This window comes from Drosophila innubila (genome assembly GCF_004354385.1).
Source record: "Drosophila innubila isolate TH190305 chromosome 2L unlocalized genomic scaffold, UK_Dinn_1.0 4_B_2L, whole genome shotgun sequence".
NCBI classification, from domain to species: domain Eukaryota; kingdom Metazoa; phylum Arthropoda; class Insecta; order Diptera; family Drosophilidae; genus Drosophila; species Drosophila innubila.
In genome coordinates, this window is record NW_022995372.1 from 28,348,805 (window position 1) to 28,492,983 (window position 144,179).

General features: G+C 34.2%; 5 protein-coding genes and 3 long non-coding RNA genes across 12 annotated transcripts; 5 read left to right on the top strand and 3 right to left on the bottom strand.

Moving 5' to 3' along the window:
• Positions 1-579: 579 nt before the first annotated feature.
• On the bottom strand, positions 580-42,340 carry LOC117782078. Its single transcript, XM_034619021.1, has 6 exons — positions 40,921-42,340; positions 7,316-7,423; positions 5,741-5,939; positions 5,496-5,674; positions 2,002-2,173; positions 580-1,938 (listed from the first exon to the last, which is right to left on the bottom strand). Exons 1-6 carry the CDS (start codon positions 42,241-42,243, stop codon positions 746-748), a joined length of 3,174 nt encoding a protein of 1,057 aa, XP_034474912.1. The 5' UTR covers positions 42,244-42,340; the 3' UTR covers positions 580-745.
• Positions 42,341-65,057: 22,717 nt separating this feature from the next.
• On the top strand, positions 65,058-66,271 carry LOC117780696. Of its 2 annotated transcripts, none has more exons than XR_004617104.1 (3): positions 65,058-65,322; positions 65,393-65,692; positions 65,754-66,271. It is a non-coding gene; the product is annotated as an uncharacterized LOC117780696 (long non-coding RNA). The 2 variants fall into 2 exon arrangements; XR_004617103.1 differs by having other exon boundaries at positions 65,396-65,692.
• An 11,954-nt stretch (positions 66,272-78,225) lies between these two features.
• LOC117780694 (very-long-chain (3R)-3-hydroxyacyl-CoA dehydratase 3) lies at positions 78,226-79,830 on the top strand. Its single transcript, XM_034617323.1, has 4 exons — positions 78,226-78,405; positions 78,528-78,879; positions 78,944-79,289; positions 79,359-79,830. The coding sequence occupies exons 1-4, from the start codon at positions 78,301-78,303 to the stop codon at positions 79,681-79,683; spliced, it is 1,128 nt and encodes a 375-aa protein (XP_034473214.1). The 5' UTR covers positions 78,226-78,300; the 3' UTR covers positions 79,684-79,830.
• A 1,955-nt stretch (positions 79,831-81,785) lies between these two features.
• On the bottom strand, positions 81,786-83,087 carry LOC117780695 (fibrinogen-like protein 1). Its single transcript, XM_034617324.1, has 2 exons — positions 82,041-83,087; positions 81,786-81,981 (listed from the first exon to the last, which is right to left on the bottom strand). The coding sequence occupies exons 1-2, from the start codon at positions 82,970-82,972 to the stop codon at positions 81,858-81,860; spliced, it is 1,056 nt and encodes a 351-aa protein (XP_034473215.1). The 5' UTR covers positions 82,973-83,087; the 3' UTR covers positions 81,786-81,857.
• An 11,118-nt stretch (positions 83,088-94,205) lies between these two features.
• Positions 94,206-97,823, bottom strand: LOC117781970 (protein toll). Its single transcript, XM_034618867.1, has 2 exons — positions 96,705-97,823; positions 94,206-95,631 (listed from the first exon to the last, which is right to left on the bottom strand). Exons 1-2 carry the CDS (start codon positions 97,742-97,744, stop codon positions 94,287-94,289), a joined length of 2,385 nt encoding a protein of 794 aa, XP_034474758.1. The 5' UTR covers positions 97,745-97,823; the 3' UTR covers positions 94,206-94,286.
• A 27,074-nt stretch (positions 97,824-124,897) lies between these two features.
• Positions 124,898-125,340, top strand: LOC117780018. Its single transcript, XR_004617049.1, has 2 exons — positions 124,898-124,982; positions 125,046-125,340. It is a non-coding gene; the product is annotated as an uncharacterized LOC117780018 (long non-coding RNA).
• A 165-nt stretch (positions 125,341-125,505) lies between these two features.
• LOC117780017 lies at positions 125,506-126,637 on the top strand. 4 transcript variants are annotated; one of them, XR_004617048.1, is made up of 3 exons: positions 125,506-125,854; positions 125,932-126,308; positions 126,383-126,637. It is a non-coding gene; the product is annotated as an uncharacterized LOC117780017 (long non-coding RNA). The 4 variants fall into 4 exon arrangements; XR_004617046.1 differs by having other exon boundaries at positions 125,506-126,312; XR_004617045.1 differs by having other exon boundaries at positions 125,506-126,308.
• A 617-nt stretch (positions 126,638-127,254) lies between these two features.
• Positions 127,255-131,210, top strand: LOC117780014 (putative inorganic phosphate cotransporter). The gene is made up of 6 exons (XM_034616382.1): positions 127,255-127,339; positions 127,408-127,595; positions 127,658-128,104; positions 128,188-128,566; positions 129,921-130,159; positions 131,002-131,210. The coding sequence occupies exons 1-6, from the start codon at positions 127,297-127,299 to the stop codon at positions 131,137-131,139; spliced, it is 1,434 nt and encodes a 477-aa protein (XP_034472273.1). The 5' UTR covers positions 127,255-127,296; the 3' UTR covers positions 131,140-131,210.
• The last annotated feature ends 12,969 nt before the right edge of the window (positions 131,211-144,179 follow it).

The following is a 144,179-nucleotide window of genomic DNA, read 5'->3' on the forward strand; positions in this document are numbered from 1 at the left end:
GAAAGCTTTATAATTGTTAAATAACATTGTTTAGTTGCAGACATGTTCTAAAATCGCCAAACTTCTTTTGTAAAATTGCAGTTTATCTTGCTAATGCGATAATATACTGTATTTCAATATACATAACTCTAAAAAGTCAAAAGTTGGGAAATACCAGTAGTGCAACCCTCTAAAACTTTGAAGAATGTTTGGTTCGATGTCTTGAACCATTTGGTAAAAATAAGTTCGGCTCGATTTCCGATTCTAATAGTCTCTGAACCGAGGCGTATATTCGAGCCTTCAATATGAAAAAAATGTTAAATTTAATATGTTTTAGTTAATCAAACTTAAGATAATGATTTATTTTTATTTAATTTTTTAATTGTATCTCAAATGATGCAGCTACTTACTATAGAAAAACTAAATAAATTATTGTGCATATTTTATTTACCGAACTGAAGTTTTTTTAAATTAAGGGGCCCAAAAATCGAATCAAACCAGTTTGTGAGGAGAAAATTACACACACAATTACAATACGCGTTATTTTGGCGATTTGGGAATTAAGAACATGACTGTTGGGCTCTTCTTCTTGTTTAGTTGTTTAGTTTGCTTGTTCTTGTGGCACATTCAAAAGAGAGTGTTATAGTTCACATGCATACGAAGATACACACACACACACACACATATACTCGCACATTCACCCAATGGAACCTAGATTGTTGCTGCATGAAAGCCTAACTAAAACCGTAACTAAATGTCGCATTATTTATTGGCCAAGCTTTGCTGGGCTAAGCACCAGCTCTGGCTCAAATTTGCTGGCCGATTGATGAACGGGCGGCGGAGCCAGCAGGGAGCTGCCACGCCCTATTGTTGCGTTAGCGGATGACGGCTGTGATTTGTGATCCATGCCAAATAAGGACGCCGACGTGGCTGTGATTGAGGAGGTCGTTGATGGCCGTTGCATTCCCGTCGCTGTTGCTGTCGCCGTCACTGTCGCCGCCATCGTCGCCGCCGTCAGTGGCTTCAGTATGCTCAGACTTGTGGCGGCGATGCTCGATGTTTCCAACACCTGGCCGGGTATGCTCGCCGTGACTGTGGACGTGGACGTGGTGGATAGCGTTGGCGGCGCCGGTAGTGGCAACAAACTGATCGTTGTTGTTGTACTGGCCGTGGGCGTTGCCGTTATTCCGCTGATTCGACTGGCTGGCAGGGCATACACGGAACTCGACCCGGTCAGCGTCATGCCCAGTGGACCACGTACCGTCGCCGTGGCGGAATAGGTGTGCGGCAGCGCCGGCGGCAGATCGTAGCTAGTCGGATGCGACTGTGAGCTGGTCAGACGTGTGCCGCCGCTGCTGCTGCTGCCGCTGGTAGTGGTGGTGTTGATGTTGGTGGTGTTCGTTGTCTTGGGCGTGGCTCCCGTTAAGTTGCCCGGTCGTTGAGCGGGCGTGTTGAATGCTGCAGTGTTGCTTTTGAGTCTTGGTATGGCGCCGGTGCTGCAGCTGCTTGGCAGTGGCGCCGATGTTGTTGTTGTCGTTGGCTGTGCATTCTGCGTGTCCATCAGGGAGGTTTCTTCGAAGACCACAACGCCATCCAATGAATCTCTGACGGTTGATGAGGAGGATAGCGACTGCGATTGCTCCGATTGTTCCTGCAATTGTTGGTGCTGATCTTGATATTGTTGTTGTCGCTGCTGCTGTTGTTGTAGTCGCTGTTGTTGCAGTGCGACACGTTGTCGCACCAGTTTACTATTCGGCTTTTCATCTACAGTGCTCAGGTTTGTTGTGGATTTTCTTTCTGTTGTTGTTATGTCTTTGGTGGTACTACTCGTAACGGCAGTTGTTGTTGTAGTTGTACGTTTGGCATGCTGCTGCTCCATCTGTCCGTTATGCTCATCATCGCTCATCTCACACATATTCAACGCCGTCTGCAACTTTTGCATCTCCAGCGGGGCATCAACTGCAGATGAAATTGATTTGATGATTTGCAATGTTGATAGATTATTAATTTAATTCAACTTACCACCCATATGATCCATGCACTCCGGCTCATTGATAATGGGCACCACCCGATTAATGGCCGTCTTCTGCTCGTTCTGCATGAACAACGATGTGGTGGCTATTTGACGAAGTGCCTCCATTCCCTCATTAAGCATCTTGCTCTGACTGCGCTTGTGCGTTATTGGATACTTTGGCTGAATAACAAAGCATTTAATACGAGTATATTATTTTAGGTATAAATAATAAATATTTTTTTCCACAACCCTTTATATCACTGTGGAAGGCATTCCACGCTAGTGATGAAAGCACCACGAAGGGTGTGAAAGTATGAAAATACTTTCGGGGCTTTTGCCTAAACCCACTCATCACATCAGATAGCAAAAAATTTCAAACTCTGCATCTTTAATTGCTTGAAAGGTGTTCACTATATATTCTATCTGTAGTACTATTCATAAAAGTTACAGAAAATCGCTTGCCATAAATTCATTTCAGATTTGAACAAAAGTGTTAATCACTGAAATATATTTAGTAACAAATTTGTTAAATGTGTTATAGGCCTTTTTATTCCATTTAAAAATATATTTATTTTATTCCATAATTTTGACATGTAAAGTAACCATTGTTGATTTTTAGATTATTTGCTTTTATATGCTTTTTTTTTGCAGAACATTTTTAGAGTTGCCTGAATGCTCTTTTAAGATTATATATGGTGTATGATGACTACCAAAAAAACCTCTACACTAAGTCTAGTGACGAAAGCAATTTCTAGCCCCAAAATTTCTTATATCCTATTTTGTGACGAACAAAATTCAGTTTATTAATATAAATTAATAAAAAAAAAAAAGAAGCAAATTGGCATTGTGCACTGTGCGCAAAAAGGGCGAGCTTCTTTGTACATAAAAATTACTTTTTGCGAAGTGCCGAGTGCCAATTTTATATTTAACATTTTTATATTAAACTGAATTTTGGATATCAGAAATTTTGGGGCTAGAAATTGCTTTCGTCACTAGACTTTTACCTCGTGTAGAGGTTTTTTTTGTAGGATATCAGAAATTTTTGCAATTGCTTTTGCTTTTGACATTGTAACTTTATCATTAATGCAGGCAGATAATAAAATATATAAGATTAGTTGTTAAATTTCTTTCATATTTAAAAATTTTTTTTTCTTTAATTATAAAGAAAACTAGAGGGCTCCACCCCACTCGCGTTGCTATAGTCGAGCTATGAAAAAAAAGTTTTTCATACTAAGACTTGGATTTCACCCGATTGGTCCTATGACAGCTATACGATATAGTGGTCTGATTTGAACCAACTTCGGTCAGGATGTATAAAACTAACTTAAATGCATATTTTATCAATTTGGCTAAAATATCTCATAAGCCAAAAAAGTTTTTCATACTTAAACCTATTTGAACCTATTTAAACCAACTTTGGTCAGGATATATAAAACCAAGTTGAGTGCATATTGTATCAGTTTGGTTGAGATATCTCATACAACCAAAAAGCTTTTCGTACTTAAAGGTGATTTTCGACCAATTGAAAATTCAGTAAACAGGTAATATCTTCCATAAGCATCAGCCAAAATTTATGTTTCATATACCAACAAATTTTACGCTCTGCAACATACCCAAATTTAATAAAAATTGTTAGAGCCGTTTTGTCAGAAATCGCAATATGTAAGCAAAAAAACCATATTTCAGCTGTTAAATGTTACCTGAGTACTTTAGAAAAAAAGTTGAGAGGTACGCCTAAAACACACCTTTCCAATAATATATAGAACATATCTGTAGCTTCTATGGCTTGGCTGCTATGGCTGCGAAGGTTTCAATTTTAGCGGGATTTTGCGTCTTCCCGCTAAACTAGCGGTTTTTTCATAAAATCGTAGAGCAAACCTTTCTAGTTTTTCGAACAGGAATAAATCCCCATTATTACATCTTAGCTTCTTTAGCGCTTTGATGCAAACAGACAAACAAACAAACGACAACAATTTTTTCATCTCATTTTGAGAAGTCCACTCAAAATTTCACATTTAGTTATCTTTTGAACAAGTTGTCGGATTCGGGTGATCGAGGTATCAACTTTTGCTAACTCATCTGTTTTATGAGATATGGGGGTGTAAGTTGGAGGGACAAAATTTAAATGATTGCAGCTGATGGGGCTGTTGGCGCCTTTTGGTAAATTTTTTTAATATTCTTATCAGAAATACGCGTCGATTCATACGCGACAAATTAGTAAATTTTTAATTTTGAGTGGCCTTTCCCAAATGAGATAAAAAGTCCGTCTGTTTGCCTCAAAGCGCAAACAATACCTTAGATTTTATTTATTCCTCTCCAAAAATCTACTCAGGCAAAATTTTACAGGTGAAATTAGGTTTTTTAGCTGAAGTTTTGGCGATTTTTGTTAAAATGACGCAACCATTTTTGTTAAAGTTCAATATGTTGTAATACGTAAAAAAAACGAAAATTGGCATTCGGCACTGCGCAAAAAGTAATTTTTATGTAGAAAAAAGTTAACTCTTTTTCGCACAGTGCAGAATGCCAATTTTTGTGTTTTTTTTTAATAATTAAAATTTTTTGTTTTATTAACTTTTTATATTATTATTATTATTTTCGTTCGTCACAAAATTGGATATCAGATATTTTGGGTCAAAAATATGCTTTCGCCACTTGACTTTCACCTCGTGTAAAGGTTTTTTTTGTGGGATATAAAAAATACATTAAAGTAATAGTTTTGACTTCGGAAATACATGTCCGATATGAAATCTCTGACATTAATTGATCTCTGAAATTTTCAAACGCCTGATCTGAAAAGCATTTATTTTTAATCTCTACAGATTTATGACCAAAAAATTTTTTTAGTTTATTCGATTTAATAGGTCTCATTTTGTCTATTTTCATACTACAGTTTCTTTATTTTTCATAACTAAATCTTAAATTGGTACGGTTAGGGCTATCTTAAAAAATTATAAATTTTATACGTTGCTCTCTGGTTAAATATGCCGACCGCCCACATCTAGAACTAAAAGTTAAAAAAAATTGAGTTCGATTCCACCCTGTCATATTAAAAGGTTTTATCATACATACAATGTACCCAAAAATGTGTTTTTAGATCCTCACGTAAAAAAAAACAAAATAAAAAAGTTAAGGTAAGGGTTGTTTTATTAAAAGGTTATTTTTGTTCAATAAAACTCACTCGGACTTTTTGAATCGAATATACTATAATATAAAGTAGTTAGTCTTAGTTATACTAAGACAGATGTACGAAACTAAATTGTTTTTCATGAATTTTGTGTTCCCTAATTGCTCATATGCAACCTATGCTTAATAATGTTCTAATTGGAATTCTTCAGCAAGAAACACAATTAATAAGGACATAATTCAAGTTATATACATACATCAGGCTGAGAGTAATTTGTTGTCTGAGTCATTTTTAAAGCCATCTTTTAAACGTTTTAATCACATTTTTATGATAATAATACCTTCTATTTTAAGTTTCCCAAACTTTCGGCCTGCGTACCTGCATTGTAGGTCCTCGGGCAATAGAAACGCGTTTGCTCTCATTGCGGAGAAGGGACGTCGTGTGATCCGCATCGATTTTGTTCCCATTTTTCTTGCGCGTCTTTTTGCTGGATGAGATGCAGTGTGATGGGCAGATGCAGAAGAGGATGCGTAAAATGCAACAGATCAGGCCCAGTCCTGTGGTGAAGGGGAAGCAAATTAGTAGGTTGATAATAATTGAATAATGTGCAACAATTTTATTGCCTATGAGAGAGGGCCCTATAAGTCTTAGCTCCACTGTTTTAAAACCCTTTTCGCCGGTCCCGACGAATGCAATGACCAGACCCAGCGCCACTGTGCCAAGTCCTACATAGAGAAAGGCATTTGCGAATGTGCTGGGTCCACGTAGTACGCCCAGGAAATCTTCGTCATCCGAGGAGCCACCCAAGGAGGCGTCTTGTATCTGTCGAGCGAAAGACAAATGTATTATTATGAAAGATCAAATGATGAGATCAAATCGTTATTTCCGTTCCCATGCAAGTAACTTGAGATAGTTAAGTATGAGACATGACAGAATGGTACAAATGTTTGATAATAATAGTTAACAGCAAGATTATAACTTTTACCAAACTCACTGTTTTTGATGAATATGGAAAAAACTACTTTAACATTTTTTCTATGGCAAGACCTTCTTCACTTTTTAATTTTGTAAACTTTTGTATATTGTAATATAATTGTAATTATGTAATATAATTATATAATCATATAGGTGCGATTGTATTTTTAATCATTACTGGATTATGAAAACCTTTACATTTTCAGAAAACTAATGAATATATCTATTTATCATTACATACGCAGCGGAGCTTTAACGATTTTTAACCCGTTACATAAAAAATAAATAAAATGTTAAATTGTTTTCGTTGAATTGCATGTAACAAAATCTTTCATAATATTATCTATTATTAATATCTATTATTCAAGCTCCTAAAAATGTGTAATGGGTATTTCTACAGTCGGGGTCTGGACTATAGCCTATCCAGCTAGTTTTAAATTCTGTGAAAATTCGAAAAAAAAAAATAATTGTAATTTCCTAATCTTTCCTGAATTAACGTGATAACATTATTTTTCCATCACCTAAATTCTCAATTCAAAAATATATATATCAAAAACACTGTTGTTCGAAAGTATGCTGTGGAAAGCTTTTTCCAATTGCATGTAAAATTAAATTTAATAAAGCCTTAACATTAATACAAAATTCTTGTAGTTTTGTCTCATCTGGGACCCCCGTGTACTCGTATCAGAAATAGTGGGCTTGGTAAAGGTTACAAATAAATTAATTTTGTTGTCTAGTGTAATACAAGTAAGAATATTTCGATATTATCTCAGTTTGCGCTGCTTAACTGGGGAAAAAACTCATGAGTTGCAGAGAATCGTATTTAGTATATGGTTAAAAAGGGCATGAAAATCGCAGTTAAAATGAAATGAAATGTTTGGCATTTGGGCTTTAGAGTAATAATAATGATAAGTACGAATATATGGCAGCTATTAGTATTCCTGCGCCACCTAGAATCGAATGCGCTGAACGTATTGCTTAGAGCGAGGTGTGATCGAAAAGAAAGAGTACATACGACTAAATGATGCAGTTGAAGTAAAAAAAGGTGCCCGAAATAATAAATGTGCATTTCTTTAGTGATTTCTTGATTGTGATTTTTGTGACTTTTTATTGGTTCTAAAAGTTGAGGTATTTTTTTGTTGTTGTAGTTGTTGTTGTTGCGGATGCAGATGTTACGTTATTTACACAGCGTTACGTGAAGGCTCTATACGTGAAGAACTTACTCGGTTACGTTTCACCCAGCGTCGATGGCAGGTGGCCTGTTGTTGTTGCTGCTCCTGGACGCTGCAGCGTCGGCCGCGCTCCAACCAAGCGGCGCGTCCCTGAGCGCACTGGGAATGGATAACGGATCACGAATCCGGAAACGATTCGATTTGAATTTATCGATATGGACATCGAGTGGGCACAAACATCAAAGGCGATTTCAATATTGATATTGGTATCGATATCGATTACATCGACGCGACGATTACAGCACGCGCACGCACACACACACACAAGCACACGTAAACGCACACACACACACACGCACACACATTTGGCGTGGTGGTGTGGCCGGATAGTGTTGGTGGCGGTGGGTGGGTGGAGTTGGTTGTCGGTGGTCGGTGATCGGTGGTTGGTGGTTGGTTGTGTTGGTGGGGCAAATGCATAGAAAATATATACAGTTACTGTGATTAGTATGGCTTTGTGAGAGCATCGCTCGGTGGATATTTTTTTTAGCATTTCATTTCATTTTTTGGTCTATAATAAATATTTTTTAAAAGCATACAATAAAAAAAGAAACCAAACAGAAGTACAACTCATGTCACAAGAGTAACGACTAATGCAAAAGCAATCAACTTTTAATTTCAATTTGCAATTTTCAATTCAATATTCAATTTCATAAAGTTGTTTGTGGTTTTGGGTTACACTTTCAATTATTTCCATCAATTACAACAACAATATTAAAAATACTTAACAGCCAATTTCTTGTTCAAAGATTTAAGTAATTTTTTGATTTTTTTTATTATATAAAAGGCATAAACACACATTGAGTTAAGTAGGAGAGTAAACAGTTAACAGTTAAGATATGAAAACATAATACGAAAAACACATTTAGTAAATGGAAAAAGATGATAAAAGAGGTTGAAAGAGAGAGAGAGAGTGAAAGTGTAAACAAATACAAAAAATAATACTTGCAATAGAAAAATATCAACAGACGACAATACACATCTTAAACTGCATACAAAAATTTTAGTAAATACAGAATAAATGAGATTCTCATGCCGCAGCTGAACTATTGGAACTTGCAAAGCTCGCAAATAGCTCTCAGATAAAGATATAGAACAATTATCTATATATCATTCACCGGATCAGCCATGCAATAATTTAAACATTATAGAGAAAACACCTAGAAAGTGAGACAGTGATAAAGCTCCGGACGTACAGCAATACTCCTTGTCGTTTTAAGAAAATAGCAACGTTAGCAACAATAAATTAACAAAAGATCACTTATATAGTATTCCTTACAAATCTACCAATGATTTTGATAAATAAATATAAATATATTTAATCGATAATAAGAATTAAATTAAATACGAATTTTTGAATAACACAAAAAAAAAACAAAACAAAATAACGAAACTCATGAAATACTGTAAATTAAATGTTAAAAAGTTAAAACTAAGCTTTAACTCTTTACTTTCTTTCGTTCATAATACCCGTTACTTAAAAAATATGTGAAAGGGTAGATTGTGTTCGTTGGAATTTATGTAACAGGGAAAAGAAGGCATTTTCGACCCTATAAAGTATATATATTCTTGAGCCGAGTCGATATACCCATGTGTGTCCGTCCGTGTGAGCGCCTAGATCTCAGAGACTATAAGAGATAGAGCAACTAAATTTGGCACGCAGATACCAATGGCGTTGGCCCTTTAAGATATTTTAATTCAATGAATTAAATAAATATTAAATAAATTCAAATCTCTCAACATTTTTTCAGTAACACCAACAATTGCTTTTGGGTGGCTTTAGCGCTGTTATAAATTTGAAGAGCACACCAGTATAAAGTACTTTAATATATACTGAAATAAGTAACGGGTATTCTATGGTCGGGATCTCGACTACTTCCGACTAGTTTTTAAACAAAACACAATATGATTTATAAAATTAACTAGTGGGCGGTTACAATCGAGCACGCTCGACAGTAGGATACCCTGTGCCCAGGTACTCTGTAGGTTGATGTTCGACCAATTGTTCCTATGGCAGCTATATGATATATGGAACCAAATAAAACCAAATTTGGTCAGAATGTAATAAAAATTTGTTCATACTAAAAGTTGATTTTTGGCCGAACGGTCCTTTGACAGCTATATGATATAGTCGACCGATTTGAACGAACTTCGGCCAGAATGGACAAAAGCAAGTTAAATGCATATTATATAAGTTTGATTAAGATATCTCAAAAAACAAAAATATTTTTTCATACTAAGACTTAATATTCGATTAAGCGTCTCTATTGCAGCTATATGATATAGTGGACCGATTTTAACCAAATTTGGTCAGGATGTATAATACCAGTTTATTAGTTTGGTTTTGATATCTCAACAAACAAAAAACTTTTTCTTACTCAAACCTCATTTTCGGTGTACCGTTCCTGTGGCAGCTATATGATATAGTGTTCCAATCCAAAAATAAAAAAAAACTTGATCTGCCTATGGTATCCAGGAACCTACATACCAATTTTGAAGTCTCTAGCTTCTATGGTTTCTGAGATCGACGCGTCGGACATGGCTCAATCGACTCAGCTGTTGTTCCTGATCAAGTATATATATACTTTGGGGTGTCTGCCACTCCCGCTTCTGCCTGTTATATACATTCTGCCAAACACATTATACCCTTTTTTGCCCATTTTCATTGGGCTCAGGGTATAAAAATTATTTAAAAAGTATAAACTGTCATTCATTAGATGATAATAATAAACGTTAAAAATCATATGAAAATCTAACGTAATAATTTGACAGACTCAACCACTGTATAGAAAAGGCATGAAATACGCGATGTATGATGTATTTCTTTATTTGCTTTTTAAAGTAAACTCGCCGCAAATGAGACAAACAAAAGTCAATGCCATTTTAACTTGCACACAACATTTCAACAAACACACTCCACACATATGCACACACATACACCTTACACGTAGTAGGACATACACTTAGACATTCTTAATGGGTCGACGCGACTCGCGATTCGGGGACGCTCAAACCTCAGAGCTATATTCTATAAAAGCATAGGGACTGCCGGTAAGCCAGCTACTAAATATGCTGCGTGTTAGTAATAAGGCAAACAAAATGACACACACAACCACAAATACAGATGCACAAAGTGTCCTATATGGGAAGCCAACAGATATATAGATATCTAGGTGTTGCTTGTATGCATATAATATATATTTATATATGTATGTATTCCATAGAGCATTGGGTATACGAGTGAACCAAAGTATCAGGTCGCACGCTCGACGGAGTTTCAGTTTCTGTTTCTGGTTCTGTTTCTGGTTTCGTTTGCTTTTCGTGTGCGAAATCGCAGCCACATGGAGGAGGCTATCGATCGGTACAGAGTGCTCCACATAACTGTAACTGTGTTGTATGTTGTCCTTGACTTGTGTTGTTCCTGTAGTAGGTGTAATCAACAATTTGCGACGCTGATTGACGAATGACGGAGGCGCCACAGCGGACCACAGTTGTGAAGCAACTAACACGCATTCACGCAGTCTGTGAGCTTCTGGGCTTGTGAGGGGGTTGAAGAAAATTAGGGGGCTGTAAGCAAACTGTTGTTGTTAAGTTCACAGTTGACGACGCGTCGTGGCAGGTGTGTTTGTTCATCGTTTGTATGTTCGGTTGCCCACAATGCGAAATGCGAAAATTAAAGACAACTGAATTAAAATTTGCCAATTTTAAGACCACAAATACAATTAGTATTATTATTGTATTATTGTCAGCCCAACTGTGACACGTGGCAAATGCCAATTGATTTGAAATTTGCACTCTACATATTTCTTTTTTGCATATATTTTTTTTTAGTTTGATCACGGCAGGTGTTAATTAAACTTTCACCTTTTCACAATTGCTTTCAGAACTAATCGCTAAGCCTATATCACAATAGATTAGTTATTTTTAAACATACTAATAGTCAACCACTAGCTAACCACTACTCTAACGCCTCCAAGTCCCCACCCTTACCCCACCAACTCCTTGGGTTCCTCTTACACAGCGCTTTTGAGCACACGCAACAACACGTTGCGACACACAAAAAGTTGTCGAAATTACAACTCGAATTTTGTCGATACCTTTTCCATTTTGGTTTAAGCTAGACTCTGTTGTTGCTGTTGTTGTAGGGTGACAAATCGCTAATGAACAGCGCACACGGAAGTCTTTGTCAGCTGCCCCAAAATGTGCGCTACAAAATTTTATGTTGTGTACTTAATGCTCTTATGGCAAATCGAAAATTGCGTAACCCCAATGTATTGAAACTAGCTGTATATTAAACAACTTAACAGAATAAGGGAGTTATTTAAGTATTAAAATATGCAATATTGATGACTTCGCTTAAATCTGTTTATGCTTACTGCTAGTCTAGATTCTCGAGTTGAATATCTTCGTACGAAAGTTGCCGGCTCAAGTCTGGGTCACGAGGGTTCAAATTGCGACTTGCAATGTATACAGCAAGAATTAAAATTTTGCTACGACTGTTTGATCAGGTCGAGTTATATACCGATCGAAAGGTATAGTCATCAGAGTTATACTTTTGCTAACTCACCTGGTTCATGAAATAAGGGTGTAAGTGGGAGGGACGAAACTTAAATAATTGGAGCCAATAAGGCCGTTGGGGCCGGTTGGTAAATTCTTAATTTAAATTCTTATCAAAAATATGCGCCGATTACTACTTCGATCACCCCAATCCAAAAACGGATTCAAAAGATACATTTTTTTTGGAATATCACCACAAACCCTGCCACAAACCGCTAGAGATTTCCACAAGAAATAATTTTGAAACAACCGTGCATTGCTTGCATAGTTTCAGAAACACCACCTTTTGGGTTGTTTTTAGAAACTTTTAGAACACATTTTCCTATGAGCAATATAACTTTGTAGTTAAATTAGTTTTTGTAGTCACTTCAAACTTAATATAAGTTAAAATTATTTCGGAAGCTAGCCTTTCTTGCTTACTCTGCATACAGGATCCTTAAAAAACGATTATACAGTAGAGTGGATCATTTTTTTTTTTTGCGACAAAACGATTGTCAAAATCGTAATCTACGACAAATTGTAAGAAGGTTTGCGCAATAAGCCATTGGTTTAAAATCAAAATAGAGCTTTTGATATAAAATTAATTTTTTTTACTCCATACAACTTCATCCACTTTATTTTACAACCCAAAAGCACAATAAAGACGTTGTCGAGTCCCTAAAAATGAGCAATGGTTGCTGTTAAATGTAAAAATTATAAAATTAAATACATTTTTTTTTAAATTCAACAAAATGGCATTAAATATATTTTTAATTACTTTTTTGTACCAAATATACCAATAATATAGATAAATCATCTTTGTGCACTCGCATATGGGAGTGCAAAATTAGAGCTCGACACTTCTGTATCTTTTATATAATTTCATGAATAGTACAGTAGCACTGTTGGAATTCATACTTGACAACTTTCAATCCATGAAAGATCCAAGGTTTCAATTTTATTTTGTTATTTTATGTGATGTGATTGTAATCTGAATGGCTGGAAGCTAAAATTTTGTTAGCCAGAGAGTAGGGGGGGCATATGTGCCTGACTTTTCTTAGTCAAGGGTCTGGGTTTTTCAAAACAAGTTGTTGTGACATCTGGCACATGTGCTAACATGCTGCCATTGTCAAGTGACTACCCTATATGTTTCAATTGAATTTTAACGTGGTAGAGAACTTAATACAGTTGCATGAATATTGGCATAACCTTTAACTGAGTTAAGTTCTATTTGTTTTATTTGCAGCAAAGCTTTCAATAAATATAATTACTTGGTGGTTTGGGATTATCTGCCTACACAGATTGTCGCCATTGACTTCTTTCATAATAATAAATTATTGTGGCCCCAAAAATTAACATGTAGTTGCAACCCACATGACACAGGCGGCACAGGAAGTGTACAATACATTAACGACAGCAATTTATTGCGGCCTTATTGATTATTGCAATGGCTAAGATTGTTCAAGATTGTTGTGATTATTGTTTGCCTTTTTGCCTTTGTTTGCTGTTAACTTGTAGTAAATACTTCACGAACATATAATACTAATTATGCCTAATTATAGATCCACGAGTGTCATAAATAATTAATTTATTTATCGAGTTATGAATGGAGCTGACAACCGTAGTCGGAAGTTCAATACAGTGGTTTAGTGACCTGAGTTATGGTTGACATGATGATTGTTTTAAGATAAAAGCTTAGAAAATTAAATACGTGTATATCTGGATATTTCCGATCTTCAATTATGATTGTTATAAACATGAAATTTATTTTTCTCTTACACTCAAAGAAATATGCCATCCTAAAATTAGGTGCGACCGTACTTGAATTTATACCGTTTCGTTATGAAATAAAAATTATATGCTGATTTTTATAAAAAAGTTGAAAAATAACTATTAATTTCAATTTTTATTATAGCTAGAGGACTCCGCCCCCTGCTCGCTTCGCGTGCGGTGCTACAGTTGAGCATACTCGACTGTCGAAGACCCCGTACTTACTATGGCAAAAGCTAAGACTGGAAAAAACTAAAAAATATTTAGTTTACTCGACTGTATAAGAATAAATTAAATGCATATACTATCAGTTTTTTAACATATTATGAAGTAATTTAATACTATATAATGCAATAAATTTTTAATTTTAACAAGTCTCTTCACAATTTTTTTGAAATTCTACAGCATACGTTGCTTAATTTCAGGAATACCAATTTTTGGATTTGTAGGAAACACGTGAATATTTTAAGAGTTAAAGCTTTTTTGGAGACCAGCCTTTTGTGCACACTCACCACACATAATCTTAAAAGAGCATTCAGGCATTCTACAAATTTTCTACAAATAGAAAAAGCAATAGTTTATGCTCCAAAAATCAACAATGGTTACTTTAAATGTAAAAATTATGGAATAAAATTCAATATATTTTTAACAAGAATAAGAATGCCAATATCATATTTAAACATTTTTTTTATGGCAAGCGATTTTCTGTAACTTTTATGAATAGTACCACGCTAGAATTCATACTCAACACTTTTCAAGCAATAAAAGATTCATAGTTTGAATCTTTTTTGTTGTCTGATGTGATGTTATACAACTCTGAATGGGTTTAGGAAGAAGTTTGATAGCCATGAGTTTAGGGGGGCCAAGACAGATACAACCAATCTGGATTATTCTTTAGCACTGAATAACAGAGTCCACGGCCTTGTCGACAGCTGGAAACTAAAAATTGGCATATGTACGTATGTGCAAAGCTTGAAATGCAACGACTTGAGCTTAGTTCAGTTGAATTGGGGGGAGCTGAGCCGAATCAAGTGCAAAATGTACTTGAAAATGAAAAATCCACTGCTGTGGCATAGTCTGAGGCAGGTGGGTAGCACACAGGTGGGCAGCCAGCCAGGCCCCAAAGTCTCGACCACGGGCTAAGGAAAAAGTGCGCAGGCTAATGAAAAATGCAGCTGCAGCAGCCGCAGCCGCAGCCACAGCTGCAGCCACTGACACACGGAAAAGCGCATAAAATAAGAAAACTTATTCCAGCAGTGGCGCTTAGACAATGAAATTTAATGTATGGAAGAAGAGAGACGAGACAGAGCGTGAGATGGGGAGATAAAAAAAAATGCTATGCCATTCAGGGACAGGCATAGAGACATTACAGGCAATTTCACTAAATGCCACTGAACGTGTTGCTCCTCATAGTCTCTCCCCATCTCGGGCCCTCAGTGTTAGATTCTAACCCATCTTCAGCCGGTTGGTGAGTGTTGATGCTTCTTTTGTTTTGCTGTCGCAGCCCTGAGGCAAAAAAGCCTCAAGGTGTTCAAAGCTCATGCTCATGCTTCTACTTATAGAGTCCATAACTGGCACACGGCCAGGAACAAGGGTAGGAGCATTCTAAAGAGGATTTGCACTAAATTTGCCACACAAATCAGAATTAAATAGGCACATGACTCAGACCTTAGACCTTAGGTCTCAGGGTCTGGTCTGCAACCTGGCCTGTAGCAGTTCATGAGGGAAAATAAGACCATTGGTCACTTCAAAGGCAGCCGCAAGGTGGTCCAGTCTGTTTCCAGTGTGTTAAAAAAAACCTTCAAGTTCATAGATGAAAAGTAATTATTTTCCCAGAGCTCCATCTTCAAATCTAAACTGATTTTCATTATTAGAGGCGTTTTCTACTCAACGAAATATGTAAATATTATCTGTATTAATGTTCGTTTGTCTATACAGGTGTGTATAAAGGTGTGGCAGACACCATGAAATGTATATACATATTTATGATCTGGTCGACGAACTGTCTTGATAAAGCAAACCGTATGCTTCCATGCAAACTAGTCTCTCAGATTTAATACTACACTCAGAAAAAAATGCCATCCTAAAATTAGGTACGACCGTACTTGAATTTATACCGTTTTGTTCTTAAAATTTTAAGATTGCTGTGTACCAAAAATCTTGAATTAAGTGTAAATCGATCTAAAATTTAAAATTCTGACTTCACATTCCTATGCAGCTATCCGAAATAGTAGTCCGATTTTATACAAACTAAGTCAGAATATATAAGACCATGGAAAATATATTATCCGTGAGTCTCGTAGAGATACCTCCAGAAACAACTGAGTTATTTGTACTAAACTAGTTTAAGATTTTTTTGTACTTAAAATAGTTTTTTTCAAGATTGAAAGGAAATTAAAAATAATATCGTTTCGTACTAAAAACAAGTACGTTCTGGTATATTTTTTTTTTTCATTGTCGCACCTTAGAATTCTCAACTGGTTATAGTGACGCAAATATGACGTTAAGCTTAGATCGCTGGTATAATCAGCACCTATTCCGAAAGGTCGCTAGCCAAGAAAACACACTATTATTTAATGGTATTTAATTTTGGTATTTTAAATAATTTTAGTACACATACTAGTGTATGTTTTAAGTTTAAAGTTCATTAATTATGACACTGTTTTGTACTAGAAACAAGTACATTTTGGGATTAGTTCAAGACTTTTGTGTACTTAAAGTAGTATGTTTTCAATTTTTTCAGACTTGAATTCAACCCAAAACGTACTTAAAGTATCCCCGAAAAATCTCATTTTAAGATTTCCGTACTTGCGACCACCGAACTAGAAATAAGATTTTTGTTCTCAACTTTAGAAATTCCAAACTTAGGCAGCTTTTGAGATCGTTTGTAATTGAAAATGGCCTGTTTAAGTACGGAAATCTTGATTTTTTTCTGAGTATTTTTCTGATTTAACTTGGTTTTTCATCATATATCAAGCTGTCATAATAACGATCAGTCGATAGTCAGTCATTGGTGGGAAAAACTTTATCTTGCGATACATACCTCAACCAATCTCACAGATTGTTTCTTTCGTATTGTCTAGTAGATCCTGAATGTTTCGTCGATGGCAGAAACCCGAGACGTCCCAATCGCAAGAAAAGTAAAACTTAAATTACATACTTGTAATAATTCGATAACTTACGATATTGTACGATATTGAAACAATGGAATTGAACTCCAAGTTTAGGTCGCTTAATTTAACGGCTTAAGCACTAACTAAATTAGTTATAATTTGATTACCATACACGTATCATTTAGCTATCGTTGGATAGATAGGGAAAATTAACTTTTGTATTAAAATCTGACTTCCAAAAAAGCCTATGCTTCAAAAAAATGTCTGGCAGCACTGATTATTTCTGCAGCGCAAAAGCTGTCTGCTACATAGGTTTGCTGCAATGTCATGCTATTGCTGCTGTCATATTTCAACACAACGGAATATGTATATCTACACTTATTTGTTAATATCAGGGGAAAGCAAATTTTTACTGATATAGGTAAAGTAAAAGTCTAGTGACAAAAGCATATTATAGCCCCCAAAGCTCTGATATACAATTTTCTGACGAACAAAGTTTAATATCAAAATTTTAAATAACTAGTGGGCCGGTGCTACAGTCGAGCATACTCGACTGTCAGAGACCCCGTACTTACTATGGCAAAAACTAATAATGGAAAAAACTAAAGAATACTTAGTTAGCTTAACTGCATTTTCTAACAGATTGGTTACGATGCCTCATAAAACATAAAAGATTTTTATACTAAGACTTGATTTTCGCCCGATCAGTCCTATTACAGCTATATGATATAGTGGTCCGATTTAAACCAACTTTGGACAGGCTATATAAAACCAAGTCTTATGCATATTGTATCAGTTTGGTTACGATATCTCATTAAAAAAAAGTTTTTCATACTAAGACTTAATTTTCGCCCGATCGGTCATATGACAGCTATATGATATAGTGCTCCGATTTTACCCAACTTTGGACAGGGGATATAAAATCAGGTTTAATATATGTTCTACCAGTTGCCTGTAATATAGAGGAATCTACATACCAAGTTTGGTATGTCTAGCTCTACCAAATTTGGTGTCACTAGCTTTTAAATTGTTCTTATAGTTTGGATATGAAATTTTCTATGTAGATTTTTTGGCGGTAAAAGGGGCGTGGCCAAATTCTGAAACAAACTTGATCTGCTTGCAATATAGAGGAACCTACATACCAAGTTTGGTATGTCTAGCTCTTATAGTCTCTGAGATCTAGGTGTTCATACAGACGGACAGTCAGACAGACAGACAGACAGACAGACAGACAGACAGACAGACAGACAGACAGACAGACAGAAAGACAGACAGACAGACGGACATTGCTACATCGACTTGGCTATTGATGCTGATCAAGAATATATATGCTTTATTGGGTCTGCCACGCCTCCTTCTGCCTGTTACGCACATATTCGTTAAAACAAACCCAATAGACCCCTGTACTTTTTTTAAGTACGGGTTTAAGAAAACACGAAAATTGGCATTCTGCACTGTGCGCAAAAAGCGTGAGTTTCTTTATATATAACAAATTTCTTTTTTAAAAAAGGTCCTGACGGCCCCATTAGCTGCAATCATTTAAATTTTGGCCCTCTCACTCCCACCCCCTTATCTTATGAATGGTGAGTTAGCAAAAGTTTAGTATGCCATCTTGTTAGTTAGGACTAAACCTTTCGATCGGTATTTAACTTGATCTGATCGGACAGTCGTAGCAAATTTCCCATATTAGCAGCCTTCGTGCTGCTTTCGTCACTAGCGCGAACTGCCGTCCGCAGTGATACTATGTTTCATTTGATTAAATTTAAAAAAACCTGCAGTTGTTGTGAAAAAGGTTTTTTATATTTCGTTATATTGATAATATTTTTCAAAGGTTTTTATATCGTCGACACAATAGTAGCAGTGGGCACAAAAAATTCAATGGGGATCACTATAACACAAACTACAACAAAGCCTTGGGTCGATTATAAAAAATAAAAGAAAGTCGCTGTGCGTTTATAAGGTTATTGTAAATTTGGCTTGTGCTTCTAAAATCTTTTTGGGATACTTTACAGCTGTCAATGAAATATTTGTCATAAAGTAAACATATAGTATTTAGAACTTTAGCGAGCTAAGCCAAAAAATTCATAGTTTTAGATCGACAAAATAACTTCTAAATATCTATAATTTAAGGACTCCAGGTATAAGATATTTTGGGAATTTCTTTAAATTATCGCAATTTATTGTTCACATTTTAATCGCGTTGTACATGTCGACTTACGGGTATACTGAACTTTAATATTGTAGTTTCTGGAGTCTTTATAGAAGTTTAATAGATTTATGCATTATTAGCTAGTTCGATATTATATCAAATCAAATTGAGTTGGCGCTACATACATTCAACACATGAGACACACAAACACAACCATACATATATATATATATATATATATATATATACTCACACACACAAGTTTTAAAGCTTTGCTTAGAGTAACAAATTCAACGGGACAAACGGAAAACCCAGAATAGAGAGAAAAGTTAAAAACAATTTAAAGGCAAACAAGTACAACATTTGTTGTCGAGAGAGGCCAGCTTAGAAATACCCTAATATAATTATGCACAAATTCCTCGAGTAAGGTGCTTTCTTCGTTTCTGAGCTGTTCATTATATAAATAAACTCGATAAAGAGATACTTAAACTTTAAAATTTTGTATTTCAAATGCACCGTAACAACAATTTAAATACACTTATACTTATCATGATCAGATTTATTAAGTTTCTCAAATCAGATCCCTTTCAGTCGTTGATACTGATCATTGGGTCTGTGATGTCTGCTTTTGACAGTTCCTTGCATTTACACAAAGTTATGATACTTATATTGAATAAGTAGAGGGTATACAAAGAGACAGAGAACGAGAGAAAGAAATAAAAAAAGAATGACAAAAGAAAAACTGTGCAAGGAAAATTCTGTTACGAAATCAGGAAGCAAAGGAAAAAAGTGCAGATTTTGCAATGAAATCGGAATTGGACCAGCGACTCAAAGTCTCGAGTTATGGAGCGGGCTATTTGGGTACCGCAAATTAAATTCGTTTTCTGGCTAAATGTGGCAGAGTAAGTACATAAGTATGCATGTGTTCTGCGTGAATGTATGTATTTGTGTTTGTGTTTGGGTTTGTGTTGGTGTTTGAGTTTTCTGTTTTAGGGTGGACGGAGCGGAAGTAAGCGTTTCTTTTAGTTTTTCTTTTGCGGCACTTCCGGCCATGAAATGTAAACGTCGATTAAGTTTTTCTTTTGTTTTTCCTTTGCGAATGAAATTGTCAAATGACTGTCGACTGCCGATTCAGACGCCAAAGGATGTCGAAATGTGCTGCTAATTGAACGAATGTCGCGGGTTGATTAAAGAGAATCCCAGCCAGGACTCTTTACGTGACTCTTGTCCCATCAATGTTTACTGCACTCAATTTCACATAAAAACCAAGGTGGTTGAGGTGAGGGGAGGAGGAGTCAAGTGCAGAAGAGAGTATAGAAAAATGCGACATAATTTGTTCGCAATAAAATTTTTAAAAGTGCTGCGCCAAGCACTAAAACTCAACTCGACTCAACTCGACAGATGCCATGAGGATGAAAAGAATAATGCTGAGCAGAGTCGGGTACGGTGGGGCAGAGTGGGATATAGTGGGTCGTAGGAATGGGGACCGAGAGGTTGCAGTTGAGTGCAGTTGTTTCGTTTGCCTGGCAAAGGAAGTGTTCTGAAACTTGGAAGAGCTTTTCGTTGAGATGATAAGAGGCCTATTTAAAGTTGAATGTCATTGCAGATTAGTTGAAGATTTTTGGATTTCAGTTGTAATAAGTCATAAATTGTTTACCACCTTTTTACTTACTTAAAATATACATGAGTTAACGTAGATTTCACTTAAAGCTTACCACAATGTTTAAACACGAATATTTACAGGCGCGAGTGAGAAGAATTACATCGAAAACTTGGAGATTTGATTGAAATTAATCGTTAGATGTGATCGATGGAAGACTGGAGTAAAATCTCATTTGCTAAGCCTGGTCTTGTAGATGAAATCAAGTATCACTAAGTTTATGTAAAGATTAGTCTATCTACAGATGTCTGATATATTTAATTTAGTATACCTTGTAATAACTTTTTATGCGCTATCATATTTCAAGAAGACGTTGCCAAAACCACACAAGAACTAAAAAAAGCATGTTGTTATAAGTAAAATTTAATTTAAAGAGTGCTCATATGTATGTTAAAAATCTTTAGCTGCTTCTTATTTTTAATCAGGTTGGCAGCCTCACGTTTAATGCCATGCAATTACTAGCTGACCCACTTGTCAACAATAAAATAAACAACGAATTGAAAATTTATATACTATATGTATATTTGTATAATTAAGCGCATGCGAACAACGCACAAACAGTTAGCAATTCAAAATATAGCATATATATTAAGTAGAGAAAACGATAGAGATATGTTAAATATAAAGTGGAAGAGAGTGAGAGGCAGGAACAACAATTGTTGGTTTAATGTTTAAAAAGAGCGCAAGGCAATGCAAACATGCAAAAAAAAAATATTTGTTTTATTTTTTTGTTGGAAAATTATACGATTATACGATAGTTGCTGGCCTTACGATACTTTCGATATGCCACACACATACACACAGACACCGTAAATACATTCACACACACATACAGACGGACAGCCATACTCATGAAAGCTGTAAGCTATGTACTAAACCTAGCACGCTACTAATTTCTTAGTCACATAGAGCACGGGCCACAGCACAGAGAGAGAGAGAGAGAGAGAAACAGTGAATGAGATATACAATATAATATATATTTTATAGAGACAGAAAGAGAGAGGGAGAGAGCATTGCGATTAGACGATTAGACACCAATAATTCAATTAAATGTTGAGAAACATTTTATTTTAGACTGTACCTAATATTTCTGATTTGTTTTTGGCATGTGCGTTGCATACTTTAAGGCGTTATTTTGTTGGGTGACGAAGAGAGAGAGAAAAGAGGGCGATTAAGAGCGCATGATAAATTGTAATTTGATGTCGCGTACCTGCGTTGAGAAAAATTAACAGTAAGTTGTTAGGTGTGTGTGTGTGTATTTGTGGGTTTTTTTTCTGATACATTGTTGGTGCGTGCTTCGAATATTCAAGAGAGCAAGAGAAAGAGGGAGCAGAGAGATAGAGAAATAGAAATAGAAGAAATGATAACCAACTTGTTTTATGTACGTGTTGGTGTAGGTGTATGTGTGTAAAATAAAAGCTTAAAGATGAAATGAAAGTAGGCTTTTTCTTCCATAAGTGCAAGTTTGAATTGTAAAATAATTTCTAAAAATAATAACCAATATGTGGATGTGATGCATAATCAGTCAAGTTGGGGTTTTTTTATTAATTCGAAATGTATGCAGCAAAATGTTAGCAAATGCTTTAAACTATCCCAAAATGTATACTTAACATTTTTATAATGCTAAGGGCCAGTTTGCGGGCAAATGTTTTTTATAAATCTCTTAAATTTTTTTGTATGGTACTCGTGTATAAAAAAAATAATATCAAAATGGTTTAACAATTGGGTTTTCTTTTTGTTTAAATAAATTACATTTCATTGGATTAATATTTTTTAAATTTGCAGCAAGGATCAGTAAAAATATTTATACATACGGATGGGCCGGCAAAGCTAAATTCATAGGCTTGCTAAACTACTTAAACACATTTTTTTTTATGACGCATTATAATAGTAATAAGGTTGTTGATAATACGCCAGCTCCGACTTACCCAGATTGCTGTAATTGGGCAGATTTTTAAGAACTTACAAAACCCAAGCGAATTCAATAAAAAAATCCCGACAAACCCCAGTTTTTTTTACCTTATTCTATGCGTACACGCTGCGGTATTTTCATTTGGTAATTTTTTTCTTTTTGGTATTGTATTTTTTAGTTTTTAGCGCTTGCTTCAACATGTGAATGTTCCACAAAAGAAATAAATAATATTTATGAATTGAGCCGAAATTAAAATTTACATTTCAATTTGAGGCAAATGCTTTTTCGCTTTGGCGATCGCAGCTGGATTGTCAAGGCGAAAATTCTATTTATATACTTTTTGTAAAACATTCAAATTATGTTTACCATTAACCGTACGTATTGGTTTTTTCTTTGTTTGTTTTCTGCAATTGACTTTGTGGAACAAATTTCGCAATTGAATCAAGTTGAGCTCCTAGATCGAAAACGGGAATGAGAGGCAAGTAAGCTTTACAGAATCATTTTGGGAAAACTTGATACCATTTTCATAATTATAGATTTAAATGCATTTTTATGTTGCTTGTTTTGTGTTTGGTGTAATTTTTGTTTTATTGTTGGTGGTTTGTTCTGGTTGTTAGTAAATGTTGCATACTTTCTTTTTGTTTATTTGTTGATATTTGTTGATTTGTATTGTATGTTGTTTGGTTTTCGTTGAATGACTACAAATCAAATTAAAGCTTTTAGACGAACATAAATTATATGTATATCTAAATTATTAACTAAAATTAAATTAAATGCTATTTAAATGCACACACAAAATATTCTGATTTAAGAGTTAATACTGGACAAATCACCACTAAAAATGGGTCATTATGAGACTTAAAGTAGTTGAGTTTACAAAATTGGTTTAATGTTTTTGTTTGTTTGAATTATCTAATGGTTCTGTTATGCCTTTAAATCGAGTTTTTAACTATTCATTTTTATTTATCCTATTATTATGCTATTTATGCTATTTTATAAATTGAAATTAAGCAGCTAACTGGTCAGCTGAATATCGGTGCAACATTGGCAACACTGCTTATAGCAATACCCAAGTTTAAATTCCCATCATTTTAGCTTACAGTTAGAATCAATATAATGGAATTTATCATCTCTCTAGATATTTTTTTGTCGGTGCTCCTGAAATCTCAGAGTCACAAGAATTGTTAGCTGAAATTTATTTCGAATTATTTATTACAAAATTTAACTTTTTGCCTATTACACAAACCAAACCAATTTTTTTTTTATAGATTCGGACCTTGATGGAAAAACAACTTTGAAAAATGTTTTATGGTAAAGTTTTTTTTATTACAAAAAAAAATTTTTTTATATCTACATTTGTCATTATTAATTGAGGCCATCTTCTTTTCGTAGAATTTAAGACTCAGAAAATCGTAAAAATACCAAAGAATAATAACCATTTTTTAAATTTAGAGATTAATGGCTGTAAAACTGTTGCTTTAAGTTTGTAAATAAATAAAGGATGTATGCATTAGGTTTCAGATAAAGCTTTTTAAAATCGGTTTTGACATTCTTGGGAAGTAATGAAAAACGCTAGCTCACGTCTGAAAAATAGAAAAATTATAATTTAAAACAATTGAAAATCTTTATCATGTGTATAAAAAAAGTCGGTTTGGTTATTGTAATTGTTTCGCTGTTTCCTAGCGTTTTTGGTATATTTTATTGAATAAATTACATTTATTTATAATATTACAAAATATAAAGGTTTCTATTCCACTTGAGTGACGCTTATATATTTAATGGAACAATACATTTTAAATTTCATTAAATCTGATTAGATCTCTCAATTCATTGTTTTTTGATTGTCTAACAGACCAACAATTTGTGACAATAAAGTCTAATTTAAATAAAATCGAGTATCAAAAAATTTTATAAAATATTTTGTGTGCGCGCATTTTCTTACTATTGTATTTAAATTAATATACATATGTGTGTATGTGAATTTAAGTATGTAAATGGCATGAGTCTGACTAAAGTTGGGATGGCAACTCTAGCAGTACAGTCGCTTGCTCTCTACTTAGATGGCATCGGGAGGAGAAAACGTATATAGGTCGTTCAAATCAAAGCAATGAAAATGCTTGTAAATATTCAATGCAATTTGTTTTTTTTTTCTGTTTTCTTTCAAATGGCGAAAATCCCGTCAGCTACGTCCCTGCTTTGCAGTTTATAAAATATTTAAAATCTTTTATTGGCTTTGGCATAATCAGAATGGTGAAAAGAAAAAGGAACACACCAAATGCCCACCAACAAAGTATTTTAAATATTTCATATGCAAATGCGTAGCAGAAAATTAAAAAGTACACTAAACAAAAAATAAAGGATTTACAGTCACAAATATATACACAGATAGAGAAATGAGAGTAAAATATGTAAAAGAGATAGAAAGCTGTAATTATTATACGAAAAGCAATGAATTTATTTACAGGCATTTTCATTGTACTTTTAAATTACAACCAACTGCAAGACGGCAACGTAAACGGCACAACGTTTTTGCATATTGCGGCAATTACGTACGTGTGCATTACGTTACACATACACACAGAAAAGATACACGTGATGAACGCTCAAAAACGGTAAAAGGAATATTCATGTTGCATATATTTTGTTTTTTTTTTTTGAGTTGTGAATGGGAAATAGTTTTTCTTTGAATTTTTTCTTTTATTGTCACTTACTTCCGGCGGTGGTGGCGGCGGCTCCGGCTGTGGCGCCGGTGGCGTTGTTACGTATGTGTTTTTCTAGTTACAAAAAAGAGTTACGTAAACGTAATGTAATGATTGGTTTACGTATTATCGCGACGACATCGAGACGCAAGTGTGTGAGATTGAAAACGTAAAAATACGTGAAAAGAATTTCGCGATATGTTTGTTTTATGTGTTCACATGTTAAAAAGTAGCGTAACGAACGTTACGTACACATCACGTTACGTAAGTGTGAGCAAGCGAAAGTGACAGCGCGAAATATAAAGACAGAGAGAGAGAGAGACAGAGTGAAAGAGAGGGAGAGTGTTTGTGAATGACAGCGCGAGAGAGAAAGATAGAGAGCTTGTGAATGAGAAAGATAGGAGAATTGTTAGTAGCAAACATAGCTTGCACTATAGATCCAAAACGTGTCTTTAGATCTATACAACAAGTGTAAAAATTATAATGCGTTGAGTGAGTACAAAAAAATAGTGAGAGTGTATGTTTTGGTTGTGTGTATGTGTGAGAGTGTATTTCGCAAATTGATTTATGTGCTTTATATTTGTTATGGAGGTAATTTGTTTTTGATATTTCATAGCTCGTTTTAGTTATTGATTTAGGTTTTGTTTTGAGTTTTATGTGAAATATACTTAGTTAGGAAGCGTTTCGCTTGATATTTCTTGATTACTACTTGGACTAGTTAAGGGTGCAACGTGTGTGTTAGAAAGAGAAAGAGCGCACTAGTTGGTTTTTGTTGCTGGTTTTGTGGAGTGCAGAGCTACACACGTTGTACTTTTCTTTTTTAAAGAGAAAGTTGGAGTTTTGGATAGATTTTGAAGCAAGTGCAAAGTAGGCGAAAGTGTTTGATCTTTGATTGCAGGGGTGAAGTGGGATGGAAGGGCGGTGCGGGCGGTTTTTGGGTAGTTCAACTACATTCAAATCTAAGTGTGTGGTGGGTGGGGTGAGACAGACAGAGACAGATATAGATATTTAGAGAGTTATAGGTTAGAACATTTATGAATTTATAGTTGTTAGTTAAAAAGAGAGAGAGAGATAGAGAGACAGAAATAGAATAAGCCGTTTATGGACAAAGTAAAGGGTGGGTAGGTGTGTCTTAGAAGTAGAGCAAAAGCGCTAGAGATATATTGTATATTTATTATATTTATATTAAGTACTTGTAGAATTGGAAAATAGGTGTTTTTAAGCTAATTGTACAGCGCATTAAGTAGTTGGCTGGCAGAGCGCTCAAGACTTGAAATATAAGAATATCTAATGTTCCATATATCGAATATTATTTATTATTATCACTACATAGTTAAGAGAATAATAAATTAGGTAAGTTCCAAAGCGGTTTTAAAGGTCTATTGGGGAATCGTCTCAATGCCAAACAGTTTTGGACGCACGCTAAAGTTAATTGCAAGGTTCAAGTTTAAGATCAGGATCAGAGTATATAGGTTAGTATAATATTTGAATAAAAACTTGGATGCTAGCAAGTTAAACCTATCGTACAACTTGTGCTTAACCTCTAGGCACACTACTAATATAAAACAAATGCTCTGTGGAGTTAATTCTTCGTTTTGAACAAATTATAAGAAGTGTGGGGTCAGAAATAGAGACAGAGATAGAGGCAAAGACAGAGACAGAGAGATTATGAGAAAGACACAGTAGAGACAGAGACAGAGAGAGGGAGAGAGAGAGAGAGGGGGAGAGAATGAGATAGATAGCTTTTAAAGAATAGAATAGAGGTTTTGGGGTTTAATTCGTATTCTGTTTAAGATACAGTTTAATTGGATTCGGGAATTGGACATTATAATTTCATTTTAGCTGATGATTTTCATTTGACGGCTTTTAAAAAAAGATTGCGCTCGTTGTTGTTTATTTAGCTTTCTATTCTTTTGATTTGATTTTAGTTATCAAATAGTTAAGAGATATAAAGCAATTTAAGGGTTTTCGTACTTTGCCTTTCTATTATTTAGAGAGAGTGTGGTATAAATTAATTATAATTTGTATTTTGTATTTTTGTTGGTATTTTATATTATTACCCATGACTCAGGTGGATAACGAGGAAATGGAGCTATTTCTTTAGTTGCTACATTACTAGGCAACTCAAGTCTTCCACCTAATTTTCGTAGCTTTCTTCTTCTCGCCACCCGAGATTTCGATCTTAGCATCAATGCGGCCTGCATCTTGTTTGTTGTGGTTTGCTTTTGGTTAAACGGTTACGGTAAAACAGTCAAACGGTTACGTCACGTACAAAATATAAACAGCGTTTGTTACGTTTTCTTTTGTTTCTGTTTCTGTTTCTGTAACTGTTTTGGTTTTGTTGTTGTCTTTGTTATCTTTGTTTTTAAGTTAAGTGTAAAGTACGAAATCAATGGTATGATACAGGTTACGTTTTTAGGAGCTTAAATACGTCAAAACTAAATGTCACGTTAAGAATTCGAGCTAGGTCAATCGATTGGCTGCATCCAATTGCATAACAAATTTTCACGTAATGCTCACAGCAACGTTAACGCAACGTTCGATTAAAGAAAACGGATAATGAGCGCACGTTCGATTAGGCACAAGAAGGAGGATTATAGAAATATATGTAAATATAGAAGCAGAGTATTTTAAGAATATCCTTTTTTGTTTTTGTTGTGGTTAACTTTATCTAAGTGTTGTGCTGTTATTGTTTAGATTGTAGTTGTTGCTGTTGCTATTGAGGAACTGCGTCAGTGGTTAAGCCCTGGCGCAGCTGAGTGGCGGGCTGAGGATGTGCTGCGTTGATCGCCAGTGGTCGGCTCTGCTAGCTCCGTTACGTCGTTGTTGTTGTTGATGTTGTTGTTGTTGTTGTTGTTCCTGCTGCAGCCTTTGCGTGTCCAGCGATGAGATAAGCTACTTGATTGCTTGCTTGTTACGTTATCGTTATCTGGAATGGCGACTGTACAGCAGTTGACGATTGAAAATTGAATATTGACGGTTGATGGTTGACTGTTGACGTAATCGTTCAAATTGCACACACTTCACGTAACGTCAGAATCAGTTAGTTAGCAATGTCGTGAGAATTGATTGTAATGCGATATTTATTTTATATATTTATTATTTTGCCGTTACGTAGCGTAACGTAACGCTCCAGCTTCGTTTGCTACGTTGCGTTTACGTCACGCAGCATCGTATTCGTTGGTGATTTCATTTTCGTTTGAATTTTGGCATTGAAAGCAATAAACATTTATTGATTTCTGTGTACTGACCGCTGCCTGCTTTGGCGTAACGTTAACGTAAGCGCACTATCACGTAACCAGAATTGATTACCTGACTTTGTCTATGCATTGTCTAACTAATCTATAGCTAACGCGTATGTAAAAAAATTGTCACTATTTTAATTGTATTTGGTTTCTAAAATCAAATTAATTTTAGATTTAATTTAGTTGTTAGTTTCGTTAAGTTTATTTTTTAACTTCGAATTCGATTTAGGTTTTGTATGTAAATAAAAGAAGGCAATTTTGTTCTATTTAATTAATTGTTCACTTAAATTGCTCTGTGTTTTTTGTTTAATATTTTTTATCATATCATTTTCGATCACATTTGGTGCGTTTGTGTTTTATCTATGTTTTTTGTTATTATTGTTAGCAGTTTCTATTTGTGTAGACAATGTATTTAAAGCTTTTATTACAGCTCCATAAGTCAACAACTTTTTTTTTTAGCTGTTTCTTTTTATTGCTTTCCTTTTGCTGCCACGCTGATTAAGAATAAGATCAAATAATTTTTTTTAGTTCATATCACATATGTTGCAGTTATTTTTTTTAATTTTGTATTCTATTTACTTCCCATTTTCCAAGGATTTTGTATTATTTTATTTATATGCTTTCATAAATATTAACATGTAGCTTTTTGAAACTTGCTATTTGGTGGAAATATTTACTAATTGTTATATGAAATATGTATAAAATTCCTGATTGATGTGTCCATTTTATTGCAAAAAATAATATAAATAAACATTTGTAATGGTAACCGTAGTATAATATATATATTTTATAAGATTTTTTGTTATTTTTATATGGTTAAAATATTATTTTTATATAAATAAAAAAATAAATCTGATATGTTTATTATTTATAACAATGCTTATTTTTTTTATATATATTTTGTTTTATTCAAATCAGACTATTTTTTCATAAGCAATTTTTTCAATCAGTTATGGTTATTGCTTTAATAATTTTTTGCACAAAAACATAATTAATTGTTTTATATTGTCAATTATTTTATAATTTTTTTATACAGACGCAAAAAAATTAAGTTTTACAACTCGTCGTTTTTAAAAAAAATGTAATTAATGTTTATAAATTTGTTATTTTAAATTTGGCTAATCCTACATTAATCAGAAAAAGTATTTTCTATATTTAAAACTAGACCTGCCCCTAATTATAGAATAATGTTCTAATATTAAGAAATACTTTTCATAAAAATAAAACGTAAGATTATGATAAAAAATATTTTTGAGTGTAAGGTTAATTTTAGTAAGTTTTTAGTGATTTTTTAATGATTATGTTTGGATTGTAAAAAAATATAATCACAACCCTCCGCACACAATTTACAGTCTACTTGTTTATTAAATCTATAGCGTCGCACACTAAAGATATTTAAAAAAAAAAAAGGAATTGATAGAAAACTGCTTAAGCTTTGAAATGACTGTTTACTCAGTGTGATAGGCCCAGTGCACTGCAGTGTACGTCATTAAAGCGTAACAGAACTATAGACATGACAGCGATCGTTGCGCATCCAGTCTAAATAGTCCTTTTAATAAGATGGCTAAAAAAAAGACAGCAGCTCAAAATCTTTTGACTGCTAAATCTAAAATAATATGGGCATCAAGTTCAAAAAATAAAAGTTGTTTTAAATTCACAAGAAAAGCTCAATAAAACAAGACATGCTTTCATTTTTAATAAATCTATAGCCTCTCTCCGGAATACAATTTATTCCGGAAGTGAATCATTTGTAGGGACTGCAAATTTAAAAGAAAACATAATTTAATTCTTTTCGCCAGTATAAAATCTCATATTCACAAAAGATACCATGACATGGGAATGTAAGCAAATAAAATGAAATTTCTGGGATTGTTTTATGATAAAGACGTGATGGATACTATCTTCACGATCTTCAAAAAAAGGAGCTTAAAGGTTTGTCATCAGCAAATAAAAATCCCTGTCAGAAATTTGCTAATTATTTCTTGTGTTTGTGGAACATAACTACAGCAGTGTGACCGAGCACCTAATATTAAAAAAATATTTACCTAAAACTTGCATAGATTTGACCATGATCACTCTGACAAATCAGCATTGCCTGTAAACAGCGCCAAATTTTAAAGCTCAACTAACATTAAAAAAGAAAGCAAATGAGCTTTGCCGATAAAGTGATTGTGTTAGTGGCGCCAATTATTATTAATTTATTTCTCCAGCAACACTTTTCCATGCACTTTTCACAGATATGTTATCAAAATGATTCTTATTTGTGATTCGCCAAGGACATGGTCGTGTCTCCACTGTTTTTATAAAAGTTATATTTTCCTCGTGCTGATAATACAAGTCGCGTTTTTTTTGTTTTCCGCATAGCAACCATGTTCGACATATTAGTCCATCAGGAATAAATGCCAAGTATATTTTCCTCATACACTCATCAGCTGTTCTCTCACTCCACACATGCTATCGAGATGCCAATTATCGAAATGAATCTGTGGATTTCGTTCAAGTTGCTGGATACATACGAAACGAAAACGAAAACGAAAACTAAAAATTCCTGGCAAAGTTTTTTTTATATGAAGTTTGAAAGAAAATCTTATTTGCGGGTCTGGTGGATACTATGCTTAAGCCGTTATTACGGCCGTGATAATATTAACGATCTAGCTGGATTGGATATAAGAAACATACGTGCTTTTCTTTACCACGCATTAATAAATTCAATAGTTAACTGTATTAAATAAAATCACAATGCAAAAGAATCGTTTTTTTCCGTAAAAGCACAACCTAACCTCACAAACTAACCGTACAGGCGTACTCTGAGTGACGAATAGGCCGTGCCAGCCACTGATCTAAATACATGTGTACAAAACTAATTATTTCTTTAACAATATTCTAAGGCCCGGTTTTTCAATGCCTCCTTTAACTTTATCAACGACATATTTTTAAATTGGACATTGATTTCTATACGTTTTACGTCAAAATATCTCTGATATACTCGTAGTTTTAAACCCCTGAAGCAGACATTGAAAAAACGGCACTAAGACGTTGATATTAATTTAATATTTAAGTTGAATCAATTTGCAGTTAATTTGGATTTGTATTCCCATTCCATTCCTCTTTCCCACTTAATTTTACTGTCGCATTTGGGTTTTCATTGCATTTTGCAAGTGCTCAAAATCAAGAGAAGTGCAAAGTTTTCCAGGCCGTTTGCAAATCTCTGGCAAAAGTCTTGTGAGTAATGCAAGCATAGCAAATATTTATGGCATAGACTTCTCGTATAAGCCATGTTACAGCATTGCTAAGCCATAATTTAAATGCCAGTCAAGATTTGCTGTTATATGTACAGCACTTGCATACAATATATACATACATATGTGTGTGTGAGTTGTGTTTTGTGTGTGGGTATAGTATGAATGTGTCAGAGAGCATTTCGCGGCTCCAAAATCACAAAAGTTACAGAAAACTGCTGCAGCTGTTGGTACTCATATGCAAATGCTGCAAGAGCAGCCGAGGATGCTTTTTTGTTATTGTAATTCTATTCTTTTTGTTTTTATTTTGGCAGTTTTAGAGCTGGCGGCAAGTTGCAAGCCCAGTGAGCAGACTGAGCTAAACTGGTAGCTGCGAGCCCGAATATTTCAATAATTCAACAGCGCAAAGCGGAAAAAGTCACTCGTTGAACGATGCAGATGAAATTTTAATGAAATACAGATTCATGAAAAGCCACACATACATACTCACACACACACACATGCTTACTGCAGTCAGGGCCGTTAATAGACAATAACATGGCGCTGAGAGAGACACACATACACACACAGGCACAGCAGCGGCTGACATAACAAAAGCGACACCTAAAAGATTGCTACATTTTTGCAATTAAACAGATAGAAACACACACACATAGATACAGAGACTCTTCCTGCAGTACGGCTGCACTATGGTTCGTTTGACCAGATTTTTAAAATAAAGTATATACTTACAGCTTTTTAAAATAACAAACTTTTGGAGGCAATATATTAGAAATGCATCCAGCTGAAATGTTACATAACCAAAATTGTAACATTGGCCCATACTTATAAGTTAACAGCTGTGAATCAGAGATGATTTGAGCGGGGAACACATGCTACTGCTATACTAATTTTGTAGGTTACATTTAAGTATTAACTAAAATTATTAATGGACCATTTGCAGTGTGGTTTGTACTTTGTGTTAATAAATTTGTATTGTTGAAAATCAACGTTATATGTACTATGTGTTGTTTCTTGTAACTAAACAACTTGCCTCAAAAAAAATTGTTCGGCGACATTTTATCAAAGCGAAAACTTGTGTCCGCCTAATAAATAAATATTAATTCTTTAAAAACAACAATGGGGGCTATGCAAAAGACTAGACCAAAACATCTTGTTTAGTTCTCGAGGCTTTATTTTATTCAAAATAAAGGTTCAAGCCGCTGTAGGCTGTTGTCAAGGCCTACCAAATTCTAGACGTGTGATGTACGCCACAATGGGTAATTTTCCCATATTATTGAAATTAATTAATAATTCAAGAATAAATCCAGTTTTCTTTGTATAGCTTTTGGCATTGGTTATAACTCTAATATCAATACGAAAGGGGACTAGAAAAGTGGGCGGCAAAACTCACCAGTTATGCGTTATATGTTTTTCTCTATTTAATTCTTATATGTAAGACCTAAAGAAAACCTTCTACTTTTATCTCATAAAATTTGCTTAATGTCACTAATTTATCTACAATACGTTACACATATTTAAGATTTTTATTACGTAAGATTACAGTTTGGACTGTTCCAGATGGGTTGCCGTTAAAAAAAACCGAATTTACTTCAAAAACAAATTTATTCAAAAAGAAAAGCAAGAAATAGCAAAATTGTACATAGAGCATCGCTAGTAGTTAGATAAGCCCTTAGCGTCAAGTAACGCAGGATGCGCTGTGAAAATCAAACGAGAAACGAGTTTCTCAGTTTTTCGGTAAAACGTGAGTAACTGAATAAATCAGCCCTAGTGCCTATCACTAATTCCATAGGCAATTCACCGGTCATCCGTACTGCAGGAACCCGGTTTGTTAAATGTGTATCATGCACATGCTGCTGTTGCTGCAGACAGCAGCTACAATGTCCCGCTGACAACATAAGCGCCTGAAAGAATACTATGAAAATTAATTTGCGTCCAGATTTCAACAATGTGTGCGTGCCAGAAAACTGCAGATATACGAGTACTCCTAAATAACAATATATTATTTGATAAATTTCATTAACACAAAATTGTCACTAGCAATTCGGTGTGCTGGCATTTTTGCCAAACCGACAAACCAAACATTTAATGAGACCAATTCCGTTGAGAGCATTAAAAGTGGGAGAGCTTTGTGAATTTATTCAAATTACCGTAGACAATCGAATTTAAGTGGATAACTAAAAATAATTAGCCAACAGCAATAAACAATTTTTATGAGTGATAAGCAGATAAATGATTCATGCAGATATAAAGCAGTACTTATGTACATATATACGAGTATATTGCATTAAAGTTAAAGTCGCTTAAAATAAGAATTTAAAAGTCCTATTTTTTTTTATTAATGTATAGTTATGCTAAAGCATACAGTTCGTGGAATTTTAAAAATTCTAATGGATTCCCATCAAAGATGGCTTTCTTTAAATTCGTTTTTAATTCAATTGAAAAGTTTAATTGGTCACGATTTTAAATTGATTTTTATTAGCTCTTAAAGATTGTGTTTGTACATGGAAAAGTTGTCTGTAAGAAACAAGTACCAACTGCCTTACAATTGCACGACGTTGCACAGACCCATTGCCATATTCACCTATATTACGACTGATGCACGTTGGGTCAGTGATTAAAACAAAGTCGACAGAGTTGCAGACCTTTTGCTTATTAATGCAACAAGGACTCGTACTCGTATTCACTACTCTGTACTCAGTATTCAACACTCAGCACTCGGCACTCAGAATTCAGTATTCACTGAATACTATTCAGTACTTAGCATTCAGTGTTCGCATACATTTTGGTATTGCCAATTTTGGCACAACGCCCGCTGGCTTGTTCATATGTCAATTGGGGTTACCAGGAGAAAGTTACGCGGAGAGAGGTGCTTTTGACTGCCTTGTCTACAGGTAATTAAAACCAATGAATCGCCCCGCAAAATTTGCATATGCCACATGTCGTGAGAAATGGCAACTGTCCTCGTTGAAAGCCATGTTATTTGATTGTCGAAAGCAATCGCATATCTTACTGCATGTCTGCTTATATGTATATGTGCATGTTGGTATGGCTGTTTGTGTGTAAGTGTGTTGACTGTTGTTTATTCAAGCGCATAAGCCATACTTGCTTACCGTAGTGAGTTGTGCACATGTTATTGAGGCATTTGAGGTGGCTTAAAAAGTCGTTTGACTTGCAACCAGTTAACTGAAATTGCTTTAAAGAAAGGTTCTGTAAATAGCAAAATTGAATATTTCAGAAAAATTAAGCTCAGCTTCTGCAAATAAAGAAATAAACCAGTGACCGTAAATAATGATAATTTTTTAATTTCATCATCATCATCAAGATCAGCCTAGAATAATGCATTTTTGCCATGATTAAAAAATTTTATATTTTATACGTTTTGTTTTCAATGGTAATCATTAGATTTGAGAAATTTAATTAAATTTAGACTATAATCACTTCTTTTTATAAAAATCTAATAGAACTCAAAAAAGATATTCATTAAATATTTTTATTTGATTCACTTAAAATAAAAAAATTCAAATCATTAATGATCATCTCTTTTCAGTTTTTCTTATCGTTAACGAAAAACTTATAGAATTTAAATATAATCATTACAATGACATTTTTGAACATAACTTAGAATGATTAAGGTCGCTAAAATAAACAGTAAACAGCACCTTGGAGAAATCCGTTGTTGGAGCAGATTCTCAAAAGTTTAACTCATAAAACTGTCAAATGCAATTGAGTTTTTGGGGAAGCATGTTTTAATTTGTGTCTTTTTAAATGTTTTTTTACAGTCGATGGCAGCGACAACAATCAGGACACACTCGCACATACACACACATATATATATATATAATGGGCAAACACTGGATATAAATGGTTGCTAAAAGAGGCGGAGACGACGACGCGTCGTCGAAAAAGCGAACAGAACGAGCCAAAAATCGAAAATGAATTTAAATGTGGCTTTATAATAAACGCATCTCGTTTATCTTGTCTCAGTTGCCACAAATATTGTAACTGTATGGATGCGAGTCAATGAATTATGCAACTGAAATTCAATTTCTCAGCCGCAAAGTATGCTATAAAAAAACAAAGTCAACTGTCGCTTAGCTCGTGGAACTGCCCAACTGATTGTCACTTAATTGGGACTTGTCATTGAATATAGTATGAATTTAAGGCTATAAGAGAGAAAGAGAGAGAGTGAGATACCGAGAGGGAAAGAGATGACAAAAGGGGTAACTGGGACTTCAATATGTCACTTACAATTACGACAACAAGAATAAAGAGCGAAAGACAAGCCTGACAAACAATTACGACAACAACAAAAAAACACAAGCACAAAAAAAAAGAGCCAACCGAACCAAACGAGTCTCCTGTGGACCTTGGTCAGCAACATGCCCAGCCAGTGGAAGGGACAACAGGACGTCAGAGGAGACAGGGGATGCAGGGGGAAAGGGGAAGCATGCCACAGGCGACAGTTTGAGTAATTATTGAGACTGCAATTTTGGAACGGCCATCGACAATAGTCGCATTTTTTGGCAGCCATCGCGTAATTGAAAATTAAATTGCTGCTCGATGACAATTTTTGAGCTGGGCCCAAGGGAGGAGCCCTCCAAGGGGTAAAGGGGGCAACATTTATGTCTAAATCGGACTGTGCACTTAAGCGTTAACGCTTTGATTTACTCGTAAATATTCTTCTCTGCTGAAAGATATTATCCCATGGCCAGCAAATTGCACATTTACATTTCCCTTTATTCCAGGCTGAGACATTTTTTCTTGCTTATTTCATTTTAAGATTAAATAATAATTACAGTCGAGTGCTGAAATGAAGTGATCCATTTGTTTTTCCTTTATTCGACCCTCTCAATATTACATTTGAATTTATATCTTTATAATATTATATGTTCTGCTCATTCAAAAAAGTAATAACGAAGATTGATCAACATTAAATGAGTACAATTTGTAGTTAACAAATGCCTATTCAATTTATGTAAATATAATAAAATATTTTTTAATTCGTATAGAGGCAATTAAAGCTAATGCAGTTGACTATCTCAATATCGTCATCTTGCTAAGGTAATTATTCATGGCGGAGAAGCCATCCCAGTCCATCCGAGCTTGGCAACACACATACATTCTTACTAACTGCATAACCATATTTTTACACCTCTTGCCTTTTTACCTTTTGCCATTTTCAAACCGTTGTTTTTGTTGTTCTTTTCGTTGTTATTCATTGAGTTTTTCACATTTTTGGCGTCCGCCATTTCGCCGCACACTTTTTCCACTATTTTCCAGCTAATTTACTAGCAGTTGTTTTTGTAGAAACTATAGTGTACATATATGCACGAGGGCTGGTTTAAAAGTTTTAGAGACTGACAGTCAAATTTAGCATTATATTTATTTATTCAATTAAAAATTTTAAATTTAATAATGTATGAAAATTCGGTATTATAAGCTTTTGTATTGTACTTCTTATTCAATCAATAACGTATTTAGTACACATAAAATAAATCCTGAAAGGTACTCCCGGAACTTCTTGAATCAAGTATAAAATATTTGATTTAAGCATCACTTTTCTCAGCCATATTTTAAATTTCGAGGTTCTGTAAGTTTTTTTTAATTTGATCAAATATTATATGCTTTTTTGACATTATTATGTTGAGCCGTTGCTTATATTAACAATAATACCCTTAATACTGACAGAAAAAATACATGCTTACATCAAGAATTTTAAATCTGCATTTTAGAATGATTTATTTTCTGGAAACAATATACCAATCATAAAACATCTACTATTCATATGGCTTGGCTACTTATAATGCTACCCTCGTATGACATGTATAGTACATATATATCTATATCTCTTTTACAGACTTGAGTGGCTTCTCAGCAAGTGCAAAAGAGAAAGACAAGAAGAGAGAAAGAGAAGAAAGAAAGAAAGAATGAAAGAGAGGAAATGCGGGTGTGTGCAGAATATAATAAATTTTAGCCGCTATTTGCTTTTGCTGTTTGCTTTTTTGCAACTAATTTTCGTCGACTTGCCATAGAGATTTTCCTTTGTTTAATTTGTACAATTTTCAATTTTTTCTTGTCAAAGTTGTTGTTGTTGTTGTTGCTGCTTATGAAAGTCAAATAATTGCTTCGCGTTTAGTTTTTATAATTTGTTGCTGTTGCTCGTTGAGTGAAAATGAATGAAACTTTTAAATCGCAAAGCGGTTATGCCACACGCCGCATTCCCCATGCCCCATGCCGCACCACTCGACTTCCGCTTCCACCTTCGGAGCCATTGGATGTTGCACTTTTATGACACACTTTCTGGGTTCTGCCTTTTGCCTTTTACACAACATTTGGCAAGTGGCGCCACGGTTTAAAGTGGGCGTCTTTGAGCTTGCCAAGCTGTTTTTCGGGGCATCACATTATCAGACCGATACAAAGGCACATTATGCGCTTCCGATTTGATGATGCTATTGTTGTTGTTGTTATCGCCAGTTATGGCATCGCAACAAAATGAGGTTAGTTAAGTAAGCTAAGCGAAAAGATATGACACATTTTGTGGCACACATTGCGAGCGCGTTTGTGTTAAAGCGGTTCAAGATAAAAATTAGTTGTAAATTGACGTTAAAATCTTATTAAAATACAGTCGAGCTTCATTAACTTGAATCACCATTATCCAAAGAAAAAGTTCGACCTTTCAAAAGCGCTTAAAGTTTGTTTAAGGCCATGTAGTGATCATCACTTGTAAAGTTACTGGTTTGCAAATAAACAGTCAACGTCTTTAAGGCGTTTTTAACATCGCTCATGGAGTGATGGCAAATATTATACTCCACCGAGACTTCGTCATTGTTTTCCGCTTCGCTTTAAATAGGTTCCACTAAATCATAGCTAATAAAACTAAATTTTTTGATGATTTCTCCAAAAAATTCGACTGACTGAAGCATTGTCAAATATTTTTTTTCGAGTTATGGAGAAATTCCACTTATGTACTATGGGAAAAAAGCCCGATATTTTTCCATAATTTCTAAATATAAAGCTAGAGAGAATATATAGCTAGACTAATGTTCAATTTTTTTTTTTTTTAAATTGGACCACGCCTTAACTCCATATATATATATATATATATATATATATATATATATATATATATATATATATATATATATATATTTAAAATCTAATTGTAAAGCTAGAAGCTTGATACTTAGCATAAACGTTAGTTAGACTAAAGTGGACATTATGATTTTTTTTTTTATTTTAGTTGGATCTTATCTTTACCCCCCTCCAATTCGACCAAATAAAAAAAATTTTTAATTTTTTTGGTTAAACTAAAGTTGAATTTATACTATTTTTTGTTCTTTTATTTGATCGTGTCTTCCCCCCTCCCATACTGAAAGTTCATATTTTTTATCATAAATGCACATCTGCAGCATGTGTGTTTTCGCGAAAAGGGGCAAAAACGGTCAAAACTTATAAGGACATCTGATTCTAGATAGTTTAGTGATGCACTGTGATGTACAAAAGTAATACTCCACGGAACATGGACGAATTTGTTAGTTTTGAACTAAAATACACGTGAACAACACAGTGCAGAAATGCACTATTAAACACAAATGCTAAAAAAATTTGTCTAACAACTTATTAAAGTTATTACTTTTTTTCCTATGGTAACAAAACAAACAGAATTCGCGCTGCAAGTAGCAAGGAAATTCGACGAACTATTTCAGTTTACATGGCAACTCTGAGTCAGCTGACTCTAATCGAGCCTCAAACATTGAGGGTAGTCCAGAAAAATCTAAAAAAATTAGTTTGTTCTATCCTGAGTATCCAGATGTAGAAAATCACAAAATTTTTAAGACACTTCACATCAAAAATTTTTAATTAAAGTCAAAAGTATCGGACTTTTTTCCCATAGTGTTATGGAAGTTCGAGTTACGGAAGTAGAATTGCTTGTAATTTGCTTAGTAAACGCTATTGAATCTCAATTTTGATCGAGTTAGGGAAGTTCGACTGTATTATGCAAATTTTGGCACTTACTGGTTTATTTTTTTTTATTTATAAATTAAGGACACCAATTTTGTCAGAAGAAAAACGAAAGTTAAGTTGCACAAAAGTTAAGTTAAGTTACACAAAATCATTGTATGGTAAATTGCAGTAAATTGCAAGAAGGCAGAGTTTTTATTTTACTTAATTCATTGCCAAATAAAAACATCGAATTAAGGTATCTAGAAATCAGCTACCAAATCATTGTTTCATTGATGTATTTTTACATCGAAACTAATTAATAGTTTCATCAAGCTCAAAATAACCAACGAAACGTTCGACATAAGTGGATGTCATATCAGAGAGATAAAATCGGTTATGTTAAAATAAATAATTTATGTTAAATAGATTGCAGAATTTTTTATTTCTATTCTCAAAAAATATTGCAGTGGAAATTTAAAAAAAAATTAAAAATTGTAGAATAATTTACCCAAGCGCTTCAAAAAATATTTATGTTCTTTAAAAAAAACGTTTCGAAGGTTTTGGGAAAAAAGAAGAGACAATAGATTTTTTGGAGATATTTCTTTACTTATACGAACGACTCATCGCCTTTAAAAACAAATTATAAGAGAATGTAAGACTATCTGGTTGATCTAGGAATCTTTTTCATTTAGTTTCAAAAATGAATTGATCTTCTTTAAATCGTTATATTTCTTAAAAGTTTTCAACAATGATAAGATTTATTTCAATAATGTCAAAAATGATTCGACACTTTGAAACATTCAATTCAACGAATTGAGACACCAACAATTACTATATATACCATGGGTGCAAAATGCTTTGTTACATATAACGATATCAAACCCGAGCAATGGCCGATAATACCATGTTGATAAAAAAAAAAAGGTAAAGGCGAAAGATTCGAGCTAAATATGTTAATAGATTTCAATATACTTTTCCCATAAGATTTGGTTTTATTTAATTAATTAGGTGCGACACCTTTTAGGGCCCACACTGTATACTTATTGCGTACACCTGGGTGCATTTCACAAAGGTCCAGTTAAGAAGTTTGATATCTATTAAAGATATATTATCACGGGAAATACATTAAAGTAATTGTCAAATTAGTAAATAACTCTTGGATAAAATTAAACTAAGACTGACATGCATAATTAGGAATACACACTCACACTCAGATACATACAGATACACATAGAAATACAGATACAAATTCAAATAAAATAAGCGGGTAAGAAGTACAATCCGACAATACGAGTTGCTAGTTTCGGATTAGGAACTGTTCGGATTTACCTCGATGTGCTCACAGACGCAGATTCCCTCCTCGCAGTAGGCGCAAAGTTGCCACTTGCGTCCATTGGCCAGACCCTTGAATAGGAGCTGCGGCTCATCGCTGACCAGGGGCTCGTATTGGGGCTGCTGGAACTGCAGCTCACGAAGCTGGCGCTTCAGGCCGCTGGTGACGCCGCCGACCGCGCCGTCGCCTTGCTCGAAGGCGTCGCTGCGACGCATGCGGTAGACGCTGCACTTGCGCTCGAGGGGACCTGCGGGGGGCTGCATGGCTTCGTCAGCATCCTCGTCGTAGGCATCCTGGGCGGTAAGGGGCTGACGCTCGGCAGCATCCTGCAGCTCATCCTCGACGACGTCCTCGCCGCGACGCAGCTTGATGGCGGCTACGTGACCCGGCGAGGCCATGGGCGTGGCCGGCGTTACAATGATCGCATCATGGTGGGCTACAAACATGGCTGCGGCGCCGCTTAGCTCCAGGTCAGCTTCGGCAGTATCCGCAGCCGCCGCCGCTGCTGCTGCTGCTGCGGATGTGCTGGCCATGGACATGCCCAGTGTTGGCTGCATGGCCGTGGCGGCGGCTGTTTCCAACGAAGTCGCTGTCGTTTTAACGCCGACCGCATCCGATGGCAACGCGGGTGTCGTTGGCGGCGTCGGCTCCATCTGTGAGACGAGCGGCAGCGTTGCCGTCGCCGACTTATGCAGCTGTCCGCCAGCGGATCCCGCTGCTGCTGCTGCTGCTGCTCCTGTATAGAAGCCAGCGCTGCTGCTGCCGCTGCCGCTGTGGCGATGCACAAGCCTCGGTGAGGCGCGTCCGTGGGCGGAGGCAAACTGTTGATAGGGCGTCTGTATGGGGGTCTGAATGGGTGGCGGGATCGGTGCCCCGCCTCCATGCAGGTGACTGTGATGCATGTGACTGTGCCCATGTCCGCCCAGATGGGAATGGGCGTGGGCGTGGCCGTGGCCATGATGGTCATGTGAGTGCGAGTGCGAGTGCGAGTGCATGCGCAGCTGCAGCACCGACTGCGTATCGCCGGCCTCCTCGATCGGCAGCAGGGATCGGGATTGCGTGTAGGTGGCGCTCAGCTTGCGTCCCTGCGGCTGCGGTGGTGCACGCAGATAGTTGGTCGGCAGCTGGTGGAACTGCCGCGACTGGCTTCGTGTTGGCGTAGAGGCGCCGCCATGATCGGTGGCACCGATTTCCACACCGACACCAGGCGCTTTCGGTGGATGTAGTTTCGCTTGGATTAGTTGGTTCTTCTTCTGCTGTCGCTGGCGTTGACGCGCTTGGCGCGATGCCAACGAGGCGCCGCCAGCAGCTGCATACATTTTGCTTGGTTTGCTAAGGTTTAGCTCTAGTTACAGACTAACAATTTACACTTAATTAACATTCGGTTTGGGTTGGGCTTAAGCCATACTTTGCACTTCACTTAGCAACCACTAATTTCACTGTCTAGCCACTTTTTCTACGATTTCTAACATACATATTTAACTTATGTGACTAAACTTATTTTGGAGTTTTCAGTTTAAAACTCACTTCACGCAATTCTAACCTCACTTCTAACAGTTTTAGCCCCACTTTTCTCAATTCTTAGCACTTCTTTCTACTTTTCTAACGAAAATTTTTATTTTACTAATCTTATTTGTCAGTTTAGAAATTATATTCTCAGTTTGACCAATTCAAACTCCTCAATTCTATTAATACTTACGTCAATTTTCAGTTTTCTAACCTCACTTGACAAGTTAAGTCCCACTTCTTGAGATTTTCGGCTTTTATCTCTCAATTTTGTTTCTTCTAACCTCACTTTTTTTTCTAACCACAATTTGCAGCACTTTCCAGTTGCTTCAATAAAGCCTGTGTAAAATAAATTTAAAAATTCTTAGCAAAAGTTTGTTTTTTGTTTTTGTGGTTGTCTTGAAGCTGTCTGTTGTCCCTGTAAATGTGCCTAACCCTTAAAATGTTTTGCAATCCTTGATATCCATCCAATAGTGTTCCATATCGGTCTTCTTGTGTATTCTGTTTAATTATGTATTATTTTGTTTCGTTTTACAATTTGTGTCAGTTTGACAAAAATGATTGTACTTTAGATTACTTGCTTAAGCATCAACCGAGTGACACACAAAATCGTTTGAAATGAACCTCTTGAAACCATCGAAAGTAAAAAATGTTGAACAATCTTTTAAATATAAACTAACATAATAGAAGCCTGACTTAAATTGGGCTACAGTATACAAAAAAATACATTTTGTGCATATTTATTTTCGTGTTATTATTCTCCTGTTGTTGATTTTGTTGTTGTTTTTTGCTTATCAAAATATAGATTTATTTATATATATGTGTCAAAAAATTCGTTATCGCTTTGTTGTCTATTACAAAATTTGTTTTATTTCTTGGGGCTTTGTTGGTTTTTACAAATACTTTGACTCTCTGCTTATAAACATTTCAAAAATATGCTCTTTCTCACAATCGAATTGCATATTTTCTATCTTCGGGCGTATTGTCAGTTATATTCTGCGGTTTCTTTTTTCGAGCAGTACTTCACTCAGGGTGTTTTAATAAAATAAGTAAATTAATTAATTATATGTTTTGTTGTTGTTTGTGTTTGATAAAAGCTGACTGGATTACATATAACATTTATTTTTCGTTTTTATTAATAAATATATTTGTTTTGTAATTGTCTAACTATAGTACAAAAAGCACCTAATTCGTAAGCACACAAATACATACAGTACTATAAACGTACATGTAAACAATTAAATTAAATATTTTTTCTTTTAATATTTTATTTGATGATTTTTTTGTTTTGTTTGTTTTCTGCTCTTAAGATAAGTTTAACATGGAAGCGTCTTAAAGCCCGAACTCATTTAATATTCTGTTCATCTTTTTATTTTTGCTAGACACACAAATGCACAGCTTTGGCCAGTTGATTCACACACTCACATACTCTTTAATGCTGGCCTACATTTTACAACATATCTTTGTTCTCTAAATGATAATAAAATGGTTGCAATTTTTTCTCACTTTTTTGCATTTTGATACGACAACATTTTCTTTTTTTAATCTAAACTTATTCATAAAGACGGATTTGCTGCAAGGAACACGACGATCATGTAGTAACAGTACTTAAAATTATAATGAATTATATGGTAGACATATATATTGAATGTTACAATCTATTGAGTAGGCTGTAAAATGGGTTTCAAACAGTGTAGAATAATAAAGATTAATTAACAGGGATATTAAAATGGGAACAACGTGGTTGCAAAGTTCTCATTGGCAAGCCCCAAATATGAAAAAATTATAAGCTCCAAAATATGATACATTCACTCAAAATAATAAAGTTTTAAATATATTGCACAACTCAGTAAGTATCTCGAAAAATGGATCCATGTATTGATATTAAGTTTTTTATATATTGGATCATACTTTATATCTTTACAGAATTGTTTGACAATATTAATACTTCTTTAGCTTTTCTATTCGTCATTAATTAAATCATCAAATATTTCAGTAAACAATAATATTCAAAGGTTTATATAATCATGTTCAAAAACTAATTAAAATATTTTTAATATTTTATCATAAGTATATTACCATTATGATAATATAAATATAAAATATGTTAATATAGTTATAAATTAAACGACTTGAAAAATGGTTTAAGATATTTAAAAAAGATATAGAAAGTTTCTCAGAAGTTTTTCATTTCCTCTCTTCAATTACGTTCAATTCCCAAGTCATCCATCATTTATCAATTTCATAGCTTGTATGGATGGTTTGTTTAATAAAAAATAAATGAAAACATATAAAAAGCCATTGAAAACCATCACGCGTTGCCACGCCCACTTTTCTCAAATGCCTTTTCAAATGCGCCATCAAACAATCAAAATGCGCAAACTTTTCGTTTTTACTTTCACTTTGAATCCTTCGAGATGTCTAACAAAAGTTTCAAGCTCTCAAGCTGGCAAAAAAAAGAAGAAAAACAGACCATGAATTTTCATCTTTTCGGTCACACATTTTCATCGCGTAGAGCTTAAAGTTCGGTGTAAAATCAAACATAATAACCAAGTTAACGATGCGCCAAAGAATAGGATATATTACCAATAACAATTCGTTGTGTTATTTATTTTCTCTTGCACTGATTGCATATGTTTCCCTTCTGTTTCTTTGCAACTTTTCAACATTTCGATTCATTCTTGCTTGTTTTAATGTTGGCACATGCAATTTGGTCGTGAACACGCAAATGAAAAATGTTTCACTTTTTGGGTTGTTGTAACCTTAACATTTGCCCTGGTGGCTCGACGAGGATGCGGCTTACTCCGCTTGGGCTCGGCTCGATTCGGTTAGTGGGGAAAAAGCCGAACTACATTCAACAAACATTCAGGGTCATAATAAGCGCTAACATTTCTTTTAAGCCAATGCCGCTCCTCCTTACCTAATTTTATTTCCTCAGCCACTTTTCGCTTTTGCAGTTTTGTCCTAACTCAATTTTGTTTTCAGTTCCTATTTTTGTTTCCTTTTTTAAACCCTGTACTTAAAAAAAGTACAGGGGTCTATTAAGTTTGCTTTAAGGAATATGTTCGTGGCAGACCCTATATAGTGTATATATTCTTGATCAGCATTAATAGCCGAGTCAATATAGCAATGTCCGTCTGTCCGTCTGTCTGTCTGTCTGTCTGTCTGTCTGTATAACATCTAGATCTCAGGGACTATAAAAGCTAAAGTCACCAAACTTGGTATGTAGGTTCCTCTATATTGCAAGCAGATCAAGTTTGATTTTAATATTTAGTCGCGCCCCTTCACCGCCTAAAAATCGACATAGAAAATTTCATATCCCAATTATAACAACAATTTAAAAAGCTAGTGACACCAAACATGGTACGTAGATTCTTCTATACTGCAGGCAAATCAGTATAGAAGATCGGACCACTATATCATATGGCGCCCATAGGAACAATCGGTCAAAAATTAAGTTTTAGTATGAAAAACTTTTTTGTTTTATGAGATATCATAGCCAAACTTATAGAATATGCATTTAAGTTCGTTTTATACATCCTTACCAGCTCAAATCAGTTTACTATATCATATAGCTGCCATTAAAACAAGTAGTCGATAATGTTATACAGCGCTCTGCACGGGCGTCAAGTGAGCAGAATATTTTTGAATTTTTTGCAGTCTTAGCGTTTTTCATAGTAAGTACGGGGTCTCCGACAGTCGAGAATCCTCGACTGTAGCTGTGTCCATCTGGCGACAATGTTTAGGCCCTTTAAACACTTTGTTGTTGGGCGTGTGTTTTTATAACAATTTGTTGATGCCTTTGACCCAAGACACGCACTCAAAGCTAATTAAAACTCAGACCCGGGCAACGCCCGTATTAAATTGTGGGGCACCCGCAGCCGCATACAACCTGATGACGACGCGTCGCACAGTGGGGCCATTTCTCATAATTTATTTTTTTTAAGTCATATCTTTTGAACGAATAAACATATTTCAAAAATTCTTAAAGCTTTGAAATGATTGAGGGGCATTCAGCAGGCAATTTTGATCAACAATCATGATACCTGATTGAGATTTTTCACAAACATAGTAGGCTGATTTAACAAAATGGTATCATGTCATTCAGAAGGTAGTGATTACTGATCCATCACAAGTAAAGGAAAGATTACTGATTGAAAAACCTGCTGAATGACCCCATTGCTTACACAGTGCGACTTGCCCACAGGGTAATTTAGGTTTGTAGGTCACAATTGAAAATTATATTTTGTGCCTATTATATGTGTAAAATTTTCAAATGTACAATTTACTTTAGACCGAAATATTCCTTTTATTCTGATTTCAGTGTTTTAATAACGTTATTTAAATATATAAAATAGTTGAATTAAACGTTTGTGGCCGTACATGAACTTGCACTGCGTTTTTCCTCTATTATCCCCATTTCAGGTGTTTTTATTGCGAGGTTGCATCAGTTTTTATTTTATAACTTCCGTAGAAAAATGTTATGAAATGAAAACAAGTGAACAAACTAATTTGTCCGGTATTTCTTTATAAATGAGCATACTTTTCAGATGAAACCAAAAACATATAGATCGGTCGGATAACATGTCTACAATTGTATTTGAAATTTCGTATTTTTTTTTAATTCGCATATTCGGCCGCGCACTGTCCGGTCTACTTTGAGAGTTTGTCCCGCCAACAATATTTACCTGATTGAAAAAAGTAATATCATAAACTGCTTACCTTTTTATATTTTCTATATAAAATTTATTTTATGTTGAACTGATTTTGAAACACCTATTTTAATTTTTTGCTTTTAAGTTTGCAGTCTGAAAAAAAAGTGCTCTCACCTCGGAAGTTGAAATAATTTTATTTTTCAACGCTCAATGAGGACTAACTCCTCCCTCAAGAATTTTAAAGATCTGTGTGATATAATGGTGACATGGAACTAATTTTAACCCTCTGACAGGTAAGACCGTCTGTAGACGGACATCCATTTTTAAAATGTAAGTGGAAAACCAATATATTTTTCTTTTTGAATATATTTATTATATATTAAGAATTGATTTTCTGACATTTAAAAAATATATGATTATTTTCCGATGAACCGTTATTTTACAAAGTTTTGTTAAACATTGAAATTGTGGAAAATACCAAATTTAATTATGATCAAATAAATTGCAATTTCAATCGGCAAAAACAATATATTAAATGAGTCTATCGATTTGTGAATAAAACTGATAGTAGGTAATATTATTCTCTTATGAATTGTATTTTTGTGTTTATTTTTCTACAAGAAGTATTCTGAAAAAGCTAAAAACTGAAGACCATCTGTAGACGGTCTTGTCGGTTTGAGCGGAAAAAATATGGACGTTCGCTTGCATCACAAGAGAATATCGTACGTCAATTTTAACGATAAGTTTTGTCAATTCTTGCTTCTAAAGTTCTTTTTCATTTGGTAATCACTAATATAACTATAAATATGCAAATTACTTAAATTGAAATGGCTACCAGAAAAAAAGGATGTGCAAAATATTTATATATGCAAGTATTTGTGTGCTAAATTCAGAAGGTTAAAGAATAAATTGTACATTGGACGGCGCGGCGTGACAGTGGGATAAATACATTTTGCGTGCTGGCCACAAATTAAACAGGCTAACGAAATACCTGAGCCAGGTAATAAGAAATTAGATGACAGCAATTAATTCTCTGAAATGGCGCATTCAGAATTCTCTGGTTCAGTTACAGAAAAAAGCCATGGAAAAAATCAATAAAGTGAGAGTTGTCAACTAATAGCAAATTGTGGCATGAAAGGCATTTGCTAACATTTTGGAGTCAGTGTAAAATGCTGGCGACCAACTGAGTGACCAAATACAATACAAATACACGGCCTGAAATTATGAATGTTAGCTAATTACAGTCTGATGCTGTTGGTTGTATGTTGTTGGTCAGGCATGTGTCATTATAGTTAAAAAGACCCACAATTGTTTTGTGGCAAACCCAGCACACGCACACAACCACACACACACACGTACACATACAATCACGCATACTCTGAAAGGGATGAGTCAACTTGTGCATAGTTACGCAAATCGGGCGAGCCGACTGGCCACATGAGACATTACATCAAGCCAGTCTGCCAGTCAGCCAGTCAGAGACAGAGTCAGACAACGTGTCGTATACGTCATGTGGGCTGGCAAAAGAGCAACAACGACAGCTAAAGGTAGAAAAGCAGCACAAGCGATTCGCTTTATTCATTCATGGCGCATGAATATCTAACTACCACACACAAAAACCCATACAAACTCGTATGTAAACATGTGAGGACATTCTGAGAATCTTTCAGATTAAAATACTATTTTGTTTAAAGGAAAAAGAAAAAGTAAGAATGATTTAGTCGAGTTCCCAGCTGTAAGATACCTGTTAGTCAATTAAAATAAATATTAATTACATTTATAAACTTTAAACTCGGAAACAACGGAATAAAATGTACTGCATACTTTTAGGAGCAGACGATGCATAAAATGTTAAACAGTCCGTAGTTAGGACTTCTAACTAATCTTATAATTATACGACCTTCATGCGATTAAAAGAATGGTTGAAAATATTTTTATGTTGAGCGCTTTGATTCTGTTATCTAATTTGACCAGCTTGGACATATGAAATGTCTACAGAAAAATTACGGACCTGTAGCAAGAATTGATTATGTATTATTTTATCAGCGAATTATAATACCCTCTTCAAGAATATAAATAAATACAATAAATGAATATGTACATTTCTACGGTCGTAGTAAAATGCAAAAATCTGCGAGAAGAAACGGAATATTTTAAAATTAAGTTAAGTTATAAAGTTTTTTAGAGAGCTTGCACAGTAAATTATTTATAAGTTTTTATAAGCAGTCGAATTTTAATAAAATTGATTCAAATGTAGAAAAACATTATTTATGCCGTCAGTATGCTTAGTAAACAGCTTGAAAATGCTTTTGAAATAAAATTTCTAAAGATGCCAGTTGTTGTTCTTTTTCTGCTAATTGTCCATACTAAAAATTAAAGTCTTGTTAAGAATTTGCAACCAAAATTCATGTCGATTTCAGTGAGATGTCGAAGTAAGGAACACACACGATTAAGTCATTTTTGCGTCAGTTTACCCGTGTGTGCAATATGCATACACACAGACTCACACACACACCCACATACACACAGACGCCGAGGAGGGGAGACATGCGAGCAGGCGGCGCTCTCGCAGGGACCTGCCATTGGCAGCCGTCAGATCGCACACATACACACCCACACATACATACTCATACAGTAGTGGCAGCTGTGGCACGTAAAGTTGTCTACGCAGCAGCGGCAGCGGCATTCAGCGGTGGCTTTCAATGCCGCCGTTGGCATTGCCGCATTTGGCTTTTGTGTGTGCTTGTTCAGATTAAAATTAAAATTTAAATTTATTTTCAGTTGACTTTTGTGGCGGTTTGGCCAACGTTTTATTTGGTTCCAGCTTTTGATTTTAGTTGCCACAAAATGATGCACATGCGAGTATCTGCGTATAAGTGGCCCCAATGTTAAAGTTTCTACGCTAATTTAGCGTTTAGGGCAACTACATAGTTTGTTATTCCAGCTAAAAGTAAATAATACTCTTTCTTTAGGGTAATAGAAATGCACCGCACTTGCTCGTTAATAATAAATGCATTATTTTATATCATTGTTATTTGATTAATTTTTTAATTTTGTTGTAGTCTAATTGCATTGTAGACTTAATTTTCTGTAGTCCCAATTTTGTTTATATATCCTTTATTTTGTAGTTAACAAAATAGTTCTGATAAAAATTCCAAATCTTTAAAATCCTACGACTAATTATTTATTATTATTTATTGTTAGAGAATTCGAGAGGTATCTAATTTTAAAGGATCGGTTAATGATCCGGTTTGAGGATATCAATAACCCTACTGGTTCTGTAAGGTCTTGTTCAGGGCCGATTGGCAACCTTGGAAACAACACTTAAACTGATTTATATAAATATATATACAATTTAGTATTAAAATCATTTGAACCATTTGATAGTCAGCCAATATTGTATTTTAAATGACTAATTGAATAATATCCTCAAAATTGAATATGAAATCTACAGGTTATTGACATCGTCTCTATTTTCCATTATCATATTTTCGTTGTCAATTTATCAATATTTTTTTTTCTCCTTGCTGATAAAATATACACACACACGAATATAAGTACATACCCATATGTACTTATTGACAGCACTCGAGGGCGCCAAATTTTGTTCATTTTAGTACAAACAATTTCGGAGGCACCATGCAAATTCGTCAATAAAATTGACACACAAACACTTTTACACTCACACACTGACAGACAGACATACGCGCAAGAAGAAGACTACGAATTGAATGGTGGAGAAGTATGTAGGGAATGCTTATAACCAGTCAGCACCGGAAATATTATTGATTATCGCAACGTTTAACATTTTGTTTCCTCTCTTATTCTATTATATTTTATCATTTCCATTTATTACTGTATTTTTTGTGGCACGCGCTACATGTGCAAGAAAACATATCACTTTGATAGCAACTATTTTCACCTTCCCTTTTCCTCCAGCTATCATTTTTGCCAATTTGGTATTTTTGGCAACAAGCCGTTTGATTTCTTATGTAAGTGGGGCAATACGCAACTTGATGTTTCTGTTGTTGTTGCTGCTGCTATCGTTTTTGGTGCCTTAATAAGCAGCTATATGCACCGCATGCTCCTTTGCTCCCCGCCCCTCTGCCATCACGACTGCCTGCCGCTGTCTGTTCCTATTTCAGCTCTTTGCCTGTCTACTTCCGTTTCCGTTCGCGTTTCTTTTCGTTGACACTTGAAGCACACACAACTAGTTGGCATGTGCGCACTTTGCCGAGTATCAAGGGTAAAGGAGGTAAAGGGGGTAATGGGCGGGTAAATGGGGCTGTGGCTGTCATTCATAAGTTTTGAGCTTCATATCAAATTTAGGCACATTTTTAATAGAAGTGTTAGACAAACAGCTGACTGACTAGCTAACTAACTGACTAACTGACTAACTGACTGACTGACTGACTGACTGAGTGGCATGCAAGGGTAGCTTTTTTGGCTCTTCAAAGCAAACGCATTGAGTTTTGGCACTGACATTATTTCCAATGAGTTAAAAAATTTATTTAAGTTAAATAACACTTTTATTTTAAAAATATAGTAGCAAATGCTTTGGTTAAATATATTATCTTAGTTGGAATAAATTAAAATTTTAAGTTATTAAAATTGATAGGTAAGAAAATTTCTAATTTTTTTTTAATTTATGCGTTAATTTATTATGATTTAATATTTTATTGTATTTTATATTTAAGGTCAGAAATAATATTTTTTTAATCGAATTTTTTCATATTGTTTAAAATTTATTCTTTTATTTAACTTGTTATTAAGCAGTAATTTTGTACTTCAATAATAATGCTGCCAACAAATGTATACTTGTTGTTTGATAAAAGCCATTTCAACTGTTGTAAAAATTTGTGGATACAAAGTTAATTTCGCTAGTGTTTACAATAACACCGCTGAATAAGTGCATATTTTATATATTACTTTTATATTATTAGATTCATTTTAGCTTGTATGTAAATAATATAATATTCATATTTAAATTAACACGTTCACATCTGTAAGATAAATTGACGTTAACTCTCATATAAAACTGTTAAGCGTATATACCGATAATTCCTATTTATTTTAGTGTGGAAGAAGAAAGATGCTTCAGCTCGTAAGGTCTTTGATACGGTTTTTGGCGGACATCGAAGGAGAGGAAGACCCCGGATACATTGTCGGGCCAAGTGACCAAAGCCCTGTCAACTCTTGGTGTTACCAAATGACGGAGACGCGTACCACCAGGCGTACGCGTTATATCATTTATTATCATTTCTTCTTAATTGAAGCCGTTAAGACCCCCTGCAGAGAAAAGGAAAGGAAATGAAAGACCGAGAGAGACAGAGAAATAAGAGAGTGCAATGTTGCATAGAATGAGCCTCAGATTAAGACGAGGCACCTCTGCCAGGCAACAGGCAGTCAGGCAACGTTATATGAAGCCAACAACAATAATGACAACAAATACAAAAGCAACAGCAACAACAACGATGAACATAAATTACAACACCACCGCCGTTGGACAAGCCTGGCTTCTGGCTATTGCCTCAAGGGGTGTGTGTGACTGGTCGGTTGGTGGGTTGGTGAGCTAGTCCGCTATTCGGCGGGTCTGTTGCCCATTTTAACCATTTGGCCAGCTTAAAGCGCAGCAATGTGTGCTCGCTCCCTGCCAAATGGCAAATGGTATAAACTACACCGTGAAGCGACTGTGTTTATTGCCTTTTATGTGCAGTCTTAATGGCTACATTTGGCTCGAAAGGGCCCAATCTAGTGGGCCAGTTGCCTTCGCCATTTGCAAGTGAAGTTCAGTACTTTTACAATTACAGTTGCATTTGAGTAAAATGAGCCACAGTTTCGAGATATGAAATTTGCAATATGAAAATTGCGGATGCTGATCAAACTCCAAACTTTACTTAATTTAAATTTAGTAAATGTTTCAATTTAGTTCTAGAAATGATGTAATAGTAATAAGAAATATTCTTAGGCTGCATACAGCGATCAATAATTTAAAGCTACTTCCATTTATAACAATAAGTACAAATTTGTCCATTTGCCACTTAATCGATTATCATAATAATGGAAATGCAAATTGTAAAGAATTATTATGGAATGGTTCTTACAAATTGTTGTCCATGGCCCATAAAGAACGAGTTTGTCTTCCGTCCTTCTCTTCAGTTTTTCCAACTGCAAAATAAGTGCACTCGACTTTCCACTTGAAACTTGCAGTTGACTCTGGAAAGCGACCTTAGTTGAGTCTCACAATTTAGCTGACCATTTTCCCTATTCTTGTTTGTGAGTGGGGGCGTCAAAAAGGGCGTCTCAGAGAATTTATTTTGCATCCTTTTTGCATTGAGAACACATTTTGCAATTTATTTTGCTTTGTGTATTGAGGTCAGCTTTGTCGGAGCCTCCTTTGTTGACCAATAAAAAATGAGGTTAGTTGTGTTTAGACAGTATGGCCCGAAGGCAAGCGGCAACGTAAAATCAGAAAATCAGAATAAAAAAAATATTATATTATGCCTAACCTTTTTGGCCACAACAAAGCAAAAGGGACGCAAACAATTCCTGGGTCAGGTCAGCATGAAACGCTTGACATATTGACACACTTGGCGTATGATTGATTTTGCAGATTCTACCCTCGTCGTTAGGAAAGAACCTAGATCCTAGACCCTTCTCCCCCAATGCTAATTAACATTTGAAATATGCTTAGTAATAAATACTTGGATCAGTCGCAGCACTTGTTGAATCATCAGAATCAAAATCAGAGAAGCCGAGTCAGCAGCTATTTGTTGTCACAATCACAATAAGCCCACTAGTGGCATGCTACATGATAATGCCACAACATGACTAACAGAGCAGCCGATAAATAATAAAGCAGGTAAACAAATAGATACGTGGCTATATAAATACAACATCGAACTGCACAAACAAATACCACACAAACAACAACCTGAACCTGAAAACCTCGTCATTGTCATTGTTATCTATCCTACAACACGGCGTGTCCTTCCTCAGCTCTCCCTCTCCCTCTGCCCCGCCCCTTCCCGCACCGACAATTCATTGACAATGTTTCTGCCACTCAAAGTCAGAAAGGCAACCAGGTGAAAATCGGAAAAGCAACGCGTTATGCAAATGTTGAATTGAAATTGCTATCTTGTTGACGTTTTGTTGTAAATTCAACATGTTGACTGACCTCACTCCCCCTACCTCCTCCCTCGATCGATCAGATGCAGTTTTACATGTTTAATCAGAAATGTTAATAAAAGTCACGAAACCAACAAGTATTAATCAAAAATTGGATTTGCTGGTCGATTAATAATATTTAGTAATATAATTTGCTGCCATTTTAGTACTGACACATTAAGATAGTTTCTTGTCCTTAACTTGTTTAACTTATTCTCTTTAAAATATTATTTTCTTTGTCGGACTTAACTATTCAGTGCACAAAACTAGGCAGGGGTGCAACCAGCCATTTCGAGGTCCGGGTCAAAAAAAAAAATGGGTGCCCGTTTTTCAATCTCTTAAGTTACTTACAATATCTTAAAATAATGTACTTCTGAATTCTATAAGGATCTCGTGATCTAATTTAAATTATTCCTATATTTAATTTTTTATTAAAGCTAATTTGCTAATCGTCCTTTCTCCAGAAGCCACAGATGGAGGCAGAACGAGCAAAATTCTTAATGAGAAAAAAATTATTAAAACCGGCAGGCCTGACCAAAATTATGAAAAAAATAAATACATTTTTAAGTGATTTTTTCAAATTTCTTTTTTTTCAAGTTCTAAGAAATTTTTAATCTTCTTCTTTTTTTGTAAAAAATTTAGATATTTTTTCTCGTAATAGGTATTTCACATTAAGCTTGCTAAACATATCATAGATAAAAGAAATGCGTAAATGATATTAACAATGAATTATGACAGAAATATTTTTCAATCCATGAAAAAATGAAACGTGAAATCGTGATTTTTGCAGAGGCCCGGGACCTCACGATTTTCAGGCCCGAAGCCCGTGGTGTTTCTGTCCGTAGATCTAGTCACCTTATTCGGTGGCAAGAAAATCGGCATAAACAGCTTTGATAGCAGAAATACCCTTGAAGGTGGCATAACATTACGCTCAGGGACTTAAGGCCCAAAAAAGTTTTTGGCGTTATGTCCATTTTAATTTCGAATATAACGCTCAAATTAAGATTTTGGTCCGAAATGAAAAGGGGCATAAATAATGGGCATGGGTCCAACTCTAATTCGATCGAATTTCAATATTAGAAATTGAGTAATTTATTATTTAGTTATTTTTAAGTTAAAGAAAATAGAAAACAAACAAAAACATTATCTTTACTTTTCCCGCTTATAAGAAAGTCCATCGTGTTGCCTTGTTTGAATTTTGAATTTATTAAACATATTCAAGGTATTTTACGATTTTTAAATTAAAAATTTAAGAAAAGTCACGAAAATTTTCTAAATGTTTCGATTTAGTGAATTCTGAAATAGAAGCGCAACATAGGAAAAGCATAAACTTTAGGTAATTACAATGATATATAAGCTATTTAAATGTTTTCCCATAATCTGAAATATTTCAACATCATTTCACAGATGATGGTCAAACTTAAAAGTTATTAAACAGGGCCGCAGCTTTCGGGAGGTGCTAAAAACGTGGGCCATATTTATTTATTGTATTGATTCACTTCATTTTAATACAGGGCCCCTTGACCTCTTGCATTTATAAATCTTTATTCCTGAGAAAGTTGTCATCTAAAATGGTGTATGAGCAACAGAGCTATGACCAGAAAGATTAGGACAAGAACAAAATGTAACATAGACTTTGCATTTGTCTTATGTTAACAGAAGAAACATCTACAAGGAATTAAATATGAAGAGATCATTTGAACGGGTCAAATACTATAACATGTCATCTGTCAACTTTGCACTCAGAGCTTGAATAATGCAGACAGCTGATTAGACGCTCAAATGGTTTGACAGAATACCTGAATATTTGGGTCGACCTATAATAATATATCTGCAGCTCACTGATTTGTATCTACAAGTGTTGTTGTTGTGGTTAGTGTATGTGTTCAATTCGAGATATGCTCAGGTATTTGCATGTGTGTGTGAGTGCAAATGAAGTGCACTTTAAGTGCAATCAACGTCATTGGCAAGGGGTAGCCGGATAAGTATGAGTACTCACAGCAAGTCCTGCAACATTCTAGATGCCACATGCCAAGTGCCGCCTGCTCGCATGTGTCTGGGGAGAATATAACCCAATTATTTGAGACTGGGCACGACATATGCCAATTCATGTTTGGCATTACCCTACAACGATCTTTTTAGCTTGCCACAAATGATGCTGGCTGACAGTTGCCTCATTTCAATTTATAATTTACATTTTCGTCACGGACAACTTATTTAAATTATTTTTATAACCATTTTTATTTATTTTAAGTGCAGACAATGAATAAAACACAAAGCACAATGCGAAATGCAAAAATGCTGAAATGAGAATGGCAAAAGTCTTGAAAATGCAAATGAACAATTCAAATGACCCTGGCAGCGCTGGAGGGCACGACACACACTTGGGCTTGAGGCGTTGCAGCAACGTTGCAGCATCCGGAACATAAAAAAAAAATAAAAAAAAATTAGATACAAACAGCGACAAACGTGTTTCCTGTACTACTCTGTAAGCTAACCAAACTTGCAAGCTAAAAATTTTGTTTAGCAACATTTCTTTTTTAAATTCGCCAATAAAACCATTTGGCCTAAAGATAAAGATATATTTAAACAATTTAAATAAAATTTACGTAATAAAATGAGAATATAGAAAACCTGTTAAAAATTATAGCAGCTCGCTATAAAAATATTTAAAAAAATTAATTTATTAAAGCCTTAGAATTCAAATAAACTTAGCTAATTTTAAGAAAAATTTAACAAGGGTTAGTTAAAAATAATAATAATTTAGGGCGCTTTACCCTTTCATAAAATTCGCCCCGTGACTTCAGAAGGGTTCTTTTCAATCTTAAAAAAAAAAACTATGAATTTCCAAGGGGCTTTCAAAATTTTTGGCAAAACTCAACACTTAGAATACGATTTGCTTAAAGGACACCTGAATTTCATAAGTTTATCTTCAATTATAGATTAAGCTTCGGATATAAGCTTTTTTTTTCTTTATTAGATTAAGCGTTGAATCCATACAATACAATAATAGTAACATAACAACACAAGTAAAGTAATTAATAATAGTACCAAACTTCAAGCTAGGCTCATGAGGACTTGCAAGGATATACACTGGATGAACATTATTAGCGATTTTCTTTTTACCACAGCCTTGCTTTAATCATGTTTTATACAGGGTATATGAAAAGCCCTCTAAGTAGGCATAGAGTGGTTGCTTCCTGGCGCACAATTTTTACACACATACACAGCAGTGTCAACAGCTTTGAGAGTGTGTTTGTGTGTATACTGCGCTCATAAGTAGGCTACAGTCAGCGCCTAGGCTGTGGGATAGGATGGTGAAGGGGGGCAGGTGGAGAGGGAGGTGGAGGGGGACCTTGGAAGGCAATGAAAACAAAGCAACACTTAAAAGTTAAAGCAAACTGAAAGCGACTTGCTAAAGACCGAGGAAGGAAGTGGTGAGCAGGGAAGGAAAGAGAAAGGAAGGAAAGGTAGGAAAACTGAGGCTGTCAGAGGGAGGGTTTGGCTTTTTTGTGTTTGATATTGCTCAACAGAAGCTGAGGGCCTACGCTCTGTAAATTAGGTGCTTAGTCATTATGGCTTGTTGGCATTTTGAACAGAAACTAAGAGACGAATTTTCCGAGGGCTTCCAAGAGTACCAAGAGTACAGATGAGACTCTAAAAGAGTCTGAGATATGGAAACACCATTTAAATTGTTGCAGTTGAATGAGAATATATTATAATAAATTAATTATGTCTAAAACTTCTTAGCTTGCGTTCTTTCTCTGTCTTTATTAAAAAAAAGTGAGTCAATGCGAGGTTTTACTGTTTTAATTACACCACAAGAAATTAACTCTGCTTTATAGGGTGTACAGTATACTGTACACTGAACTAGCCAGTGTCAGTCACTTTTAAAGGCTGTTGTCTTAGGCAACATTTGCTCAAACCCTTTGCACAGCTTTTGTGGGCTTAAATTTAAATTCAAGTTAATAAATGACAGGCCTATCTTCATATCTCCAAACAAGCTGAGGCCATAAACAACCTCTGAGGAGAATAATGACTGAAAGAGTGGGGATATCCGGTCTGGTCTCTTCTTGTCTGAGCTCCCCCATTCTTTAATTCGATAAGCGTAAATTTGCCAAATGCAAATAATCTTTTTGCTTGGTTTAATAATCCGAGCCGAGACTTAAATCTCAACAAGCAACTCGGCTAAAACCTGATAAATAGGCCAGATGAAAAATCTAACGAGCTCCTTGAAATTTATACATTTCAATTCCGAAACAATATGCAAAAATAACTAACCGATTGTTACAGCGAGGGTCACCAGTGTCAGTGCAATCTGTTATGGCACATAGATTTTTATGACCCCGTTACAAGGATCTTAGCACTCGACTGCGCTCACTCTGGGGCTGGGCTCCATTGCATCTCAAGTTGGGGAAACTTTTTAAGTGCAACACATTGCCTGATTGGCTGCCTCTATTTGCGATTTAAACTAATTGCTTTCGTACACCAAAAGCGAAAGAGAGAGAGAGAGAAAGAAATAGTGATAGAAATATAGAAAATAGGAAGAGAGAAGGAGAAAGCTCAGCACTTTTCATTTAGAGCATTTGGTGCATATATAATGTTATTATTATACTCACTTTCAAGTTATTTGTGTAATTGAAAATAAGATTGCACTTAGATAATCTCATTTATCATAATTTAAATAGTTTTCATAAATAAACTTGTTTTCCTGTACTCTAGATTATGTTTTTTGAAAACTTTAACATAATTTTAAAAGTATTCCAATTAGTATTTTTATTAGAAAATAATTTTAAGCAAGTTTTATAATCATCTTATCACATCTTTCAATCTGCGAACAAAACTCAGATTTTATTAATTTGGTTATTACTCAAACAATTGTGCATGTAGGACAATGAAACATAGAGATCGATTGTGGATCTTAAATATTCTATTTGTTTATAAATTGGATAAAATACATTTTTTGAAAGTTTTTAGGATTATAATTCCTCCTCTCATTGAGTAACTCTCGTATATTAAACAATAATGTTTCACTGATCTTGATTGAAAGTTTTTTTATCTGAAGTCTGTCATAACTTTTTTCGAATATTATGTGAGATAAATTGAGTTCAAACAACTTTTCACAAATAACACGAAAGTACAACCCCCTTTTTAGTCGAAGTTTAAAGGGTATAAGGTGTAATTATCATTGCATGAAAAGCAAAAATACAACTGTCAAACCAATAGAATAAATAACTATAAAAAAGAAGTGCGAAGGCCAAAAAGGAGATGGCTAAATCTAATAAGTAAGGGAGCAAAGAAAAACGCAAAGGCAACCAAACTGCGCCGCATTTATCTCAACCGCAAAAATGTCTGCCATATTTCATTTTAAATGCAGCACCTGCAGCTCTGGCATTCTTCTCCTGGCTAGAAAAAGGCTGAGACTCGGTAAAAAAAAATCAAAAGACCTCGAGAGCGAACGTTGAAAACAAAATGTCAACGATGGAAAGTTGGGTGCACAGACAGAACAGCAGAAAATTGAAGGAAAAAGGTATGCGACTTGCAGGTACCCCATATTAAGACACAACACTTATTTAAATGTCATACGTTTATATGTATTTGGGTATCTATTTGTTTAATTTAATCTAGCCAAAAGTAAAATATACCCTAGACTAATTTATAGCAATTTATTTAAATACATATTAAAGTATAATGAAGTAGAAGAAAGAACTATTCTCTATTCTCGATACATATATCATTTTCTGTAGTCAAATATTCGACAGTAAAATAAGGTAAACTTAACAGTTGAAATAAAATTAAGACGTATTTTTATTATATTTCAAATATCACTGATATACGACATAATATAATACTTTAGTATATAATAATTTAGTATGACAGTGCTTACAAAATATATTTGCTATCTAAAACTCACATAGCTACCTAGAATTTAGATATTCATATTTACTATACAAATTCGTTGATTCCCTATTTCTTCTCGATATTTATATAACAGGGTGTTAAAACAAGCAAAACGTGAGATAAAAAAGATGTCGACTTTATTCTGTAATCAACAACATCAACATAAAGTGAAGCAGACAAGGATAACACACACACACACGACCGGCGACAGGATGCGAATCTGGAACTCGGACAAATCCGTGTAAGTTTTGCGACGACTCATGCCTACAACAATACTAAATAGCGTGTGATGGGCGTGGCAAAGACATATCTAATAACATTAAGTAGTTAGTTGGCGCATCGTTTGAATTATGACCACGTTCGCCGACGCAGCCTGCGCTATGAGTGGTTGCAGCCCACGCCAACGCCTATGCCTCAGGCATGGCCAAAACACACATACATACACACACACACACACACACACACACACACACACATAATGGGTTTAATTCCTGTGCATGGTACGTGTATTTGTTGTTGTTGTGGTGTTGTTATTGTTGACTACTTTGCACTATTTTGGTTGCTCGACCATGTGGCTAACATTGAATTTTGAAATATGGTTAGTATGCACGAAATGAAAATGAAAAGAAAAGTGTGGGTCGACTGACCAAAAGGAACGCCTGAAAAACTCCCAAAAGGCATTTATTTCAAGGTCACATGTGTCCTTAATGAATTTTTTTATAGAGCATAAATATTGCATATCACATTGTTGGCAAGGAACGCATTTTGTTAACTGTTCTGAGAATATGACATAATGACGAATTAAAGTCAGCTTAAAATTAAATTTAGAAAAGGAACATAGCAATTTTCAAGTTTGTGAACATAACACAAAAAAGAATTAAATAGAGCTTTTGTATAACTTTAATTGTTTTTAGCATAATACAGGTAAGAAAGTTTTAGTTAGTTATATAGACCCTAGCACGCCTCTTTTTGCCTATTACAAAAGACTCTTCAGACTCGATTTGCATTTCAGGGATGCCTTAAAACTCAGCACTTAGTAAAATTATTATAATGTACATCTAGTTATATTATGAAATTGTTGCAGTGCAGTTGCACGTGCTTTAAAGTTGCCACGCTGCCAAAAAGGCCAAAGGTAAGTCAGCGGCTCACCCACTGACTCGTTCACCTCTTCACCCACTCATCCACTCAAGACTATGCTCCACACTTCAGAAACAGACACCACACCAACAAATGGAAGTGGAAACATGTGCTGACAAATAACACCTGAGAAAAGTTGCCCTAGCTAACAGAATCTGAGATATGACCAATATAATATTTTCAGTTTTTATTTGCATTTGTATTTTCTCGCACTCTCGAATACTCACAGTATTTTTTTTACAATTGAGGTTGAGTTGAGGCAGAATCCCCTAATTAAGTGGCATATATTAGCGTAATTGGTTGCAAATGGCGCAATTTGCTCCCCAGGCTGCCTGCTTGTGGTAACAAATAAATGCCACATTACGTATACGCAATGTGGTATGGTTACTAGTATTCGGTTACAGGTTGATATCATTAATGTACACTGAATAAGGCAGATTTTCATTTATATAGTCCTACACCAGTGGGAGAAGGACTGTGTAAATATCGTTAAATCGATGCACGATTTTGTCGCCCTTTGTGTGGGTAATTAACTTATTTTTCAGTCACTTCCCATCCCCGACTTCGCTTCTTCTATTGTATATAATTATGTATGTGTGTGTATAAGTAAATATAATCACTTTTCACATTGGCTGTGGCTGCGACAGTTGCGGCTGTCATTATCATTTTTCAGACTGTCTTGTTGCATTTGTTGTTACTGTTGTTCCTATTCGCTGTTTGATGTGTGTTGCGGTTATTGTTGTTGTTAACATGTGGCAGCCATTTCCACAGGCACATAAACCCTTTATAGTAAACAGATTTATTTGTTATTCCGCTTGCTCGGCAACTTTTTAATTTAGTAATCTCAGATTCTATTATTATTTTAATTTTTTATGCTAAATAAAGAAAATTTTAATATTTAGTTCACGATTTGTATTTTTAGCAACTTTTATCAGTGTGATTATACATATAGCTACATATATATAGTATATGATATATATATATATATGTATTCATAATTAATTTTGTTTTCTTTTTTATATGACAAGTAATTTACGCCTGTTCTCATGTTATATTATTGTTAAATTAAATTGTTTTATTAATGGGGTTATACTTTATTTATGTTAAATTGAAATATTTTTTCTATACGTATTACAAGTTTATTTGATTATTAAGAACACGATACATGCAACCTAATGCGTTTTCGTGTCAGGATTTTTTAAAACTGAAGTTTTAAATGTGGCAGCGACTTTTACCAGAGAGCCACGGAACCACATGTTTAAATTATAAAATATGCTTAGAATTTTCATAAACTTATGCATTATAAATTGAATATAATGTATAGCAAACGGTTTTCAGTAAATTAAATTTAAGCTGTAATTTGGTAAAAGATTCATGTTTGGATTGGCTGCTACACCCCGATTATCCTTTTTATATAGAATTTTTTTTATAATTTAAATTGGATTCATGAAATCAAATATTTTATATTATTTTCTAAGATCATTTATTTTTTTTATACATTTTTATTTGTTTTTGCTGTAAGTCTCATTATTAAAATACTATATTATTATTTCAAATATTTATACTTTTTTAAATTATAATTTATATATTTTATTGATTTAGTATATTATAATATTTTACATGATTATTAAATTATCTATTTTATAATATTATTGTCATTTATTAATTAGTAATATAGGTTGGTATCTACTACTTGACTTGAGCCTATCACTGTAATAATTGAAACTAGAAATGGAAACAAATTTATTTTACTTTTAATTTTGAAATAAAATGGACACATGGCAATCGTTCTATTAACTATTATTATATTTATTGATTGAAGTTCATTTCTCTTGTTGTTTGGCAAAACGGTGCATATTGACAGTTGTCAGTCATGCGTCGCCGTTTGCCAGGACAACAGGATAAGAGACCAGAAAAACTAACTACAAATTATAGCATTGTTATTTGCAGACATTGTAATTATTATTGTTGTTAGTAAATTCTAATTTGATATTACGCGTACATTTGCACTGTAATTGAAGCATTATTATCTATTATGCAGAGGACTCGTATCGGCAGCCATTTGTATGGTTTAATTATTAACACGGTTTGTTGTAAGGCGATTTGATTTACACAAGACTATTTGTAAGGCATAAAACTCAATTGCGAATCTGCATTGTGAATTGCACTTTGAATTGCACTGAATTGAACAACTTTTCTGTTCACGGGTAGAAAATGTGTAGAAATTTGTTGTATTTGTTTTAGATTTTCTTGTATTTTTTTTGTGTTAGTTGTTGCTATTCTTGTTTGTAGTGTAACGGCTACGCGACACGATGTGCAAACTGCAAGCAAACCAACGGACCAACGTTCCTTGTGCTTAGCACAGCTGCTGCTGCTGCTGCTGCTGCTGCTGCCGCGGCGACGACGACGACGACGACGACGACAGCGAGACACGCGCGATGTAGCACAACAAAAACACGACTGAGCCGTCCAACGGCCAGCAACGAATTACGAACACGAAATTGAAAGCGAAGCCGACGTGCTCCATTTCAGGTTGAACGAAATTGAAAGGCGTCGCGACACACGAAGTGGGTTGCTCGGTCTCTCGGTCTCTCGGTCGCTCAGCCGCTCTGCATTGCAGCCGCAGAGTGCGCGCTTTGTTTACATGTCACAGTCACACGAAGTTAAGTCAGGTAACTGAACGTGCTGAACGCTCGTTAAAAGCTTCGTTTTGCTCTCCCAGTCAGCTGTGTGTGGGCGTTGCTTTTGTATTCGTATGCACTCTAACTCTCTCTCTCTCTCTCTCTCTCTGTCTGTCTGTCTGTCTGTCTGTCTATCGAACAGCTGTTTGTATGCTTTCATTGCTTTGCCCCAATTTGCTGACATTGCTAAGGACGCCTCTCTAAAGCTCCCATGTGTGCAATGTGAGTGTGTATCTGTGTGTGTGTGTGTGTGTGTGTGTGTGTGTGTGTGTGTGTGTGTGTGTGTGTGTGTATGTGTAGGTGTAAAGCCGCATTTGATATGACAGTGCTACATCCATTTGCATATTTGAGCGCATCTTGTGTAGTGTGCGAGAGAGCAAGAGTGGGAGAGCAAGAAAGCTGGAGAGCAGGAGAATGCGGAAACCACAATCGAAATGCTTTCGGTCTCATGTGTAACACAAAGATAAGTTCAACTTAATTAAAGTTTCAGAAAGGGACAAATCGCTGGCAGACTCAAGTTGCATAAATTATGACAATTGGCCATGCGGCTGAAAGATGCTTACAGGACTTAACAATTTATACGAGAATACTTTTACAATTATCTTTAACTAATCTACATAAAATATTATATATTTTCATTTGCAACTGACCTCAAGGGACAAATGCTAAGTTTCCATTTACTATATGGTAAATCTCTTGAATGCATACAATTATGAAATATTAAATACTGTGGCTATGATAATGACTGTTCCATTAATATTAAAACCACTTCTCTTTTCGGGATCTCCCCAATACAGCTCCCTCACTTTGACCTTGCAGAGCGAAAGACAAGTAATTTGCCTTTAAAACATACTCTCATAGCACATGTGATAGAAAAAAGTATTTTATAGCCTACTTTGGACAGCACTGATCTAGATAGAATTTGAAAATGTTGAATACATTAATCATTTTTATATAGCTGAGTAGGCTACATGTCAAATGTAAACGCACTTAAGAAACTACAGCGCTCTTTGTAGTCAGTCTTCAACTGTCGTATCTTGAATAATCATATACATTTTAACAGAAAACAAGTACAAATATAATATATTTTTAAGCTACTTTTAAATCTCAATAGCAAAACTAACTATTCGTCTGTAATGCAGTTAATTCGGTCAACAGTGAGTTGAGAACCTTCATGTGAGAGGATTTTTCGCAAAAAGTGAGGCCAAAACTTTTTAACACAAACTTGGTCCTACAAGCACTATAATTTGCTGACAAACAACCTGATCTGTGTAATGGTCAATGATATGGCTGGGATGAATTCATTCAATGATAATTTGTGGATGTTGCCGCAATTACATTGGTATAAAAGGTATTATGATGAAGAGCATTGCCTCAACATACATCCAAATGCTAAAATTTCCTAACGCTAATTTATTCAGTAGGTTCAGTGCTTTAAATGCCTCCAGGTCGCTAGAATTCGGAAGCAGTTTTTTCAAATGGCCTCTGTTTTAAAAAACATCAAAGGAACGTGCGAAAATTTGACAAGGTTTCTTCCTAATAAAAGGAGATCTCTGAGGACAGCAGTCACTAGTGGACGAAAGCTGCACGAAGGCAGCGAATGGAAGGGTCATGCCACATGGGAATTATGAAAATATTCAGCTCGCAGTGATTGGCAACCTGCAACAGCAGCTCGAAGCAAAAGGCACCCCATTCCAGGAGAGCACCGATCTTACAGCCAGGTGAGGCATTGCAACAACTCCTCAGTTATGTCTGTCAACTAACACTACTTTCTCCTTTTAGACACTTTACCCCTAGCAGCAAAACCTTGAATGAGACCTGCGTGCATTTCTTCAAACGACTCTTTATACAATTCAACATTCTCCAAATCTCAAGCTCAAATGCAGGTCCGAAATCTCCACTCAGATGGAGGATAAATTGTTCAACCCATCCAAATGCTTGCAAATGTTTTGATAAAAATTTACTTCAACCAGGACAAGCACATCCTCTCGCAGCTCCATGTTGCAGAGCAATTCCCCTGATTTGTTTCAAGTAACAGCCAGCTCCTGGTACTCTCTCAAAAACGTGATCGTATCATTATTTCGATCGCTCAAATCTGCAGTGATCTGATAACAGGCATTCAATACTCTTAAATATAACCAAGGCTGAAATCCGGCTCTTAGCCGAACCTCACAACCAGTTTGGGTTTTTTGCAAACCAAACTGGATAATGAACCGAACCACTCTCTCAAAGAAAATAATTAAATACATTTTTTGAATTTCTGATTAAAAGTCATATAAATACATTTTTTGAATTTCTTATTAAAAGTCATATAATTATAAGACATCTTTAAACTAAATTTAAATTTTTTAGTTAGATTTTGTTTAATAAAAAATTGCTTTGCTTAAAAAAAAAATCAAGAAAAGTTGTATATAAATAAATGTTTTGTTGTAATAAATTTAACCAAGGTTTGAACACAAACCGTGGGCTCAGGGGTTTATAAACCGTTTCACGAACCGAACTATCGTTGAAAACCGGATCTGAAACAAACCTCGCAGAACCAGGTCGGTTCGGGTTTTTAAGCAGCCCGAACCGGATCATGAACCGAACACTTAAAATTATATACCCCGAGGACCCACTTTCCTAGATATAAGGTTCGCTTCGAAAATAAAATAATTACATGAATTTTTTGTTTTTCTAGTTTTATTCAAGTATTTGAGACTTTGGATAAAAATAAGTCATATTTAAGTCTCCAATTAAATTTAGAAATTTAAAAAGTTGTATTTTTTTAATAAAAAAAATGTAGATGGTACAAAACTTAAGAAAAAAATTTAATCAATTTTTTCGAACCTTGAGTTCGAACCGTCGAACCGATCCTTTGCCAAAATTTTGGTGGTTTACAGTCTTGATTTAAACGTAATTTCAATTAATAATAATTAATTGTAAAATTTATTTAATATTTTTAATATGGATTTATGAAGTTTCTCGATGCTATTTTTTCAGTTTGTATATCGGTCTTTACGGCAAAATAGAAGATTGCTACATTTGGCACGTTAGTCGCAATTGATTGATTACTCTGCTCTAATTGGAGATATTTGGTGATCCATCAAGGACAGAAACAATTGCTTGAAGGGAAGAACACATGTAGGATTAGTCGTAGGTTTTTTATTTCACCCAATTTTGACAATTATCACGCTGTTATTAGTTCCTTGTCTATTTTCTACCTTCATATCGTTAGAATTGGTACTATGACTATCATCAGTTTCTAGCTAGAAGGAAAACTCATCCAGCCAGTCCAGGTCCTCTTCTGGTAGCAATTGCTTCAAGTACCTCACCTCCTCTTCGTATTCGGCTTGCAATGTGGAAATATTACTTGAATAGGGTGGAAAGGTCCTCGCAATGATGGCTTCCCGTCGCGCCAATTCTGCTATTCCCCGCTCATACATGAACCTCTCATGCTCCTCGTGGGCTAATCGAATGATACGATTGATCTCGAGACCAAGTTGATCTGTGACTGTCAGCAATCCTTGAGTCAACGGAGTGGTTCCATCTACCTCCTCGTAGGCGGCCGGAATATCCAGAGCACTCGTATCCGCAGTTAATTCTACCTCACAGAAATGCATCGTAATTAAAGTGAAAGTTGATATATTGACAAGTTGGCAAGCAAAACTCTTTGAATTCAAAGCATGCTCTGTTATTCTTATTATAACAAGGATTTTTGGCTTAGGAGTGATTACTCTTATTTACAATAGATCCAAGTTAAAACTAAGCACATTATTGGATGTTTAATTGACATGTGCGGATTTTATCGACAGATTAGGTTTATCCTTAGCCTCGAGAAACCATTGTTGCTTCTTCATCTCATGCTCCTTAGCTGCCTGCCTAATGATCTCGCTAACCACCTGGTCGACCCTCTTATGATCCTGCTCCATGGTTAAAAGGTGCACAGAATTGTAAATGCTGTGCACCTCCACGTAAGCCGCGGGTTCCAGGCAGTACCATATGTTGGCCAGCTTGTATTGGTTAGCCCAGTCGTCACGTCCAACTGAATTCAATTCACGACCAACGATTCCGTTATACCCCCAAATACAGTTGTCGCACTTCAAGGGAACACAAACATATAATTTGATACATACAGTATGTCAAGTCATTTTCTTCATAAGGGAATAAAATTACATATTTGTTTTTATTTATATTTTCTAAGTATTTTAACGCTATGGTCTTAAATTATTCTTCTTCTTATCTTGTACTAAAGATACGCAAGAAAAAATCTTTCTAGAAAATAAAAAAAAATCCTGCAACTGGAAATACTTTGGATTTATAAGAAATGCGTACGGAAAAACTTTTGATGAGCTTAAACTCGTGATCAAGTGTATTGCTTTAAGTCCAATGTGCAAAGAATTTATAATAAGATTGGTTTTTATTTATTATTTTAAACTAGTACACAAACTAAATCGTTCTTGGAATAAGATCTATTTTTTTATTTCAGTAATTTTAATCTTAGCGAGAAATTAAGTTTGAAATTCTTGACTTTTCGCTCTGTGTAATCGACTAAAAAAAAAAAAGAAAACTAATAATATTTAAACAAAAGCCTTGAATTCTTTATTTCGTCAGAACATTTACTTGACTAGCTGTACGCATTTATGGTATTTCCCCCTTTTCGATAAACATTTGCAGTAAACAAAAGCTAGGGTTATTATGTCACATCAACAAGTCGCCCCGTTAGCTGATTCCCAGACCAGACTCAGTCCCTCAATACGCCGTTCATTTTAATTTGTGTCAATTTTCAATAAACGATATATTACGAGTGCGGAGTACGAGAACACTTTTGTCTCTGAGCCACTGAGTGCCTAGGTCAAAGGCGCCACATAAATCTCACCCAGTTCATTAAAGGCTTAAGGGCTAATTGGACACGGGGACTATTGAGTGCGAGAGTGAGAGTGAGAGCTTTTCAGCCCAAAAAAAGCTCTGCCTAAAAGATATGGATAATAAGCTCCTTGCGTTTGCAGAGCTTTCAGCAAAGTTCTTCGGTTGCTGTCTCTGCTTACTGCCCGTAATTGTTATTGTGTGAGAGTTGCACCCATTTTATGTTTTGGCAGGTTGTAAGACAGTAGGTCAACTTCTACTTACACCGAGTATTAGAAGAATCTTTAATTTCAAGTTGAGTAAAACAAAAGAAATCTGATATGAAACATATTTAATCTGAATATAATGTAATTGAATTAACATTTAAGTAAGTATTTAGTTTCCACTATAATTTTACTACAGTCAAACCAGCTTATTTTGAATTTTAAGAACTCTTTTTTTTTTTTAAGTGTCGCATATGTACACAAAATGCTTATCTAATTAAATAGTTAATAATACGGAAAGTTAATTATCTACTCAATTGTGTATTGTTTCACTAAATGCCATTTGTCTTGAATGCAATAGTAAATAGTAATACGAATGTACTTTATAAGGAATCCCACTCTACATATAGTACTATTTCCTTTTAAAGGCCGCGACTTCAATCCTATTGATTGGCGTTACTGGAATCAGTTAGTCAAACACTTTGTGGCAATTTAGCTATCTGTCAAATAAATTACACTAGGCAACAGTCCAAATCTGAATTGAACCAAACCGACTTTTTTGGATAGATATGGGGCCCCAAACGAAGAAAACAATTTTTTTCTATATGGCGGAGTATTTTTTAGAATTTTTTAAAATTTGGTTTTTATTTTTTCCGTTTTTTAGAGGTGCCCCCGTTTTTGTCATCATTACTTGAATATGCCTTGAATTTTAAAGTAAAATAAGCTAAAAAAAATGGCGTTAAAAAAACAACATTTTCTTAATTCAAAAATTAATAGCTCTAAAACTACTGGTTTTAATCTTAGACTGCGTATTGATGAATTACAGATATATTGATTAAATTTCGTTTTAGGCTTCACCTCGAAAAATCGGCAAGAAAATAAAACAAAATTTAAAAAAATTCTAAAAAAAACTTTGCCATATAAAAAAAATGTTTTTCGTCGTTTGGGGCCCCATATCTATCCAAAAAAGTCGGTTTGGTTTAATTTAGAAGAAAAAAGTCAAAATTTGCTGCCTAGTGTTATTTGTTTGTTTTCATTATTTATCAATCCAGGGGAGGAGGGCGTCTGGCGCTACTGAAACCAAAACAAGAGACAACACCTATTCGGTTACACAGCCAAACAACAAATTGAAAATTACATTTCTTTGGTGAAAGGGTGAGGGAATGGGGCTGCTTGGTGTAGGTGTAATAAAAATTTTATGAGCTTGTATACAACAAATCGACGCACGATATTCAGTCGAACGACATATCAAATGCACGTTAGCAAAATCGAAAACAAACCACGAATAACTGAGAATCAATTATTCACTTAGTCAATCAAACACTTTGACTCAAAGAAAGTTAAGAATCTTACTATTTAATTCAACTTGATTGCACGAAATGACTATGAGACTCTTGTTTAGTTACACATGTTTATATAGCATACTTTTTGGAGGCGCATTAAATTCCAACTTTATTTTTAGATCCCAAGCATGTCCTGTGAAATTGAATTACAATTGCAAACTTTATGCTTAGAAACACATATATTCATATGTGAAAGTACTTAAATTCTATCCTAATAAACTAATAATTTGGTATTGTTGACGAAGCATACAATCCAACTCTAATAAACGGTATTAAAAGTGGTGACAAAATTTGTATATTTATGAAATATTTATCATATTTGCATTGAAATGTGCAAGAAAATTTAAATTTTACTCATAAAATAACCAACCATTTATAACCTACAAGTGTCATTATTAAGAAATTTAGTCCAAATTTGTATAATGACATATAAAATAAAAAGGAGAGACAATTTGTAATTAAAGTGTATTTGATCAAACAGGCAAAACAAGAAAGCTTAAACTCAAAAGTAAAACAAACATTAATAGATTTTAGAAATTTCAGACTGATAAAAAAAATTATTGAAAATATTCATGAAATCAAAAATAATAATGCAGATATTAATTGCTGTATTTACTCACATAGTCACTTCCAAATATATACTTTTTGAAGTTGGAATTACGCGAAGAATTTTGATATCAATATTATTTCTTAGTCATTGTTTTTAAGATCTTAATTATAATTCTAAGATGTTAGATAAAAATTTTTAAAATATTGAATAAATCTTAAAATTTATCAAAAAAAAATACTTTAAATTAGACAAGAATTTTTTGAATTAATTAGTTATCAAGCCCCATTAACTAGACATTAAGAATATTAAACAAATTTCATTATTTTTAAAAATCATTTTATCAATGCGGAAAGCAGTCCGCGCTAGTGACGAAAGAAGCACGAAGAGTGCAAAAGGCGACTAGCAATATATACAGCTAAAATGGAAAGTTTGCTACGACTGTCCGAACAGATCGAGTTATATACCGATCGAAAGGTTTAGTCCAAACTAACATATTGGCATACAAAAACATTAGCCAACTCACCTGGCTCATGAGAAAAGAGGGTGTAAGTGGGAGGCTACAAAATTTAAATGATTGCAGCTAATGAGGCCGTTGGGGACTTTTGGTAAAAATTTTTACTTTTTAAAAATACTTATGAAAAATACGCGTCGAATGACACCTCCCTCATCCAAATTTGACAGCTAGTTCAAAAGATAATTAAATTTGAAATTTGTAGGGGCCTTTCCAAAATGAAATGAAAAGTCAGTTTGTGTGCTTGATTGTTTGTTTGGCTGTTTGCATCAAAGCGCTAAAAAAAATTAGATTTAATAATGGGGATTCCAAGGCAGCAAACATCCAAAATGTTGTTAAAGGTCCGGTTCGGTGGCTCGAACCATAGAGCAAGACATCAGCTCGGTTCGCGAATTGGCTTATATACGCCCTTAACCCAAGGTTTGGGTTCAAACCATGGTTCAATTCCATACAAAAAAAAAATATTTTTTTTCTTATACATTTTTCTCTACATTTTGAACTTATTAAATTTTTTGAGGAATCATCAAATCAATCAAATTTTAATGATTATTTAAATTTATTGAAGATTTAAAGTAAAGAAGTATAATAATTACGTAATATTAGAAATCTATAAGATTTATGTAATTAATTTTTTCACAAAGTAAATAATTTCAAGGGTTCAGTTCATGATCCGGCTCAGGCTGCTTAAAACCCCGAAGCGAACCAAAAATCTAGAAATGCTCGTTCTACAAAATTTTGAAAAAACCGCTTGTTCAGCAGGAAAACGCAAAGTCCCGCTAAAATTGAAACCTCAATAGTTTCCAAGCCATAGGGTCTTTTAGGCGTACCTTTAAACCATTTTTCTAAAGTACTCAGGTAAAATTTTACAGATGAAATAAGTTGTTTAAGTTTACATTTTGGCGATTTATGACAAAACGGCTCTAACGATTTTTATTTATTTTCAATATGTTGTAATACGTAAAATTTCGCGTGTTTTGGTATATTATATATAACTTTTGGAAGAGAGGTTTGGAAGATATTACTTGTTAACTGAATATATACATTTTTCGGTCTGTCGAAAACTTTTAACGTTTTAACTTTTTTGTTTTTTAAGATATCCCAACCAGTCTGATGATAATGCATTTAAGTCAGTCTTATATATTCTGCCCAAATTTGGTTCAAATCGGTTCCCTATATATGATATCATATATCTGTCATTGGAATAATCAGTGTAACATTTAATGCCTCCAGCTTCGTCGTGCCGAAAGGCTTGAGAACATGGTATCCTGCTTTGAGTTAATTGTAAATTTTAAATTTGAAGTAAGCATATTGTTCAAGGATGAATATAAGACAGCAATAAAATATGTAACGACTGCACAGATAGGGTGACAGAAAATATGCGTTTGACCAAAATAAATAAATGGGTAACTCGATACCTAAGAAAAAGGCATGAGAACGGCTGAAATGCAAGATAGGGCATAACCGTAACACATGTGTGCTGCACATGTTTAGCTGATAATGCGGCGTCCTTTCATTCCAGGAGTTAGAATATAAGATTTTCATGTTACCTTCGTAAGACTAAGATTTTAAGAAACAAATTCAGTTCGTATTTATAACTCAAAAAGGAACGTTGTGTCCTGTTCACATATTAAAAACGTTCTTTCAAGTATCAATGTCAGAAGCATATGAAATTCTAAAATTTCTGATATCTTCTCAAAAAAAACCTCTTAACGAGGTAAAAGTCTAGTGACGAAAGTCTATCCATGTCCGATCTTGATGCGATTCAATGGGATAATAGATAATAATAATAGATAACGTTAATTACCACGAGAAACGTATTATCTTAAGAACTGTGGGTGTAGTGGCTTTTCGCAATTTGCGGGGGCGAAGGGGGCCTGGCTTTAATTTGATCTGCGTAAGGTATATTGAAATCTGTGTGTCAAATTTGGTTACGCTATCTTTTATAGCATCTGAGATCCCTTTGTTCATACAGACAAACGAACAGTTTTTCGCGATTTACGGGGGTGGAGGGGGGCGTTGCTTAAATTTAAAACAAACTTGATCTGCGTGGGGTATACAGAAACCTGTGCGCCAAATTTGGTTGCTCTACCTCTTATAGTCTCCGAGATCCTTTTGTTCATACAGACAGACAGACGGACATACAGACAGACGGACATGGCTATATCGACTCGGCTATAGGCTATCAAGAATATATATACTTTGTTGGGTCGGAGATGCCTCCTTCTCCCTGTTACATACATTCCAACGAGCACAATATACCCTTTTACTTATTTTATTAGTAACGGTTGTATAGTAATTACATTCGGCACTGCGTTAAAAATCTAATTTTTATGTAATAAGAAGCTCCACCTTTTTGCGCATTGTGCAGAATGTAAATTATTTTTTTAATTTATATATTTTGTTTTAAACTTATATATAAAGTTGAATATTTTTCGTCACAAAATTGGATATCAGTTTCGTCACTAGACTTTTACCTCGTAGTGAGGTTTTTTTTTTATTATTTAATACTTAATACAAACAATTCAAAATATCTTTCATATCTTTCACTAGTAGTCTCAAGTTGGTTGAAAGATGAAGAAAACTACCCGCTTATAAAACCAACTTAAATGAGAAGAAGATGGAAGGAATAGAGCAATAACAAAACATCCTAAGCATGTCTGAGCACAATGAGCCGCATAAACTTGGCGCCATCAAAGCAGAAAGTAGGAACAAAAGAAATAAGAGAAGTAAAACCGAAAAGAAGACTAGACAAATAACACTAAGAGGATGAGGTGGAAAAGGGGCTTTCCCCAACTCCAACAATTTCAGCCACTGGATAAAGTGTTAGGCAAATTGGCCAAAATCCGAATCTCGTAGGCATGCAATGCGTGTGATTTGTGATTTGAGCTGCAACTTGTTGCACTTACTTTGGCATCGCCGGCTTGCAACTCCAGCTGCGAGGTAGCCGGCGTGGGCTGCAACTGCAACTGCGACTGCTGTTGATCCCCCTCCCGGCTATAATAATCCGCCAAGGTGGGCACAATGAGCACGCCCACTTTGTTGCGAGCCACCTGCTGTTGGATGCGCCGGTGACGCGGTGGCAGCATCATACGATGTGCCACAAGAGCCATGCTTGCAACTCACTCAACGCCGCACCGCTCCGAGCCGAACCGAACCGAATCACAAAAGCGTTGGCCAAAACCAAAGACGTGTTAACGGAAAAATCAAAGCAGCCGCCGCGACTTCGCTTTGATCGAACAAAACGCTTGCTGCTAACTGAAAAGCGTCGCGTCGGAACGCAGCGAAAAAACAAGCAAACGAAAACGAAACGAAAAGAAAACGAAAATGAAAATGTAAGCGACAACAAATCGCGCCGGAAAAGCTAAAAAGGAAATGTCTAAATTGTGCATCTCGTTCTGACACACGCACTAACTGTATGCCTGCCCTCTCATTCTATTCCTCTCCATCTGTCTCTTTTATTCTTGCTCTCTCGCTCTGTATAACTTTCTCTCTCTCTTTTTCTGCTTGCCTATTAAATGCTGCATGTTTGATGAGCGTTTTGTTGTTGTTATTTCAACGTTAATATTAATGTCCGACGCGACTGTCTGTCAGCTGTGTCCCTCTGTGTGTATGTATGTTGTATGTGTGTGTGTGTGTCCTGGCGACAGTCGTGTCTCTTTTGTGTGTTTGCTTAAGTTTACCAACACGTGCGCAGCACATTTAATAAAAAGAACACAAACATATACACAATAATGACACACGCACGCTTACTTAGTTATGAATACACACACACACTAAAATATATTATTTCTTGTTAAAATAAAATTACGAAATAACAAAAACAAAAGTTAAAGTATTATAAAAAATGTTATACCAGCTTAAAGCCGACTAACAGATACCCTACAGAAAGATACTATTTCATTAACTTAGACTTATTTATAGATGCATCAATACAAAAAAAAATAATTTTAAAATTGCATAGATACAAGACTACAAGAATTATAAAATCTTGAATTATTTTTTATTCTGTTTTAGTAATTTTGTAAACCAGAGCGCCACGGTGCCACCATTTGTTTGATACGAAATAGTACTTGTTTATACTTTCCTAACAATTTAAGATTTTTATTCTTATATTAAGATTTTAAGATTTTTTAGATAAATAATCTTAGTTTTAGTAATTTGGTCTTAAAATAATCCTAATATTTAATTTATTGCTTACTAATTAAAGAAGTTTTGAAATAAAAATAAAATTTATGTACGTTTTTACAATTTTGATTTGTGCAATTTACATAACAAATTGTTTTTTTATTTTATCGCTCTTAGATTAATCTTGTAACAACAGAGCTGTAAATCCAAAGTTGTCACTGTAAAGAGTCTTTAATGCACATGAAAGCTTTCAGGACTCAACAAGCTGAATACATGTTGACACCTGTACTGTTCACTCTTTTACTCACTGGCTCTTACGACTTATTGCAGTGTATTCGCTATACAACATTTCGCTCCTGCCGGCATTTATAATTTGACTCATGTGGACACGCTCAGTCACACAAAGACACAAGCACAGACATCCCCTGTTACTCCCCTTCCAGCTCTGTCACTTAACCAACTTGTTTACTTGACCTTAACCACTGCCAGTTGACAACAACAAACGATGAAAACGGAAAACGGAAAACAGAGAACGAGGCGTAAATAAAAGAACTTTTATTTTGGTCTTCATCGATGTAAATAACTGAATATTATATTCATAAGTTTGGTAACAGCTACATATGTACGTCATTGACTATTATTGGTCACAATTAGGCTAACAGAATACTATATATGGCCAAAGAGCCTGAAACGTCTGGAACCACATTGCGTATACGTGTTATACTTAACACTTCACTTTGCGGGTCAACATTTATTATGTTCTGAGACAGACTGCAACATCTGGAAAACCAAGACGGTCACAAAATAACTGGGTCGCTTGCCTATCGGTGCTTTGTTCATTTTCTGCTAACAAAAATACACTTTGAACAATGCAAAAGGAAATTGTTAGTCGGTTTCCTTTTTGGATTGCTCGCTCATAGATTTATTTACTATATATCGAGTTCTTTTTGCGATCGTTAACAGTTTTACCATCTTTAAATTTAATTGCACTATTCGATATTTGGTAGATTTAAAGAGGCAGATAACGCTATCCGTAGAATTCACATAATTATAATTTAAAGTTCAATATGCAAATGCTTACAGCTTTCTTCTACCAGCAACTAAATTTAAGTCAACCATAAAAACTAAACTAAGTATAAGAGATAGCCTAATGCCTTAACTTATTTCCAACAGCTTCATATACTTTTTTAATACATTTTTTAACGATTATCTATAAGCTATTTAAAATTATTAAAATCAAATAAAAATTAGTTCACTAGGAACCTAATTAGTAGAATTCGCATACGATTCATTTCGATTCATTTATTTATTTGTCAGTTTTAGGGGCGCCTTCGAGAACTTTGCAATTTCAACGTCTAGGAAGTAGTTATAACTTAAATTAATGACACTTACCTTTTTTTTGACATGTTAAACGTTCTGCGAGCTACACCAAAAGCATGACGTCATTACAGTAAGCACAGTCACATACACATACATATATACAATGTATATATATACACATATAGTTGAGATATTGATAGATAAGTTGAGTGATTCGCGGTACGTAGGCAACTAAATCTTGGTCGTGTCTAACGGTTCTTTAGAAAACGCTACATTTTGATGTGGTGCAAAGTTAGTGTATAAAAACGTGTGTGTGTTTGTTGCCTGGAAAAGTACAAAAATATTAGCATACAGAGATTAGCAAAAAAAAACAAATAACTCTTAAACTTTAAGTTCGATAACGCGTATGCTCCATTGTTTTCGCATAAAACCATTTTAAAAAACATTTCTGATAAGTTGTCGCTCTTTGTTTTGGAAAAGCTCTAGGAAGGAAACAAACGACGGAAGGATATCAAAAGCAAAAGCAAAACACAACCCAAACCAGTCATAAAATCCATCACCCCTTTCATTTTGACTACCAGCTTTCTGCTTTGTGCTGGCGGCTCATAAATCAAAATGACCCCAGGCCACACACACACATACACACACACACACACACACATACACTCACGCACACACACATCGAACTCATACGAAAAAGAAAACACACAACATTAAGTATTTGATGACAATATAAAGCTATCAAATATTGTCATGTGTGTAGTTATTTGTAAATATTTCAACTTGCTTATATTTTTTATATTTATCTATACATTATTATTGCATTTTTATACAATTGCCCCATGTTTTAATCTGTAGCAACATATTTTTTTAATTTTGAATTATGCCGCGTCTAAAAATAAAGATGATTGCTACAGAGCTGTGTGTTATATCAACAATCTATTGAATGATTGTCTAAGCGATTAGTTCTGTTTAATCGATATGGAAAAGTAATCGATAGCGCTGCCACAGTTGTTGTGGCAGTTTTTTAAACTATCGATATTTTTCTAGGGTTCAAGGATGCCACTCTGTTGTAAAGAAATGGTCAACATATGTAAACTGCGCGGTATTTAAATATTTTTACCTTTGTACCTCAAGAAGTTGTGTAACTAAATTTAATTTAAATAAATCCAAAAAATTGAAAAAAATTTAAAGCAAAATACTGCACAAATTTTTAAAATTCTAGCTCTAAAATTAAGGAAATTGCATATTTAGTTACTTTTGTTTACAATATGATAATCGGCTTAAATCCGCGAAGCAAGATTGCCAGTCCGTGAATATGAAACAAGCTGGCAGCACTGCCACTTTATTTGTAAATCAGCTGTGGCGTCTCTGTTTCGGCCGGTGTTTATGTATTCCGCGATTTTGGTCTAGAAACTAAGCTAGGTAGGCAATGTCCAATGCGAGTTCAATGGACGCAACTGAATTAAGTCCTTTTGTGTACTGGTCCCAAACGAAGCATACGCTGCTTCTGAAGGTGGACCTCAAAGATGCAAAGGTAAGCTTTTCTGATTTCATGCAGTGAAAAATCAATACACACATACATATGTATGTGTGTGGTACACACTGTGTACACTGTACACTGTAACTGTTCGAGTTAACCGGCATCTTTTGTTATAGGGCGTCATTGCAGACTTCACGCCCACCATGCTATCGTTTAGTGCCAATGGTCATGGAGCACGAGGCCGGAATGCGTACAAGTTCCAGCTGCGATTCTACGAGTTCATTGACGATGACACAGCCACATTTACAGTGACGGACCACAAAATTGAGCTGCTGATACGAAAAGTGGAGCCGGCATGGTGGGTGCGACTTGTGGCAACGCCACAGAAACCGCACTGGCTGCGTATCGACTTTGATCGATGGCGCACTGAGGACGATGGCGAATTAAATGAGACGGCGCGAGATGTGCGCGAGGATTATGTGGAGGAGTATAATAGTCTACAAAAGCAGGAGATTGGATATGTGCGGGGTAAGGAGCTCGATACTTGAATTCTTGCAGCACAACTTGAATTTGTTGCATTTGTACCTCACAGAAAACGCGAAGAAGGTGTATTTAGTCATCTACAATCTGGCGATGCTTGTAGGCTACCTCCACATTCTGGTCATAATGGGAGTGCTCTATTTGCGCGATGGTCCCGCCAGCATTAAGCATACTTATGAGTATGTGGGAACCTCATTTAAATTCGTTCAATTGATGCAATATATGGAGGTAATGCATCCACTTTTTGGCTACACCAAGGGCAGTCCATTGGTGCCTTTCTTTCAAATCTCTGGACGGAACTTTGTGCTCTTCCTAATGATTGAAATGGAACCGCGCATGCATGATAAGCCGGTTGTGTTCTACGTATTCATCATTTGGTCACTGGTGGAGCTGGTGCGGTAAGTGGCACATTTAAACCATTAATAGAGCCCTTACAATAATAAATTGGTTGTGTTTTCGCTTTACAGCTATCCCTACTATGTAAGCCAGCTGCTGAAGCGGGAGAACGCCTTGCTCACCTGGCTGCGATACACCATTTGGATACCACTTTATCCCATGGGCATTGTCTGCGAGGGTGTCATACTGCTGCGCAGCATTCCATACATCGAGGAAACAAAACGCTTTTGCGTGGAGATGCCCAACCATTGGAATTCCAGCTTTGACATGGTGCTGTTCCTGAAAGTCTATCTCCTACTACTCGCTCTGCCTGGCAGCTACTTGGTCATGTCGCATATGTCCAAGTTGCGCGCCAAGAAACTGGGACGCGGTCGTGCCAAGCCAAAAGTTAATTAAGAGTTTTAACTTTGTTAGTTCTACGATTAGATTCCTTAAAAACAATTCTCCTTATTTTAAGTTTATACACAAAAATGTTATATTATGTTTATTGAAAATTCGCTCAATCGATTCGACTTCTATAGTCAGAGATTCTCATATGGTAAATATAATTTGTTATACATAAGATTATCAACTTCACAGCAACAATTCATGTTTACAGAATTTCACAATTCTTGTTTTATAAATAAAACAAAACACTTGACTATCAATAAAAATTAAATGAATTAATAAAAAAAAAATCATTTTTGATACAGTTTCTTTTATCAAAAGAAAATGTCATTATGGGACAATTTAATCCGATGTAGTGATAATATAAGAATATAATGCAATAATAATAATAATAAAAACGGGGACTAGGAACTGATTTTGGAACTATATAGATTACGAATTTGGGTTATCATTTTTAAATTTTTTGTTAGTTCATACAAATCGATGCACCCTAAAATGCATATATGAAATAATATTTTATAATGATAACTGTTTGCCGATTAAGCTGTGCGCTAAATTTGACTTGAATTTCACAAGTTATGGGTAAGTTATGATTGAGGGACATACCAGAAGATCGCCTGCGTTAAGCTTTAACATCCTGTCAAGCATTTTTGTTGATGTTGTTCTTGGTTTTCTCTCTTTGTTTGAGGCTAATCCAATTTGCACTCGAGCGTTAAACAAGGTGCTTCCTGCTGCTGCTGTCGTTGAATGCTCGCACTGAGGACACACTCAACTTGAAAGATGGTTAGCTCCTTTTATGCCCTGGTGCAGGCTCAATTAGTGGCTAGTTTCGGTTTATGGGAGGAGTTTCATAATGTGTGGGTACCACTCAATAATAGATGTATTTTTTGGGTCTTTAATAAATTGCTTTCTCCTGGCGTCAATCAATTGGTGTCGTGTTGAGCCAAGTGACGCAAGTGCAGCAATTTTCGTCTGCTACTGAAGATAAATGCCCCACACACCTCTCACACACACACACACCACTCACAGACACACACATACACGTTATTAATTGCCTGAGTGGTGCTGCCACCACATGCCGACGACAGTTGCCCACATAAATTCCCAGTATAAATTTATCTGCAAGTGCGCCAAAAAAGGCGTTTTCACTGAACTGTCCAAAAATGGAATTGAATAATGAATAATTCAATGCAATTTGCTAGTGCAGCATCCAGCGAAACCGAAGCGAGCCAAACCAAACCGAACCACACCGAAACGAATCGAACCGAACCGAACCGCAACAGGGTTAACGCACAACTAATCACCTAAGCCTACAGCTGCGGCCACTTGAGCCTCTACTACCATAGTTTGTCCTTGACCCAGGCAAAATGAGTTGTTGATTAATGCCCAGCATGGAATGGAATTCCGCGATTGATTTCTCGGACAGTAGATAAGTTGTACCACCGTTTACGAGTACGAGTAAGACAAATGCATGGTATTATGCCACCCGACAGCTGGTGGGGATTTACGATCTAACAACTGCATCTGTCAACAGACATTTAAAATTTCGATTTACTCCACGTTGTGGTCAAGTTTTTGTTTCGTTGCGTTCTCTCCCCGTCGGGACGGTTCATTCATCAGCAGCGCCACTGGAAAACTCTTAGTGAAAGGGGGAAACAGGTTGGATTCGCGAAGTTATCCTAAAATATGAACAGCTCCCAAGTTGTGAATTGCACATAATCAAAGCAAAGTGCAGTGCGTCTTGCCATTTAAATGAAGAGACTGGGATAGGAGAGTTGGCTTAATTTGGAATTAGGATATTTTCTTAAATTTTTATTTTCAATTATACTTAAATGCGTGAGGGTGGGCGAAAAAAATACATAGTTTTTAATGTCGGAGTTTAAAATTTGATAAGATTTGATTTTGGCTAGCCCGAAGACTTTAAAAAGCTTGGTAAAAAAGCATATTACTTCAAAAATTAGAAGAAATCGAACTATTTCTTTATGCTTCTTTATGGATACGATTTTCATATAAATTAAAATAAATAAATTCTAATAAGGAATCGTATTTCTATAATAATACCTTGACTGCAAAATAAATCATTAAATAATAATAAGGAGACGGATTGTACTTTACGTCTTTAGCTGTTTATTATTTCTCTTAAGATTCAAGAATCTTTAATTATAAAAAATAAATTTTTCATTTTATTTTATACGATTAGGTCTGATCATCATTTGAACAAACTTTAAAGGTTTAAAATGCCAAGTTCTCCATTCAACTGCTTTTGAATTTTCAACATTCTGAATGATGTATTGTCCATTTAGATTACTGAAAATTAAACATTTTGATGAACCAGTTAAATGTAATGAAAAAAAATAAGTTTTTACCATAAATAGCAATTTTGATTAAACCACCAGCCAGACTTAAAATTCTCTGCACAATCGAGCTCTTTATTAAAGTTTCGATCAGGTGTAGAGAATTTCATATCCTTGTGACCCAACAGTGCATTCTCAGCATTTCCAGAATATTCTCCTAAAGACTTGATTGCATAGGATTCCTTTTCATTGCCTATGACGAAATTATTATACCGTGCATGTCGACTTTCGCTTTCAAAATCCTCAAGATGTATATATAATTCATGTGGTTGTGAATTTGTAATAAGATGCAGCTTCTCAAGTCCGATAAAGAACTCATTACGCAAGTCCCCGAAACCCATACGATAGTCTGTCCAATTGCGATTAAAATTCTCAGTACCATCTTGACGACGCTGAATTACTGTCCAGCCGGAGCCAGCTAAAGTTGAATCACAGGGTATCGGAAAGTGCTCAATGCCGGGTACTTTGAACATGTAGACATCTGATGATTTACCTATACAATTTTTACTCAACTTTTGATCGAAATAAAGCTCAGTTCCCTTGGGTTTTCTTATTTCTGAGGGCTTATCAGTTTCCAGTATAGTAATCTGGGAAATAAGCACATTATTTTCATTTGCGTTTAATTGTGCCTTATCAGAGGACTCAATTAATGGATTTTCTTTAATTGCAGAATGCAAATTCACATTTATCGAATTTTCCGATTGCATCTTTGCACTTTTACCCAAAACTTTATTTTCAATTATATTCCTTAAGGGCTTTAAATCCGTTTCTGATTTTGGACTCTGCAATATCTGACTTTGTAACTCTAGTATTTGTTTATTTTTTTCCTTAATCAACTCTTCGCTATTTACATTTTTCTCTTTATAGACTTTTTCTAACTCGAGTTGTTTCTCCAGTTTTATTTCTTGAACTATAATGGTACTTTCCATTCGTTTATTTGTCATTTCAAGGCTATGAACTTTAACTAGAAGTTCCTCGTACCGCTGTTCCTTGGTCTTTGTCGTGGAGATATATTGCAGTAAAGGTTTCACTATATTATAACAATAGTAACTACATTGGTTTTCATTTTCCTTGAGAATTGAGCAAGGTTTTCTGTCCATAGATTGCTCACTTAATTGCACTAATACACTTATTAATAATATTTTTAATAATTTATTTAAAACAATATTCATCTCGATTCTTTTTATGTCGATCACCAATTATTATGAAAATGAAACCACACAATTTCGGGTCTTGTTATCAAGCGTTATTCTAGATTTTGTGTTGTGAGAGATGAGTCTCTTATCAGTCACACATTCACTCTCATTCACTCTCTTAGCACAGCTAGAAGAATCGTTTAATTTAACAATATATTGAGTAATTGAAATATAATTAGTCATCATGTTTGAAAATTAAGTCACGTTAGAGGTTGAATTGCTCTTAAAGATTGAGAATAAGCAGACCAAATCAGCTAAGACAACAAAGTCAAAGAGCAAGTAAAAGAGTCTTATTTTATTTTATTCTTCTTATTATTATTTTTTCTTTAATTTGACAGGTAAGCTTAACTGATTGGACAGACATAGACAAAGTTCCATTCTTCCTGTATGTATATACCCACAAAAAAAACCTCTACACGAGGTAAAAGTCTAGTGACGAAAGCAATTTCTAACCCCAAAATTTCTGATATAAAAGTTTGTGACAAACAAAATTCAGTTCGGCACTGCGCAAAAGGAAGCTCACCCTTTTTACTTACAGTGCACAATGCCAATTTTCGCTTTTTATTTATTAATTTATATTTTTATTTAAAATGTTTAGATTAAATTGAATTTTGTTCGTCACAAAATTGGATATCAGAAATTTTGGGGCTAGAAATTGCTTTCGTCACTAGACTTTTACCTCGTGTAGAGGTTTTTTTGTGGGATATCAGAAATTTTTGCAATTGCTTTTGCTTTTGAAATTGTAACTTATCATTTATGCAGACAAAAAATATTTTAAAAAATGTTTTTCTTTAATTATAAAGCAAAGTAGGTGGCTTCGCCCCCTGCTCGCTTTGCTCGCGTTGCTACAGCCGAGCATACTCTAGTGCCGGAGACCCCGTACTTACTATGAAAAAAAAAGTTTTTCACAGTAGAACTTGATTTTCGCCCGATTGGTCCTATGACAGCTATCTGATATAGTGGTCCGATAAGAACTAACTTCGGTCAGGATTTTTAAAACTAACCTAAATGCATATGCTATCAATTTGGTTAAAATATCTCACTAAACAAAAAATTTGTTCATGCTAATACCTAATTTTAACCCGATCGGTCCTATGACAGCTATATGATATAGTGGTCCGATTTGATCCAACTTTAGTCAGGATATATAAAACCAAGTTAAATGCATATTGTATCAGTTTGGTTGAAATAGCTCATAAAACCAAAAAGTTTTTCGTACTAAAACGTGATTTGCGACCGATAGAAAAATTTATTTATTCACTTAACAGGTAATATCTTCCAAACCCCTCAACCAAAATTGATGTTTCATATACCAAAAAATTTAACGTATTACAACATATTAAAATTTAACAGATATCTTTAAAGCCGTTTTGTCAAAAATCGCCAAAATATAAGCTAAAAAACTTTATTTCACCTGTGTTTGAGTACTTTAGAGTTTAAAACACCTTTCCAATGATATAGAAAACATATATGTGGCTTCTATGGTTTGGAAACTGTTGAGGTTTCAATTTTGCCGGGATTTAGCGTTTTCCCGCTAAACTAGCGGTTTTTTAAAAAAGTCGTAGAACAAACATTTCTAGATTTTCGAAAAGGAATAAATCCCCATCACTACATTTAATCTTCTTTAGCGCTTTGATGCAAACAGACAAACAGACAAACAAACTGACTTTTCATTTAATTTTGAGAAGTCCACTAACATTTTCAAATTTATTTATCTTTTGAACCAGTTATCGGATTTGGGTGATTGAGGTATCAATCGACGCGTATTTTTAAGTAGAATATTTAAAAAATACAAAAGACCTCAACATCTCCATTAGCTGCAATCATTTAAATTTTTCCCCTCCCACTTACACCCCCGTATCTCATTACCCAGGTTGGTTAGAAAAAGTTTTATGCCATTTTGTAAGTTAGGACTAAACCTTTCGATCGGTATATAACTCGATGTGATCAGACAGTCGTAGCAAATTTTCCAACTTAGCTGTATATATAGTTAGTCGCCTTTCGCACCCTTCGTGATGCTTTCGTCACTAACGGGAACTGCCGTCCGCAGTGATATAAATTATTCAAAAAAAAAAGCGAAAATTGGCACTCGGCACTTCGCAAAAAGTAATTTTTATGTACAAAGAAGCTCGTTCTTTTTGCGCACAGTGCACAATGCCAATTTTCGTTTTCTTTTTTATTAATTTATATTAATAAACTCAATTTGGTTCGTCACAAAATTGGATATCAGAAATTTTGGGGCTAGAAATTGCTTTCGTCACTAGACTTTTACCTCGTATAGAGGTTTTGTTTGTGGGATTTATATTATTTCATTTATGACTTTAGCTTGACAGGGTGTAAATTGAACTCAGTTCTGTGAACTGTAAAAGTTCTATTTGTAGCAGGTCGGCGACTCTAACCATAAAATCACGGGATCACCAAAATTTATTTAAAACAATTTAATTTTAAAAATCCGTTTGTACGAAGACCTCTACTAAATAAGCAATATTTGGCACACTTAATTCTATGCACTCCACAGACAAAAGAAGTCCCGCAACGCGAATATCGCTGCGCTAGTGACGAAAGCAGCACGAAGGGTGCGAAAGGCGACTAGCATTATGTATAGCTAATATGGAAAATTTGCTACGACTGTCCGATCAGATCAAGTTATATACCGATAGTTCGTTTAGTCCTAACTAACAAATTGGCATACTAAAACTTTTTCTAACTCACCTGGTTCATGAGATAAGGGGGTGTATGTGGGAGGTGCAAAATTTAAATGATTGCAGCTAATGGGGCCGTTGGAGCTTTTTGGTAAAATTTTTTATTTTAAGTAAAAGGGTATATTGTGTTCGCTCAAATGTATGTACAGGGAGAAGGAGGCATGTCCTACCGACTAAAGTATATATATTCTTAATCAGTATCAACATTCGAGTCGATATAGTCATGTGTGTCTGTCCGTGTGAGCGCCTAGATCTCAGAGACTATAAGAGATAGAGATACCAAATTTGGCACACAGATTTCTACAGACCACACGCAGGTCAAGTGTGTTTCAAATTTAAGCCACGTCCCCTTCCGCACCCGAAAGTCGCGAAAAACCACCACGCCCTCAGTTTTTAAGACAATTCGGTTTTATGGTAATTTACGTTATCTATTAATATTATATCTTATCCCACTCAACCGAAGCAAGATCGAACAAGTAGAACTGCTGTAATAGCTAACCAAAGTTTTAAATAATAAAGGCAATACAAGCACCCAAGAGTATGCAGTTGTTTTTATAATATAATAATTTTCTTTATACTTTGCTTAAAAAAGTACAAGTGCACTTTCATAACTGTTGATACAACTGTTGAACTTCAGAGCTGAGCTTATGAAATGAAATTCAGAACTGGCACCGAAACCAAATGTAATAACATGCAACTTCGAGTGCAACATGCACACAATTGCAGTGTAATATCGAATAAACTCATATGAACATATTCGTTTATTGTGATTTCTGTCCTGCTAGTTTTATGGCTCAAATGACTTGCTGTCGATTCCATTTTATGTAATGCTCGGCAGTAACAAATGCTTGAGCTTCAGAAAAAAATACATTTCATTCCTGACAGAGCTCCCACGCCCACGCCCAATCACAAATACACAGCCACATTCACATTCCCATTCACACACTCACACACACATATACACTCAGCGTTATAATGAAGGCCTTTAACCCCTTGTGTGTCATCCATTCAAGTTTTCGGCTGCATAGTTAGTTGAGGTCCGTTAGTTTATTGGTAACAGTTTGGGCATCGGCAACAGTCTTGCAAAAAGTATACGCCTGGGTAGCTCACGTACAGCGCCAGAAACATAAGTTTATGGTTTGAGCTTGAGGCTTTAGATCAGTTACAAGCAGATTTTTATACGAGTAGTTGCTTTCGAAAGTTATGATAAATGAAGAGCAGCTGCAAACAGATGTTGGTGATAACTACGAGATGCTGAGATGTCTGAGGCGCTATCGAAGCGAAGGAAAGAGATGGGAGAAAAGGGTGCAAAATTTGAGCTTATGAAAAATGAGCTGAAATTATTGTGTGTGGCAGCTGCAAAGTGTGTGTCCTGCAATCAATTTCCATTAGTTGCCACGTTTCATTACGCCATGCTTAAATGAACTGCGGCTATAATATTTATATATACATACTTATGCAGATTCTATAGCATTGTGTAATTTTAATAAAGACCAATATGTGAAGAATTGAGTCACTTAAAAATCTTTTGACATCATATTTACAGTTTATAATATATATTTATTATTTGATTAATTTAGCATGTCATATAAGTTATTTGACTATGGGTTTTAATCAGATTACCCAGATTATGTAGGCAATAACCAATTAACTTAAATTTCATACTTAATTTAACTTATAAATCTATTTTATAAAATTTTATTTGGTTTCAAATCATTTTTAATTCTCTGACGGATTATTTTTAATATAAATTAAGAAAAAATATAAAATTCTAGCTCAGATTAAAAATAATTTTAAATCTAATTAGATGAAAAATGCTCAAAATTGCAAACAACAGGATAATTTGGGTCTTTCCCATCTGATTAAATTCCAAAGGAGTTTCAATCTGAGTCAGAAATAGTTCAACACTTTTAGCTTGGACTTTAGAAAATGCTTTTCCCAGGATGGAAAACTGGATTGTCAGTGATTCATTGCTGAAAGTTAGTTTACTGTCCGATTTTATTCTAGAACAAGTAAATATTCCCCAGTTAAGTTTGTTTGGATGTGATATTCCCTTTACCCAGTCCTTTAGATACTCTAACACGTATTTGCACTCAAGTACATACATTGAAAGGCATATTAAAATACATACAAAAAAACAAACACGCCGCAAGAAAGCACGTTGTAGAGTCAATCTTCTCTTTGTCTTCCTTTGTCTTGAGACCCGAAAACTTAATTATCCGATTTGATTTTTAATATTTGGTCCAAGACTGTAACATTAAAATATGTTTTTATAATTCGATATCCAATTCACATAAAATTTACCTAAATCTTATTGACTCTAGCTCTTTTAGTCTCTGAGGTAACAGACTGGCCTAGTTCGAAGATGAATCTTTCAGTCTGTCAAACTCTTCTATAATGAATTGTATAAAAATTTCATTATAGCGTGTCTTTTAAGTATTAATAAAACCAAAAGCATTTCCTAATTGGAAGATCTTTTTGCATTAGCACCGTAGAAAACTCTAAGTTCAAGAAAGAATATTGTATTAAAATTAAATATCATAATCGAAATTTAAAATTTTAAGTCTGAAATTGCGGGGTTATTTTCACTTCAATGCCGTTTGCCTTATGACACTTTCATACGCCCACCAAGCTATGGCCGATGGGCCAATGAATCTTCAAGACCCATTTAAACACACAATCACACTCACACACAAACACGAACACATACTCCAAAAGACCATGCAATTGTGGCCAAAAGGGCTGACAGGGTAAAAGCAAAACTTGGCCAAATGTTTTCCTCTCATTTTTTATTTTATATTTGTTTTCCACCCAAAATTGGCTGCTATTTACCATGGGCTTTGCCCAGTGTCCTCCTCGGTTGGGGCTCCGTCGACTAGAGGCCCGACCGTTGAAGGTCGCCACAATTACTGAAGTGGATAATTAGAGTCCGACGTTGGCGCTAGACCCGTTTTGGAGCAATGTCGACTAAATAAATATTTAAGTTAGTTTATTGAACGGAAGCTATTGTAATGTTGGCGACAAAATGACATACTGAATGACATGGAAATTGGATGAAGTTATATTCGGCTCATTTTACATTTATTTCATAAAGCACACATAGAACTTGTTGCCCTTTTATTAAATGTTGTCAACATATTCTTCAACAAAGTATAAATGTCTTGAGTTGATGTCTGTTCCCAAGAATCCTCAAATTAAATATAAAATATTTGAGTTAATATTACTTTATTTTCCAACAAAATGCTTCTCCACAAAAGGGAATTTATTACTGCTTTAGATTTTAATTAAAACTTCTCGAAAACAATACCATAATATTCAAGGGAAAAACCTTATGTAAGGTAAAATGAGCAAAAACAGATCTGGGCTAAGCTAAAAAGGCGACACTGCTTGTTGCCCTGCTATTGTCCTTTGTGGGGATATCTTGAATTACCTCAACCTTAACAAAATTATATTACCCATAACAGTTTAATTATATAAGCTGATCATTTAAAAAACAATTAAGACCATGAACCCGTCTCGAATCGGTTCGAACGAAGAATTTTAAATTGTTTCTACTTTCAAACGAAACGTGAAAAAAATAATTTGTTAAAGAAAAATTTATAAGCATCGCTGTTATCCTTTAAGGAGCAAAATTAAATAGATAAGAATCTATATATATTTATATTCTTAGCAATCTCTATAAACATTTTTAAGCAGGGACCGTAATCATTATAAGTTATATTATAAAATTTACTTGGTAATGATTATATATAAGTTTTTTATGTTTTTCATCAAGAATAATCATTATGCAATAAAATTGGTGAAAAGTCGAACACAGAATGCGTAAATCACTGTTGTGTTTTTTTTTGAGCGAAAAAAATAAAAATCATTTTTGATCATATTTGATTTTTATTTTTTTATGAATAATAATGATTATTTTTGAGTTTTATGTTTTTTGATCAATGATAATGATTATTTTTGGTTTTTATTTTTTTGATCAAAAATAGTAATTGTTTTTAATTTTTATTTTTTTGTTTATTAAAAATAATGGTTATGGTGTAAGTTTTACTAAATTACTCAAAACTAATGATTTTTATTGAAAAAAAGTAATAAATTAGAAATTTAAAAATTATGGCGGAAATGCAATGATTGTAAAATTACAAATATTTTGGTGTTAATCATTATTTTCTAGAACAATTATAAGTTGGTGTTTTTTTTATTCAAAATAAAAAAAATCATAATTTGCGGTCCCTGTCTTTAAGGCCTTTATAGACGCCCTTTACTATGTATTTAATTATCTTTGTAAAATCATTATAAAGTTATACATGGGACATCACGAAGTTTATTTGGTATACATATCTTTATACTATAGTTATGAAATATTTTTTTCTCCAAATTCAACTGGATCCATGGGCTTCCCGGCAGAATCCTTCTGATGTTTTTTTCTCACTGGGTAAACAACTGTAATTATCAGAAATACTTTTTGGAGTTCGGCAGGTTCCGCCTATCAATTCATGGCCCGGTTGACACACCGAAATCTCTGTCTCCTTAACGTCTTTAGGCATCCGACATTTGCCGTTTAGTAGATATTCATTTTGAATACACTTTAATCCCAATGCTGAGCTCACCGAGATAACAAACAGAAGAATAATAAACCGCATGTTAAAAACTCAAAAGTCCAATTTCAACTGAATTATCCAATTGGAGAAGTGCGAATATATATATTCTAAATTCTTCACCTCTAAGCGAGGAATTACAATCAGCAACGGAATTAATTAAATTATATTATTTTTGCAAATACTTGGATTTGTGATTTTTTTCTATTTTTTCTAGAGTCTTCAATACTTTACAGGCCTGTCCGGTATTTACATTCGGTAAGAATGTTTGGAGCCTGTTTTAATTTCATTTTAGAAAACTTTTTGGAAACGATAAAGTGACAAACAATAACATTTACATACTTATCATAAATGCAACTCTTAAAAGCTAAAATGCAATAAATGATTTATAATGTGAGAACCGGAACAGGCCTGATAATTTCAATGTCTTATAAGAAAGACTAGTCGAGATCCCGACTAAAGGATACCCTTTACATACTTTAGGAGCTTGAATGGCTTTAAAAATTTAAACTGTTTCTGCCATTCTGTTAAACCGATCTTGCTGCGATTAAGTAGGATGATAAATAATAACAATAGATAACGTAGATTACCACTTAAAACTATTATCACTGCGGACCTCAGTCCGCGCTACTGACGATAGCGACTCGCAATATATACAGCTAATATGGAAAATTTGCTACGACTGTTCGATCAGATCAAGTTATATACCGATTGAAAACTTTTGCTAACTCACCTGGCTCATGATATAAGGGGATGTGAGTGGAAGGGGCAAAATTTTAATGATTAATTTATTTAAAAAAAATTCTTATCAAAAATACGAGTCGGTTGATAGATAATTAAATTTGAAATATTTAGTGGACTTCTCAAAATAAAATAAAAAGTCTGTTTGTTTGTTTGTCTGTTTGTATCAAAGCGCTAAAAAAGCTTCGATCTAATGATGGGGATTTATTCCCCTTCAAAAATCTAGAAATGTTCGTTTTACGACTTTTTGAATTTCACACTAGTTTAGCGGGAAAACGCTAAATTCCACAGTTTCTAACCCATAGCAGCTACAGATATGTCCTATATATCATTGGAAAGGTGTGTTTCAGCTTTTAGGCGTACCATTAAACTTTTTTTCTAAAGTACTCAGGTAACACTTTACAGGTGAAATACGGTTTTTAAGCGATTTTTGACACATGACATCTTTATCAAATTTTAATATGTAATAGTCCATGAAATTCCTCGTTTTTTAAAATAACACACATATCTGTAAAAATTCGTTTCGGAAAGATATTACCAATTAAGTAAATATACATATATTACTAAGAGTTCAAAGATGACAGCCGCAATAAAGTGTCATATCAGCAAACCTATGTAGCAGTCAGCTTTTGCTCGGCAAAAATAACCAGTGCTAGCAGAAAATTTTTTTTCGCGTTGGAGAAATAGCCAGTGTTGCCAGACAGTTAAGCTTAAATGAATTAAGCTAGTTGTGTTTTTCTACAATGCATATTAAATTTATGTGTTATTTTTCTCTTTATTATAAAAGAAAAAACTTTTTTTTTATATGGGCATTTCCACAGTAATGTCAACCAGAGCCAAAATCTAATAACTTGTTAAGAACTCACATCTTGCTAAATTTTCTTCCAGAAACATTTTCGAGTTATTTATTTAAACAATTTACACATGAATTAGTTCACTTGGATGAATATACCGACAGCATCTTTGACTAAATTAAGTTTTTCTAAATTTTTGCGCATTTTTTAAAAAAATTTGAGCTTATGTACTATAACGAATATTTGACGAAAAAAACAAGCAACAAAAAATTAATCAAAATGCAAAGAAAAAATTTCAATTTAGATAAAAAAACTATAATATAATTCAGAAAAACTCAAAAAAAATCAACAAAAAAAAAAAACAACAAAGATAATTTAGCGTATTGCTATTATTATGAAAACTAAAACATGGTGAACGTTATCTTTTACACTAAACATAGAACTAACTAAATGCTTTCGTATCGCAAAAAAAAAAGCTGGGGAAATTTATCGTTTTCTATCTTTTTATAAAATTAAAAGCGTGCGAACGTACGTTAGTGACCCGTGGAAATGCCCATATGAAAGAAATTCAACAAATAAATTTACATATTTTACTATTTGTTTACATAAATGATAAAGTTACAATGTCAAAAGCAAAAGCAATTGCAAAAATTTCTGATATCACAAAAACAACCTCTACACGAGGTCCCAAAATTAGATATCAGAAATTTTGGGACTGAAAGATGCTTTCGTCACTAGACTTTTACCACGTGTAGAGGTTATTTTTGTGTAATCTTGAGAACTGTGGGTGTGGTGGACAGACGAACATGGCTGTATTGAGTCGGTTGTTGATGCTGGTCAAGAATATATATATAATTTATAAGGCTGGAATGCCTCCATTTCCTTGTTACATACATTTCAACGAACACTTTACACATTTTTTAAGTAACGGGTATTATTAATATTCCTATTTATTATTTTGAATTTATAGTTTAATTTATTTATCACCATTTATATAGAATACATATAAGTTGCAAAAGAAATAAGCTAAAATGGTATTTAGCCCCAGACATTTGGCCTTATATAATTATAACTTAAAGCAAGAAAGAACACTTTAGCCGTTAATACTCGACCATGAGATACCCTATGCCAAACCATAATCTAATATTTATACTTTTATTCTTAATACTTTGGAACATGATCTTGAATTACTTCTCTATTTATTATTCGATAGCGATAATTAATATTAGAGCCTTTGAAATTTTTCGTTTGATTCGTTAATTGAAGCTTGGCAACAAACTTAATCTGGGTAAATTGTATGTACAAATAAATGAACAGACAGATGGATTTATAATTATAGATCGATTAATTATATAAGTATAGAGATATGCGTGTTTTACCCAAATCGATTTGCACAAAAAATTATTAATTCATTTTTATCGATTACGGATCGAATCGATCCGTTTCCCAGTTCTAACGGTGATACCTTCTTTTTTCATATTTTCAACGAGCACAGGGTATAAGCAAGTGGGAAAGGCTTTAGTCGATACCCCCACTATAGGATACCCGTTACTTATTTCAATATATATAAAAGTACTTTTAAGAAATTACTTGTATTACTTTGAAAATATTAAATCGCCATATCTAACGCTCTAATTGTCCCATCTGTCGGCGATTCAGTGGGATAATAGAAATTATAATAAAAATACGCGTAATGACCACAAAAAACGTATTATCTTAAAAAATGTCTGTGTGGTGGTTTTTTGCGACTGGTGGAGGCGGATGGGGGCGTGGCTTAAATTAAAAACAAACAAGAACTGGGTGGGGTATATAGAAATCTGTGTGCCAAATTTGGTTACTCTATCTCATATAATCTCTGAGATCTAGGCGCTCACACGGACGAACGGACCGACAGGCAGACGGACATGGCTATATCGACTTGGCTGTTGATGCTGATCGAGAATATATATATTAAAATTTATAGAGTAGGAGATGCCTCCTTCTCCCTGTTACATATATTCCAACGAATACAATATACCCTTTTACTTATTTTTTAAGCAACGGGTATAAAAAGGAGATATTTGATTTATTCGTATTTTTATCGTAAATAAAGCTTATATTAGCTAACGAAATTTAAAACAATTTAAATTAAATATATTTATAAGCCGCATATCAGCTTTGATATAAAATCACCTCTTCCTCCCTTTAACAATGCTAGAAACTAAGAGTAGAATCGAAGGGCAGTTGTGTATTAGATGAGTGGACCTGCATGCTTCTTCTGCCCCTTGAGCACCCGACGATTGTGGGGCATGGCATAGTGCAGCTTGCTCCAGAAGAGTGGATCCCCCCACTTGAGATAGGTGTTGAGCTTGAGATAGGCTCGCAGTTCACTGTCGATGCCCTCGAAGTGCTCGAGTTCCTTGTAGAGAATGATGATGATGCGCTTGCGTTTGTCCTGCAGCGTCGCCTGGTATGCAATCCGGAACTCCATGCGTGCCCAGACCGAGTCGATGAAGTGCTGCGACAGGACAATGATGACCCGCTTAGAGTCATTCACGGTGCGCACAATCTGCTCGGGAATGCAATCGCCGACGAGCCAATCGCGTCCATGGAGACAGACGCGAAATGCGTGAAGTCCGTTCTCCAGTTTGGGCAGCAGTTCAGCTATCAGCAGTTCGTCCTTGTGCGAATAGGATATGAAGGCATCATAGGTCTTGTCCTTGTCCAGCTCCTCTTCGGACACCCACCACAAACATAGATTGTGATTGTAGAGCCATATCTTAAGCTCCTGCTGATAGATCAAAAACACCACACTAATCAGACACGCCACAATGACCAGACAACCCAGAATGCAACCGATTAGCAGGACATAGGAAGGGCACAATTCCCAGACCTCCAGTTGCTGAAACGGCCTATTCGGCCAACTGGAACAGTAAATGTCTCCAACGTCCGGCACACGCTGTGGCTGAGCTCTCACAAATCCCAGCAGAGGCAACGCATTACAATCGCAAGACATTGGATTGCCTGCCAACATCACATTCATCGTATTATTCTCGAGTTGCAGGTAATTTATAAAGCTCTGATCAAACACGCTGATCTGATTACGACGCACGTCCAACAGGTGGAGATTTTCAGGCAGCTGTCGAGCTGCATCCAAGCTACTCAGCTGATTGTCCGCCAAATTCAGGAGACTTACATTGGCAAATCCAATAACTTGGCCAGCATCTGGCAGCTCACTGATGCTGTTGTTTTTCAGCTTGAGCACTGTTTGAACCAATTTTGTTCTTGGCAATGGCGGCAGACTTTCCAGAGCAGCGCCACGACAATCCACATAGAGCTGCCACGTCTGTCGGTGCACCCAGCAGATGCAGTGGGGATCACATTCCCAGTGATCCGACTTGTACTGACAGGTGTCCTCATTGGTGCAGACCAGTGCCTCAAAAGGCATCCGCAACTTGACTCCGTAGAATTGGGTTCCCCGCATATCGATAAAGTTGAGACTTCGCACATCTTCAAATGTCGTTGGATTCAGGGAAGTCAGCGAATTTTGATTAAGCAACAATTTCTCGAGCGACGTCAACGGCTTAAACAGCTCACTGTGAAACGATGAGAATTTATTAAAGAATTAAGCTTACAACTTTTACGATATTCAGATTGGAGAATAACTTTCTCAGCAACTCTATTTGATATGAAATTCCTAAAGAGTCGATTGAAGCTACTTAAATAGTATCTTTAATTAATATTAAACATAGTTTATTTACATCAATATTCATTTTTAGGTTGTACTTTAATAAATTAAAATGAAACTAATTATTTATAATATTTTAAGTAATCTACCAAACCCTCTTTTTTTATACATATAGGGCCTCAGATAACAAAATATAACTTTAAAATTTTTTTCCAAGCTCACCTCTAAAAAAAGCTTAAAAAAATTCATTTAAAAATTATAAAAAAAATATATACATTTGGAAACATTGATTATTGTTATATGAGGACATATGTATATGTAAACTTTTAATACAATACTATAATTGTGATTATTAAATATTTAAAAATTCTAATATTTTCAATACTGGAAAATAGTAATTTAAGTAATTTATTATTAACTGGTTTCTGTTAAGGTATTAACTAGAATATTAAAATTATATATGTATTTTTATAGCATGTTTGCCTACATAATGAGAATAATTTTGAATTTGTGAAATTAATTAAATTGAAAATGTAGTACATCTATTTTTTGAATTAAATTATTATACTTAGCTAATATACACATGTAATAAATTCAGTCAACTACGGGGTTTCTTATAAATTATTTAATTAGTTAAATGAAAGCGATTCGAATTTCACAAAATCAATATATTGATCGATTATATCTAGAGTATAAATTTAAAGAAGCAATCAAAATAAATATACAATTATTTAATTTCTAGCAATTAGGTAAATATAAATAAGTCATGATAAATGTGTGTCAAAACAGCTACATTCCATTTCCTTATTTTCATACTTTGTTTTCGAAGCATAAAGATATCAAAAACTTTTCAACTGTCATTTGATAACTGATAAGTAATAATAGTAAATGAAAACTAATAATAATGTGATCTATTATTTGAGTTAAAATTATTGACTTGCGCCTTCTCTTAATCAGCATGGAGCAGAGAGTAGCACCCACCTTGGTAAGCTGGTCAACCTGTTGCTGGACAGATCGAGAAGTCGAAGTTTGCTGAGACTATTGAAGAGATCCACAGGAAGCTTGGATAGTGAATTGCAGGATATATCCAATAGCGTAAGATTGCCCTGATCGAGGAATAGTTCACTGGGAAGTTCGCTTAGCTGAGGATTTTTATTGAGTCGAATGAATCGCAATCTGTAGCTGCCCTTAAACATTTTGGCATCTACCCGGCTATTGGCACGCGTTAAACGCAACTCTTCCAGGTAAGGCATGGAGGTGAACACGTGATTCCTCAGTTTGTCTGGCTTCTCTCCGGAAGGCTGAGATAACTTCAGGCTGAGGTTGCGCAGCTGTTGCAGTTCTTGGAGCAGCTCCGGTCGAAAGTGAAACATGTGCGGGTTTGAAATAGACAACGATTGCAGACTTCCCGAGACGGAGGAGAAAAGTTTAGTGGGCAACTTGCGTATAGCCAATTTAAGTTCCAGTGTCTTTAAGCTATCAAAGGCTTGGAATATGGTCTCCGGCAGTACCTGTTGATAGCTCTCGTACCTGAAATACTCTAATGCAGGCACAGGACTAAATAACCAGGTGCTGATATTGTTTGCAACACTCTGTCCATCTAGATCATCGAACTCCTCCTGGACACTAACCTCTGTCTCGAGGCTGCGATCGCGAAACTGAACATTGAGGACCTCCTGCACACCAAGAGAATTTAGCAAATCCCTGAAAAACGTCTCCGACCAATAGTTATAAGCGTCAAACTCAAACATGGCCACTTGGTGGATATCGAATCGGGGCAGCCAATGGACACCACCGGTGGAGAAATAGCTCATGGCAATGTTTGTACCATTGTCCGTGATCTGCATTATCATTGCGTATTCATTGGGACAGTGGACGCGCACTAGATTCGACTGTGGTTCGCAACTGCACGAATCATTCACTTGATGGCAATAGCTCGACAGTGGTATGATCTGAGCATTGTATGAGCCCACAATTGTCATAATTATGAGCAGATATTGACAACAGAACATGTTCTGCATAACTCACTCACACTCACTATTTATAAACATTTAATTCACCACTTATTCACTTCGCGTTGAGCAACGACAATGGCAGCGACTCAAATGTGACTGGATTTCAGACATTCTGCTCAAATTTCTATTGCTATTTCCTTATCATCAGTCGCCATATCACAAAGAGTCTTCTTTTCATTGATACCGATATCGACACATACCTGGGAGTACGTATTGTGTGTGAGCCACGAGCAAGACACTGATAAAATGAAAACAAAAAATAATAATAATAATAATTTTAAATTAAAGTCAAAACAAACAACAATTCAGATACAGAGAGCTGAGCTAAATTTAAGAAATCAAATTTAGCATTGCAATCATTTTAAATTATCTTTTTATCGATTAAATGTATTATCGGATTTGTTATTTTGATTAATTGACTTTTGGAAGCAATATAATTTTATCATAAATGGCAATGTTTAGTTTTCTTTTTATTGTAGGCGAAATTGTCCTACTGTGTCCGAAGTAAAATATATAAAGCGAATATCCATACTAATTAAATTTAGCATTTAATATATTCAGAAAATGAAATTAGTCACTTTTAGTCACTTATTTCTATTGCAGTTGCTTTTCAAATATCCAAATTATAAAACTAATTTTCAAATATTTCCAAATTTATAAAATTAAGTTTCTGATATGTTTCATCTCGTGCCATGATTTGAAAATTTTTTTTTAACTTAAAACAAATTAATATAGAAAACAATTTTAAACAGACAACATTACATTTAAATTATAAATTGATTTGAATTATTTCTTTCATATGCGGTTAATGATAATATTATTTCCATAGTACTAAGATATTCGTGTCACGAGCTCATTTCTTACACTTGGAATTTACATTTATTCTCAGTTTATAAATGACTTCAACAGATATGCCAATAGACTATTAGATTCTCGAGTTTCTTATCTCACTGATAATTTGCCAAAAGTATTTTTAATTTCAAACAATATTTTGGAGCTGACAGTTGACTGTCTGATTTATTTTATGATTGCCGCTCTTTACTGCACGCTATTCGCTATTCGTTAAGGGGGAATACGAGTACTCACATTTTACTCACTTTCAAATATTAAGTAGTTTGCTTATACTCGTTAGCTTATCAATGAACGGGCTAACAATACATGAGTCAGAAATTGAAAACAGAAAATAAAATCTATAAAACAACAAAATTGTTACCTACTTTAGTGAACCGCAAATAGCTGATAAGTATATTAAGTTTTCTACACTATACGAAAATGTGATAAGAATTCTTGTCGTAAGGTAGCGTCATTTAATAAATGAAATGAGAAATCAGAGTACATTTCAAGTCTTGATTGCTATCTAGGACTGATTAAGAAACTAAAAGTTGTTGGCTTTTAATTTGAAAGGCAACACACATCTTCGCAGCCGTTTGATTTAATCACCATTTATAAAATAAATATTTAAAACACTTAAATTCGTAAAAAGGCTAAATTTAATTAACAGTTTTAACTTACAAATTTTTAAAATAAAAGAATATTTAAAATACACTAACTATCAGACATATATAAATATATGTAAATTTAACATTTGGAGATTAACATAACTAAATAAACAATTTAATTAACAGAAGAAATGTATATTAACATAATACTAAATTAACATAACATTTGTATAACATGTCTAACATAAATTGTTCTATGTTAATATAACATTGATATAACAAGTATAACTTAAATTATATTATGTTATTATAACATTAACTAACATGTGAACCTGCTGTTACCCCCCAAAACCAATTTGCTTAATATCTTCGATGTTTATTAACCGATCACAATGAAATTTTCAGCATACATCATCAAGATGGTAATCTTTACGTATCCTGATTTTGAAATCTTTACCTTTAATAAGCCTTGTAGTTAGATATTTTAGTTTTTCTTCGATTAGAGGTGAATAAGGGGGCGTGGCAAAATATCTTCTCTGTTTATTTACCTATCTCGATTAAAATTTCAGTACAGGACGCGTCAGGACTCGTCCCCCCATAATGTGTGCCAAGTCTCAAGGCTGTAGCTTTAAAGTTGCGCACGTAGCGAACTTGGGCGTGCCCAAATTTTAAAATAAACTTGATATAGATCAACATCCAAGAAGTATGGCCACTAAATTTGGTTGCTCTAACTTTTAAAGTCTCGGAGATAAAGATGTTCAAAGTAGTGTATCAAAATTTGTCACTAATTTTTTTGGGTACCGAGCTAACTACCCATTTTGTTGGGTACTGAGCTAATAAAAAACGTTACACAAATTTTTCCTGCCTAAAAATGAATATATATAACTAGCTCTGTAGATATTTCAAAGTAGCAAATTGCACGAAAATTATTCATGGATATCTAAGTTTTTCCAAGCCTTAAACTGCTCGATTAAAAGTTAGATATGTATTTTTCTTTATAATTTGTTGTCAAAAGAAATATTTAACGATATTTATAAGTAGTTAAGTCAAAATTTAGGGGTCGTATGCGACTTTAAGAATTTTATAGGTATATCAATATTGCATAGACGTGTGGGAATATTGTCTGAATGTCCGTCTTAGGTACAATCATTGAGGCGATCACAATATTTAGCTTTAAAACACACCCCCATCAGCACACGAACCGTCAAAATGTCTGACCATTAAACTTTGACAGCTGCGTAGAGACTCACGTCCCAAAAGAACATACATATGTATATGTATATAGAAGCTCAATTGCAACAGAGTTGTCCTACATGAACACATGACCAAAAATAGGTTGCCCCATAATTCCAAGTCAATGATATCAATAATGTTGCCTGCGTGCGGTCGCCTTGAACTGCCCAAGGTCGTCAGACCTACCGGTCCAAAACGAAAAACCCAAAAGCCAGGGACCAGAGCTTAAAGCAGACCTAGCTAACTTTAGCAAATTGTGGTACCAGCCACGAAAAAGTTGAGACTCTGCCTTAAACAACTTTTTCATAATTCATTTTTGCTTTGACGGTACTCCAACTCAATTAACAGTTATGGACAAGCGACGAGAAGCCTCGTACCAACAGAAAGCTCCTCACTAGAAAATACAAAAATTTCGAAACTTTTCAATGAGAGTTTAAATAGTCTTATATGAATCGTTAACTAAGGGACTACATATAAGGTGTGTTTCACATAAACATTTCTTTTAATATATATTAATCTCTTTGTCCAACTGACTCACTGATTGACTTAGCATTGTACAGCCCAGACGGTTTGACGTACGACCTTGAAACTTGGCCACAATATTCTTAAGATAATTTCATCGGGAGATAAGGCTGCGTTTGTCCAAAATCGATGTATGCAAAGATGGCTCGATATTATTAAGAGTACTTAATGAAAAGTACTTTTAAATGATAATGATAATGATAATGGCTATCTTGGCAATTTAGTTGATTGTCCTATACAGATTTCGTTATGCAAATGGCCGAGAGTTTAGCGGGGCTTGGCAACGAAAGGCGGTTGAAAGCCACATCAATCAGTTTGTACTCCGACCATTTAAAAGGGCATTTCACATAAATGTCAACACTAAATTGTCAAGCACACATACTCACTAACACCCAGGCATAGAAACACACACACACTCAGACACATATACACATATATATAGCTCAACCGCTTGGCTAATTTATGTCAGTCCTTTGGTCTTGTGGCACGTGGCAAACTATGTTGGCAACAGAAGGCATCAGCCAGCTGGCAACTGTCAGCTAACGCAATTGTTATGGCAGCTTAAGCCAACAGATCAGAATCGCCCAACCAAACTCCATGCAAATACTACCATCCCATTTCCGCTCCTCTGACATTTGCCAAATTGTATGCAGAGGATGCAAGAGGAAATGCATTTTGAGCGTTTGAAGTGCAGTCTGCAAATTAAATCAAAATACACACTAAGCTACTCTTTGCATAAATAAGCAACAACAACAGCAACAACATCTAGTAAGAAAGGCAACAGTAGAGCAAGCTTGACTGTAAGAGACTCTGTATGTAGTATGCAAAAAAGGAAATTATGGGAAATATCAAGTACTGTTAATAACTCAATGCCTAAAAGTGTTACTTTACACAGACTTATGTACACGAATACGTCCCCCTGTGGTTCTGAATGTCCCTTTGCATGATTGTCCCTAACGTTGTTCCTGATGTTGTTGTCATTTCTTGACGTTTTTAGTTTTGTAATAACTCTGCCAGCGTCAACCGGCCGCTGCTTGTTCGCTTTTTAAAATTGAAGTCTTTTGGTACATTATTGTTAGGCGAGAACTTTAAAGCGAAGTGGCGTTGTGGTTAGAGTCGCCGACTGGCCTCAAACAGACCTATTCAGTTCGAGTTCCCGGGTTGAATACCGCTCTGAACAACCATGAATAAAAAAAATTAAAATAAATATATACATCCGTAGTAAAAGTATTAAAAATTGAAATTCAAAATAGTTTAATAGTTACCCGTTACTTATTTCAATATATAGAAAATTATTTAAAGAAATTACTTGTATTACTTTGAAAACATTAAATCGCCATAACTGCCGTTCTACTTGTCCGATCTTGATGCGATTCAGTGGGATAATAAATAATACTAATAGATAACGGTTAGTTACCACAAAAAACGTGTTATCTTTGAAAACTGTGGGTGTGGTGGTTTTTCGCCATTTGTGGAGGCGGAGGGGGCGGGGCGTAAATTTGAATTAAACTTGAGCTGCGTATGGAGTATATAGAAATGTGTGTGCCAAATTTGATTACTCTCTATCTCTTATAGTCTCTGAGATCCTTGTGTTTATACAGATTGACGGACGGTTTTTCGCGATTTACGGGCGAGGAAGGGGGCGTGACAAAAATGTGAGACTACCGACCTGCTCCAACGCCTTTGGAGTCTGTGGGTGAAAGTTTGTCATCTCTATCTCTATCTCTTATATATAGTCTCTGAAATCTAGGCCCGCACACACACGGCCAGACTCTCAGACATACATGGCTATATCAACTATATATATATACTTTAAAGGGTCGGAGATGCCTCCTTCTCCCTGTTACATACATTCCAACGAACACAATATATACCCTTTTACTTATTTTTTAAGTAACGGGTATAAAAACAAAAAATTTGAAATATTTTTGTTTTTTGTCACTTTAATACTTAGGGATTTTTCGGTAGAGTTCCACGAGGAGTCTCTAACGTTTTTTATGAGGATGTCCTTAACGTTTTCCCTACAATGTCCCTAGGGCTTCCCCATCGATTAGGGACAAGTCCACATGGACAACTTTTCCTCGAGGTCTGGAACTACTGGGTAGTTACATGTGGTTATGTACATGTATGTATTAAAAAAAATAAAAATAAATAAAAATTATTAACATACACACACAAGAAAGTGTCTATTTATTAATGTTTGTAGTGCTTTTTTCGGCCTTTTCGGTACTTTCAATTTGCAGGTAAGCTTGAGTTCTCTAATTTGATCGACAATTTCCGAATATATATGTAGTTTTGACCACCTAAAAATTAGTCATAATTCACTTAATATTTATATGTTTTCATATTTATGCCTATTTTACATTAACAAAAGTAATAAAAATCTCAATTTCTAAGGAAATTTCCGTTTTACATCTCAATTTCTAAGGAAATTTCCGTTTTACATGAAGATTACGTATCCGCAATGTGGTCTTATATGGGTGGTCAGGGTAGGAGTGGTCAAATGAACCCAAAATTTTGTTTATATATTTTGCTTACTATATTTATTAAAAATGCCAAGTTTTACCTCGATATCTTAATTTTTTTACTTTACGCCAAATATTTCCCGATTCGGCCCAGTGTGCAATATTTTGTTTTTTGAATGCCAACCTGGAATGTATTATATAAATGGTCCATGCAATACGATTTAGTAATATCTAATTTTGATTTAAAGGGCTGATTAGGGGTGGCAAAATTCAAAAAATTACATGAGCTGCTTATGAAAAGAGGAACCTACATACCACAAATAATATATTCTACACTGATAAAAACAATGTTCTAAAATCAAGATTTTGGTCTCAGAACTAAGATTTTTGGTCTACAAAATGCGTCGAGAACATCAAATTCTTGAATTAAGAGAACACATCTTGATTTTAAGAACATTTTAAATAAGACCAAGTTCTTATTTTAAGAATAAATGTTCTTAAAATTAAAATCAAAAAATAAAATAAATGAAAATTTTTTTTTATATTTATATTTTTTTTTATTTTTAAATTTTGATTTATTTATATTTTATTCTGTTTAGTGATTTTATAAATGTTATTTTAATTTGTTACGAGGGGGATTCGAACCGCCGCCTACTGCTTCACACATGAAGCGGCCTCTCTAACCAGAGCGCCACGGTGCCATCATTTCTTTGATACGAAATAGTACCTATTTATACTTTCCTAACAATTTAAGATTTTTATTCTTATATTAAGATTTTAATTTTTAGATTAATAATCTTAGTTTTAGTAATTTGGTCTTAAAATAATCTTATTTTAAGAACAAAATATTTAAGATGAATGTTCTTGATTTTAGAACTTTGTCTTTTTTTTCAGTGTATAAGATATATGTATAGGGCTATACCCAGATATGTCTAGAATATTTCGTCACGATCGGATATTAAACTTGGATATCATTTAAAGAACAGTTTTGCGCAGCGCATTTTACAATCTAAATAGACCTCTTGCACTTTAAAAGCACAGGGACCATAAACTTAGTGTATATGTTGTTGTTAAAGCCACAAATGAAAAGCATTTTTATCCTTTTTGTGCCAAACATTTTTGGCTGAGTGCATTTTCTATCTATGTATGTGTGTAAGAATGCCTGTGCATGTGTATGTAGGTGAGTGTGTGGCATTTGATTAAATCTGCCAGCATTGATTTGGTTACAAATCAATAAACTCTTGTCTTTTGTAAGTTCTTTTGACATTTATCCATGAAGTGTTCAACGTTGCGTATACGCAATGTACGAATTTGTAAGCTTTTGAAAGTTTTGTGTGTTTTGCTACATTATTTTTAGGACATGAAATCAACACACACTAAGCATCACTTGCGTTTGATAACCACAAATATAGTTAGGAGCAGTGAGCTAGTCTCCTTAGCGAGCATCCACTGTAAGACTGTAATAAATTAGATTCTTCTCGGAGGTGTAATATTCGCCATTTTGTCCAACAATGCCAATTTTATCAATTACAAAAGTAGCAATATGATATTCATTTTATTTTTTATCAAGTTATAAGCAGCCGACAACAATATATATTTTTAAATTAAATACTTTAAATAACAAAATATACTAAAGTTTATATATATTAATATTCAACTGTAAATGTGCTGAGAGTATCTAAAATGAAAATTAAAGGATAGGCCCAACATTCATGGTTTCACCTTGACTTAGACTTGATAGATAAGATATATACACTACGATTTAATATAAATCACGTACTTCACTAATTTGAAAAGTCCCTAATTTCTAACCTTTACAGGTGTAAATTTTAATGTTCTATTCTAGAAAAAGTTACGCGTTACTCAACACTTTTCTTGGAGTCTGGGCACAAAAACAACAATAACTTAATATTTTTAACCTGAGCAGTTTATTTTTAATTTGAACTTAACCGACGCCATTAAATTTAACGCTCAACTGCAGTTGAAAGCAAGCTAAGTAGACGATTTTTTTTTTTTGGTTTTTGTTGTTGCCGCTGTTGTGTTTGTTCTGTTGTGCACAGACCGCAGAAGAAACGAAAAAAATTTGTGTGGAGGCGTGTGCACACGCCAAGGACATGCACACACACAAACAGAAATTTGCATCCACTTGCTTCACGTATGAAAAGCCAAGTAAGTATAAAATAGTCGAATGTGCTAGCCTGATATATACCCTATGCTAATACATCACCTATATATACATCAATTACCCCTCTAAAAAAATATGAATTCTTTGATACTTTTATTGAAAACAAAAAAATACTGAATTTTTTATCTAAGTAAGGTGTTTTTCCAAAATCATTCAAGAAAATACCGAATGGAATACTTTAAAAATCCATTTATATTAAATTAGTTAAGATTTTCATTTTTGAAATTCCTGGGATACGTTTTGATACAAGAATTTCCAGAGAAGATCTTTCCAAATCGATTTGAGATAAGACTTAAAAACGTTTGTTTTTGATAATCAATTTAAATACTTATGTGAAAAGTTTACCGCGGAAAAGTTTACCGCGGTCAAAAACTTAAAATTGGTCCTAATTCTAAATCTTTTGAATTTTTCTTCCAGTAATATATTCAAATTACTTATTTCAACAATTTACACCTGGAATTAATTCATTGGATTAGTATTCCAAGTGCACGTTTGAATAAATTCAGTTTATTTTATTTTATTACGCGTAAACATTTCTTTCTAAGTGGAGAGTATTCTAATGTTAATTTGTAGTAATATCTCTGACAGCATGAAAAAAAACTTATCAAATGCACAGTATACTCTCTAATTCTTATAAATGGGCTTTAATTGTTATTGAAGTTTTATAGATTTTAATGAATACAAGTTCACCCCAATATAGAAATTAAAGAGCTGCTGCTTTTGTGTATGTTTGTGAACACTAGTTAACCCTAATATATAAATTAAACAGCTGCTGATTTTGTTTATTTCTACCCCGTGTCAACTTAAGATGCAGATATTGTCAACATCGTAAGTCTTCACATGCAACGGCGCACGAAGCAACTGCGACAGCGCAGAAATATGACACAAACTACAACAAATTCGACAGAAAAATGTGGAAAACGTAAAGTAAGAGAGAGGTGTCATAAAACTATGAAAATTAAATAGGAAAAAATATAGTATCTTATAAATACACAGTAAAAAGAAATATAACATAATAGTATAATGAGTTAATAAATGTGTATGTTTCCTTATGAAGAGATTAAAAAAAAATTTTTTCTAAAGCTTTTTTCTATATATGTGCCTAGGATATTAGAAATTATTTCGTTATTCTTGCAGTGACATAACTACTGTCCAGCATGCAGACATACCATATTGCAGGGTATATACCAGTAACTAAAATGCAAAAAAAAAATAAATAAATGAGTTGCCCTGCAGCAAAGTTTTACTCTGGCGCAGTCTGCATCCTTATTTAGTATAGGTACTTATGTGTGTGCCCTACCTGTGGCGCATTGACAGTAGCGAGTGATAGGGTTATAAGCCTGAATAAAGAACTGACAAGCTGAAGCACTGCAACTTTTTCAGGGGCCGAGCTTAAATAACTACAAACTAAAAATATACAAGCCGAGAGCGCATCTATAGCATCGAATTTAAAAGATAAACTAAGGCCTCACAATTCGGTAAGCAGCACACAAATAAGAATAATATTTTTTGTAAAAGGTCAGCTTCAGACTAAGCAAGTCCATCATGAAAAATATTTATACTCTTATATTAAGACATTGGGCCGGATAATTGTTATGTCTTGATAACCTATAAAGTTCCGTATATGTAATTAGATAGTTTATGTCAGTTAAAGAAAATACTATAAAATGATGTATAACATTTTTAGGAATTATCGAAAAATAAATAATTCTTATATTATACTGAATAAATGTGGCAAATATCGTTAAACACTTTAATTAATAATAATAAAATGTAACTTTAAGACAACAAATTTAAAAGAATTTTCATTGTTTTGTATTTTATTTGAAGTTCAAAACGTGAAGCTCTAAGTTCAATAAATATTTTTGTACTATTTATTTATTGTTTAATTAATTTATTTATTTTATTATTTAACTAACATCCCATTTAGTAATCAAGGCTGCAAACCGGTTCTGAATCGAACTCGTAAAATTATTTACCCCGCGAAACAAAATATTTTAATAAATTGTATCCCTTCGGATAAAAATAAGTCACACTTAAATCTCCAAATAAATGATCAATTATCAATCTTCAAATATTATTATTAAAATTCTATTTTTTTCAACAAAAAATTAATTGGCTTAAAAGGTGAAAAAAAACATAATAAAACAAAAAAACAAAAATAATAATTTTTTTTAATAAAATTAAACCAAGGCTCGCACCCAAACGTGGGGCTTAGGGGGCGTTTAGTGTTGAATGAATTTTTTTTATTGTTCGACCAATTTCAATATTACACACCACAGTGCGACTTTCCAAAAGCAAGAAAATTTTGCCTGTTGGACAAAACAGCTGCAGCGATGAAATAATGCAAGCTCGGCCAAGACCAAAACTTAAGAACTCAGATACACATACACCCGCACTTTCACACACAATGATATATATATGTACACACTACGGCTGGTCAATTTGTAAGGGTGAGAAAAACGGTGGTAATTGTACCCCAAACTACGATGAGTTCTGAGAATATTTTACCAGGAAACTATGGGTCTAAAATGAATTAATAGATCACGCAGAGAAGCATAAAGATTTCAAGATAAGATATATAATAATATAAAACAATATTGAGGTTATTTGTGTTTTATCTCTTTAAAACAAATTTTATACATTTTTTTTTGTTTTTTTTTAATTCGATGAAATGTGCCGAACAGCCATGTTCATTTGTCTGAGTCCATTTGTATTAGTTAACATTTCTTGAAATGTTAACATTTTTTTTTAAGTTTAAATTTTTTAAAACGTAAAAAAAAGTTAAGAATTTAAAAAAAATTTAAATTTTTATTAAAATTTAAAAAAATTTAATTTTTATAAAGTATAAATTAAAAAAAAAGGTAAAATTTAAAAAAAAAGTGTTAAAAATATAAAAAACTTAAAAAAATTAAAAAGAAATGTTGAAATTTTTATAATAATTTTAAAATATGTTTAAATATTTGTAAAATGTTAAAAGTTTAAGAAATGTAAGATTTTAATATAAATTAAAAAAATTAAAAAATTATTTTTTACAATTTTTAACAGTTTTTAACATTTTTTATGAATTTTTAACAACTTGTTAAATTTGACTTTTTTAAATTATTTACATCTTTTTACGTTTTTTATTTAAATTTAAACTTAAAAACAAATATTTTACCATTTTAGCTAAGTGTTAGCTAATACAAATGGACTTAGACAAATGAACGTGGCATGTTCGGTTCATTTCGTCGAATTAAAAAAAATAGTTTTTTTAATTTAGTTTTAAGAGATAAAACAGAATTATGCACAATATCATTTAAAAACATAATATTTTTTATTTTTTTTTTTAAATAAAATATCTCATGTTATCGTATATCTCACATTGAAATTTTTATGCTTCTCAGCGGGATCTAGGAATTCATTTTAGGCCCATAGTTTCTTGGTGAAATATTCTCAGAACTCATAGTAGTTTCCGATTTTGGGGTTCGATTTTTGACGAAAATAATTGAACCGCCTTAGTACGCACACTGGCGGACGTATGCAAAATATCTGACCCACACATGCATATACTCGTACATGATCACAGAGATACGTAAATATGTATTTATGACTATTTTTATGTACTTTTCAGTCATCTTTTGCCCATTTTTACTTGCATAAGCATCAAAGTTGCAAAAAAGAAATTGTTGCATTTGCTGGCTGCATTTGTCGTGTTGCAAGTAGAGTTCTTGGCACGAATTGTGCAAGTGACGCATAAATGCAACAACAGCAACTCGCCAAAACTCCCAACCCACCATTTTGCATGCGCTCGAGCAAACATACAATAAATTATAAAAGCCTCCCACTACCACACACACACACACACACACACACACAAGCACATAAGCCACATTAATGCTGTAGTTGGTGTTGTTATTGTTTTATTTGTATGCTTGTGGGAATTAATGAGGCGTAAAAAGGTGCTGCAAATGGGAATGCTGCAAGTTCGCAGTTTAGGTTGGCGTCAGTTGCATCATTCGATTCAGCGAACTGAGAAATTTGCATTTTTCCAGAAAAACGACGCGTCGGACCAAAAGTAGGCGTCAAAGACGGCAACAAGTTTCTAACGCCAGTATATTTTATGATTGTAGAGAATCTGTAGAGAAAACTGATGAATCAAGCGGCTTTCAAGTAAATATTTATCCATCCCCATGGCAGAACTAATGATCTATTAGATAGTAAATGGAATTCGCTATAAATTATAGATAGATTTTTAAGTCAAGATTGTATCTATATTGACAAATATATTTCCTATATTATTAAATATAGTAAATGGAATTCATTGGAAATTATAGATAAATTTTTAAGCCAAGATTGTATCTGTAATGATAAATATAATTCTTATATTATTAAATTAAAGTTCATGTACTCGAGTTTGAAATTTTCCATGAATAGATTCACCTTTTAATAATAGTGTGACTTATAAGAAACTAAATAAAAATGAACGTACAAAATATACATTACAAAGATTCACATATGTGCTAAGGCATCATCCAAGCTTCAGCTTTGGGGTCTACGAGATTCTCAGCTGCAGTGAACCCCCCTTCAGGCGGATGGATGGAAGTGAAGATTTTAATCTGAACTTAAACGCATACCAAGGGGGATTCGAAAATCCGGATGGAGAGTTATAAAAATTTGGAAACGAGCATGAACAATTTGCCATAAATACTTTCGACAGAGCTTCTGGGAATGCTGGCGATGTACTTAAAATACATCACAGTATGAGCGCACTCGACAGAAGGATACCCTGCGCTCAGGCACTTGTCGGCAAGCCGTAGATTTGATGCCCTTGCAGAGCGCTCTATTTAATTTTCGACCGATTGTTTCAATGACAATTATATGACATAGCGAACCGACTTAAGCAAAATCTGGCCTGCATGCATAAATGCATATGCTCTTTCAAAATTGTTAAAGACTAGAAGTTAAAATATATTTCATAAAAATTCAAAAGAAAACATATGGAAAAATAGGTTTTTTTTGACCGTACGTGCGTGAATGAGAACTTAAGCCAATTAATAAAAATAAATAATTGAGATAATTTATTATGAAAATCTACAATAATCCTCCTTAATACGAAAATTTTTCAAATTAAGTAAATGTAGCCAAAGCCGCAGCCTCAATCCGCTGCTTTGCGGAGGTGTGTGTGTGTGTGTGTGTGTGTGTGTGTGTGTAAGTGTGTGGCACACTGGGAAGAGACTACAACTCCATGGCTCATTATTTAAACGACGCACAGTGGGGCAGATCCTCATTTTGCGTTGCAAAAATCATATCTTTTGAACCGGTAAAGATATTTTCAAAATTTAAAAAGCATTTAGATAGAAAGCTTCAGAAGCTTTAAAATCAGTGCTTTAACTGCGTAATATGCCTACTGGTTGATTCAGGGCTTTCGGTCAAAGTTGAAAATTATTTTCAGTGCATATTTTACATGTAAAATTAAAAAAAAAATTTATTTATTTTTTGTTCGAAATATAAATTTCAATCTATTTTATTCTTTAAAAAGCATTGTTTAATATATAAAAAAGTTTTATTACGCTTATTTAAAATAAAAAATTTTTTGTTTTTTTGATAAATCTTGTATGATGCCTGGGCATAGCGAAAACGTATGAAATTGCACTGCGCTCTTCCTCTTCTATCACCATTTTTTTGCGAGGTTGCATCAGTTTTCGTCCTATAACTCTCCCAGACGCAGCTGGACGCATGAAAGACCGGGGTTATTTCGTTAGAGAATTGATTAACGAAGACTCCTGTGGTAGTGGGATCGAGTCCTTCGGAGTCCAATTTTTTTTCTATTCCATCAAAGTCAAAAAATAGCCTAATTTTAGTGCTTTTTTTAAACATCGCTGGAATGAAAGGTCAACAAGTGAAGAAACAAAATTCTACGGCATTTAATTAAAATGAATGTACTTTTCAGATGAAACCAAAACATAAAGATCGGTCATATAACTTGTCATCAAATCAGTTTTAAAGTTTGCATTTTTAGGAAAAAATCCACATTTGTGCGCGCACTGAAATAAGGGTCAACTTTGAGAGGCTGTCACGCCCACAATTTTTACCTGATTTCTCTATCGAATGCCTTTATTACTTTTTACAAACGCTTTCGTCAAAAAATGATTTTTGCCACGCATATCGGCCGCCTGCCCCAGTGTGCGACGCTTCGCTTAAGTTAATGACCGCATGTTTATCACTGCGGACGGCAGTTCGCGCTATGACAGTCCGATCAGATCGAGCTATATACCGATTGAAAGGTTAAGTCCTAACTAACAAAATGACATACTAAAACTTTTTCTAACCCACCTGGGTCATGAGATACGGGGCTGTGAGTGGGAGGGTCCAAATTTACACGATCGCAGCTAATGGGGCCGTTGGGGCCTTTTGGTAACATTTTTTAAAAAATTCTATTTAAAAATACCCGTCGAATGATACCTTGATCACCCAAATCCGACAACTGGTTAAAAAGATAATTAAATTTGAAATTTTAGTGGACTTCTCAAAATAAAATTGAAAGTCAGTTTGTTTGTTTATCCGTTTGTATTAAAGCGCTAAAATACCTTAGATGTAATGATGGGGATTTATTCCTCTTCGAAAATCTAGAAATGTTTATTGTACGACTTTTGGAAAAAAACACGCTAGTTTAGCGGAAAAACGCTAAATCCCGATAAATTTAAAAGCCTCGCAGTTTCCGAACTATAGAAGCTACAGATGTGTGCTATATATCTTTAAAAATTTAAGTTTAAGGGCTGCTAGGCGTACCTTTAATTTTTTATCTAAAGTGTTCAGGTAAAATTTTACAGGTGAAAAAATGTTTTTTGTCTCACATTTCGGAGATTTTAGAAAAATTGGCAATCAATATCATTATCAATATGTTAAAGTCAAAAAATTCCGCGTTTTTTGACATATCACATATATCTGTAAAAATTCGATATCTCAAGATATTACCATTTAAGTGTATATATACATATTACGTAGAGCTGAAATATGAAAGCAGCAATAATGGGACACAGCAGCAAGCCTATGTAGCAGACAGCTTTTGAGCGGCAAAAATTACCAGTGTTGCCAGAAAATTTTGTTATGCGTTTCAGAAATAGCCAGGGCTGCCAGACAGTTTGGTTTTGATTTTTTTAAATTCGCGGGTAAACTAGGTTAAATTATTTAAATTAGTTGTGAATTTCCGCAACGCCTGTTAAATTTATGTGTTTTTTTTTCTCTTTACTATCAAAGAAACAAATTTTTTTTTTAAATGTAAAAGAAATTCAATAAATTTACGTATTTTACTATCTGGCTGTATTAATGATAAACTTACAGTGTCAAAAGAAAAGAAATTGCAAAAAATTTTGATATCACACGAAAAAAACCTCTACACGAGGTAAAAGTCTAACGAAAGTATATTCCAGCCCCAATATTTCTGATATCCAATTTTGTGACGAACAAATAAAGTTTAATATAAAAATTAAAAAAAAAAATATAAAATTAAAAAAAAAAACGAAAATTCGGCACTGCGAAAAAAGTAATTTTTATGTTCGTGCTAGCACACCCTTTTTGTGCACAATGCAGAATGCTAATTTTGTTTTTTTTTTGTTATTTTATATATTAATTTAACATTTTTATATTAACATTATTTGTTCGTCACAAAATTGTATATCAGAAATTTTGGGGCTGGAATATACTTTCGTCACTAGACTTTTACCTCGTGTATAGGTTTTTTTCGTGTGTTTATTTATTTATTTATTTATTTATTTATGCACGACTAAAAGCAGTCGGCAAAGAAAAAATTACCAAGTTTAAAAATTAAGTTAAAGATTACAAATACAAATACAATTAAATATAAAATATGAACTGTAAAGAAAAAAAATTTAAGTTAGATCTGGGGTAAGCAAAAATTATAAATGATACAACATTTGTTGCTAGGATTGGGGAAAACCCAGAAAAACCCAATCAGATCAATAAAGATTAGTATAGTTAATAATAATAGAATGAATGTTAGACTAGTATAAAGTAACATAACAAGTTAATAGTATTAGTAAGGTCAGGGATTTAACGACAGGTATTGGAAAATTGCGGATTTTAGGGAAGGGAGAGAGAGGTCTGCGGAGAAAACGTGAAAGAGGCTATTATAGGTAGTGCATAAAACACTAAACGAATCATGTGAAGCGTAATCAGTTGTGCATGTATTTAAAAATAAAGGCTTGTAATTTCTAGTAGACCTGCGGGGGACCGAAAAGGTGAGGCGGGCCAGAAGGGAACTAGAATTAATCTCGCCAATAATCAATTTGTGAAGAAAAACAACACCAAGAGTTTTCCTACTATTAATTAAAGACGGAAAATTGAGAAGACGAAGCTTATGGGAGTACGATTGTAAGCGAAGGTTGGGATCCCAGTTAAAACCACGTAAGGCGAAAAGCAAAAACTGCTTTTGAACTGATTCAATTCGATTCTGGTTTATTTGATACTGTGGGCTCCAAATGCATTCCAGGATGGGACGAACTAAAGAAACGTAAAGGAGTTTAGTTGTGAAAGTATCATTAAATTCTTTCGACCAACGTTTAATAAAACCAATTACTCCTTTGGCGTCATTAACTATAGTGGAGATGTGCAAATTGAAGCATAATTTGCAATCAAATAAAACTCCAAGATCCTTTACAGATTTTATACGTTGCAAAGGGGTTTTGTCAATCGTATAAGAATCTAAATAGGGCCTAGTACGACTAAATGTCATGAACATACAATTTGAACAATTGAGATACAACTTATTGGCCGAGCACCATAGTTGCATAGCGTTCAAATCGTCTTGCAGACGATTATGAAGAAGGGGATTAGTGTATAAAAAGATAAGCTTTACATCATCCGCATACATTAAAATATATAAATGGGAGAGAATAGTGGGTAGATCGTTAATGAACAGAGTAAAAAATAAAGGCCCTAAGTGACTACCTTGAGTTACACCAGAAGTAACGTGAACCGAACTCGAAATGGTTGACCTAAGGAGAACTTTTTGGGTCCTACCTTTTAAGTAGGTGGAAACCCAACGTACAAAGGCGGGAGGGAAGCCTATGCAATTAAGTTTGCAAAGTAAGAGTTCATGGTTCACAGAGTAATAGGCTTTACTGAAGTCAGTTTATATGACATCAGTTTGCTTTTTCTCTGAAAATGCATCATTTACCAAGGAGGTAAATTCAAGCAAGTTGGTCGTAGTGGACAGACCCTTAATAAAGCCGTGTTGTGCAGGGGAAATGATCGATTTACAGAGATGCTGCAAAGAAGAAACAAGGATTTTTTCAAATAATTTAGGAATGGCTGATAGCTTTGCAATGCCTCGAAATATCAGACTTACCACCTTTTTTGTGGAGGGGAATGATATAAGATTCTTTCCGTAATTAATATTTTTATTGAAACTAAACTCGATGAAACGCTATAGAATCACAAGAAAAACGGCGGGGAAAATATTTGTTATCTATGTTATCCTTTTTTACCTTAAAAAGCGTTCGGAAGTGCGAACATCACCCAAGGAAACACTTATATACATACATATTTCAAAGCGGGGTCTGTTATGCTCGTTAAAGGCATTTGGTTGGTCAATTAATTAATTGCACCTGTTTATTACTCTGGAATTTTATAGGCTATTTCCACGACCACTCACATTTGCCACATTTGCTCACATTTGAAGGTGCCTCATATTTGGCTTTCCACGACCAAATGTGAAACTGTTAAGACACCCAAAGCAAATCAGCTGTTCAGCCTCTGTGCACAAATTATAAAAAGCAGACACTAGCAACATTTTAATATTTATTATGATATTATAATTGGCGCACTGTTTTATTGATGAAAACAGCTGGTTAAGGTGATATTTGTTTTTTTTTTACGAGTTTATCGATAAACATCGCGTGTTCGATAAAAAAAAATACTGAAACTCGACGGGGCAAATGGCAAAAAACCGGCTATATCATTATGAATGAGCCAAAATGATCATTCGGGCCAATGATGAAAATGGCGTCGAATGAGCCAAATGTGCTGTCGTGGAAATAGGCTATTACTTTACTGGTTTACTTAACATGCCAGAACACTAAGAAGTTTTCAAATGATGATACGGCCCATTTTTATTTAACTTAAGCACAATAACTTGAAAAAATTTGTTAAATATTTTCCAATTCTAAAAAAATCCGATTTTTCTGTCTATTACACAATCAAAATCAGTCTGATAAATACAAGCATTACAATCAATATGTTTATCTTTTTCTGCATTAGGACTACTAAGTACTTAAGCAAACTTTGGCTCATAAAGAAGATAAATGGAGAAGCAAAAACTAATCAATATATGAAAAAGATTTCCATCACTATTGGCATATTAATTTATCATCTTAATTATCATTATGTTAACAGCATAAGCGTAAGAAGCAAAAGAAGCAACAAAAACAACAGCAACATCGTCAGCCGCAACAGCGACCTGCATTAAAATTAACTTCAACTGCAATTAGCTACAACAAAGAAAACTTCACTGCATATTTTCACACTCTACCCTTTTAAAATAAAACAAGTGGGAAAGGCTATAGTCGAGATCCCGACCATAGGCTACCCGGTACTAATTTTAATATATATAAAAGTACTTTAAAGAAATTACTTGTATTACATTGAAAACATTAAATCGGCACTACCGTTCTACTTGTCCGATCTGTATGCGATTCAGTGGGACAAGAGATAATACTAATAGGAAACGTTAATTACGGTAAAAAAACATATCATCTTAAAAACTGTAGGTGTGGTAATTTTCGTGATTTGCGGGGGCGGAAGGGGGTGTGGCTTAATTTTGAAACAAACTTTATCTGATTTGTTTATAGAAATCTGTGTGCCACATTTGGTTTCTCTATCTCTTTTCGTCTCTGAGATCCTTATGTTTATATACCTGAACAGTCGGTTTTCCGCAATTTAAAACAAACTTAACCTGGTTACAGTGCACATTATTATTATTAATTTATATTTTTATTTTTAATTTTTATATTAAACTGAATTTTGTTCGTCACGAAATATCAGAAATTTTGGGGCTAGAAATTGCTTTCGTCACTAGACTTTTACCTCGTGTAGAGGTTTTTTTTGTGGAGTCTCTTATTGTCTCTGAGATCTAAGCGCGTACACACACGGACAGACGGACACACACACATGGCTATATCGACTCGGCTGTTGATGCTGATCAAGACAATATATACTCTATAGGGTCGGAGATGCCTCCTTCTACCCTTTAAATACATTCCAACGAACACAATATACCCTTTTACTTATATTTTAAGTATGGTATAATATGGGTATGTTCCGTTGTTATATTCGAACAGGCAGCAGATGACAGGACATGCAGCAGATTTTGGAATGGTACCAACCGACAGATTCAATATATCGACTTCTGTAAAAGTTTTCTATCTCAGAGATTTTCGTATGTTGGCTTTTAATGAAAAGAGAACTAAAACTTAAATCTTTTATGAAAAAAAAAAAAAACTTGAAAATATTAACGATACTGAATTTCGCGATGTAATGTGTAAATTCATTACTTTACTTAATAATCCCAAACACCCAAATAGTGTAATACAAGTACCTCTCAAAAAATAAATTTCATGTTTATTGCTAATTTATTGGGTAATTTAAATCGAAAAAATTTTTTTCTCGACTTTTAATTTTAGGAACAAACTGAATTATTTCGTACCTAGGATATCTCGTAGTGAAGCAGCCTCAACTGAAATCTTCTTTCTCGTTTTCTACAACTTTTTTTTATTCCCACTCACACGCGCGCCAGTCTAATTAAGAACTTTTGAGAGTGTAAATACAAGGTAAATATGTGAGTAAGCTCATATGTATGTATTTGAGACTGGGTTATATAATAGCATCTGGGCACAGTGTCATGACATCGTCATCTCATGACAGGAAGCAGCAGGAAGCTGCCACAGCACCGAACTCTCAGTGTGAAGCAGGCGGAAACTGCAACGCTCGATTATGTCATTCAAGTGGCGCCCCTAAAGCAATCGCCCGCTCTGCTCTTCTCTCGACTGCCCCTTCGGTTCCGTCATATTTATTATATCGCCATAATGCATGTCATATCTGCCGCATCAACGGCAACAACAGCGTGCAACAACTTGGTGCGTGTGTTTGCTATAATTTTGATTACACAAAGCAAAGCTAGTTGGTGTTGTGTTTAAGAGTCAACTTTTAAATGATTTCATTATTTTGTACATACTCGCATAATTTAAATAAAACTGTACAGTGTTCTACAAAAACAGAAAAGATATTTAATCAATATAATTTAATCAATATCCGTAAAAAGACAGAAATGCAAAGATTGGATTTAAGCTCTTGTATCAACATGTTTATCAATTCACTTCTTATACAAATCCTTAAACGATGCATCAATCTAGTGAAAAATGAACATTGTTTTGAGATATTTCAATTACAGAACTTTTGCTTAAATATTGTGACGAAGCTTGTTGAACTGGAAATTGAATGTACAACTATTCGAATCTCAAACTTTTGAATATCAATTATGTGACCAAAAAAATTCAAATAAATGAATAATTGTGTACGTAAAGAATTAATGATTAAAATTTGATAACCATTAAATATATTGTTTTCGTATGTAACTGAGAGACGTAGGCATGGCAGACATTGCAAAATTAGATTCAACCTTGATCATCATTAACAACCGACTCGATACAGCCGTGCTCAGCTGTATGAAATCCAAGATCTCAGAAACTAAGAGCCAGAGGAAATGTATACAAAAACCGAAAAATGAATACAAAAACACAAAAAAAAAAAACACTTTGGAACACTTTGAATTTAAACAAGTCGGAAAGGCTAAGGTCGAGATCCAGTCCATGAAATACCCGTTACTAATTTAAATATATATAAAAGTACTTTATAGAAATTAATACCTAATTAAAACTGCTCCATAGTTTTGGGTGTTTGTATTGCCAATATAAATATGCGTGCCAAATTTGGAATCTGTATCTCTTATAGTCTCTGAGATCTAGGCGCTCACATGGACGGACAGACGAACATGACTATATCAACTCGGCTCAAGATTTTATATACATTATTTTGTCGGAGATGCCTCCTTCTCCCTGTTACATACATTTGAACGAACAAAATCAGGCCTGTTCCTGTTTTCACTTTCGGCTAGATTTTGCGGAAATTAATTTCCTTTACCTGTTTGGGTTTTCACATTCGGATAGATTTTAAGGATTGAATTCACTTGACAGAGAGCTATTGAGTTAAAATTTGGTAGAGGCAAATAGATGAATTTGGCATGCTTAGTATAAAATTAAAGTGAAACCAAAATTTGTATAAAATACTCAGGATGTTTCAGGAGTAATGTTTCATCATCAGATAAATTATAAAATGTTTAAATTGAAAGTCATTACACCTCGATTCTTACCTAAAAAATATGTCGGATTTTAACCTCAACCTGTTCTAAGTTCCGAAAGTATTTGTGAAAATAAATGTGTAATTTAGTAGGGCTGCCCTTGCATGTGCAGAAACGAGGCAATTTTTCGATACATATTTTGAACAACATTTTGGGTGCTTTCACTATAGCGTAATACAAAATGAAATAATTCTACACTTTTTACAACGCTTATTTGGACAAAATTGGGCTTAATTAAATGGAAACAAAACATAAGGAAAGGTCAGACACACAAAATATTTTGTCACAAACAGTTTGAGCACACGTTTGGAAAATACAAATCGTTTGTGAACGTTTGTACTTACAAAAAAAAATGGTAGTACAAACGGTGCTAACGCAATACATATTGAAAATAAAAAACGGTGCTCAGGAATATGAATAGACTTGGATATAATTTCTAACTATTATAAATACAAGTTGGAGCATAATAATTACCAGTATCTTGAATGTATGATATAATTAATTGAAATAAATAAATATTTTATCATATCCTCATCCGACTATAAATTGTCCAAATGGGATATATTGGTTTTACAGATATGGTAGTATATATATTTTTGATCAGTTTCAACAGCCCATCCCGTGTGTCTGTCCGTTGCGTTAATCTCAAAAACTATAAACGCTAGAGACTTCACATTTGATATGTGGGTTGATGGATACCATACGTAGTTCAAGCTATGTTTATTTTTGATCGGACCACTCAGCGTCGTTTCGAGGGCCGCCGAAAATATGAAATTTTGAAATATTTTAAAAAGAGTTTGAACAGTGAACTTTATAAGCATACAATAAAGTTGACAACGATTTTTTAACGATTCTTATCACATCAGTATTAGCACATCGTTTATTTAGGAAACTTCAAATAAATTTGAGCCACTTACGATCATCAATTGGACAAGATAACTTAGCGGTCTCCGTTTGCTGTCAATCGAATATCTCCAAATATGGGTAAAATAATTTATGATTTTGCTTACATGAAAGTTAATAAAATATTTACACAGTAAAAACAAACCATTATAAAATTAAAGTTTAAAACTCTTAATTTTAGCACGTAATTTAAATAATGTATTAATTGACATTTTAAAATTCAGACAATATGCGGATAAAATGGCAACAACTCAGCATTTATGTAAAAAGTCAAAAAAGTCAAAAATATTTGATGTTACTAAAAATGAAAGGTCAACATCCTAAGAGTATTGTCACCAAATTTGGTTCCCCTAACTCTAATAGTCTCTCAGATAAAAGTGTTCAAAGTGTCACGAATCTAAAAGTACCCATTTTTGGGAAGCTATCTAATATTCAAATTATAAGTTTTTGTTTTTGAAACATTTAATTAATTATAGTAAACATTTTTGACACTGGAGGTGTCAATTTTAATATATTTTTAAAAGGAATTAACTTTGATTTGTTTATTTGGAAAAAAAAATGTATTGTTAAAAAAAAGTTCTAGGGGGCGAGGGGTGGAGGTGGTTTGAGAGCGAGGGGTGGAGGTTGGTTTGAGGGCGAGGGTAGGGGGGTGGGGAGGTCGCCGCCAAAATCTTTGCCCAGGGGGAAAATTCTCGTCGTAACGGCGCACACTGGGGCCGTAGGCCGAAAAGCGTGGCAAAAATCATTATTGTTACGAAAACGTTTGTAAAAATAGGAAAAATAATTCATTGGAAAAATCTTCAAAGATTTCGAATCCGAGAGTTTATTGGAATCGGGTAAGAATTGTGGGCGTGACAGCCTCTCAAAGTTTACACAAATGAGCAAATTTTACATAAAATGCAAACTTTTCAGCTGAATTATGGACAAGTTATGCGTCTGATCCTTATGCTTTTGATTTCCTCTGAAAACTATGTTAATTTCTAATGAAATACTCAAAAAAAATTGTTTTTTATCTTATTTATTTATTTTACCAGAATTGAATAAAAAAAGCACTAAAATTTGTCTATTTTTCAACTTTGATGGAAGATAACTAGATCCCACCTCCTACCGCCACTATTCGACTACTACAGGAAGCTTGGGTATTCAATTCTTTAACTAAATTACCCCGGTTTTGCATGCATCTAGGCGCGCCTAAGCATAGGTTTTTTACAAAAACTGAAGCAACCTCGCAATAAAATGGTGGTAGAAGAGGAAGACCGCAGTGCAATTACATACGTTTTCGCTATGCCGGGCATCATACAAGATTTTATCAAATGCTTTTTAAATTTTGAAGATATCTTCACTGGTTCAAAAGATATGATTTTTGCAAAGCAAAAAGATAAATGGACCACTACATCATATATCTGAAATAGGAACACTTTGTCCAAAATAAAGTTTTACGAATAACTAATTTGTTCTTTCAGATATCCCAAAGAATATGACATTAGATGCATCTAGTTAGGTCTTTTGCATCCTGCCCGATTTTGGTTTAAATCCGATTAATATCTTATAGCTATCATTGAAAAACATAGTCAAAAGTTTACTGCAGCGCTCTGCAAGCGCATAAGATCTTCGGCGTGCCGAACAACAGGTTGAGTACACTCGACTCTAGCCGCATCTAACCACAACCAAAGCGGGTCCCTAGCCACCCTAAGACCTGTGCCTATAACACAACTGTCCGTGCCAGAAATTATTTAATATATTCAATTTTCTTTGCTTTGTGTTTATTTTCCTTAACCTCCTCGACAGCATAGAGTATATATATTGATGCAACAGCAAATCTCCTAATATAAAGTATTTTATTGTTTGCTGAATTCATCACATTAATCGATGACAGTGCATAAAGCAAACCATTGAGAAAAGTAGGCATTTTATTTAGTTGTCATTTTGTTACAAAAATAAGTTTGTAGATAATGTGTGAACACTTCACGTGTTAACCGAGTTTTGTACTAAATCAGCGTTGCCAACTTTTCCGTTGATTTTGCCTAACGTATTTAGTCAAAAATTTGTAATTTTGTACAAACATTTGACTTTTGATTTTGTGTTAAATATTTTGCCTGTCTGACCTTACCTATATCAGTTTTGTAATCAAACATTGTATCGGAGCTGACAAATCTGTTAAAAAAAAAATTTCTCAACCCTGAAATTAGGCAACTTTATTGTTTGCAAAACGAAGCTTAAAAACCAGTGCTAATACTTCAAAATTATTTTTAAATTTATCTTATACTGGAGGGAACGGTTTTTGAAATGAAACCATTGTAAATTTTAACTCTACAATAAGCTCATTTGCTCTGAAAATTTTACATCACAGTTCTGCCGAAAAATATGCAGCAATAAATCCCAGATGGAAATTTGTAGAAAATTCCAGGAAAATATATAGGAAATTCGGCTCCGGTTTTCACTTATATTTTACGAATAAAGCTGCCAAGTCATAAATATAAGCAAATAGCCGAAAAGTATTGTATATTAATTATTGATATAAGAATGCATATAAAACAGAACAAATAGCAATTAAATTTAAATAAAATTGCACTCACATAAATTTTACTTATTGTGGATTTAAGCCAGCTCAAAAAGACAAATCAAATGCTGCAAAATAAAAGATGCATCGACTGCTAAATGAGGCACAACCACTTATGGCTTTTGTTTCAGTAATTTATGGACACATACATACACACATATACATCGCTCATTCTGTTACGCATTATTAGTTTATTATGTGCTTTTCTGGCATCAATCTACTTGAACTCTTTTTCAATTGATATGCAGAACTGGCTACAGCTTTATCCCCGGCCCAGAAGCTTCGCTTTTACGAGTATATGAAAATAATTGTGCATAATTTGTCAGCACAAATCAATGGCGAATGTCCTCTCCTCCCCACGACAGAACCATGTATGTTAGAGTGGAGCGAAAACACCTATATAATTAATTGATGATATGTTAAAAAGCCAAACTTGTGTGTCAGAAAGTTCACCAGGTCACATATAGTATGTTGTTAATTGAGCAAAATAAGTGAATAGAAGTCACATTTATTCTGTTGGGCCTGTTAGATATTTGGCCTGTTAGCCACTTTGATCACTATACTCAATAAACTAATATATTTAGAATATTTGTAATTTACACAGTTTTTATCCAAACTGAAGTGTTATCTTTGTATATTCAATAGCTTTTTGATGCTGGAAGATACATTTCGTTAAAATACACTAGGCAACAGCCAAAATTTGAACTGAACCAAACCCACTTTATTGGATAGATATGGGGCCTCATATAACAAATGTTCGATTTTTTGGAACCCGTACTTAAAAAAAGTACAGGGGTCTATTAAGTTTGTGTTAAGGAATATGTGCGTAACAGGCAGAAGTAGGCGTGGCAGACCCTATAAAGTATATAAATTCTTGATCAGCATCAATAGAAGATATTATTTAATAAAATGTATGAAGAATCGGCGCTATAACAACATTTTATAGCTATATCTATAGGGCTGTTTTTGTCGATTTTGATGACTTACAGGCGGAGTGATTTTGACATTTAGGATAAAAATTTTTGTGGTTTTTTTAGATATGTTAACCAATCTCACAGAATATCAATTTTTTGTTGTTTTATACATTTTGACCATATTTGGCTATAATCATATGTGTGGTCCCATGGCTTGTTAGAGTCGTCGACCTAGAACTACAGTTTGAAAAATAGCTAAGTTCAAACCCTGCCATGTTAAAAAATCTGTAACTTACCTGTTCTATTTATTCTTGAAATGACACTGAAAATGCTTTAAGCAGCATGTAGCGTGTTCATAATAATAATAATAAACGTATTAAAAAAAAAATATATAAAAAACTTGTTATATAGCTGCCATAACAGGGATCGGTTGAAAGTCAGCCTTTCGTAAGAAAAAATGTCTTATTTTCTAGGTCATTTCAACCAAACTCACAAATTGTGTATTCTATGTTGTCTGATATATCTTCACCGACTGTCGGAGACCCCGTACTTACTATGTCAAAAGCTAAGAGTGTAAAAAATTAAAAAATATTTAGTTTACTTGACTGTATATGACAAAATTAAATGCATGTTCTATTAGTTTGGTTACGACGTCTCATAAAACATAAAGGTTTTTATACTAAAACTTGAATTTCGCCCGATTGGTCATATTGCAGCTATATAATACAGTGGACCGACTTGAAAAACTTCGGTCAGAATGTATAAGACATACTTAAATAAATATTCTATCAGTTTGGTTAAGATATCTCTTAAAACAAAAAATTTTTTCATGCTAATTCTTGTTTTTCGACCGATCGGTCCTATGGGAGCTATAGTGGTCCGTTCCAAAAAACAAAACAAACTTTATCTGTCTGTAATGTTAAGGAGCCTACATTCCAAGTTTGGTGAATAATTCTCTGAGATAATGTGGATATGAAACTTTTTATGTCGCTTTTTAGGTCTTTCAAGGTGGTCATACAGACGCCAGGACAGACGGGCATTGCTATATCGACCTAATAAATACAGCTATGCAACTATAAGTTCAAACTATAGTTAATTTTTCGAGTTTTCCTTGAATTTTAAAGAAAAAAAAATTTGAAAAAAAAAACCTAAAAAAATTATTGTTTTCTTAATTCATTAATTGATTGCTCTAAAACTAACGCTTAAAATCTAAAACTGTTTTTAAATGAATTGTATATATATTCATTAGCTTTAAGAAAATGTAAAGTTTTTTAAATAATATGACATTCTCGAAAAATGATGACAAATGTATGCGTTTCTGCAAAAAAGTTATAAAAGATGTGAATTTTTGTTAAACGATACAATTTTGGCCGCGGTGGACCTTCCTGGGAAAATGTCCAACTGAATTCAATTATATTGCTAGTTATGACATTGTTATTTAACAATTTTTTCTAATCTTAGATCCCCAACGGATCACAGTCTAATATGACAGATATTATTATTAAGGCAATTAAAACGTAAATTTTTTCAAAATTTAAAGTATTAGAGAGGTAAATGGAGGAGAATGCCAATGACAATAGACAACCGCGAGGTCGAAGCAGCAGACACGGTAGGTGACCAATCGATTCTTCGAGTTAGCTTTAAACATTCTGACCATGTCCACTTATCACAGTTTCCACCATACTACCGCAACGGCTTATTATTGCTCTTTTGGCATTTTTTGGCTTATTTTTCATATGTTTCTTTTGTGTGATTTTACTTATTAGTATATTTAGATAGATAGGTGCAACTGAAAGCCACGCCCACGATATCACATTGAACATATGGCGAACAATTGTACACGTCTGGCGAGAACGATAGCATATCGTAATTGAAGCAGGCGTAAGCAAGTTCTGATGTCGTGATAAGCTCAACTGCAGCAGAGCTGAGCTGGAGTCGCAAGACACGACTCTCACACACATATAAACGCAATAGATGGCAGCGCCCATCCGCCCCCTAAAACGCCCCAAGCGCGTCCTTGAGCCCACTTTTCTGCCACTTGCCTTCTATTTGTAATTTTAACGAGCTGTTGTTGCTGTTATTGCTGATGCAGATGCTGCTGCTGATGTTGTTGCTGTTGCTGTTGCTGTTGCCGATGCCGTTGGTGGGGTTGTTGCTGTTTTGCTTACTGTTTGCCCAGCTCAATGAGCGTCGGGCACTTGTGCAACATTTTTGTGTACGACTGAAAGGCCTCAGTAACTGCCATTTTCTTTTTAAATTCGCAGCTTGTAACATTTCTTTTTGCGTGTCTCAAAAGAAAATGAATTTCCTTTGGCATTTCCTTGTCTAGCTGTGCATTGCAGAAGATTTCAAACGAGCTTCTCTCACCCACAAGTTCTTTACCGCTTGCCACAAGCATAGAGTGTGTCTCGTTCCCACATTCTCTGGCGTGTTTGCTGCATGTGCAGCAATTTCCGGCGGATGCGCGAAAAACTTATGCAGGTATTTAAGTGGCCGAAGCTGAAGCGTCGCGACGAGTCGTCTATGTCTATATCTATCTCTTCGCCATTTTCTTGGAGACTTTGACTTGCGCCATTTCTCAATGTGCACACTTCCGTTTCCGGCCGCGGGTCGAGGCGAGCGACTCTTACCTTTACATAGTCATCTTTGGCACTCCTAGACTGAACCTACCACTACAACTGACTTATGCAAAAGGGAATTTCACTAGAGAATTCATTTCGAATAATTCAGCTGATACTCTTCAGTCGTGATACCCAGTAAAATAAATTCTAAACGAAATAATCTTAATCTTTGGAATTATTACCCCAGGGAATATCAGCTGCCTAGAAAACAACTTAAAATTGAGGAAGTCGACAAGTTATCTTCACATCAGCGCATTTTGATAGAGATATGCAATGCATATTATGCATATATTTATCTACTCGTACGTATTTATGTATGTATGTACATTCGGCCTGCCGTCGGCTGTCATGTGGGATACGAAATACAATTTCATATTTACATTTACAGAAAAATGGCTTTCGGCAGAAGCTCCTGAGATGTGCATAGAAAATTATACAAGCATTCCACTTGACTGATTTATGATGACAAGAGGCAGTTGCAAGAAGTTTGTTACAAATAGTGAAGGCCACACACCAATCCAATTTTAATTAAACCAAAAACATTTCAAGCTAAAATGGAAAACAAAACAAGACATACTTTGTATCATACGATAACAGGGATTTTTTAGTCATGTTCTCTATAAATAAATGCAATAGAACTATAGAGCTGTATTTGCAGTCACATTCAAAAAACATTCATACTCCCTGTCAAGTTGTATCTCAACTTTCTACTTAGCAATTCAAATCGGCAAAGCGAAATGGCCTTGCAAATTGTTTTCCTGACTCAGTAAAATGATGTAAGGCAAAATTAAAATTAGTCTTGCATGCAAAAAAATTAGAATAAATATTTCATTTTGATGTAACCTTAGAAAATGTACACCTTCAGACAACTTTATTCGTATTAAAGTGCAAAAATGTTATTTAATTTGAATAATTTAATTGAAGTTACATTTTAAGAATATTAAAGTTATTAGAAGAAAATCTTCCAAAATCCAAAATTTTGATTATGATTATGATTTCGTAAACTGTTTCGAGAGCAATTATTATTACTACGTGCGGATTATGTCCTTTTAAAGCTTCGCTTTTATTGTTTGTCATATCATCAAAAATATTATTTATGGTCCCTGGACTTATTAATTTTTGCCCATCAAAGAGCACTATGGAATAGCTGTCAGAGTCCGGCTTCCCTAGACATGATATATGAAAATCATTTCATCAGTTAAGTAATGAGAAAAAAGGGAACAATACTTGTCCTATAAATTAAATCAATTTTAAAAGTTTAAATTAATAAGTTTCAAAAATTTAAAGTTTCTTTTTTAATAAATGGAGGACAACAGGCCAGAGTGGGGTAAAGGATGTAGTCGCGGTAGGTGTCAAATCGATTTGATTCATCTAAGAATCGCATCAATTAAATGAACATACTTTCATTTATAGGTTGCATACTGCCCCAACGCGTGGTCGTTACGATTTTTGGATTTTTGTGTCTTATTTGCGCGTATACAAATCGTGTGTCTATTTCCCATGTAATCACAAAGCTAGTTGTGCCCTTAAATCGAACACTGGATGAGGGCAGAGAGGAAGCGTGTCCAAAAGATGATGATGCCACTTCAGAGACGACGGTGGTAAGCACCTTGATAAAAAATTTTTTACCAGGTTAATGCTAATTAATTACCATCACTCTTAGAATAAAGGTGAATACAAATGGTCAGAACAGATGCAAGGCTTTATTCTGGGAAGCTTTTATATAGGATATCTTATCACTCATCTGCCCGGCGGAATTTTGGCTGACAAATATGGTGCCAAATGGGTTCTGGGTATATGCATGTTAATCTCTGGATTGAGTACAATGTGCACACCATTAGCAATTTCATGGGCTGAAGAGTGGGGACTTATAGTCATCCGCATCATCATGGGCGGTGCTCAAGGTCCTGTATTCCCAGCGCTCACAGCCCTGCTATCCGCTTGGGTGCCGGCCAAAGAGCGTGCAACATTGGGCGCCTTCTGCTATAGCGGTGTTACCGCCGGTACCGTCCTAAGCAACATATGCTCTGGACTCATGCTTCACTACTTTCACTGGCGGATTACTTTCATTGTGTTTGGAATTGTGACAGTTGCCTGGTTTTTATTTTTTGTACGTGTCATGTCGTCCCGACTTACCATCTTTTTACGAATCCTGCTTTACTATATTTCTTAATAATACTACCTCTATTTCAGATACTCCTATGCACTAGTAGACCCGATCAACACCCTTGTATTAAGCCCAGCGAAATGGCATACCTGAATGAACAAATAGGCCAACGTGTTAAGGGTAAATTGCCAATACCCTGGAAAGACATGTTGCTCAGCAAGGCTATGCTGGCCTGTATCATAAGCCAGATAGGCCACGATTGGGGTTACTACGTAATGATCACGTGTCTCCCCAAGTATATAGCTGATGTTCTTCAGTTTTCTATTCGATCCAATGGCTTTGTAACAGCCCTTCCCTTTCTTGCCATGTGGTGTTGCACGATTTTAAGTGGCTGGTTGGCCGATTGGTTAATTCGTAAAGGAAAAATGTCCATGGACGCTGAGCGCAAACTATTTACATTTATCGGTAAGTGTAGACTTTAATCTGTTTTTATTCAATGCACCCAAAAAGTGATAATATGGGCTAATCCATGGGTTCTCAGCACCTAAGCACACGACGCACATTTGTTTTTGCTTTGCACATAGCATATGAAAGTGCTTAAGCTTACACATTAGTAGGCTTCTAGTGCACATTGACAAATTACACTAACAATTTTTGACTTTTCGATTTCCGCCCATTTCGTTTCTTTTAAAACAAAAACAATTTTAAGCATTCGGTCTCATTAATTTCTGTCATGCCGATGAGCTCAGTAACAATAACTTCATAGATTTTTACATATATTCAGCCAAACACATAATCTTTTTTTTCCTTTTTTAATGGGCACAGGGTATAAAAACTCAAATAGATGGCGATTTTTTATGAACTTAGATATAAAACAAGTCGGAAAGGCTACAGTCGAGATCCCGACTATAGAATACCCGTTACTTATTTCAATATAAATATATATAAGTACTTTATAAAAATTATTATGTTATAAAAATGTAGTATTGCAATCTTTTGGCTGCTTGTCTTGAATTAATTATTCAGGTGTGTTCAAGAAATCTCTAGAAAAGAGAAATGTTTTTGAAAACCACAGTTCGAAATGGTGTTCCTAAAATGTAAGAGATTTAATATTTTCCAACAAATTTTTTTTTACTTTTATTCAACTCTAAGATATTTATATTCAATTTAATGAATTTGAAATTTTACAAATTTCTTAAGAATTTTTTAGACATTTGAAAGCAAAGGTTTTTTGTTCTCAGGAACTCCCACAATTGCTTTTGGGTTGCTTTAGCGCTGTTAGAGATTTTTAAAACACACCTTATTATAAACTTTTGCTAGCTATTACTGCCGGTCTAATTGTCCGATCTTGATGCAATTAACATATATAATAGATAACATTAAAAAATAACGCTAATTACCATAAAAAAGTATTTTTTTTTTTAACTGGGAGTGGTGGTTTCTCGCGATTTGTAGGGGCGGAGGGGGGCGTGTCAGAAATTAAAAAAAAAAAATTTGACCTGCTCCAACGCTTTTGGAGTTTGTGTGCCTAATTTGGTTACTCTACCTCTTGTAGTCTCTGAGAACCTTTTGTTCATTCGGACAGACAGACAGACACACACACAGAGTTGTATCGACTCAGTTGATGATGCTGATCAAGAATAAATATACTTAATAGGGGCGGAGATACCACCTACTCTTAGTTATAATTTTAAGTAAGTAATGATAGGGGACTAAACTATTTTTAATAAATTTAAATATAAAGTTTTTTGTTGTTTTCTGCATCTTGCCAATTTTTCCCGTTAATCAGCTAATTAAACTATCTAATTTACTCTTACAGCTGCCGTTGGTCCGGGTATATTCACGGTTGCTGCCTCGTATAGTGGCTGCAATAAGGCACTGGTAATAGCGTCCTTTACCATTGCGATGTTGACCATGGGCTTTTACTATGCTGGGCAAAAATTGACACCACTGGATATGGCGCCCGCCTTTGCGGGTACAATTATGGCCATCACTAATGGACTTGGATCCCTTTCTGGTATGGCCTCACCACCTGTTGTCGGTGCCCTGACACCACATGTAAGTGAAATATACTAATAATTAATATGTAGGAAAACTAAAGCACACGACTGCAAGAAACAGTTTCTTGCATAACTTCCCAATGTTCTGCATATTTTAGGACAGGTGTGTTCCAGAAATGTAAAACAACCAAAAACCAACCAAAATTCCATTCCATGATGGTGCTCCTCAAAATCGTCAGAAATTGAATTTATGCAAACATATTTTTATTCAATTTATAACATACTTTAATTCAATTTTATAATTATTTAATTTTGTCTAATCTCTAAAAAATTTTTTAGACATTTGAAAACAATGGTTTCTTTTGTTCAGGAACACCATTAATTGCTTTTGGGTTGTTAAGCGCTGTTAGAGATTTGTAGAACACACCGCAGTATGCTCGTTTTGTCATAAAAAATTATACACCATTACCGTTTTGCATAAATGAGTTAAAAATGGGCTCTTTCGGTTTAAATAAATAAATTTATTAACGGTTACAAACTTAAATCGGTTAATTCCGCTTAAAGGTTAAAATTTCGAATACGATTTTCATTCTTTATAACAACTGCCTAAAGGATATGTCATTTAATTAATAACTCATCATTATAATTTTGTATACCATTTTACTAATCGAATATAGCAAAAAATGCATTACACCCACAGTATTTCAGAAAGACATATTTTCTTGGTGATTAACATCGCATCAAAATCGGATAAATATAAGCCTATTCATTGTTTTTATTTGTATTTTATTAAGCAGTATGGTATGCAGCTCATGAGACTAATTTGTACCTTTTGCGCTTTAGTCACTTTATCTGAGACCTACATATCTATGCTAATACCAACTACTTTTTATCTTTCAGGCAACTATGCACGAGTGGCGTATTGTATTCTGGTTGGGCTTAATAATTTTGGTAGTATCGTCCATCATATTTGCAATTTGGGGAACAGCAGAAGTGCAATCCTACGATCCATCTTATACTGCAGAGAAAAAGCAATGATAAATTAAATTGACAATATATATATATTTTCTATTCTATATTTTATGGATTAATAACGTTTGCTTAAAACATAAATATACTTTTCATTTCCTGACATCATAAAATAAAATTAAGTTCGGACTGCAATCGATTTTGGCGTTATAACTCCCACTTTTTGTAATGGTTCTTTTAAAGTAGAGATGGGCACTGGCCTTTTCGGGCTTCGTGTCCCGCGGACCTTTTCAAAAAATTCACGGGCTTCGGGCCTGAAAATCGGGCTTTTTTTTCGTTCGGGCCCGGGAAGCAGCAAAAAGCCCCAAGCCCTTTATGCCTAAAAAGTCACGATTTCACACTTTTCATATGGATTAATACAATTTTCCTGTAATAACTCGCTGTTAATATCATTTACGCATTTCTTTTATTGATTTGCATCGATATTTTTATTAAGCTTAACTTTTTTCTACCTAGCAAATGCGTAAATAAAAGGAACAAATATGATAAAGTAGCATAGATTAGCATAAAATTACAGATTAACATAACAAGAAGTACATTTAAAACGTTGTTCGATTAAAAAAAAAAAATTTTGAGTGTGGAAAAAAAATTGGTTTGTATTATTTAATAATTTCGGGCCGGCCTAGGGCCGCGCCGGCCCTCAAAAAGAAGGGCAGTGCCCATCCCTAGCTCAAAGGCGTCAAGAAACGCGACACGAATCGATTTTTGTTCAGCATTTGGAGTATTTAAGGTGTGTGTATTTAAGGTGAGTGTGTCTAGAACAACTGGTCTATCCAAAGTTACTTAATCAACGCATTGTGCCTTAAAACGCTATTTCGACTCGGGTATCGCTGCATTCGTTTAACAGATGACGAGCGACTGTCGGCTATTGTAAACTCAATTGGCGCTGACATTTAATCGTAGTGTCAATTTTGAACTGTTGACTTTGCAAAAACTTTCTTTCAATAGTATTTTTGTCTCATACGCAGATTGAGTTTGCAATACTTATAATTATACAATTAAACAGGGTATAATGCCTTAAATATTTGTAATTACATCGAAAAGTAGAGCCAGATGATTTAACAAACAGCAATCGATAGAGTCAAGCGATTTTAATCACATCCTGTCAACGGCAGTGTCCTTCGAAGCCATTCGGTCGGAAACACAAAGAGATAGAGCGGCATGCTAATAACATCGTAAAATATGCATACTTGCCAATTAGACGTCCCATTATTTATACACATCTAACAAGAAATGAGCCATAACAAATGTCAACATGTCTGCGGCTTGGATCACATTTCTTTACCCTCCTCCCCATTGGATCCCTTTTTTTCTCAAACATACTTATTTATTTTTAGGAATATCTCTTCTTGAGAGAATATTAGTTTGATTACGACCACTTAAAGGTATTTTCAAAGGTTGAAGTGAGTTAATGTATTACAAATGTTTAATTAATTCAAATTATTCCAAGTTCAACGACTATCATTCTTCGAATTATGTGAATACTCTAGTTCCAATAGTCGACTTTTCATGTAACAATAACTTAATATTTGTCGGCTAAAACCTGTGCGGAAAAAGTATTGTGTATTTCCAAAGAATACACAATGTCTATCTTTTTTACTTCTCCGTTTTACTTAATTATCCAGGGTGAGTTTTTCATGTCTTAATAATATTTAAAGCTATGTGTTGCTACAGCTTCAGCAAAATACTCGTAAATCTTAAAAATAATGTTTATATCAGCTTGGATTTTCGTCCTGGGCCTTGGCTTTGATTTGTTTTGTGTGTCCTGCGAGTGCCATAAAACAATTACTCGACGTGTTTAAAATTGTCTGTGCTATTCGACAAGGACCAGAAAGGGATACACAGTCAGACAACAACAGCAGCAGGCTAAACACACACAAACACTCGCACACACACTCGTTCATATACTATAGTACACATGAAGAATTGTTGACTGTTTATGATTTCAAATAATAGCTTTTTTTGTTTGCTTTACCTTCCAATTGTTCGTTGTATTCATGTCAACATTTTGACAATTTGCGTGACATTAAATATTGATATTTGGTAAATATTTTTGCAGTGTAGAATAATAAATATTACGACTCATGACACAATCGCAGATTAAGAAGAATCTTCTTTGTGGTTCAATCTTCATCTAATGCTAAATATAGCTAAGCTAGAAAAATAATGGCAAGATATTACGATGCTTTTTTAGGACTACACTTTCTATCTGAACAATGGAGCATACGGGATAAATGTCCTCTAAATGACATTAATTAATCTAAAAGTTATTTATACATTATGTACTCATCTAAGTATATATATAGAATATTTCAATAAAATTTTTAAAAATCATTTTTTTATAGATTTTTTCATCTTTTATCGACACATCCACATTTAACTGAAAGTTATTGTATTGTATTAGATTATGGTATTAGAAAAATATAATAATTTTACTTACATTAAGAGTGCTTTCCGTTTGTTAAAGTTACCGTTGTTTCAGTTATCATTTGTAGTTGCAGAACAAGTTGATATTTATTAATATGTTTGTGTTATTTGATCCAACTATCACTTTGTAAACACTGCACACACTCACGAAAACTTAACTAAGCTTTTTTGCATAGTGCTAAGATCTAATTTTTAAAAACACATGGAGACATCAATATTATTTGAATACGATATTTTTGTAGACACTGACCAAATTTGAGAATTATATATAACTTTAGTTGGCCTATTTAAATTATATAGCTTTGCCGACTTCTCAGTAGCTAAAAGGAAACAAAAAAGAGAAGTAATTATATAATATTTTCGAAATACTAATAAACAAATATATTTCAATATGTATAATACGATAAATGTAAGACCTGTCTCCCTGGAGGACTCTATGACCTTGCCACAACATTAGTGACAATTCCATATAATTTATTGTAAATGCATGCGTAAGCGTCGCCAACACAAAATCAACAGCAAACCGATTTGTTATACAACAACAATAACAATAGCAACGACAATCTTTGATATTAAGCCGAGTGTTTTGTGTGGCGATTGAAAATGTAATAAAGGGTTTATCTATACATGCAAAGCTAAAATGATATTCATATAAAGTAAATGTCATGGCTGTGTGTAGCCTAAGAGTCGCGTGCACATTGAACCATGTTTAGTGGGTTTCAACTTGAATATTAAAGCTTATATCGTTTCAAAATGCTTAATAATTGGAAAATTGTATATACAAATATATTTATTTTATTGATCACTTTTGAAAGGGAACAAGCTCAAAGACGCTCAAGTTCATAGTTTGGTTCGAGATTCTTCATGGTTTTGCATCCTAGGATATATGTTTCTTAACCGAACCTCGCAGAACCGGTTCGGCTCGCGTTTTTAAGCAGTCCGAGCCGGATCACAAAATCAAATCGAAGACTACATACATTTTTATAATATTTCTCAGCTATTTGTGACTTCGGATAAAAACAATATTTCATATTTCAGAAATACTATATGTATTACCGAAGTCACTAAAGTCGACTGCTATATATTGATTTCAAATTTCAAAAAAATAAATAATTTTACGTATGTTTTATATAACTAATAAGCTCATTAAAAAATTAGATTCATTTAGTTTTTTAGCATCTTAAAATAATTTAATTAAAATCAAAAAATTTTACAAAATCCCTCAACAATTTTTTTTATTAAATTTTATAGAATTGGTTGCTAGGTTTGTGGAATAAAAAACTTTTGGATTGCCTTTATAGACTTATAGCAATACAACCTCGTGATAATATTAGTAGTAGTGTATTAGTATTTTCGGAGACTAGCCTTATTTGCGCTCTCACCATACACAATATTAAAAGAGCATTCAGGCATGTTCTACAAATTTTCTATAAAAAAAGCATAGAAAAAGCAATAGTCTATGCCCCGAAAATACAATGGTTACTTTAAATTTAAAAACTATTATACAAAATAAAATTGATTTTCAAATAAAATAAAAATGACTATAGCACACTTAAAAAACTTTTTTTACCAAATACTTCAATAATTTAAAATTTTGTTAACATTTTCTGTATCTTTAATATATATTCAAAAAATTTGAAGCACTGAAAAATTTTAATTTTAAATGTCTAGTTATGGGGTTTGAAAACTATATCACAGATATTTTGACGTAAAATGTAAAGAAGTTAATGTGAAACTTGAAATTGTGACTTTGATAAAATGTATGTAAACATTGAAAAACGGCCCAGAATGCCTGCTCCCTTGACCTTGAATATAACTATATTTCAAGATCGATAATGTGTGTAAAGTATTTTCTACTTGCTACATATCCAAATCATATCCATAAATTGGTTTTGCAAATTTATTAAGAATTTGTTGACAATTACTATCGAAAACTGCCGATTATAACATCAGAAGATTATTCCAAATTTCAATACAATTTTTAATTATTGGTTTATTTTTTACAAAAATTAAATTATAAAAAAGTAAATTTATTCCTATTTTTTTAGTTTCAAATTTAACTTAATTTTATTCAATAAATTATTAATTTTATCAAATCTCAAGTATGTTTTACATTTTTGTCAAGCCGCATTAATTGCAAAGCTGCATTAATTGAGCGTCGTTGAAGATATAGTTCATTTAAATCTATGAAGAAACGGCGATATATTAAATTTAAATTTGAATTTTATATCTATGCATGTTTTTCTTGATTTTTATGAATTTCTTGTAGAGCGGCATGACCTTTAGTATAAACATTTTTTGTGTGCTTTGAGATATCCTAACCACATTACAGGAAATCAATTTGCTGTTGTCTTACACATTTTGACCATCTTTAGTATGAAAAGTTGTGTTATTTCTTGAGATATATCAACCAATCGCACAGGCTGTCTATCTGTTAATGTGTTATATATACCTACCAAATTTGATTCAAGTCGGATAACCATTAAATATAGCTTCTATAGGAACGATCGGCCGAAAATCAACCTTTAGTATGAAAAATTTTTTTATTTTCAAAGATATTTTAACCAAACTCACATATTGTTTATTCTATGTTGCTCTTTACATCTTCACCAATCTGTCCACTATATCATACAGCTGCCATAGGACCGATCGGTCTAAAATCAAGTTTTAGTAAGAAAAATTTTTTTGTTTCTTAAGATATCTTAACTAAACTGATAGAATATGCATATATGTTAGTCTTATGAATCCTTACCGAAGTTGGTTCAAATCGGTCTACTACATTATATAGCTGACATAGGAACGATCGGTACAAAATCAAGTTTTAGTATAAAAAACTTTTTTATATTATATAAAAAACTTTTTATATCATATAAAAAACTTTTTTATTTTTGGAGATATCTCAATCAAACTCATGAATTGGGTATTTTATATTGCCCTTTACATCATTACCAAATTTGGGTGAAATCGGAGCACTATATTATATATTTTTAGATAATTTAATCGGGTAGCGTGAGGTAATACATATTTCAAGAAAATCTCATATATACTAGGGTGTCGAATATATTTTAAATATCGTATCGATAATATATTTTGTTTTGAAAAAAATATCAAAATGATATTTAATATATCGTTTTAACATATCGATATATTTGATATTTTTATTATTTCCTTTTTTCCTACAAAAATACTCTGATACTCTGCCCAGCAAGAATAAATAATACGATTTATAGATTATATATATTAAGCATACATAACATTGTTTATTTCTTTGATATTAGTATGTAATAAGATACATTGCTTATAACTTTAATTTTAGTATATTACCATGTTTATAGAGCAGCTAAGCCTGATTTTAGCTATAACCGTAAATTCTTACAGAACATTTTTAAAGTGTTTATACGTGCGACTTTATTTTTTTTTATATTCGATATAAATAAATATAACTAAGCGAACTTAATTATATTATATTAAAAAAGAACGAACTTGCAGTTCCAATACTTTGATTTCACGGACTTTAAAAAAAGCTTTGCTTTATGTGGAGATCTGTCATTCGGCTACAAAAGTCACAGATGTCACATTTTATAGCGGACGCCAGAAGCTCCGAAGGCACTGAGCTCCCAGGGCGGATGAGGTATCTTAAGGCGATTTTATAAAGTCCCGGCATGGACGCCTTATGAGAATTCTACAATTGCAGGGGATCACTCTTCCATGAAGCATCCAGCAAGCTGACATATAACTTCAGCTCACTATTTTCGGGGTCATTTTCGCTCGCTACCCAGACTACAGAGTGACCAAAACAAAAATATCATAAGATATCCCAAAAAAATATCGCATATTCGATATTTGGACAAAAAAATATTACGATATAAATGTATCAGTTTTGGAACAAATATCGATATGTTGATATTTTAATGTATATATAAAAAATAATCCTAATATATACATACATGATCCAAGAATACACGATTTTGATTTAAGTTTGCATTATTCTTAAATCAAGGTTCCTGTTCATATTTTAATATATTTTTGTAATCAGTTTTAAAATATTTAGCACTTAGATCAAGTTTGAAATCTACTTAAGTCAAGTACATTTAAAGTTATTTTAATTTTTAAAATACTAAAATACTTAAATTTCTTTCTTAAAATATCGTACTTGAATTAAGTTTGAAATCGTTGATTTCAGTATTTTCATTCTTAGTGAAAAATCAAGTTCGAAAAGTTCCTCTGTGTTTATATATAGAGAAACAAATTTAATAGTTCAAATGACCATCTTAAATGCATATTCTGTCAGATTAGTTAATATATCTCAAGAAACAAAAAAGTTTTTCATACTTGACTTTCGGCCGATCGTTTTTATGGCAACTATATGATACAGCCGACCGATTTGAACCAACTTTAGTCATAATGTGTAAGACAATAACAAATTTTAATTCAGTGAGCTTGGTTGGGATATCTCAAAAAACCCAAAAAAATTTCTTACTAAAGGTCATGCCACTTTACAAGGAGGTCATAAAAATCAAGAAAAACATACATAGATATAGATTTAAATGAATCATATCCTAAACGAAGCTCAATAAATGCAGCTTTGCAAAAAAAAGTAAAAAAAGCTAAAGAAAAAAATCTATAAAAAAAACAAAATTTTCTTAATTCAAAAATTAATAGCTCTTACACTACTGGCTTAAATCTTAAACTGTGAATGAATGAATTACAGATTAGCTTTCAGGTAAAGTAAAGCTTTTGAAAATCGGTTTTGGCATTCTCGAGTACTGATGACAAAAGTGGGCGCACCTCTAAAAAACTGCCATAGAAAAAAAAAAAATGTTTTTCGTCGTTTGGGGCCAATATCTATCCAAAAAAGTCGGTTTGGTTCAATTCAGAAGAAAAAAGTCAAAATTTGTAGCATATTGTTATCTATTATTATCAAAGTATCAAACCGAAACATATATCAGTTTCAATTAAACTTTTAGTTATGTCCTTACTTGTGTTTTTGTATATCGGTTTCGTAACGGTTAAAGGCCAGTATCGAGTAGACCAGAAGACTTTCTAATAGGGCTAAGCTTCATATAAAACTAGTGGGCCGGTGCTACAGTCGAGCATACTCGATGCATATACCATCACATTAGTTACGATGTCTCATAAAACATAAAAGATTTTCATACTAAGACTTAATTTTCGCCCGATCGGTCATATGACAGCTATATGATATAGTGCTCCGATTTGAATCAACTTTAGAAAGGAAATATAAGGCCAAGTTTTCTGTATATTCTATAAGTTTGGTTACGATATCTTATAAAACTATAAAGTTTTTCATACTAAGACTTGATTTTCGCCCGATCGATCCTATGCCAGCTATATGGTTTGGTGGTCCGATTTGAACCAACTTTGGACAGTGTATACAAAATCTGGTTTTATATATATTCTATCAGTTTGGTAACGATATCTCATTGAACAGAATAGTTGTACATACTAAGACTTGATTTTCACCCGATCGGTCCTATGACAGCTATATGATATAGTGGTCCGATTTGAACCAACTTTGGACAGAATATATAATACTAAGCTATATGGTTATTGTATCAGTTTGGTTAGGATATCTCATTAAACCAAAAAATGTATTCATACAAAAACATGATTTTTGACCAATTGTTCCTATGGGCGCTATATGATATAGTGGTCCGATCGAAAAAAAAAACAAGCTTGATCTGCCTGCAATATAGAGGAATCTACATACCAAGTTTGGTGTCACTAGCTTTTAAGTTGTTCTTATAATTTGGATATGCAACTTTTTATGTCGATTTTTAGTCGGTAAAGGGGGAGTGGCCAATTTCTGAAACAAACTTGATCTGCTTGCAATATAGAGGAACCTACATACCAAGTTTGGTATATCTAGCTCTTATAGTCACTGAGATCTAGGTGTTCAAACAGACGGACGGACAGACAGACAGACAGACAGACAGACATTGCTATATCGACTTGGCTATTTACGCTGATCAAGAATATATACGCTTTATAGGGTCTGCCACGCCTCCTTCTGCCTGTTACGCACATATTCGTTAAAACAAACCCAATAGACCCCTGTACTTTTTTTTTTAAGTACGGGGTCTAAAAACGGTGCCGTAAAAGAAGCAGAAGAATTTGACAACTATTTCCGCCGACGGAAATTTGTGGTCTACCTCACTCGCGCCTCAACAGCTTACTGTATTAATAGGTATGATTTCGGTATACAAAATAAAAATTTTTGTAGTTGTAAAAATCTTAAAAAAAAAAAGTTAATGAGTTAAAAGAAAAAATGGGTGTTTTTTTTAGAGGTTGGTTTTTCGAGTATAGATAAAGCTGACATTTTATTGTTAAATTTGGCAACTCTAATGTCATTTATGTTCGGTTTGGTTTGCCTTTTTTTCATGAAGAGGTTGACAATGAACAACGCTTGCAAATTGTGCAAATTTATTTCGAAAATAATGCTTCAGCTCGCGAAGATTACCGCAAGCTCCGTCCTTTTTATGGTTGACATAATCGTCCATCAGAGCAATTAATGGCATAAAATTATCCTTCCAATAAAGCCAAATTGATGGACATTAAAACGATTTTCTTGTGTTTTAAAAAAGATAAAAGATAATAAGATATATATAAAGATAACTCTAGTCAAACCACAAAAATGATTTTAAAGGTTCGGTTTATGTATCCCTGAACACAAGGTTTGGGCTGGAACCTTGGTTCAATTTAATACAAAATATATTTTTATTTTTATAATTATCTCGGTACCCAAAAAAATGGGTACTAGAGCCTATAATATATGTAGTCCTATGTAGTCCTTTCATACATAACCGCGAGCGAAGCGATCCGGGGGTAGGCGGCGAAGAGAGCAGGGGGCGTAGCTCCCTTTTTTTCTTGACCCTTTAAGCCAACTACAAAACGTTCGAGCTTTAATCTTAATTTTTTTTAAGATTTTAATATGACCTATTTTTATCCGAAGACTCAAATGTTGCTAATTTTAGCAACTTAGATATTTTTCCTCGTAATAGGTATTTCAAATTAAGCTTGCTAAACATATAGATGCGTGTAGATACAAGGAATGATATTAAAAATTAATTATTACAGAAATATTTTTCTCAATCCATGAAAAAATTAAACGTGAAATCGTGATTTTTGCAGAATAAGTCACCTTATTCGGTGGCAAGAAAATCGGCATAAACAGCTTTGATAACAGAAACAGTCTTGAAGGTGACATAACATTACGCTCAGGGACTTAAGGCCCAAAAAAGTTTTTGGCGTTATGTCCATTTTCATTTCGAATACAACGCTCAAATTAGGATTTTGGTCCGAAATGAAAATGTATGACAAAAGTTTTGTGCCTTATAAAAATCAAGGCCCCGCTAAATAATATTTGTGGGCCAACTCTAATTCAATCGAATTTCAATATTAGAATTTGCGCGAACAAAAACATTATCTCTACTTTTCCCGCTTCTAAGAAAGTCCATCGGAGGTCTTCGATCGTGGGGCCCCTCAATCACGGGGCACAGGGCAAATTGCCCTTTTGCCCCTCCCTATCTGCGCGCCTGTCTATTAGTATTATCTATAATCATACTGGATCGCATCAAGATCGGACAAGTAGAACCGCAGTTATGTCGAAATAAAGACTTTCCGACTAGTTTTTTTTTTTGCATTTGTGCTACATTATTTGTAATAAATCAGACTACCCTAAGTGACCGTTGAAAAACAAGAGTTATTAAAAAATCTTCCCCAAAAATTATGAGCTTCTTATTACTTAAAAATTTGTTATTTCGCAGTGCCGAATGTAATTTATTTTTTTAATTTATATATTTTGGATTATATTTATATATTAAGTTGAATATTGTTCGTCACAAGATTGGAAATCAGAAATTTTGGAGCATGGAAAGACTTTCGTCACTAGACTTTTACCTCGTAAAGAAGTTTTTTCGGATGATATCAGAAAATTTTTAATTTCATCTGCCTCTGAAATTGATACTTTGAAAGAAGGTTATGAATATGCTTACTCCAAATTTAAAAATCAATTCACAATTTCATCAAAGTAAGATACCCTGTGCTCAGAAAGTTAGATGCCATTCGACCACCGAAGATTTGAGGCATTATATTTCCGACTCATTGTTCAAATGACAGCTAATTTTTTACCGATCGTTCCTATGGAAGCTTTATGATATAGCTTACTAAAACGTGGCTTTCGACAGATTAAAAAATTTATATATTTAGTTAACAGCTAATATCTTCCAAGCCCCTCAGTCAAAATGTATGTATCATATATAAAAAACGCAAAGTCTTACTTATTACAACATATTCAAAATAAATAAAAATCGTTAGAGCCGTTTTGTCATAAATCGCCAAAATGTAAGCAAAAAATATTATTTTACCTGTAAAATTTTAGCTGAGTACTTTTAATCACTGCGGACGGCAGTTCGCGTTAGTGACGAAAGCAGCACGAAGGGTGCGAAAGGCGACTAACTATATATACAGCTAAGTTGGAAAATTTGCTGCGACTGTGCGATCAGATCGAGTTATATACCGATCGAAAGGTTTAGTCCTAACTTACAAAATGGCATACTAAAACTTTTTCTAACCAACCTGGGTCATGAGATACGGGGGTGTAAGTGGGAGGGGAAAAATTTAGATGATTGCAGCTAATGGGGCTGTTGGGGCCTTTTGGTACAATTTTTTATTTTTTAAAAATTCTACTTAAAAATACGCGTCGATTGATACCTCAATCACCCAAATCCTATAACTGGTTCAAAAGATAAAATTTTAGTGGACTTCTCAAAATGAAATGAAAAGTCAGTTTGCTTGTCTGTTTGTCTGTTTGCATCAAAGAAGCTTAAATGTAATGATGGGGATTTATTCCTTTTCGAAAATCTAGAAATGATTGTTCTACGACTTTTTGAAAAAACCGCTAGTTTAGCGGGAAAACGCTAAATCCCGCTAAAATTGAAACCGCAACAGTTTCCAAACCATAAAAGCTATGTTCTATATATCAATGGAAAGGTGTGATTGAGGGCTTTTATGCTTACCTTTAAACTTTTTTTCTAAAGCACTCAGGTAACATTTTACAGGTAAAATAAAGTTTTTTAGCTTACGTTTTGGCGATTTCTGACAAAATGGCTCTAACGATTTCTGTTAATATGTTGTAAAACGTACAATTTCGCGTTTTTTGGTATATGAAACATAAATTTTGGTTGAGGGGTTTGGAAGATATTATCTGTTAAGTGAATAAATACATTTTTCTATCGGTCGAAAATCACGTTTTAGTACGAAAAACTTTTTGGTTTTATGAGATATCTCAACCAAACTAATACAATATGCATTTAACTTGGTTTTATATATCCTGACAAAAGTTGGTTTAAATCAGACCACTATATCATATAGCTGACATAGAACCGATCGGGTCAAAATTAGGTTTTAGTACGAAAAAACTTTATTGTTTTATGAGAAATCTTAACCAAACTAATACAATATGCATTTAACTTGGTTTTATATATCCGGACCAAAGTTGGTTCAAATCGGACCACTATATCATATAGCTGTCATAGGACCGATCGGTCCAATATTAAGTCTTAGTATGAAAAACTTTTTTGTTTTACGAGATATCGTAACCAAACTAATAGAATAAGCATTTAAGTTAGACTTGTATATTCTGACCAAAGTTGGTTTTAATCGAACCACTATATCATATAGCTGTCATAGGAGCGATCGGGCAAAATCCGAGTATTAGTATGAAAAACTTTTTTTTTCATAGTAAGTACGGGGTCTCCGACAGTAGAGTATGCTCGGCTGTAGCAACGCGAGCAAAACGAGCAGGGGGTGGAGCCCACTAGTTTTTCTTTATAATTAAAGAACAAAAATTGTTTAAATATGAAATACGTTCAACATCTAAATTTATATATTTTACTATTTGCCTGCATTAATGATAAAGTTACAATGTCAAAAGCAAAAGCAATTGCAAAAATTTTTGATATCCCAAAAAAACATGAGGTAAAAGTGACGAAATTTCTAGCTAAAATTTCTGATATCATTTTGTGACGAACAAAATTCAGTTTAATCTAAAATAAAAATATAAATTAATAAAAAAAAGCGAAAATTGGCATTCGGCACTGCGCAAAAGTAATTTTTATGTACAAAGAAGCACCCTTTTGCTCACAGTGCACAATGCCAATTTTCGCTTTTTTTATTAATTTATATTTTATTTAAAATTTTAGATTAAACTGAATTTTGTCTGTCACAAAATTGATATCAGAAATTTCTAGAAATTGCTTTCGTCACTAGACTTTTACCTCGTGTAGAGGTTTTTTTTGTGGGATTTAAAGGTACGCCTAACAGCCCTTAAACACACCTTTCCAACGATTTATAGGACATATATGTAGCTTCTATGGTATTGGGCGGGGATTTTAATTTTAGCGGGATTTAGCGTTTTCCCGCTAAACTAGCGGGCTTTTCAAAAAGTCGTAGAGCAAACACTTCTAGATTTTCGAAAAGGAATACATTTTCATCATTACATCTAAGATTTTTTAACGCGTTGCTACAAACAAACAAACAAACTTTTCACTTCATTTTGGAAAGAGCACTACAAATATGAACCAGTTGTCGGATTTAGGTGA

Coding starts and splice junctions, on each gene's coding strand:
- LOC117782078 (XM_034619021.1), bottom strand. CDS start 42,243: ATGTATGCAGCTGCTGGCGGCGCCTCGTTGGCATCGCGCCAAGCGCGT. Junction 7,424..40,920: donor GCGTCTGTGAGCACATCGAG/GTAAATCCGAAC, acceptor ATCCATTCCCAG/TGCGCTCAGGGACGCGCCGC. Junction 5,675..5,740: donor TATAGGGCCCTCTCTCATAG/GCAATAAAATTG, acceptor CCTTCACCACAG/GACTGGGCCTGATCTGTTGC.
- LOC117780694 (XM_034617323.1), top strand. CDS start 78,301: ATGTCCAATGCGAGTTCAATGGACGCAACTGAATTAAGTCCTTTTGTG. Junction 78,406..78,527: donor TGGACCTCAAAGATGCAAAG/GTAAGCTTTTCT, acceptor CTTTTGTTATAG/GGCGTCATTGCAGACTTCAC. Junction 79,290..79,358: donor TCACTGGTGGAGCTGGTGCG/GTAAGTGGCACA, acceptor TTCGCTTTACAG/CTATCCCTACTATGTAAGCC.
- LOC117780695 (XM_034617324.1), bottom strand. CDS start 82,972: ATGACAAATAAACGAATGGAAAGTACCATTATAGTTCAAGAAATAAAA. Junction 81,982..82,040: donor AATCAAAATTGCTATTTATG/GTAAAAACTTAT, acceptor TTTAATTTTCAG/TAATCTAAATGGACAATACA.
- LOC117781970 (XM_034618867.1), bottom strand. CDS start 97,744: ATGCAGAACATGTTCTGTTGTCAATATCTGCTCATAATTATGACAATT. Junction 95,632..96,704: donor AGGTTGACCAGCTTACCAAG/GTGGGTGCTACT, acceptor ATCGTTTCACAG/TGAGCTGTTTAAGCCGTTGA.
- LOC117780014 (XM_034616382.1), top strand. CDS start 127,297: ATGGAGGACAACAGGCCAGAGTGGGGTAAAGGATGTAGTCGCG. Junction 128,567..129,920: donor CAAACTATTTACATTTATCG/GTAAGTGTAGAC, acceptor TTACTCTTACAG/CTGCCGTTGGTCCGGGTATA. Junction 130,160..131,001: donor TCGGTGCCCTGACACCACAT/GTAAGTGAAATA, acceptor TTTATCTTTCAG/GCAACTATGCACGAGTGGCG.